The sequence below is a fragment of the Passer domesticus genome, chromosome 11 (genome assembly GCF_036417665.1).
Source record: "Passer domesticus isolate bPasDom1 chromosome 11, bPasDom1.hap1, whole genome shotgun sequence".
NCBI classification, from domain to species: Eukaryota; Metazoa; Chordata; class Aves; order Passeriformes; family Passeridae; genus Passer; species Passer domesticus.
Genome location: NC_087484.1, coordinates 22,594,239 through 22,722,696, shown reverse-complemented (window position 1 = coordinate 22,722,696; position 128,458 = coordinate 22,594,239). Strand labels below are relative to the sequence as shown.

Here is a 128,458-nt window from a genome sequence, read left to right as displayed (position 1 = left end):
CACTGTCCTGACACCCAGAGCTCTCCAATAAAAGCACCTGCATGTAATCATTCCGTGATTATGTGTTCCTGAATGCTGACACCAGGGGTGCTGGCTGTGTGCTGCTGGTCCCCGGGACAGATGAGTTCCCAGCAGGGCAGCTCCTGGGCTCTGGGCAGCAGCATGGGCTGCCTCACCTGGGAGCAGAGCAGCTCTGCTGGCTGTCACCAACACCTGCCTGCTGAACGCTGCCTGCAAAGCATGTGGACCAACCACAAATGGGGAATCTGTCTAGAGCAGAAAATGCAAATAAAGTGTTGAAGAGGAGACCTACAGTGAACAAATGTGCTCTGCTGGTCTGCCTTCCCTCCCATGCACAACGTCATGCTGTCACTCTGGAAAGGCAGCTCTGTGCTGGGGGACAGGGCTGATCCTCAGCATTTTAGCTTTTATATTTTTCATATATTTATAATCCCGCAATTCTTTAGTGTATAGCTCTAAACTCCATACACAATGTGAGCTGCTGCTTTCCCATTTTGGTTAGGCACAACAATTCCTGTCCAGGCCTGGCAATCAAGGACACCTCACTGCCTCAGGCCCCTAAAAGTACAAACAAAAGTGAGTTGGGGGGAGCAAACTGGGGATAAATGACTTCATTAGCTGAAGCTGTAATTGGAGGATTAACCCCTGATATGTAAATGAACCAAACTTATAATTTTCTGAAAAACTGGTGCCCATTGTCCATCCTTGATGTAACCTCAGAGGCTTCTGACTGCCCAGGGTGTATCTATTGAAGGGTTTCAATAAACACCCACTTTATTCTCTGAATCTTGTCTAGCCTCTGCTCTAGGCAGCCCCTCCAAGGCATCAGTGGGAGCATCACTCAGAGCAGCACCTGTGGGTGTGAGCACACATGGATGCAGTCTGCTCCAGGAGGGGCAAAAGGCAAGTAAGTTTTTCTTCTCTAATAACTTCCTGTTCACCTACAGGGTTTTATTTTTTGGTTTTCTAAGGAAGCAGAAAGGTGAAACTACACTGCTCACACTCAGCCTGCTGAGTCCATCTGAAATAGGATGGCACTATTTCACTACAGGCAGCTCAGTTCAAATTGTGTCACTGTAATTCTGAGGGGTCTCTTCAGGCACAAACTGTCATTGTTTTCTGAATTTCCAGCCACAGAATCGTTGTCTGGAACTCTAAACGAATACTAATCCTTTAAAAAAGCACATAATTATGTTTGCCTCCTTCCTGTAAATATTTTGTAACTAGAAATGCTTAAAGCTCTACAATGAATGCCCAAAATGTCACAGAAAAAAACTAAATGCAATTGCTTTGTTCCAGTTTTAATACAGTGAATTAAAATAACATTAATTGCCTGCTCTCATTTCAAAATAGATCTGTGATATATCAGCATTAGAGTCAAGTTGACATTTCCCAGTAAATCACTTCTCCAGCTGAAAAATATTTCAATGAGAATAAGATTTCCAAAGAAAGAAATTAATTTGGACTGTGTGTTGTGATTTGGATTTGTTTTTAAATGAAATTTAGAGTTCTGATAAAATTAACTTTTAAAATTCAATTTCAATATCTTGACTGAAGTTTACTGTTCATTTTTTTAGATTCTTTTAATAACAGAAACATATTAGAAATCAAATTAAAAATGAATAGCTTTGATGAAAATGTATTAACTGTTGTGACCCCCTGCTATTTTAAATTGTTACTGCTTTAGAAGCCCCGTGAAGACAAAATGTAAAAACTGACATTTTGGCATTTTGTACAAAAAAGAGGCACATGTGGATGCAATTGATGAGACAACATTAGGCAGATAACATTAGCTGAAAGCGGCAATGCTTTGGTCTTTCTTCTGCAAATACTTCAGACAGCTAATCAAATACTGAAATTTGAGCAAGTGCTTGTGTGCTTTGTTGAGGAGAGTGATTTGAGCACATTCTGAAGGTTAATCATGTACTTCACATGCTTTACTGAATTTATTCATGTGGGTCTGATCCAAAGCCCTTGAAGTCAGTGACATTTCTTTCTGACTGAATTTGTGTATCACACTTTAGAAGCAGAAGCTAATTTCTTTCTCTTAAATAATCTTTTTCTCTGTAAATAATAATTTAAAACAGTCTAGTACAAGCTATTAGTATAGTAAAAATATTAGCATAGTAATTATTATGTTTAAAAAAGAATACAAATCCCTCATAGTTTTTATGGTAGGCATATTTTGACTTGTTTTAATTAAACTTATCTGCACTTAGAATGTTCATGGAGTATAGGGAGCAATGGAGTCAAAATGATACGTTACTGAATGTAAAGTTTAATTAAAAAAAAACCCTCACTCTGTTGACAAAACCTGCAAAGTAATTACATAACAAAATCTGTCTGCTATTTAACCATCCTGCAAGGGGTTGGTTCCCTGCAGAGCAACAACTTGTGATCCTGCTCTTGACACCACATCACCACATCTGACTCCTGGAACAACTCCTGGTTTTTAAGGGGGCACAGGCAGTGAATCATAAATTCCTGTCATTGACACAAAAAACATACCTGGGCAATGGGAATGGCAGGGCCATGGCCAGAGCCATGAGTGCTGCTCAGGCCATCACACCTGGAAAGTTCCAGTGGGGCAAGAACACAGGAACCTTACCCATGCTGTGTTGGGAAAGATGAAAGTTTGACAAGAAAGGTTCACAGATAATTCTGCCTGGCAGAAAGCTCTCTGAATGTAGGACCTGAGAATGAAATAGAGATGGAAGCAAGTTTTGATATAGAAGAATAATAGATGTGAAAGTTGAGGATTGCTGAGCCAGTCTTACAGGACAACTAGGAAAGCAAAGGTTATGTCAAGATGGAAAGAGATTTTATGACTCAGAGCAAAGGATAAATTGACCACAAACAAAAGGATGTTTTTACCAAGCAGAAAGATACCACAGGCAAACAAGACGTTGATGTGGCAACTAGAAAAAAAAAGGTTTAAGAATTTTCCACTGCAAGAAAACTGAAAAACAACTTCAAGCTTAAACTGTAACATACTTATTTTGTGATTGTACAGTATTGACCATAATATGGTAAGGATAGTAGTTATGATAGGCTGTAGGTAATAGCAGAGGTATTGATTGGTTGTTATGTATCAAGATGCTCTGCAAAGAAAAATAAATAATGCATTGTAACCAGAATGAAAGGGGCTTCAGGTGCCTATAAGCTGTAGCTGGCAGCTCCAGGTGTGGCTCTGTCACCCAGGACCCATGGCTGCTGTAACATCTTGGGTACAATAAACTGCATTTTGAAGAGCTGCCTGGAGTCCCACACCTGTCCACTCAGGCTCTAACTCTACTGAGTGTTTTCCACACTTCAGGATGCCATAGGAAAAAATATTTTAATGCAATTCTGCTCTCTTGACTCCCTGTGTGGCCATTCCCCCTCAGCCAGGCACGTGAGAAGATGCTCTCAGCTGCCCCTGGAATATCCAGTACAGCCCAGGCTGAGAGGCTCCTAGAGAAAGGAGAAGCAGAGCCCAGGTTGTCTTGTATGTTCTTACCAGATTCTGCCTCGAAGGCAGATAAACCCCAGTCACAGCTACATTCCAGAGAACTTGTGCTGAAAAGAAAAAATCATTTCAGCATCAGAAAATCCAGAACTGCTCCACAGATACTGGAGCAAAGTGGCTCCTGCCCAGATGAATGCTTAGAAGAAATAAAAATAAGCTCTGAGCTTGCAGGTAATCACATTACACATTACCAGAAATCTGTTCCTTGCTTAGATTTCATTCAAACACACCAGCTTAATTCTCATGATTTACAGAACTGCAGAAAACTCCCCTGAATTTTTCCACCCTTCTTAACCCTCTGGTTTAAATATAACACAGTAAGTAAAGCTGAGAAACTGGGAAGGCAATTTACTTTACTAATATTAAATCAAAGGAGAAAAAAAAAAATCAATTTTATGTACTCTAGAAGGAAAAAGAAAATCAGACTGCTCCTCTATCTTAAATGCTAACTGAAACCATCCCTTGCAGGTATAAACTATCAGCAAATGAGTCTAAGTTTCTCATCTGCCTTTGGCAAAGCAGAATCACTGTCATTCCAAAGCATCCTGGCAGAAATCACAAAATGCAAAGCACAAAGACATTACAGAAAAAGTCTAACATGTCAGACAGTTTCACTGAGTAAGTGAAGTTCACAGAAAGAAATCTCTGCAAGGATAAAAGCAGCTAGTTATGGGGAAGAAAACTTAATTAAGTTCTTAGGGAAGTTCCTGCTGCCTCCGCCATAAAGGGCAGCATGAGTGGAGCCAAGGGTTGCCAGAACAAATCCCAGGATTTCATCAGGGCTTACTGTAAACTTCAAAGCAGCACAAGGCACCCTGGCATCAGGATACTCCCTGAGTCACTACACAGCCACAGCTTGGAAAGGTCATTCATTATCAAAGACTCAAACCCAGCACTGTAAATTGCCTCTTGCCTTTTATCTGCTAAGTGAAATTTAGTTGTGACTAGACACAACATGACTTAACCATCAGATATGCCAAAGTGCCCTGAAGGCCTGGGGTACGTTATACACTTGCTGTTGCCATGGAAATAATGATTCTGATTTAAGAAGTGATAGGCAGCAAGCTGTCAGGGTGTCATTCTTCAGCATCCCAGGGGAGCCCTGGCAGAGAATGCTAGGCTGAAATGCCTCCTTGCCATTCCTCTGAAATCTCCATCTCCAGGAAGGCTTTGCTGATGCAGTCATGACTCCACTGTTACTTTTTCTGATGCCTTTTGTACTATCATTCTGTGCAGTTTACTGTGGGATTTACTAACATTGATGGCTGGAAAATCAAATTTCTATTTGACACTTTATACAGCCAGCCAGCCTTGGCCCTGGAGATGCAGCCACAGAATAGCTGTGCTTAGAACAGAGATGGTTCATTTCTGCTTTGAAGTGTAAAGTGTTGCTCAACAGTGACCTTATAGCCAAGACAAGATTCCACAGTTCAACCAAACAGGAAACAGAGTGACAGTAGGGATTCTTCAGTTTGTCATGTTTTCAGATGCTCATTTTTCATGGGCCAGACTCCTACCATGCTGCAATAAATGTGAAATTGTGAGCATAAGGGCCTTGCCATGGTAAAAAAAAAAAAAATCAACTTCACCTTCTCTCAAAGTCTTGCCCAACTGCGTAAGAAGTTTTCCTTACTGTAAAGACTGTACAAACTATATGGAAATCCTCTTTGTGAACACACTGTTTCCAGTTGAAAATCTTATTATCATTTTTGTATTGTCTTGTCCTGGATCCTTGCCAGAATCATACATTTCCCCCCAGGTACTTCTGCCATAAAACATTTCACCTTGTGCAAGGCTGAAGTACTGCTGACCACACTACACAGAGAGTCAAAAACTTGCCATTTGGAAAAAAATAAACATCATTGACAGTCCAGAATCTATGTTATAGAAGGGCTGTTCTTCCTTCCCAAGCACATGGCAGGCTAAGGGGAAAACTTCCAGGCCTCAGCAGCTGAAGATACAAGATCCTGTTATATCCCTAGTAACAACATAATTTCCAGCACATGACAAAATGAGTGAACCACTAGGAATGGTTATGCTTTTCAGCCCATTTGATTTCTCTCTTTCACTGGACTGTACTCACCAGTCCTGCTGATGCTGCTGTAGCTGAAACCCCATCAACACTTGCCAGCAATTCCTTCTGTAACACCAGGCCAGATCCTCAGCGAGCACAAATTCCCATTTCTGCTTCATTCTATTTTACAAAAGATTCCTTTAACAACAGGGGAAAGGACAAGACAGGCACGAGAAGCATTTTCCCAGGCACAGAACCCTGATCTGACGAGCGTGGCAGTGTCTGACCCTGCAGCTTTCAGCTCCTGCACCCCGCGAGGCCCGGCCGCGCCTTCCCTCACCAGCTCTTGGGTTTCACACCTTGGGATTTCAGCCTTTATATTTTCAGATCCTGTACTGTATGAGTGCATAACTCCAAACTCCAGATAGAGTGTTGGTTAACTGTCTTCACATTTTGGTCACACAAAACAATTCCTCTGGGCTGAGATCCAAGGACACCCTACAGCCTCAGGCCCCAAGAAGTAAAAATAAAAGTGAATTGGGGGAGCAAACTGGGGTAAATGACTTCATTACCTGAAGCTGTAATTGGAGAATTTACCCCTGATATGTAAATGGACCCAGCTTATAATTGTTTGAAAAACTGGTGCCCATTGTCCCTCTTGGGTTTAGCCTCTGGGAGGCTGTGACTGCCCAAGGTGAACCTGTTTGAAGGGCTGTAATAAATACCCACTTTATTCTCTGAATCTTGTCTAGCCTGTGCTTTAGGGAGCCACTCCAAGGCATCACTTTCTCCACAGCTCTGCTCAGCCCTCCTGAAGCCTCTTGTCTGTCATGGGAGGCCACATTCCTTACCCTAAGCAATATTTTCTTCACAACCTTCAGGGCCTTTAGAAAAGAGTTTTGTTGTTCATGTTTCCAATTCAGTGTTAAGCCAACTGTTGAGTTCCTTTGTCTTTATTCACTGGGTATTTCTTGGTAGAAATCCTCAACAGCTGTAAAACCATAGAACCCCCTGGCTTCAACAGAATTTTGTCATTTTGTATCCATTGAAGGCTGGACCTGTCAGGAGAGGATAAATTTTAAATCATCTTAAGGAAAAAAAAAAAAAAAAAGAAGAAGAAGAAATGACTGGATGACTGGTGAAGTATTTCTCCTTTTCTCCAACCTCATGCACCCTGGAAGAAAACCTTAAATACAGAATTATAGCACACTTAAAATATCTATCTGTCCAGCAATTCAATAGCCTGTAAAATTACCAGGCCTTTTTCTAAAAGCAAACAGAAGAAAATAACACAGTTCCAATCAGGTTTTCCCAACTACTCCACTACTTTCCTGTTAACATCCAATCTGCTGTTTACATGCACAGAAGACAGAAGTTAATTTCATGCATTCGAATCAAATAATGGCAGAGTACAACAGTATTTGATTCCAGGGCTTTCATCTTCTGTGGTTTATTGTCCCCTCTGCAGAGAACATGATCTGGCTCAGCTGGCTTACTTGGGGAAAAAGGAAAGAAAATCTCTTGGTGTGTCCTTTAGCAAGCACTATTTCCTGTTGATATCAAGGTTGTCTGAACTCATATTTACCTTTTTAATTTTTAGCCATAATAAAAAATGCCTTTCTTTTTCAGTGTAACTATTCTCTGGTGTATGTATGAAATTTTGATTCACCTTCTTTGCTCTCTTTTGGCACCTTTTCAAAACACTTGGAAACGTTAAGAGCATTGCATTCAGCTATCTATTTGCTGCAGAACCCCAAAAAGGACAATGCAATGTTGTTCCAACCTGGGAGCAAACCAGGATTTAAACACTGATGTAAAACATGACTATTCACATTCTAATCCACTGCTCTTCCCACCCCTGGCAAGGGAAGATGCTTGCCCAAAAATCACAGAATGGTTTGGGTTGGAAGGACCTTAAAACCACCTTGTTCCAATCCCTCTCATGGGCAGGGCCACCTTCCACTGAAGCAGGCTGCTCAGGGCCCAGTGCAGCCTGCCCAGCTCCTTAAGGGCACAGCCTGCTTTCCCCAGGACCCTGTTCCAGCAGCTCTGAGATGCCTTAGAGGGGCAAGCACTGTGGGGGTCTCCAGGGGATGCAGAACAGCCATCATGCAGAGATGGAAGTGATGCAAGGTTGTAATTCTTCTCCCTTCTATAGCAAATAGACCCATTAAAATCACAGAATTCACAGAATCCACAGGCTGGAAGAGACCTTCAAGATCATCGAGTCCAACCCAGCCCCAACCCCTAAACTAAACCCTGGCACCCAGTGCCACATCCAGGCTTTGTTAAACACACCCAGGGATGGGGACTGCACCACCTCCCTGGGCAGCCATTCCAGAACTTCATCACTCTTTCTGTGAAAATTTTTCCCTAATATCCAATCTGTATTTCCCTTGGCACAGCTTGAGGCTGTGTGCTCTGGTTGTGCCAGTGCTGCTGGAGACAGAGCCCAGCCCAGCTGAGCACAGGCACCTTTCAGGAGCTGTGCAGAGTGAGGAGGGAGGAGGTCGACAAGGACAGCCACAAACTAGCAGCTGAGTAGCAGACAGAACCAAACTCTAGTAATTTTATTTCATGTTTTGCACTCAAATTGTCATTTTGATGGTTGCTGCCATGCACTGCAAGTCACTTATTTCAGCAGAGCACAGTGTCTGTGCAAATGGCAGGCTGCTCCTTTCCTGTGACTCAGAAATTTCCTCTTTCTGCCCTGGGGCTCTTACTGAATGGTGGCAGGAGTTCAGACTGTGGGGTTGTGGGACTTTGCCCAGACAGGGGGTTTAAGCACCATTTCTACAGCATCAGCTGTGGTCTGCACCACTCTCCCATACCAGCTTTCCATCCCTCCCCTGCCCCAAAAAGGGTGTGCCATACTCTGGCTGATGCCTTAGGATTTCAGCCTGTATATTTTTCACATCCTGCACTGCATTAGTGCATAACTCCAAACTCCATACACAGTGTTAGTTACTGTCGTCACATTTTGCTCAGACAAAACAATCCCTCTGGGCCTGGAACCCAAGGACACCCGACAGCCTCAGGCCCCAAAAACTAAAAATAAAAGTGAATTGGAGGTAAATTATTTCATTACCTGAATTTGTAACTGGAGAATTAACTGAAATGTGAATGGACCAAACTTATAATTGTCTGAAAAACTGGTGCCCATTGTCCATGTTGGGTGCAGCCTCTGGGAGGCTGTGACTGCCCAAGGTGAACCTGTTTGAAGGGCTTTAATAAATACCCACTTTATTCTCTGAACCTTCTCTAGCCTCTGCTCTAGGCAGCCCCTCCAAGGCATCATGGCCATGGGCTGTGAACCCTCACACTCCTCAGGGCAGTATATGGGAAAAGAGAGTCACACATACCTCACAGGTGCAGGTATTTGATGGACGAGGAGCATGGGATTTTGTCTTTTAACCCATCATAGACAGCCATAAAATTCATTTTTGCTGATTGTATAGGGTATAAATCTTGAAGTAAGAGAGTTTAAATCAGTATTTAAGACTGGGATTAGGAAGGGGATAAAATGTACTGGCTAAAACTATAAAAGAATGAAGTACTTTCTTTTAATTTATAATATTTAAGACAATTCTTACTCTTTTCTCGGCATAAAAAATATTACATCATTGAGACCATTTTGAAAAAGAAGTTTGCAAGCTCTCTTATAAACAAATAAATGTAAGGTAATCATGACTTTATTTTTATTTATTTATAGTTATTTAATAATTAAATGCAATACAATTATTTTGCTTAAATCAGTGACTCAGACACTTCAGATTACAAGAGAAATACGAAGTAAAAAATTCAGCACTGACAATGCAGTCATTGGATTCTTTCCTGAAAGAGCATTTGAAGAATATTTCAATTTGTCCTGCAGGTTCAAGGACTGTTCTGTCTGATACACTACTTTTGAGTCTGTGGTGTCAATACTGACGAGATAGTTTAGGAGTCGATATAAAATGTGTTTTAATTCTATGAACTCTGTCAGCCCACTGAATTATTTATACCATGTCATTTACTTACTACAATAGAGTTTGACACATCCAGATTTAGTATCACACATAAACTTTCCTTTCTGAGACAATGCTAACTTCACAGCTTTGCAACACTGCTGAGAACTCCAGGTGCAATAAATTTGCTTCACCTTTGGATCTGCAAAGCAGAAGGAGTTGATACAGCCCCATGTTATTCCATTTTCCATTTATTTCCTTTTTTTTTTTCCTTAGTTTAGTGAAAATCACAGGCACATTTTAGAAAAATGAACAATCCCAGTTGATAAAAGCCTGGTGGTAATAGCAACTTGTACAGTTTCCTGATCTTCAAGAATATCTTTTTATTCTGCTTTTTTCACCCACCTAGTGTTTGAGAGGCTCTGCTGTGTGCTAGTCTGGGTTGGACCCAGGTGATCTGGACAAAGTTCCAGCCCTGGCCCTTGTTGGATCCCACTAACAAAATCCCACAATTTTAATAATTTCTTTAGTGAGGAAAAGAGAGTGTGCTGCATCAGCAGAGATATTCCTCTGGCACACAGCTGGTGAGAAAAAGGCCAGTGGAAGGAGTTATAATAAATAATAATATATAGAGCTCTAACTTTAACTCTGCTTGCAGCCTCAAACATTGCATTGGGAAAAAGAACACTCATCAACCACTACATTTCAGGCTCAGTCTAACACAGAATTGAAAAGAACATGTTAACAGAATGTCAGGCTTGTTGCTGCCTTGGAAAAAAATGGTGTCTGCTGCTCTTGTACTAAAAATGGTTCCACTATTATGGGTGAAGCAGCTCAGTATTTCCAGCACTGCTGCAGCTTTAAAAAGCCCTCAGACATTCATTGTCTAGCAGGGCTTAATTGGTACCAGCAAACAGGCAGGCCATTTGGAAATCTGAGCTCCAAGTACAATGTAGCAAACCTAGACATGGTAAATTTAAACATATTTTTAAAGTGCAGTTCTGAAGTGCTTTTACTCTCATGGAACAGGAGGAATAAAGGCCATCCCATCAGCTCTGGCTCTGTTGAATGCAAGCACACCCATCACCATCATCCCTGAATTGTTTGGGTTACAAGGAACCCCAAAGCTCATCTTGTTCCACCCCTGCCATGGGCAGGGACACTTTCCACCATTCCTGGGTGCTCCAAGCCCTGTCCAACCTGGCCTTTACACTCCCAGGATGAGACATCCTCAGCATCTCTGGGCAACTGTGCCACAGTCTCAAGTCCCTCACAAGGAAGAATTTTTTCCTAATATCTAATCTAAACCTACTCTTATTTTAAAGCCATTGTGCCTTGTACTGCCAGTGCATCCCCTTGAACCCCTCTCCAGCTCTCCTGTAGGCACCTGCTGCCTTATCAGTTATCCTGCACTTAATGATAAACATCATCTAAGAAAGTATTTCAGAATTTCTGTATAGGCAGGAACAACAACCACTAAAAATCCTAAATTAACTTTGCAGAGAGAACACATGGTTCAAAAATATCTCAGCTTAAAAGCTGTATCACGTGTAGTCGCATATGCTGGGTAATAATTAGAACACAATTAAATTGGGCTCCAAAGGAATCTCTGTAATTTTATTTATGATATTAACTTGGAGAATTTTTTCCCCCAGCTGTGTAAAAGACATTAAGGCTATTTATCATCCTGGTAGCAATATGATAGTTTTCTACAGGGACATGTGGAACTAAACTGAGCTCGTATTTTCTAGATATGACTTTTAAAAATCAATCTATTCAGATTTGTTTTCATTTTTATCAAAATTTTTCAGCCATCAAATCCATCACTGCTTTCCTAAATGAGCTACAGGTCTAAATTCACCCACAGTGGGAAGCAGTATTTAATTCCCAAGAAGCACAGGTAGGTAACAGTTCCAAGATCTAAATAGAGGATAAATACAAGGATGTTTCCCTAATTGCAGTCACAGGCTTGAGTCATGAATTTCTGCTAGGTTTCCTTTCTTTATCTACCTTATTTTTTTAAATCAGTCTCTTGCAATTAGCTTTTTCATTTATCTTTTCTGCTCAAAACAAAGAATGAATTTATGTTATGGAGTTGTCTTGAAGACACTTTTCTGATCCCAGGTGGATAACACAGTGTATTTATTGGAGTGACCCAAACAAGACTGAAGTGTGCATGAAGATTACACTTTCAAACCCAAACATTGGTAGAGATCTGCTACAAAACTGTTCTAAATTAATATAAATATTTTCTCAGCAACAGGGGTTTGGCCTAAGGAAAAGATATAACTTAATCAAGTTCAATTCAAAAATGGTGACTAGAAGATAATTTTGGTGAATTATAAACAACCTTATGTATTATCACTGCTCTTAATGTCTTTAGCTTCTCAAATCAAGAATTCAATTTTCATGTAAGGTATCCTAAAGTTTTTAGAATTAAGAGTCTTAAAACTCCAACCAATTCAGACCTACAGGTAACAGTGGCAGGGTGGTGCAGTGATACCCACACCAGCACGAGCTCTGCTGCTCAGCTGATGTGAAGGAAAGCTTTGCACCCTTTTCTAACACCACAGGGGTTGAAAGAGCAGATTGTTCCACATTTCAGTGTGTAGGACATGACATCTAGTCCAAAGTAGTTAAGTTCACACTTCCTTTAAAGAGCACATGGATGAAAGAATGCATGTGTGCACACACAAGGGGAAGAGGTGTGATATTTAAATGAGCTCTCATACATTTCTTAAGTTGCATTTACTGCATTTCCCAGTCTCATGCAGCTTAAAGACAACACTGTTTTCCAGTCTGAAAGGCTGTAGCTTTGTTGCTTCTTCCTCAAGCAGCTGCACCAAGGTCTCACCACCCAAGCAGTCCCTCCTTGACAGTGCACTGGAGTTTCTACCAGATTTAAGCAGTTTTTGTAAAATACGTGCCATACACATGACACTGAGAAAAATGATGTTATTATGTCGCATTTCTTTCTGTGATGACTTAATCCTTTTGTTTTTATTTACCATGCCAATGTTTGCACTGTAAATAAGTAGAATGAAGCTGAAAGATACGTCAAAGGAAAGGAAATTTTATAAACAAGGAACAAATGTGGTTGTGCCTTTGAGGACAGAGGTGTCTGTGATAGTTGGGAAGGCAGTGCTGAACTAATGACAGAAACAATACTTAAACAAGATTGTGGTTTTCAGCATCTGCATCAGATTCCCAGGTATATGGGTCTTCAACATAAACATTACTAAAACTGTAGAGGTACCTGGAACAAATAAAAAAGGCATATGAAAAGCTGATGCTCTTTTTTCCATCCCACAGACTTGCAAAACCCACCACTCATTAAAAAAATTTAAGTATATACATTTCTTACAAATGAGTATTTTTAAGACAAGCCTTTACAGGACATTATGTAAACCTCTAAAGCCAGAGACTTATGATGTAGACAATGTCAGACTCACAACAAAATCAGTGTGATTGCTGAAGCTACAAGGAAAAAAAGAAATCTACATGTATAGCCACGTCTCAGATGGGTCTGCTGGTACCTTGTCCTTACTGGAGCTGCCCTTAGCAAGTTTTTAGTGGCAAATTGGTAAAAATTGAATTTGTATTGCAATTTCTTTACTGCTTCCAGTACCAACATATGAATTGTCTCTTGCAGTCTGTGTTCTTTCCTCCAGGCTGTGGGAGATGTTTTTTGTTTCTTTACTGCAAAAGCTGTGAGAAGTGTTTGGAGATGTAGACAAGGTAAAGCACTCCCTGTGCAGTTTGTCACTGGCATGGTTTCCTCTCCTCTGTGCTGGTATTTATTTCAGAAACATGGTTCAGCTCACTACCAGATTTTGCAACCTGAGACAGCTGAAAAGGTCAATTAGAAGAACATATCCTACTATCAAATTCCATTCCATAAAATCACTCATCACAAACACATGAAAGAGGATAATAATTATTATAAATTGTGCATTCAGTTAGGTTTGTGGCTTTGCCAAAAGATTTGTGTAGGAAGAGCTGTAGAGGTGCCAGAAGGCAAAATATGCTCAGGGCATGAATTCCTGCTTGCCCTTCCTGTCAGGCAGACCAGGGTTTGTTTGCCACGGCAAGAAGCTCCAAAAGCCCTGTCAGAGGGAATTTCTGCTCTGCTGGAGCACTCAGTCCTGCATCACCCACCTCTGACTGGTGAGAGTTATCTGCAATCCCAGTTTGAGGCCATCTGAGCCTCGAGTAGTTTTGGATATTCTAGGATATTCTTCCAAGCAGTGTAACCACCTTCTTGTAGATTCCATTTTAGACTGTTTCTTTTTTAAGCACTCAGCAAAACCCAGCAACCAAAATTCTCCCAAAGGCTTTTGGATGGAAACTAAAATCAAAACTTGCAATCCTTCAGACTTTCATACCTGTACTTCTTGGTAGCTCATCTGAGTTCAGTTGTATTTGTATTCATAAAATAAAACAACAGAAGAAGGATAGAGTGTAACACAATTTGGAAGGACCCAGAGGTAGAAGAGATGACAGCAAAAATCAGAAAGAAATGGAAACTTCACAGCAAGATGAGAGACTGCCGAAGCCAGCAGTGAGGGTTGGTACAGGGACTCAAGCCAAAGACCCCAGCACTCAGAAAAGCAGCTCTTTTAAAGTCAGAATATCAACAAGTAGAGGCAATTTTTTTCCCTGGACGGGTACTTAACTTCTGTCCCCAGGGAGAGTAAATTCATAGCACAAATGCACAGCCTGAAGGGTCTGTAACTCAGCAGCCCAGGTCACACCTGGTCATTGCTGAAAGAAGGGTGAGGGGTCAGATCCCAAGGGGAGCCCCATCCTGGGGGATTTCCATCCCTGCCTTTGTGGGAGCCCTGGTGGATCCACAGGAAAAGATCTCTGGTAGATCCAGACCTCTCAGACAGAAATTAGATTGGATTCTCTACATGAAAAACAGGCTCAGGTTACTCCAGCATTCATTTAATTGCCTCTCTTCACAAGATCAATTGTTTGGGATATGAATTTCAATGATTAAGTTAATTAAAAGTCACATAATCAGAGAATAAGGTAATTTTGGCTGCATTTGCACTTTATAAATAATTAGTAATATGCTAAACTATGAAAACTGTTTAAAATGCTCTCTTACATTTTGTTACCTCTTTATTCTCCAAGAAACCAGTTACATATTGAAATGACAAAAATAATGGTACAGTTAAAATAAGATTTATTATACAGTTTTATGAAGTATGTGCAACAAATTTTTAGAAGCCACTCACCCATACAGAAACATCCCTTGCACACATATCTCCATCTTACCAGCTCCAATCCATGCCAACAGATGAGCTTCCAGTAAAAAGGAACATGTGGGCAAGTGCTTACAGGGAAGGAGTAGAAGTTTCCAAACCAAAAAAACCCCTTTAAGCTACAGTTGGAATATATATCTAATATATCCTTATTCCAAAGCAAATTTCAGTACAGCTAAAGGTTGGAGGCTGGAGAACTGTGACAGTGAGGCTTTGTTTTTTGTACATTGTATTATGGCCCAAATGCTAGCACAGAAGTACTCAGCACTTAGAGTGTCTCCCCTCTACCTGGCCAAGTGCTGAAATAAAGGTGTCCAGAAAAATCATTGTGTCAGAAAAATCTCAGAAAAAAATTGGAAATCTGTTTCAGCCCATGTTTTCTGTGAAATCCCCATAGATGTTAAAGCTTAAAAATCTAAGAATCCTTTTTCTCTAAAAGCATTTTCACAGAACATTTAGGATTTTTGTAGTTTAAAAGACTTAGGGTGTATTTGGCAGCTGTTCCGCTTAGTAACTGATGTTATTAGACTATACAAAAAAAAATAAAGAGTGCTAATTTTTCTTTTGCCACAGTCAGAGTTTATTGCATTGCAGTTCATAATTTACAGAGTTTGGAGGAAAATAAAGTATAATGTTCATTCAGGCAATATCAAGAGATAAAAGCTGAAGTTGCTGAATTACTAACAAGAACTGAATCAGAGTTAGCAGGAACAACTTTTCTTCCCCAAAGACTTCCTAACAGTGCAATTGAATAGCCATTTAGGTGTGAATTTTATAGTTTCTGGCTATTAACTTACTTTCTTCCATGAATATACACTTCAAGGAGCACAAAAGAAAGAAATATTGCTGCAGCAAACTCCAGGGGTAAAAAGAAATTACTCCTTTCAAGAGCATAGGGATGAAAGAATGCATGTGTGTACACACAAAGGCAAGGGAGAGAGGTCTAATATTTAAATGTTAGCTTCCTCATTGCAAAGCTACAGGGTTTCTTTGTTTATTTGTTTGTATTACTAAATACTATTACTATACTTAAATTGCTAAAATACTAAACTTCCCTACTTCTAGATTAAAATAAGCATTCAGTGCAACCCAACAGTCTTTAATGAGTGACTGCAATAGGTTACCCACAGGAAGAAATTTCCAACATGTTTATATGTGTTTAAATAAAATTAATAGAAAGAAGAGTAAAGTAAATAAAAAGTAGAATGCATCAGATTTTCCAGTTCACGGAAGTTTGTCTTGGATGAAGTGGTTTTGTCCCAGCTTCCTAGAGTAGAAAAACTCCTTCAAGGATATTTCCCCCTGCTTCTTGTAACTGCTTTCCTTAAATATTTGTGACTCTAGAAATTCTCCACCTCTTCAGAGGTAATATCCATTCATCTTCCATACATTTTCCTCTCTGTTTGCATGCCAGAATATAAACCTATTGATGACTTTCAAATTGAAAGACAAGCAAGCAGGAAACAAGAGAAAATTCAGTCGAGTGAGCATCATATCCTGACTTTTGTTCTGCAGGAGAAGTTCAGCCATGTCCCACCAGCCCTAAACAGCACAGCTAACCTGTCCTCAGGTTATCTGAGTCCTAATTATGAATCACTGCTTAGCCTTGAACAAGTCTTTATCTTCCAATTCATTTAACTTCATCCTATATCCAATAAACTGCAAATAATGTTTTTTTTTTTTTAAACAACCTTGTTCAAGTTTCTGTTAGACTGCTATTGTGTCTGGACAACCCCCAGCCAGAAGAATGACGTGCAGTGAGTAATGATTTCAGAAAGTTGTTCAATTGCTTTATTAAGCTATATTATATTATTATACTACTACTACTCTAATACTATACTATACTAATACTTTTTTGACCCTTACCAGACAGTCATGACACAGCTTTGACTTAATTGGTCAATCAATTCAAACACCATCACCAGTGTCCAATTAACAAATCCCTCTTAGGTAAACAATCTCCATAACACATTAACATGTGACAAACAACAGATGCAGTAAGTTTTTCTTGTTTTTCTTCTTCTCTGAGCTTTCTCACTGCCTTGCCCAGGATTTTTCCTGGGAAAGTTGTGCCTCCTCTCTCAGTGAAGAGAGCTGCGGCCACAGGCTACCCCTTAGTCTTTAAACATGACTAGTTCATTTGTTCTGTTCTCATTTCCTCATTTAGATTTATGAATTATTCTCTTTCATAAATCCAGTTAACTCTCTGCCAAGTTCTTTTAAAAGCAGCCAGTAGTTCAGAAGAGCAGAACATTGAGGGGTCAGATACTTACCTTTAGTTCCAAACACAAGGGTTACAGGACAGCAAGATACACATTGAGGACATAACAAAAGCCCTTGGGACATCCAGACCACAAACTACAAAGGAAAACTTCCCTGAGCTATCTTCCCTGAGCTTTGGTGATAAAAGTTTTGTATTTCTGTGCCAGACCTCTGTTGCTGCTCCAGGATTCAGGCCTGCTCCCATCACTCCTATCTACAGAAAACAGCCAGTTTCAGTGCTCTGCTCTGGTACTCCTGAGGTAGACGCCCTGCAGATCAGTTTACTTTTGTGCTCCCTGTAAATGGTAACCTGGAAACGACCATCCAATTCTTCTGAGTGCCAGGAAAATGGCTTCAAGCAGAAAAATGGCTCAATTTACTCAAACTGGATTTGAAAGCAGGCTGCCCTGCTGGTGCCTGTTAGGCTACATTGTCCAGTTTGTGTGGCACCTGGTCTTCCTTCCTATTTCTGCTCCTTCTGAGTCCACATGGAGAAAATCCTTTATATGGCCACTGCTTAACATCCACACAGCAACTCATGAGGAAGGTGAAGAGTTTTGTCTGTCTTAACCCCACACCTCCATTTTTGGAAAAGCCCTGGCTCTGCCTATACACCTACTCTTGGGCCTTTATAAAACTTTTCTCTAAAACATGCTGAAAATCGAGTCCCTGTATGATTAGTAAAATATTTAATAAATTGAATGGTTAACTAGGAAATTATTGGAAAAAACAGATTAAAAAGCATTTTTCTCTGATCAGAGAAACAGAGATCTAATACAAATCTACAGTTAACCCAGCTTGTCTATGTTAAAAAAATATTATTGTCATCCAATATTACGTAGTAGATACAACTACTGTCTTTTCTGTAGTGGTGACTGAAGTTAATGTTTGCACCTTGACTCCCAGCTCAACTTCTGTCCTGTCAAACAGGCGAACTCTGTGGGAACTTTTCCTTCTCCAGATATACTGAGCCTAGGAAAAGGCTGAGATGACAGCAAACCAAAACCATGGGGTTAAAAGCTGACATCCCCTGCCAAAGCAGGAGGCCAAGGTTGCCAGTTGAAGATAAATAGTTGATATCAGCATCAATGGTTTTCCAATGCCTTTTCCTGGACCTAGGAGAAAAGTTCTTGCCTCAAGCAGTCACAGTCACACCTTTCCTTTTGCTGTGACTGCATCTAATAACAGTTCTCTGGAGAGAACACTGCAATTATAGCAGCATTAGCACTGTGCTGGAGTGGACTGCTGCTCTAACACAATTCAGAGAATGTCTGCAGCAGTGGCCATCAAAGGAAATCATCTGCAAAGGGATGAGCACTTAGGGGCAAAGGTGGTGTGGTAAAAGGACAGGTCCAGAGAAAGAGCAAGCTGCTGCTGCACAGTGTGAATGGAACTGTCACAGCTCCCATGCACTGCATGGTTCTTTGATGACTTCAAATTTCAACCAAAACACGGACAAAATCAACCAAGTTTTAGAAGCTTTCAGGAAAAACATGTCCATAACCTTTCAGACATCTGTTTTGGTTCCTGAAGACCTGAAGAGGGAAGAACTGCACAGCATTTCCAGCTTTAATACAAGGCATGAATAACATAACAATCATCAAATGTGCATCAGAGAGATTTATGGCAAGGGAATACTTAAAACCTAGACGTTTGGCTGAGCAAATGGAAGTATGATTGGAAGAAAGGATATTTTAAATAAAGTACATTCAGTTAGCTGTTTTAGATAACCTACATGCAACATTAATTTCCAGCAAGGACTACCAGTGAATCCAGAGAATGTGGAGCAAGTTTTGCACTTCAGAAAGGTCACTCTGACATCTGAAGCTACACATACAGGGCAGTCAGGAAAATGCACCATGCCAAAATTAGGTAAGAATCCAAGATCTAAAGAAATGAGTGTACAGCTCCTAAAGCCTCCTGAGTAGGGAATTGTGTAGTTTCCACAGAAAATAAACCTCCTGCACCAGTAGTTCAAACAAGCAGAGATTTAAGAAGAAAATTCTCATCTCACAATTCTGGCATCCATCTCTTATTTTGCAATCTCTGAAACAGCAGTACCAAGTTTTCTTCAGTATTTTATGTGCAGTGCCTCTGCCCAGCCTAGCTACTTTATGAACCTGCTATACCCGTGGTATGACCTTGGGGAAGACAGACCTGAGTCTGTTTTCAGACTCCAAGCCATGAATGTATCAGGGTTATAGTCAGATATGAGAATTCCCAGTGGCTGTGCCAGGCAGCCATGAAAGAACAGATCCCAGGGTGGTCCAAAGGCACTGGAGACACAGAACAAGCTCATATTGGGACATCAGTTTGTATCATTCTGTTTTCCTCATTCCTGCTGGCTGAAAGATCCACAGGTGGCTTTTAGAAGTCTCTTACATAATCTCACCCATAATTCTCTGGACAATTAATTACCAGTGTCCTAAGGATACAGCCTGGCAGACTGGGACAAAAGAAACTGCACTGAAGCCTCCCCATGCCATCATTGTAAGCAGAGGGAAATTTGAAATCAGCTTGTTTTTCTAGATGGAAAAATGATTAGTTGATTCTCTAACTTCTTTTCTGCCTCTGTCAAGGTCAGGATTGAAAGCACTCAAGATGATAGTTTGTGTTCAGACTCAGGTGTTTATTGTTACCTATCTATATCACAGTCTTGCAAGCCATGAGTTCTGCAGTATTCACTAACAAGCTATAAAATGGCCTCATAATCTATCTCTACAAGGTCTTTTAAGATAAACTGTCCAATTGAGAAATGACAACTAAATTGATTTTATTTTTAACCCAATAACCAACCACCCGTGGTTGGCAATGTGGACTTTTTTATCCAATTACACGAAACCACCCAAACCCATGGAGAAGAAGAAGAAGGTGCAGCCTCCACCCTAAAACCTCCATCTTGCTTTATATATATATTAATATGTTCTAAACCGGTAAACTCTACATTTTTTACCATGTGATATCACACACTTCTATTCAAAGTCCACACCCACAATCCCAGTTCTGTCATTCCATTTCTCCATGACTCAGGTCAAATGTGTTCTCTTGGGGGTCTGTGCCTTTCAGCACAGAAAGCCCAAAACTCTCAATAACCAGGGTGCCAACAGAAAAAGTAACTGCTTATTCCTATACTGCTTTTAATGCTGAAAATAGTCATCTGCTCTAATTGATGAAAGCAGAGAAATTGGCAATTTTAGGGCCTTGGCAGGCATTCTGTGACAAATGCTTATATCAAAACTCATTAGTGTTAGCATATAATCTATATGAATGGTCTTTGTGGCAATGATTAATTGGTGCAGGTCCTCTGGAAAGATGGAACTTTGCAAAGTACATTTGAAGTATTCCCTGATGGATTTAAATAGAGGTGCCCAGTAATCCAAAGCAGCAAGGGAAATCACATAAGAGAAAGGAATCACAGGAAATTGTTTTGGACAAATAAAGCAGGGCTCAGAAAGAGGAAGAAGTGCAATGCACAAAGTCTCACCTTCCCTGCAGCAGTTCCCTGGGACTGAGCACTCTGGGGTGTGCTCTGCCCCTCAACTTCATTCCTCAGCTGAGAAGTGTGCTGGCCAAATTTCACCCCCTGACATTAACAAATCTCTTCTTTGAGCAGAGAGAATAATTCTGAGCCCCCTTTATATACACAACTCCCAGTACAAAACAGAGTAAAATGAAAGACAAACAAAAGACCCAACCAAAACCACCTCCAATGAGCATCAGAGCAGGAGTAACCAGATGAGGTCCAAAATTAGGACCTACCCAAGTTAGTAAATTGTAATGCCACATACAATATCAAAGCAGGGTTTTCTTTCTGGTGTGTTATTCATTAGCTGTAATCCTCCTGAGAAGCAGGATTGATTTTTGGAAATAGACCTAATAGACCTATTTTATTGGAAGTACATTTACTGAGCAGAATTGGGGCTGCTTTGGGATCAGTTCCTGGAAGTACACATATTATTGTAACAGCTTCTCAGTGCCTAGCTACTAATGGGCTGGATGTTCTCCTGGGAAAGCATGTTGAATAATTATCTCAGAAAAGACAATGCAATGGAAATGTCATTTCAGCCTCCCCCACCCTCAGACTGCAACAGGGAATACGAATTTTCTAAAATGATCCCACAGTGAATTTCCCATTTGTGAATTTCCATCCATGCCCCAAATCCATGTGTACTTTGGAATATACTTTTCTCTTTTTTTAAGATGGCTGAAAAAAACTATATTTAGGAAAATATGACAGGCAGTGAAACTGTCTCCATTGCAAACAGTAATACAACACTTTCCCAGTATTTCAGTTTGTAGCTTATTAGGTTGTTACTCTCTTCAGGGATACATTCCAATATAATGCTCCTAATCTCCCCAAACTGGCTAATTCTCCCCATGAAGAAGGGAACTCTTTACAGTTATTGCCCTGAGCAAATGAGGAATAAAAGGGGGGACAGCAGGGAACAATTGAGCTCTATTCTTTTGCATTATTTTCTCTTCTGAAGTATCTCCTGAAAACCAGCCCAGCTGCCTAAGCACTTTGAAATACAGGTGTGTATTTAGATGCACAGAAAAACCACTGCTGAAGGTGTCCAGAGGCCTCTTCTGCCCAAAGTGCCACAGGTGCAGGTGAAGAGGATGACAGGGGGCTGTGCCCTGTGTGACAGGGCTTCAAACACAGAGATGCTTTGATGGAGAGGGCACTGCCATGTGCCTGGGTCTGAAAATATGAAAATACACCTGATATCTGGCCTAGATGGTGGCCTGGCACTTACTCACTCTGCTCTGGCAGACTTGTGTTGCACAGAACATCATGGGAAGGGTTAGAGACCTCATCTTCTGCTCAGCGTCTCCCTGCATCTCACAGCAAACTGCTTAATTACCTCTAAAAGAAAAAAAAAATAGAGTTTAAAGCATGTTCCCACCTGCAGAGAGCTATGTTCTGTCAGAAGGGGATTGTATAAAAATAGTGCTGATGGGATTTAACAGACAAATCTGCAGCCAGAGGACAATGATAAATAGAATAATTCCATAAAAATATTAACAAATAAATACAACAGTCAAAACTTGGTAATAGGATCGGCACAGAGCAGAACACAAAACCAAACTTAGTCAGCTGGGGGCATGGGGGGAAGAGACAATTAGAGGAATTTCATCTATGAGAAGGTGATTGAGGAGGGAAGGGAAAGGGAGGGTAGGGATAAAAAGGAAAAGAAGAAAAGAAAAGAAAGGAATAAACCCCAAAACCACTCATCAACAGTGTCTCACTCAGTAATCCCTCTGGGATATTTGCTCAGCAGCTTTTCTTGGAAAGGACCTCCTTCATCATCACAGAATATGTTTGTTTAACTCTTTTTAAGGGTATCAGTTGCAATAGGCAGAGATGTGAGTGACCCAGGTTGTGCCAAAGACAAAATGTGTCCATTCCAGTTCCAAACACAGTCTTCAGGGTGAAGTACTGACCAGCTGGGATCTCCTGGCATCTGTCAGCAGTGGACCCTCTGTCCTGGCAGAAACCTGTACGGGTTTCTCATGAAAACATTCAGGCAGCCACTCCTGAGAGTGCTCGAGCCTTCCAGTGAGGAGCAAAGAGCTTGTTCTCCTAGAACAGGCAAGGAATGGAAAGAAAGACTCCTTTCCCTCTTTTACAGGGGAAAGGGCTCCCTGCTGCTGCTTCCAGAAACAATTAATCACTTAATCATATTAAACACGGTGTTGGAACAAGCTGACTCACACCTGCTGAACCAGGGTGACACACAGGGTTTTGCATCATCACATCTCATCCCTGAGGAGTTTCACAGACACATGGAAGGGACCTCTCACAGCTGAGATTCTCTCCCCACTTTTAAATAATTGGAAAAAATTAGCAGTAATTCTAAACTGTCCCAATTTTTAATATGCCTAGATTTCAGTAAGATTTAAGTGGGAGAATGATGACACATCTGAGTTCTGTTATGTTTGAGAGTAATTTATTCTTAATTTCAGAGCCTGTTTTCAATTGATGCAGAAATTACTTCTTTAATGAAATCCTGATACTCTTGAAGAGATCTTGATACCCTTATGGGTCAATACCTTCAGGACTAAAAGGAGATTCTTTATTCTTGACATGGGAAAAAAACCCAAATTTCCCACAAATTACAAAGGCATTTTTTGATTTTCAGTGTTTCAAGCAACATTTCAGCATTTAATACTGTCACATAGAAGTGTCTATGAGGGAACTGGATGTCAGAATATCCTTTTCCACTGTTTTAGAGGCTTCTTACTTTTATTCCTCATTACCTTCCTCTGATTTGATTGGCAGTAAATTAACAGAATTCACAGGATGACCAGGTTGGAAGACACCTTCAGGATCATTGAGTCCAACCCAGCCACAACAGCTCAACTAAACCCTGGCACCCAGTGCCACATCCAGGCTTTGTTAAACACACCCAGGGATGGTGACTCCACCACCTCCCTGGGCAGCCATTCCAGAACTTTATCACCCTTTCTGTAAAAAACTTCTTTCCTAATATCCAACCTGTATTTCCCTCGACGCAGCTTGAGATTAAAATTAATTAAATTTAATTAATTAAAATTAATTTCCCCAAGCCAAGCCCAAGTTTTATCCATGACAGTACTCATTGAGTGATCTCTGCCTGGGCTTTTCTCAGCCCAGGAGCCTTTGGTTGTGTTTTCTGGCCTCTGTCCAGTTGAGGAGGGGGATAAGGGAGCAGCTCAGGTGGGCACCTGGAATCCAGCCAGGGGTTGCACACCAGTCCTGTCCAACAAGACCTGCAGGGGTGGGATACTGCACCTCCAGGTGGAAATCAGTGCGTCCAAATTATGGCAGTCCTGTCCTGACTGACACAAGAATGTGTGGCTCAAATGGACTTGATCCAGAGCACAGCTCCTCATCACTCCTAAATCCCAGCTAATGAATAGCTGATGCAATGTGAACCTGCTGTGGTGTCTTGGAATGGATTGTTTGTGTTGTCTGAAGTACAATGGATAGGAGTATCTGCCTGTTTCTTTCCTCAGTCTCTCACAAAAATGATGTTTCTCAAGAGGCTCTTTCAAATAGTCACATTCCCAATAATTCACTAAGAGGGTGAGGCTAGAATCTTTTCCCTCAAGTGGGTTTCAGCATATCCATGCTACTCCATTGGACAGGAGTGCAAAGGATGTATGAACAAGTTCTGCTCAAGCTGATCCCCCTCCTCAGCCAGGAAAAAGCACAGAAAGAGTGAAATTTACACCCTGTTGTAGCCTTCTCTCTGTCCTTCAGTGGCACTGCTGCAGCCTCTTTTCTCCACGTTCTGGAATTTGCTCCCAGTTAAAGGGAACAAGGCAAGAACCAGAAGCTTTGCAGGAAACCACAGGAACATTTGGCATTGTCCAGAGCCAGAAGGTGGGGAGGGAAAATGTACCATGGAGTGGCAGCCAAACAACAGCTTAAAACTGAGGAAAAGGATATTTCAAATGGAATGGCACCTGCTGCAGGATGTCCCCATTGCCACAAGAACCCCTCCTAGGACAGCCATGAAACAGAACAGGTAAATGACAGTCCAGGCCCCAAAAGCTTTTGTCCATCTGGTGATGGCAAAAGGACTTTAAATGGCGTATAGAAACACTCTGTGATTATCATGGAGAGTCAAATAACAATGAAATAGCAAATAACAATGTGCTGTGCTTCAATGTCCTCACTAATGAGTAATTTCAGTGTTTTCTGCAATATGGTTCAGGAAGGGCTCAAACACAAAGCAGTCACACCCAAAGTGGTGGGCAGGTTTCAGTGGAGAACACAACCCAAATTCTCCCACCAGCTCCAACCCTAAACTGCAGCTGCAAAGTGGGAAGGGCTGTGAGCACTGGTGAAAGGCTTTAATCTGTGATACAGATGATTAACATCCATTATTATCTATGCATAATTGTGATATAAATGTTCAAAAAGCTAAAACAAGCAAATAAATAGAAATGTGGTCATAACAGAGGCACAAGTTGCATTTCTGTTTATTTGGATTTGGCACATTTTTCACTGATTTTAGAATCATAGAAACATACTGATTTTGCAGGATGTTTGCACAATAGTCCCCTGCTGATTCTCCTGCCAATCTCTGAAATTAGTAACAAGCCACTATTACTAAATATAGGAGCAAGGATTCATATTTCTGTGACATCTTATGTCAAAAACTCAGAGAAAAGATGTATTTATAGCCACGTATTTCAGACAAGTTCATAATTTAAAACAAAATTGACAAAAAATGCAGACTAACAGAGGACAGTAATCAGTTTTGAGCAGGGGAGACAGACAGGTACAAAGAAAATCATCTTTATTTAGGTATCTGTAGCCACACTGTGTTTCAGTCACAAGAATAGCAGAATCTAAGTATTTGTCCTCAGAACATTTTTTTAATATTATATTCAGGTCCTATATATATAATATATAAAATATATAATACACAATATATAATATAAAATATATAGAATATAATAGACAATACATTTTATTATATTATATTTGCTATATAATTATATATTATATATTATTTCTATAATATATTATAGAAAATATATACTAGAAATAATACATAAATATATATTATAATTTATATTATAATAATATAAGTTATCCAATCTGATGCACTTTGGAGACCTCCCAGAAGACAAGGACACACTATTTGTGACAGACTGACAGCCCTGAACACAGGCACTCATTAGTTATTCCCACCCAAAAGCTCTCCTGGAAAAGGACATGACTTTTTCTCACTCTGACCAGAGGGCAAAATCTGATACAGAATTGTGTGCTGCATTTGAAGGTTGGAGGAGAATACATTTTACTTACTCAGTCAAACTGTGTGAAAGAGTATTTAGGGAAAAGAGTTGCTGTGTGTAAACATCTATCTTCTATCAGTGGCATTTAAATATGGAGATTTCAGGAAGTACACATATTGTCAGAATTCCAAACAATCTGCTTCTAAGGTCTAGTTGTGCATGGTAACAATTGATCCACAAGCAACATATGTATTTAAGATTATTTTCTTCACAAAAATGACACAGTGACACAGGCTGCATGCAAGTTCTGACTGTCAAAACTGGGAGTACATTAAAAACAATTCTGGGTTGCACTTCTGAAGTTTCTGTTACTTCTGGTAATAAATCTCATTGTCCTTGTGGTTTCTGCAGCATCCACACATGAGAAATGAACACAGATTGTTCAGAGAGGTTTGCCAGCCCCGAGCTTCCCCACCTGCTCTCCTCTCAGTTCCTAATTTGCTGCACATTTCACAAGGAACTGTTGTGGCTGGGGAGGGATTGGGGCAGAGCTGGCAGGCAGTGCCTCTGGATGGGGAGCAGCGAGCAGGGGGCTCAGCTGTGCTCCCTCAGAGCAGCACGGGCAGGGCAGCTCTCCTGCCTCTGCCTGTCCCATCCCTGTCCCCTGCCTGGGAATGGGCAGCCTCAGCAGGAATACAGCCTCTGGTTTGGGAACTGCTGTTCTTTGGGGGCCTGGCACTTGCTGCTGGCACAGAGGGACCTGTGCTGGCTCTGTTGAGCCTTTCCATGGCCATCTCTATCCAATTGTCCTAGACTGCAAGGCAATGTGTGCATTCTATCCCCATCTGTCAGAGCTGGGCAGTTCTCTGCTGTCCATGGGGCAGTTTTCTTTCTCTCTCCCACAGCCAATCCTCCCTCCAGGAGATCTCTGCTGTCCATGGCCACTGAGTGTCCCTGCAGGGCTGATCAAATTCCATCATCCCATGGGGAGATGCTGTGCCCAGGGCAGGAGCCAAGCATTCCTACCTGGATACAATCTGAGCCTGGAACAGCACAGCAGCCTCTGCCCACTGCATTCCCAGAGGAGCAGCTTTCTTCTGCCCTGCATTTCCAGAACAGCTGCCTCTTCCACTGGATCTTTAGAGGAAAATTCCAGCCTTGTACAGGTCCCTGCTCCAGCAGAACCACAGCTGGCACTTAGGAGGACTGCAGCCACAATTCCAATTGGACTGCCACCAGCACCCTGACTAACGGGGTGTCAGGTTGTGTTCTGACTGTCAGTGTTGTTTTGGTTTACTGCATTGTTTATTTTATTTCTTTAAATTTTCTTCCCTAATAAAGAACTGTTATTCCTGCTCCCATATTTTTGTCTGAGAGCCCCTTAATTTCAAGTATATAACAATTTGGAGGGAGGGGGTTTTCATTTTCCATGTCAAGAGAAGCTCCTGCCTACCTTAGCAGACACCTGTCTGTCCAAACCAAGACACCAACCATTAAGCACAAATCCAAAACACAGCCTCCTATCAGCTGTTAGGAAGAAAAGTAACTGTACCCAAGCTCATGCCGGCACAGAGCTGCAGGTACCTCCAAAATCCTACTCCACAGGTGTGCAGGCTCTGTGTTGCTTTTGCTACCCTGTTTTGCACCCAGAGTCCTCCCTGACTGTAGGAGCAATCTGGGGCCCATTTCCTTTCATCACCTCATTCTCCTCTGGACTCAGTGTGCAATCAGCCTTGGTCACAGAATCATACTCAAAGTGATTTGGAAGCAAAGTCAATAATGGTGAAATTTGGTGATGATGCCTTAGGATTTTAGCTTTTGTATTTTTGATATATTTGTAATCCTGCAGTTCTTTAGTGTATAACTCTAAACTCCATACACAGTGTGAGCTGCTGCTTTCCCATTGTGGGCAGACACAACAATTTCTCCCCAGGCCTGGCAATCAAGGACACCTCACTGCCTCAGACCCCAGAGATGGAAACAAAAGTGAGTTGGGGGAACAAACTGGGGGTAAATGCCTTCATTACCTGAAGCTATAATTGGAGATTAACCCCTAATATGCAAATGGACCAAACTTATAAAGTATGAAAACCCATGACCCATCATCCATTTCTGGGTGTAGCCCCTGGGGGAGCTTCATCTGCCCAAAATGTACCTGAAGGCCCTTCAATAAATAGAACTGCTTTTTATTCCCTTAATTTTGTCTGGCCTCTGGTAGGTAGCCCTGAAAAGGCATAGTGACATCACAAAGCTCCCTGGGATATTGCATATAAATTGTGGGAAATGCAAGCAGAGAGCTCCCAAGGCCTGGAGCATACAAGCTCAGAGTCAGAGATGAACACAATGTTTGACCTAAGACCTTGGAGAAGGCTTGAAAGTTTGGAAAAGTGAAGCAGACACAAAGTAAGAATAAATATTTGTAGTTTAAGCAAAGATATGTTTTAAGCAAGTAGAAATAAACCTAATGTAAGCAAATAAATATGTTAAGAAAGATAGTAGAAAATTTTTAAGTCTAGCAATAGACTTGTTGCAGAGTTGGCAAAAAGTAGAAGATACAGCAATGAGTTTCTGTAGAGTTGTATGATTGGATAAAAAGAGATGCATTGTGGCAAAATCCTGTAAAAGGTAGCAATTAATGATTGGTTTATGAAGATGCTAGCGAGCCTTGTGGAAGTAGCTGATTGGATAACAAATATATAAAAGACACTGTAACTACAATTAAAACAGCTTCTGTTGTGTTGGATGTACCAACCTCACAGTCTCATCCTTCCATGACACTGATTCTGCAACAAACCATCTTTTACTCACCTCATCAGTCCACCCCGTCTGCCCTGTATCCCAAACAATAAACATTGCAGAGAGACATTCCTGACTAAACAAATATGGAAACAATTAGGAAATGAAACTATATCTAATGAAATGTGATTAATACACATGGCAGGAAACAACCCTAACTTTACATACATCATCAAGGAAGAGTAATCAGATTAAATTATCAAAAGGCAAACTCAAAACCAGGCTTCCCTCCTGGAACACAGTCAAGTATGGAATTCCCTGCTACAGGGCACTGCAAATGCCATAAACCTTACAGGGGGTCAAAATTAACTGAGCATATCAACAGGAATGCAATCTAATGTAGAACTGGAAATATCATCTCTGGTCTGGAAAGGCCAGAAACTGCTGGAGGCTGGGAGATGGTTTGTGTTCTCTTTCAGGCTTCAGCCACTGGCCACAGCCAGAGAAAAGACTGGGCAAGACAATCTTTGGCCCCATCTCCTGCCTGCCACCATTTATGTCTTCACTCCTAGCAATCCCTCTCAGCAAAACCAACATTCTCTTCCCTCCTGTAGGTCTTCCCCTCTACCTTCCTGCTGTTCTATTTTCACTGTAAAAGGCACAGGTTCAAAAGGTTCTGGCCAAGGAAACTCTCCAATGATTTACAAAATCCCCCAAAAATCCATTAGCTGCATCAGGCTCTTTCATAGCCACTCCTCCCTCTCTGTGCATGAGGTTTTGTAAATGTGCCCATAAAGGAAAGTTTCCTATTTTGCTTACTCACACAAAGAAGGTATAGCAATCTCTCATTTTCATTTCCCAGCTATTTTCTGAGGCCTGTTAGTAATTATAGTAAGACACATTCAGCTAAGAACATGTAGTTAATGCACACATGTAAGCTTTAAACTGGCATTGCTGCAAATGGGATTTCACAGACACTGCTCAACCAAGTGGCAGCACACAAAAATTCCACACGTAGCCCTTCTTGACAAAGCAGATGTAGTATTAAGTAATTTGAACACTTAAAATAAATGTCATTTTTCAAAAGATAACCCTGTGATAGAAAAAGACAAGTTCTTAAAGGAGTAGGTGGAGATTTAGCTGTGCATTTCCTGCTGTTATTAGCACAAGTTATATGGTTGAATCCTCACATAATGCTTTGGAAATACAGCTGTTAATATGCTTCCACAGAAAAGCAGAAATGATGGCAGGGTTCTCCCTGCCTGCAGGCCCATTCCACAAAGAGTGAAGGAATCAGGTAACAATCCAGCTCCTTCTGAGCCCCAGAAAAGGCAGAAAACTCTGACTCCCACCATAGTAGGTCTAGGACAATTACTCAGAACAATTTTTCAGTTGTTTATTTTAACAGCCAAACCAGAGTTACATCACCTGAGCAGAATTTGTTGGGCTAATGAAACGTTGCAGATTAGGGCTAAATAATTTTGCTAAGGAGGGGTCACAGCAGAGATATGTTGACATCTCTTAGGGGAGCATGTTCTCCCACTCCCTGTTCCACTCTGCACAGAGACTATCCCAGAGCTCCATGGCTTGAATCATGAGAGATACTCTGCTTCAAGCAGCTCAGGGAAGGACCACAGGGCTACAACCACTCCTCAGCCCTGCCCTTTGGTGAGGAAGCTCATAAGAAGAGGAGAAAAGAAAGAACAAGCCATGGAAAGGTAATATTTTTGCAAGCAATCCTGCAATTTCTTTTGTGTCCACTGCAAGCATAACCAGTCCTGTGAAATGGCTGGGACAGACCAACTTGTTCCAGGCCACTGGAATATGGAAAGGCACAAAAATCCCTTCCAAAGCACATTAAAGCAGAACAAGAGTGTGACAGCCACTGCTGTCCCCTTCTCCAAGTCAGCTGGCTTCCAAGGGAAGAGGCAATAACAAGTATCAAATGTTGTGGAGTGCTTTTGAAACCGCAGTAACGGGACAACCCACCTCAGACATTATCTTAAATAATACTAGCAGGAGCTCAAACTAAACGAAAATAAATGTATTCAGTTAAGCTCTGTCCTGCTACCAGCCTGCTGCAGAAACACAAAGGATGCCTCAAACACAGGAACAGACACTCAGGGTCTGACTGTAGATTTATCTGCCTGCAAACTTTACTCTTCAGTGGCTAATAGCAAATTTTTACCTCTCCTTCCTTAAGAAAAACTCCTTACAGAATGTTTATTTCCCTGCTACACACTCCAGGAATCAGCAGCTGAGGGATTTCTAGAAGCTGCATCCAGACCCTCAGGCTTCTTGTCACTGATGGGAGCTCTCATCCCTGAACCTGTCAGTTGTTTTTCTAAATCCACTTGCAGTCTCCTCTACAGCCTCTGGCAACATTCCAGAGCTATTACAGTGCAATGTATGACAAAATACCTCCTCCTAGCTTGTTTCAAACATGTTTATGTCCTTGCATCAGAGGCACTTTCTGACTTCTGAAAGGTAAGAAACTGAATAATTTCCCCACCCCCTCTCTCCACAGCACTTGTGACAATGGAGAGGTTTGTCTTAGCTTTATCCTCTCACTCCTTCATCTGTCTCTGTCTATTTACAGCCTAAAACAAACCCCATCCCTCATTTCTGATGCACTGCTCCGAGCTGACTTCACTGTACCCAAACTTGTAATGCTCACATTTGTAGATGAGCCCAAGAATTGCAGTTCTTGGATTCAAGCAAGCACCTCAACTTCTCTGATCTCCCAATATCAAACCACTCCTGACAGCTGAGAGTAGGGAACCTACCCTCAGACTGCCCAGCAGAGCAGCACTAACACACATTTGGGGGGGGGGGGGGAAAAAGAAAAAAAAAAAGAAAAAAAAAAAGAGAGAGAAGGGAAGATCTCCTAGGATGGCCGTGCCATCTTGCTAGAAAATGATGTGATTTTAGAGGAGCTGGACTTCAATTCCACAGGCTATCATCAGCAAGTCAGGGTTTGTACAACTATGAAACATCCAAGACACGATCAGATCAGCTCATTTTAGCAAACTGCAGAAAATCAACTCACCTGAAGGCACCAGTCCCTGTCCAGGTGAGAGGCAGTGGAAGGGTTTGAGCTGTTGACAGCCACTAACATGAAGTAGGATCACTTCTCTTATAACAATAATTGTGTCCTTGGAAACCCTGGATCTGTGCAGCTCTATCTGTCACAGGGAACTCACTGTGGGACCAGGGCCAGCTTCTGGGTATTACCTAGGAAAAGGAAGAAATGTGGTTTTTAGAGAGTTTTTAGGAAAGTTTTTTTTTTTAAACTTTCCTTCTAAGTTTGGCATGAGTTGTAGCAGCTGTTCCAAAATTAACCTGTGGTTTCTTTAACAGACCTCTTGAAAGGGCTGCATGTTGTATTCACTTTCTCTGAAAAATCCCCTTGCCCAGGATCTTTCTCCTGGGAAGCTGAGAAGCCTCAGAGAAAAGGAAAACAATTCTTATCTCATTTGCTTCTCCTGTGTTGTGCTCATATGGAATGTGTTTGGAGATTGTTTACCCACAGGTGATTGTTCCATTGGATTCTGCTGTGAGTTGTTTTCACTCTTTGGCCAATCAGGGCCAGGCTGTGTCAGGACTCTGGAGAGAGTCACAAGTTTTCATTATTTTTTTTTTTTAGCATTGTGTAAGTATCATTTCTGCATTCTTTAGTATAGTTTAGTATTCTTTAATATAATGTAGTATTATAAAGTAATAAATTAGCCTTCTGAGCACATGGAGTGAGAGTCATCATTCCTGCCTTCATTTGGGCACCCTGCAAATACAACAGCTGTAAGTTTCCAGCAAGGCAGGTTTGTAAGAGCAGTTTAGAAATGGAATTCCTCATTCAAGCCAACAGCTCAGCATCTCTGTTCCCGACCTCCCACTGCCAGGTAGAGCTTAGTCACACATGGGCACCTGAGAGAAGAATGGAAAATATTCCAGCTCCATGATTCTGCAGATGGAAATCACAGGCAGCTTCAATGAGGAGAGAATTCACTCTGTGCCTGAGTGACAGTTTTGGGACTGCACTTAAAGAGTATTTTTTTAGGTGGAAACATACTTCTTGAGTACTAAGTGTCTGACACATTGCAGGTGTAAAAAAATTAGGCACCAGTAATATTCAGTCTAGTCCAGACTGCAAGAAAAACTTGTTATTTGCAGAGTGACTGAAAAGTCAGAATTTTTACTGCATCAGTGATTCCTGTGGGTTAAGCAAAAATATAGAAATGGAAAATGAAGTACATAGTACAGTAGTACTGAAGTGGTAGTGACTTAATAGTAATATAAACCATAAAAATGATTGTTCAGATTTAATGGTAGAATTTTTTACATTGCAGTTCATTGCAGAAGAAGAACAAAAAGAAAAATTGCACTTGGCATCTTAGCTTGGATTGCAGCACTGATTTAAACAGAAGGCTGTCATGGCTAGCTACAATTTTATAGAAAACTGACCCAGAATTATTTCTTCAGAAGCAGGACCCTCAAAGGAAATAACCAATGGCATCATACTCAAGTGCAAGAGACATCATTTCTCCCCACCAAAAACCACTCAAAGAGACAGCAACATGAGCTGGCTTAGGTTTGAGATGCATCCACAATAAGAACATGGAATATGAACACTGTCTGCATAAGTACACCACAGACTGCATGAAATTTGCATTGATGAATATAATTTTACAAATACAGTTAAATGTTAATATTTACCAGTGCAAATACCTCAACAAAGATTAGGTGCCTCTGCAAAACAACTATTTCCTTAAAACAGTGTGTGGAGTTTATCAGTTCTTCTCAAACAGAAATTGTTTAACATAACAAGCCTGAACAGAACCCATCTGGAGGCCAACTACTCTTAATAGCATAAAAAAGAGAAAGATTTAAATTAACGGTGAACAGGCTAAATTAATAGGGCACAGTAAGCTTTTTGTTTTTAAAGGATCACTTTATAACATCCAGGTTTGTTATTATGATTACATCAGTTTCTGATCCTAGTCTCTTTTACTTGATTTTGTCTCCAAATCTATCGATTTACTGATTTTATTGATTTTATGGATTTATTGAGCAATAAGCAGCTTTCAGGATGTTGGTCTGAATCAAGGAATCCCAAAATGTTTTCATCAAGGAAATTATAATCCCAGCTCTGTCCAAGACACTCTGATGAAATGCCAGACATAAATGGTTTTATTCTGTAAAAACATTTTTCTTAAAACAGCAGCTCTGACCCCTCCTAAATTCCCCCACTACTAGTATCTTTATCTTCCCCATTATTTTGCATAGGGAGAGACTTTAAAGCAGCATAGGCAGCAATTCCTATTTTCTCTGCAGTGCACACAGGATGAACTGCTACAGTTCTGGTACAAATATTTGGAAAAGCCTGTTACAGCCCAGGAGAGACCAACTTCTGCATCAACACCAGCTGATAACAACAGCACCAAAGAATTCTGTGAATGTGGAGCATATTTCTGTTTGTAAATATGGATTTACTCTCCATTGCAGCTTTGCATTGCTAGGGGCACACACATAATACATACATGTAACACACTGAGAAAATATAATGTATGTGATTTATTATGCATATATATAGATAGAAATGGGGAGAAATATTAGAACTGTGCCTGTAATAGTATAAACTTGAAAAAGTGTGGCTGGATGAATGGCACGTGTGCAGTGTCCAGCTGACATTCAGGCCATCCTGCACAGTTTGGAGACCCTAAAAGCATCCTGGTCCCTAGATGGTGCTATTCACTGCACTAACGAGGCAACCTCAGCTCCTTACCAGCACCTAGGGACAAAAATTGCTTCTTGGTTCAAAATTACAGAAGCTGAGTACAGATATGAGTAATGCTCATTGAGTATGCCACGTGCCTTGAACCCTGGCCCACGTAATTTCTGTGGGATATAAGAACAGGAATTCCATTAAAGCAGCACCAGGGTCAGGCACTGCCAGCAGGGCTTGTGAGGAGCAGCATTTGCAACGTCCTGGAGTGTGGAAGAGGTTTTACAGTGACTCTGTGAGCCAGAGAGAAGTTTGATCAGAGGATCCATGTTTGCTCCTGAAAGAATTTCCTACCAAGGTTGTTGACACAGAAACCAAGAAAGAAACAAAGATAAATAAGAGAAACCTGCAGCTGCCCATTCCAATGAGAACTTTGTTTGTCTCTCCTGACCAATGAGTAAACTTAGAAGTTTTTAAAGAATGTATAAAAAGCATGCATGCTAGAATAAAACCAGTCTGAAGCCTTCTGAAAATTGAGTGCTTCTTTGTATTGTCTCTGTCTCAACCATGACCATCTCAACTACAACACTGGATCAGCTGCCACACAACATTCCCCATCCTTAACAGGAAAGTGCATTACACACTGGTTTTACCAGTTTAAAACCCATTTTTACTGGTTCTACCCTGTCCTGTATCCCTCAGGGCCACCTCCTGGGGCAGCTGTATGAGCCAGGCACCCTGGCAGAGCTCAGAGTTTGTGCCCAGTACCACAACCCTGGAGCCCAGAGCTGTGCACACAAATAGAGCAAGGGGCAGCACTGGCACCAGTGGGGCATCTGTCCCACCAGGGCTGGGTCCCCTGCCACCCTGCCCTGTCACCTTCAGCTGCCTTCAGCCCCAGCAGTGGAAGCTCTCTGCTCTCATCCTTCCCACCACGTTCAGGCCAACACAATTTTACAAATGGTTGAGAAAAGGGCAGTCATGGAGCTGAGTTATGTTAGGAACTGGATTTCCTTCTGCCTGCTTCCAGAACTTCGGGTTTGGGCAACCCACAAAATCTACCAGGGTGGGATTCAAAGGCCATTGAAGTTAGGAATTGTCTATTAGTCTGAAATAGGTTTTATAGGGGACATTTTGGCTCCTGTTCTTTCCCCATAAGGTGAGAATGTGCTTATTACTGCATAACAAAGAAAAAAAGTTTTTAAGTGTTTCAGGCATTGTAATATTTTTAATATTTATATTAAAATATATATTATATAAAATATAAATGAGATTATATAAAATATAAACATTATATTAAAATATTATATTATATTACATTATATTATATTACATTATTTTTAAGTTTCTCAGGCACTCTAATATTGAATAAATACATACATCTAAAAAAATTATTGCACTTTTTTTCTAATTCCTTGCCTTTATAAAAGGGCAGCTATATCTGGCTAATTGCTTAGGCATTTGACTCTCATAAATGTAGTATTCAAGCATCTCATAAACATCAACATTTCTCTGTTGGGGTTTTTTTAGGGCTTTTGAAAGTGATTAGATTGACAGCATGGGCTAGTGACTGTCTTTGCACAAACAGATGAACTGCACAAATCTCTTCCAATACACTTCACATCAGATGCCCCAGGCATGAGTTTCTTAAATAGAAAACAGCAACTGTGATGATCTGCTGACAAAACCTGAAAACCTGAGGTGATGTTGTGGTAAACAATTGCCCTCCATGGCCCAGCTGCCAAGCTGGCAATCCTAATTGGAGCTATAACCCTACAGAAATTCTTGAACCCACTGAACTTTCTAAAGATGTTCACAGACCTCTGTTCTGGACTTTGCTCAGGCATGTCACTTGTCTTTACATGTTGGTGTTTCCTAACAACCCACCCTGATTTTGGAAACCTCCTGAAGGTTTGTCACTGAAGACACGAGCCCCTGCACTCCTTAAGCAGGTTTGAAAACTTCTGTTTGAAGTTATAAACTTGTCACAAAATATAAAACTCTTGATGAGAGCTGTTTAAAAGTTTCTGAAGTAAAGGGTGCCAAATGTTAAGTGCACAAAAATGCCAAAGAACCGAATTAGATGAGAAAGAGAAGGAGTACCAGCTTGAAAGAGAGAGTAGGATTATGTTTGCAAGGTAGCAGAGGGAGTGCTTCATGGGGATTGCACAAATTTGGTGTGGAGGAAAGATCAGAAGAGAGAGATGGTCATGCTCCTTGCAGCTCCCTGTTTGTGGAGAGATTTGGGGTGGAAGGACAGACAGAGGCTAACAAAAAAGCCATCACCCAGCTGGCACATCAGGCCACAATGATTAAAAAATCCCCAAATGGACAGGTTTCATTTCAATTTCAGGAAGGAATCAAAAGGAACATCCCTGGCTCAGTGGTTAATCCCTAGCAGATTTCAATTTCCTGCCTTGGCGATTCAGGGCATGAGGCTTCTTCTAAGGAGAATTTCAGCAGAAGTGAATGTGTTCTCTCCCAGCTTCATTCTTGACAATGGTGAAGCTTTTCTGGCTCTGTGCTGCAGATTTCAGCCCCTCTTCCCTCTAGAAAAACCCCAAACCAAACATCCCCCAAACAATCATGCCATTACTCTTCAGGAAATACCTTACCCTGAAAATTTCAGTTTCTTGGTGTTCCAAGTTACAGACCATGGCAGTGAGACCTTTTCCCAGGGAGTGCCTGGCACCATCACTGGACAATGTTGTCAACTGTCCCACAGTAACCCCCACCCTGCTGCTCCAGGATTCCTTTTACATACAAACATACACATGCAACTCACACCAGCTCTAAGCCCTCAAAAAAATCCACAATAATAAGCTCTTTGCGTGTTGAAGGTACTTATTAATATCATGGCCATGACACAATATTAATTAGACATTAATAGACACCAATGAGAGAGTATTTTAAAATATCCAGATCACTGAGGAACCTAAATTTTAGACTGAATCAGGCTGCTTGAAAGGCCACTCCTATATCAGTCAGTCATTTAACAAGTGATACTGAAAGCAAAAAACTTCTCATTAAAAGAAGCAACTGGAATCCTTTTCAGTTTTATCCTTGAGAATTAGTTTAGATGCCACTCTCCCTGCCTTTGACTGAAATCCCAGACTTTAAAGGAATACTATGATTATTCCTTGCTAAGAGACAAAGGAATTCCTCCATAATTGCACATTACATGCATCCACATTGCTCCAAGATAATTTCATTAGGTCTGTAACTACACTGAATACCAAATACAAAATGTGGGGCCAGAGATCATTTTTCTAATCAGAAGTATCAGACCCCTGGAACTTTCAGAGAATGGGGCTATTAAAATGTTAACAGTTTCTTTGAAATTTAAACTGCCATTTTCAAAAACAGATGTTCTTCTTGATCCTTCCCTGCATAGATTTCCAAAAATTCTACTCATGATTGTTAACTGCAAATCAACTGGATATTAGCCTCAAAAACTCTTCCTACAACATTTTCATTAGAATACACAGTTACATTTTATCAGCACCTTTGATGAGGTGGTTTAAAACTAATAAATCATATATTTTATTATAATGCATGCACATTTCTCCCAACCAGCCTAAAACCACACACTGTGGTAGGGCAGAGAAACATCTATGACCTAAAAGCACTGGACAACCTGGACAGAAAACTGTGTGCCTGATAATTTAACACATCCACTTTAAAACCACAGAGCTGAAAGTTGCACAATATCCACTTTATTCATCTCTTCAGTGAGATGGGAGAAGTCAGGAGGAAAACTTCCCATTGCCATAGGAGAGGGAGGGCTCAGGTTCTGGTTTCTGGGGTGGACAGTAGGTTCTGGCAGCAGAAGAGGCATCCATGCACAAATGGCACCCAGCAGGAATTCTCCTCCAAGCAGGAATTCTCCAGCTGAAGAGGAGGGTGGATGGGGAGGCTGTGTACTAACAGCTGATGAAAAAATGAAAAAATCCAAGGAGATTTCTTTTATGAAGTGCCCCAAGACTCTAAAATCTGGCCCAATAATTCTATAGGTCACACTAAGACATGATTCTGGCTCCCTGTTGCTTTTAGGCCATTATGTGTGTTATTTAATATCATCTGCAGAGCAATAGTTCTTTCAAGTTTTGCTTTTGTCAAGCACTGCTTTTCCTCAGCCATTCAGTAATTACAACCTTTGAAAGCACTTCATCAAGAGTGACTTTTTATTGCTTAGCTTCCCCAGCAGTGGAAGAACTGAGCTCCCAGTGACCTTTGGTCTGATCCTTAACATTCCTGCTTCTTCCAGCATGGGCACATCTGCAAATGAGCCTTTGCTTGTGCCTGTACATAATATTTACTTTAAAGGAGAAAGCTTTGATATGGGTCCACAGTCACCAGTTTTCTGTGCCTCAAAACCAACTTGAACCCCAGTCTCCATGGTAACAGATACCACTAGTAAGCCCTAGCAAATCTTGGTTATTTTTGTGGAGAAGATGAACAGGGAAACCATAAGGTTTCTATGAAATCTCTCAGTACTGCCAGGGTTTTACTTCTTTAATCCCCAGTTAATGGTGTGCACTAAAGGATGCTATGGCTACACAGAGCCATGTCTAAATAATATTATCCTTCCTGTACTTTCTTTATAATGTCAGAAAGCCAACAGCAATTCCCCCAAATATTTTATCCCATTAAAAACTGATCAAGACACACATCTGACTGTACTCTGTATGTTATAGGTGGACTTCACAATTTAGAATAAAAACCTCGGGCTTGTTAGGCTCTCTGACAATTTGCTGTCCCGTGAGCTCTCATTTAATGAAAATCATTTAGGAAAAAAAATCTGTCATGTGACAAAGTTTTCTCACATGTGTCAAAGACACCAAGCTTAGCCCATGAAAATGCAGATTTTTTTTGATTTTTTTTTTAATTTTTTTTACTGATAGTGACTCTCTTATGGCTAAACCACTGAAGCAGTTATGAGTATGGTCCCCAGATTTTACTGGGGGGGAGGAAAGGGAAGCCTCTCTACCACCACAGCTTTCCAGCTGGAAAAGAACCAGCATCAAGGCACCAGGGTAGCCTCTCATCACTCTGAGGAGCTGCAGTGTAAGCCCCAGTCTGCTCAGATGTCAGGTAGAGATTAAGCAGGTTTCTGAGCTGCAGTCAAAACCTTTTTTTTAGTCAGCCACACAAAATCCTGTAGCAGAATGCACTGTTTCTTTTTTTCCTTTAATTTTCTTTAGAGCCTTTAAAAATGCAGATACTTTCAGTGCTTTAGAAAACCCCGACTATAAATGAAAGTTTTACTTAGAAGAACATATGTTCTCATTTGCTTTTAACTGTATATACTATCAGTAACTGCAGGGTAAAATTTAATCAAGAATTATATTGCTGTGTCTAAAATCTCACCATCCAGCTCAGCCCCAGCCAAACAGACCAAATGTTAAACAGCCCCTGCATGCCTTGAAGTCTTGTCCAGCTAAGTGGCACCTCAGCCATTCCTCCAGAATCAGTAAATACAGGGTACAGCTCTTTGTTTGCTGAATTTCCTGCTGGTTTTGAAGTACCTGTCTCTTTGAAAGCATCACAGTGGCCCTCAGATATCCAGTTCCCTCTCCCAGGCAGGGATTTTTGAAATACCGCTCCTTTTTCAAGGCATCTCCCCACAGAACAGGCTGTGGTTTCACTGCCAAAGGCAGGAGGAGACACAGGATGAATCTGCCCATCTGATGTTTGCTGCTGGCAAGAAATACAATGATCCAAACTCTGCAAAAGCATTAGTTCCCCATTTGAGATCTCCAGCACAAGTTTAATAAAGGCTCTCAGACTATGCTGTGGCATTCACATTCTGTGAAAAGTTCCTTTGCCCAGGATTTTTCTCCTGGGAAGCTGAGAAGCCTCAGAGGAAAGGAAAACAATTCTTATCTCATTTGCTTCTCCTGTGTTGTGCTCATGTGGAGTGTGTTTGGAGATTGTTCACCCACAGGTGATTGTTCCATTGGATTCTGCTGTGAGTTGTTTTCACTCTTTGGCCAATCAGGGCCAGGCTGTGTCAGGACTCTGGAGAGAGTCACAAGTTTTCATTATTATCTTTTCAGCATTCTGTAAGAATCCTTGCTGTATTCTTTAGTATAGTATAGTATTCTTTAATATAATATAGTATTATAAAATAATAAATTAGCCTTCTGAGAACATGGGGTCAGATGCATCATTCCTCCCTGCCACGGGGCACCCTGCAAACACAATAGTATGCTACATAATTTAGATGGTATTCACAGGCAGAATTCTCTCCATTAGGTTCTTCTTGGCTTGAAAAGTACAGGAACAAATCCTAAGGAAATAAACTCTAAATTGAGAGACACTGGGACTAAATATTTCGGGGGGGCTTTCCAGAGTGCCTGAGGCATTCAGAACTCAGAATAACTAACTTTGAACAGTTATTTAAGGAATAAAAAAAATATTAAAATTAAAGGGGGAAAAAGAATGAAAAGAAGACAGAAATAAAATTATATGTTTAAAACTTGACTCACTTTAGAAAGAGCAGCAGAAACAAACAGGAACTTACAAAAAACATTAAAGGACCAACAAGATTTAAGCAGCCTCTCCAATTCTTTGCCTGTTGCATTCATTTAGACTGTAAATTCTCAAAGGTAAATTCCTTTCCTTACCACACATCTGTGCAGCTCTCAACATTGCTCCATCCCACTGGCAGTCACCAGCCTTGGGTGGAACACACTGAACAATGACATTCTTCAGCTTGAACTAATGGAAAGAAGCCCAAGAGACATTATCTTTACATTCCCACTTTTGGAAAAAAAACAGTTTTCTTCTGCTTCCATGTTAACAAGTAGCTTCTGTTATTTCTTACTCTCTTTTCACAAGCTTGAAACTCAGCCACCAAGGGTATAAAAGAAAGTTGCACTGATGAGTGTCTTCCAGATTGACAGCCAGTGAAGAAAAGATACAAAATATATTGCTTAAATAAATGCTTATTAAAAAAGCCTTTGGCTCGTAAATTGAAATGTTTGGGTAAGGGCTGTCATATCTGCCCCAAGTCCATTGCTATGATAAGCAACACCAGTCTTCCTGATTTGAATTCAGTTAATGACAATGCACAAGGTTTTTAATCTAAGTGCCTCATTCATCATTTCCAGGCTACCTGAAGGTGCAGTCAGAAGCAGAGAAGAGATGCCATTAGAGCAGATGTGTTCGATATTGTCCTTTTAATGTACACTCAGCTCATTAACTTTGATTGGTGTGCTAGTGTGGGTCAGCTTCAAAACTATTAACATTGCAACCCTTTTCCTAACGTGCACCAGACCTATCAGTCATGTTATGCTGCTTTTTATAAAGAAAAGATTTATGTCTTTGCACCTATTGTTTGTTTTTCAATCCCTCCATTTCTTTTTTGAAGCACAGAGAAGGATCTGCCAAGGTCTGGCACAGTAAATAGAGAGATCCTCCTGTGGTGACCACAAGAATGAACAAGCATTTATTTTACCTGGTTCTAACAGGGAATTTTTGCTTGGACCTTCCAGAAAAATTATAAGAGAGAAACCACACTGAGAAGTCACCAGCTTGCTCAATGATTGGATGGACTCTGCTGATCTGCTTGCAAAGGTCCCACTGCTTCTGAGTCTAGAAATCCTCCCTCACATGTCTTGGGAGTATCCAGACCAACAATTCTGATGATTTCTCACAACATTTGTCAAACCATTCCAACACAGCCCTTCATCTTCACCCAGTTAAACATGATTCAATCTGTGCCTTCCTGTCAGGTGAGTATTTCTACTGAGTTTTGTTGTGAGGGACATTAAACAAATGAAAAATATAAATAAAGCCCAGTACAACAGAATCTTACTGATTCTGAAAAGCTCATATTAGTGCAAGCAACAAACAGAAATATGAATGGATGAAAGCCAGAAGCAACATGGTCCCAACTCCTTTGGAGAATTAAAGACCTTTTGTACTTTTAGCTGCATATATTCAGAAGTGGCTGCATGGAGAGCAGTTTAAAGACAAAAGCACTGTGGGACTACTGGGGAGCTCCTGTTAAAAGCACTGAAAAACCTTCCGGGAGAGAGCCAAGGCCAGCCAAGGTTAACTGAGGCACAGGACGTGCAGAGGTCGCCACGTGTGAGTGTTGGAGAGTTCCCTCTGCCTCACTCAAGTCATCTGAAGTGTGCTCCCACGTCCATGCATAACACTTCTCCAAAGGCTGCAGTTTGAACTGCTACAGCTGAAGTGGCTCAAAATAAACCACCAGTTTTATCAACACTTTATTTCATATTCCACCATGTTAATCCCTTTTCATGGCTCGAGCCAAGAATTAGGAACACTAAAACCAAACATACGCAGTGGCCAATTCTCAGCTCATTCTGAGGTATAAATTTTTTTCAGCTAAGGTTTTTAAGAAAGAATTGGTCATTTAGAGACAGTACAGACTCAATGGCACTTACAGGCAAAGAACTCAGATACTTAGAGTCAGATAATTGCAGGTTCCAGAAAATTTACAAGGATGTAAGCAGATGGCCATGTCTCAGTCTCCCTCTGGCTACTCCAATTTTATTCATGCAAAGCTTTATCACACAATTAAAAACACATACATGAGGTCTTCCACTTGCCAGGTATGTATTTAGGCAAGGGCAAAGTAAGGTCAATAAGAACAAAGAGATTTTGAAAAGAGATGACAGGGCAGCTGGAGTGTCTACTGTGAAATAAAGGGTGACAAAAAGCTCCCAGATTTCTGGGGCTGAGGGGACACACACAATCCATATTCCCTGCCACCTGCTCCAGACAGCACACAGAGGAAACGGGGTCAGGAGGCAGCACACCTTGGCAACACCAGCTTTCAGTGCCTCAAAGGAGCTGGTTCTTCTCTGGCTCCCCTTTTACAGCAACTGCTGTGCCAAAGACTGACTTCATAATTATCCTGCATTCATGGGTTTTTTCTCCTCTCTGACTACACACAGAAAACTGGCTGTTGATTAGAACTTTATTCAAGCGTCCCTTGGTATCCAGCTCATCTGAAGCATGAGAAGGTAATTTAATTTTCACTCTTCTAGTCCCACAAGCTACACTCTGGGGGACAATAGAAAAGGAAGCAGTCTGTGGGTCTCAGCTATTCTCCTTATTAGCTTAGTGACACAAAAAAAGAGATGAACTATCAATGAATGCTGCCTTTCCCGAGCCAATTCTCTTCAGTTTATGCTTTCTGTACACCCAGGAGACTAATTTCAATTGGTTAGGAGTTTCTCACTTTGAATATGTCACCTTGTAGTGCAAAAGTAGCAATAACACAGCAGCACAGCTTGTCTCTAAAATATCCCAGTCTTTCTTTATCCAATGTTTGGTTAAAGGGTCATAAACCTCTGTTTTCACCAAAAGAAAAATAGCTCATTTAGTAGTGAGATGGAGGGAAATGCCACCAAAACCAGACTTTATGAAATGCTAGAGATAAAACTCATTTTGCAGAGAGAGGGCCTGGCACAAAAAGTGCCAGATTCACACAGAAAACAGACAGCAGATATCTCAGTTCACTAAACCACAGAGGCAATGGTGAAAGAGGGTAAGGGGCCCCAGAAATGAGGCTACAAATCTTCTGCTTTCATTTATGCTTGACAGTGAGTGAAGCACATTTTATCTGCCAAGTCATTCAGCAAATGCACTCCTTGTGGATGTAAAAAGGAGAACTGGCTTTGCTGCCTATAGAATAAAACTGCTATTTGCTAAAAAAGAAGCTCAGAGTTGAGTAAGCCATTCGCTGTGTTCAACAATTCCAGTGTCCATGCTTCCTGCTGAATCCTAGTACATTTTATTTCTGTACTTAAAACTGGGGTTTTTTCCATTCTCAGACAGTTGGAAATATGTTTGTTTCAAACCACTGAGCCAAGCCTCTGAGACAAAGTTGGGGTTTCTGAAATGTTCTTGCAGTCTGTGAAAACTCTCTCAGAAAGGTATCAGGCCACTGCTTGAGTGATGCAAATTGTGCTAATCCTGCTCTGTAAAATTGCTGCAGTGTCTTCAGAAGGTGCATTACTGTCAGTGATTACAGGAACTGAACTCTGGTTTGGTGCCTTCTGGGTTTCAAGTCCTGACTGACAAGACCATGCAGGTAAATATTAATCAGCAGAAAGCAACTGCTGTTGAAGTGCTCTTGACTGAAGATGTAGATAACAACTGAGGAGAAAAACCTGATGTTTACTGAAAATTAGAATTGTGCATGTTTATAGAGGTGTCAGACACAACTTCATAATATCACTGCCTTGAAATGGAGTTTATATTTTTTTCAGCTTTCAGACGTCAGCTCAGGAACTTCAGGGAGCACATGAAGGGGAAATATGAATAAAGACAATAAACTGAGCTCTAAAAGCACCTGCAGGATGACCTCATATAACTGCATTATGATTTTTAAGCCACACCTTCAAATGAAAGCTGCCCATCACTAATTAAATCAATATTATTAAGTTTGGTTCACCTTACCTCAAAATCTGTTCCCGCTTTGCAAAATAAACCATGACAAATTCACCAATCTGCATAATAACTGAATAATTAGCTAATTAGCATGAAAGCAGATATCCAGTGATATATGCCTATACATCCATTAGCAGCAAGCATTTCCCGATTCAAGTGACTGAAAGAAATCCCAATTTGATAAATAAAATAAAAGCAACTTTCTTTTCCCTTTCAAGAGAGTGAACAGGAACAGATTTCAGAAAAAAAATCAGCAGTGATTAACCTAAAATAAAATGCCTGTTCAAAAAGACCAGCTTAAACATGTGATGATGAGGAAGTTAATTTCCTGAAATTTATAGGTTCTTGTAAAACCTATAGATGCACATCATGAATTAGATTAACTTTATTTTAAAGTGATATTGTGCAGAACGAAGGAGCTTTAGCTCTTTAACATCTTTTGGGCTTGCTGCTTAGTATTAAACAGGTTTTATGGACAGAAAAAAGAGCCCACTAATTTAACGTCCAGTCACTCACCTTGTCTTTGGTCACTGCTTAATATAAAGTGTATTATTAACATTAATAAAAACATCAAACACAAAGAAGTGGACTCCCATGTTTTAATTTCCCTTTCTAGCTGTAAATTATGGCAGCTACCAGTTGGCTGGCTTCCCACAAGCTAAATCCTTTGTTACTCATACCTGCTCCCCCAGGAAGTGTACTACCTAAATCCCCATTTAATCTACTCCCCATGATGTTTGATATTGTTTGTAAAACATGCAAAGCACAAATTCCAAATGAGACAGTCCCACCTAGCCCAACCACTCACCCCCTTTTCTGCAGGGACCCTATTGCAATATTCTGTGAACTGCAACACAGTTCTTTACAAATGCACGCTTCAGACATATTTTGTCCTGGTTTTCTTTGCTGAATCTTGCCCTGTATTCAGGCCTAATGCATTTATTGGGCATGAGATACAAACCTCAGACAGCAAACCCCTGTAAAACCTTAATGAGATAACCCAGAATACTGAAAGTTGGCAGCTTTTTTGGATTATGTGTCACTTCTACTTATCCTCTTAGCTGACATGGTTTCTGTAAAGGTGTGACAGGCCAGAAATCAGCTCAGATTCCAGGTGTCTGCAATGACAGTCTGAACAGCAGTGCCTGGCAATCCTGTAGTGCATTCCTGATAAAGTCAGCTGAGACTTGTGCTGCTGATTTCAGTGAGATCCAGGTCTCATACTACTGGTGGCTAATGTGATTTAAGCTCTGGGAAGGTCCTGAGCTCTCACGTGGCTTAGCAAGTTGCTCTGATGTATGGTCACCACAGCAGCTCCTCAGCTGGAGCCAGATGGATTAAGATTCTCTTTTCCTTTGGGGCAAATCTCAAGCTGCAGCAAAGGAAGTTTAGGTTGGATATTAGGAAAAAAGTTTTTTATAGAAATTGTGATGAAGTTCTGGATGGCCTGCCCGGGGAGGTGGTGGACTCACCATCCCTGGATGTGTTTAAAAACAGACTGGATGTGGCACTGGGTGCCAAGGTTTAATTGAGGTGTTGAGGCTGGGTTGGACTCAATGATCCTGAAGGCTTCTTCCATCCCAGTGATTCTGTGAATTTGGGAGCCCTTTTTAACCACGCATTGCTGTTCCTCTGAGCATGGGACAGCCCAAGCAGAGCTAAGAAAGCCTGCACACTAAAGCTCCCATCACACCTGCACTTAGAGCACATCCCCCCTTTTTGCTGTGCCCAGGAGGACACATATTTTTGGAAAGATTTGGTAAGATTGATATCCTAAGTAAATTCCATATCCCTGTCATTTACGCAAAATCCCTTAAAGTCTGTTCTGCAATTCCCACGCACAATGTGTTTTGTGCTTGACACCTTTTAAGCACAAACAAAGCCAAGCTTTGGGAATTTTTCAAGCTGTAAAGATGAGACAACGGGCAAGCAAGGAGAGAGCCAGCAAGAGGTAATGGCATTTGTCAAGGTCACCCAATCCCTCAGTGCAAATATTGAAAGAAAACAGAAATTATGTTAGGCCCACCTGATACTGTTCTTCAGGCTAGTCCAGAGCCATCCAACATTCCATTGGAGACAGAGTGCTGGGGAGGCCACTCCTTCCATTTCCTAACTTCAGGAGTTTAAGAAGTATTACCCTTTATACACAAAATCCTGTAAGATAATTCTCCAAGGTTTAAAAAAAAATCCTCTAAGAGGGAAAATTGCAAAGATCTATCACAGCAGCAAACCTTGTCAGATTAATGAGATACCTCTGTCTGTAATACAGTCAGGGATTTCAGCTGGATCACACTAATTGCCATTAAATGAAATCATCAGCCTGCTCTCTACTCCAGACTGTATGGCAAGCCTGACAATGAATATATTCCCATTGAGGAAAGCAAATGACAATATAAGAACAGAATGGAGCAGAGTAATTTCCATTGCAAAAACTATTTCCCAGCCCATGAAATCACCAACTCTGCACTAAACAGAGATGATTACCAAGTGCAGTGTGTGCTCATTTATATTGGTCTTCCAGGAATTTTCACTCCATACAGATGTGTTACCAAGAAATTTATGCTCTCTGAACATGACAGCAGCACAGACACATATTTGGGATGATATTTGGGATAATATGGGTTAAGACCCATATTATTTTAGGATTATTTGTAATTCTATATTTACTTAGATTTACCAAATATTAAGCGGAATTTTATGAAGAAAAGATTCAACATTTGGACAGAATCTGTAATATCTGACGTGACAGTAAACTGCATGTTAGAATGCAAGTTTTGCAATAACATTGCTCACCTTTCCGGCCCACATACTTTGCATTCTCATTCAGATTGGTGTGGCATTGGTGCTAACTGAAGACACAGTGAAATTCAGACAGTCTTGTAACTAGAGGGCAAATTGAGGTCCAAACTGGGCCCAAGTCAAATCAGGACCATGGAGATTCTGTCTTAAGAACTTTCTTAAAAGGTTTTAAATCAGATGTGACTTGTCTTTGCCACTGATTGGCTTTGGCACATGGCAGCTGACAGCAAGTCACATCAACCCAGATTTCAGAATCTGAGTATCCAAAAGGAACCTGAGGCAGAGACTTCTGTGCTCCATCTATAATTCCCAAAATCACATATAAAGTCCAGGAAAAGTCTACTAGAAAAATACTTTGTACCCTAAATGTCAAGTTGTACTTCTGTATCTTTTTAGAAACATTGAGATCTGATCAGATCCCACAGGCCAGAGGTATCTGCATGCAGGTTTTTAGAGACTCAGTGAATTTCTAACAAAAATTAGGTGAGCAGATTTGAAATAAATGTTGCAGCATACAATTTTTTTTTAACTTTCATTAAAAACAAGCAAACAAAATTGTCTCAAAACTATTTTATAAAATATGGGTTAGAGCAGTCACAGACACTTCCTGTGCTTCCAAAGAGGCAGATTGTGAATTGAGGACAACTGTGCCTGGAGTAAAATAGCAATTCTCTGGACAAAATGTATACACCTGATTCTTCACCCTTGCTGGACAATATCATTCTCTCACTTGAGCAACCTGCAGTTTCCAGAAATAAAGCATAGACTGAGGCTTGGAGCAGTTGAACTGACTCATGGAGACAACATCAGTTCATTATTCTTTGATTATTTTTACACATTTTTAGTATCCTGCCATGTGCACCTAACACAAACAAGAAAGAACCAATCTGCTTGAAAAGGAGATATCCAGCTATCTGAAGACACGCTGGACTTATCCTATTGATAATAGAAATATTCCTTTGGAAGGAATACATACATACATACATATGACACTCCAAAGCTCGTGAAAATAATGGAATCTGCTTCATCCATTGTGGGTTCTCTGAAGCTCTCCCTTGCTCCAGACAACATTTCATTAGCACCAGCAGGTGGGTCAGTAGCTGGTGACCTGGAGAGCTCAGCTAACAAGCATGCTACTGTCACTGTGATATTTTCTGAAAAATTCTCTTTGCCCCGGATTTCTTCTCCTGGGAAGCTGAGAGAGCTCAGAGAAAAATGTAAATAATAATTATCTGATTGCTTCTCCTTGTGTTTTGCTGCTTTGGAATGTGGTAGGTGATTGATTGATTGGTCTCATGTGTGTTATTTTAATTTAATGACCAATCACAGTCCAGCTGTGTTGGGACTCTGGAAGGAGTCACCAGTTTTCATTACCATTCTTTCTAGCCTTCTGATGTATCCTTTTCTCTATTCTCTTTAGTATGGTTTTAGTGTAGCAATATAATAACAATATAATATAATATATATTATTATATTATATATTATTATATTATATATTATTATATAACATAACATTATATTATATTATATTATATTATATTATATTATATTATATTATATTATATTATATTATATTATATTATATTATATTATAATGCCTTCTAAGAACATGGAGTCAGATTCTCATCTCTCACCTCACCTGGGGACCCCTGCAAGCTCAACATGCTATCTCTGCTGAGAGGCAGCTTCCCATTTATGTAGTAGTCCTGTTATTCCATGAAAAGCATACCTAGAGAAAACAGCATTGCAGGGATTCCAAATCAGTGGTCTTTGGTAGGGTAAAAGGTTTAATGGCAGGCAGTGCTGAAAGATTTGAAGAAACAACAAGGGCTTTGGTTTGCAGTTCACTATTCCATTTCAGATTCGACAGTCTAGAGAGATAAGAAATCAGAAAAGAAGGTAAAAGTGAAGAGAAAGCTCAGAGAAAACTTCCATCTTTCTTTCAATGAGACTAACACCCAATAAGGAGGAAAATTAAATATCCTTTCCCAAAAGAAGAATCTGTATCTTGCTGCAGGCAAATAGTCACTGGGAATGGGATCATTTAGGAGATTAGGGATTGTTTGACTTTAAGGCTTTCTGTGCTTTGTTAGTCTTCTCCTGTGTTGGTCTGCTGTCATCACAAAACTCATTCCAAGCCTTTGTTTCTTGTATCTTCTTTTCTGCCCATTGTTCACCAACAGTCTCAGCATCAGCAGAATGCATAAATAATGTTACAGACTTCCCATTTCCCTTGAAATACATGAGCTGTAAGACTCCATATGTTTTTTAGCTGGTGGCATTCAGTGCAGCAGCTCATATGTAAACACAAAGAAACATTCCAAATACAATCAGAAACTACATTGTAAATGCAAAACAAATGTAAACATCTTTAAGAGCAATTTGTTGTTCATGATGCTGAGGGGCACCTGAACAGTCAGAATATGCAAGTCACAAAATCATGAGCTCTTCTTTTGATCTATTTGGACTGTGAAATTCGTGATTTTAAATTAACAATTCCATGCTATCATGCTTCTAAAAAATTTAAAAATCAATGATGTGGATCAAATGCTTTTAACAAAAAGAAAAAATAAAGCCCCTTCTGATATTTGGTAGCTTGTCAGAAAAGGTCAAGTGTTCCATGCAAATAAAAAAAATCTATAAAGACACCTTCTGCCAGTCCCTAAGCTATGAAAATTTAAAGATAACGAAGCAGGGCAGGTTTTTGCCTTCCTTATCAATGTGCAATTTTGGTAAAACCTTTGTGTTGTCCTGGTTACTGCAACTGTGGGCTTCAATCTGACTTCTTGCAGCTGTCCACATTAAAATATTTTAAAAAATTCCTGCCTGCTTTGATTTATAGCTTGTTCTAAGCTTAGTGAACTAAACTCATCAAGTCTACTGTCAGCTGACCAGTTCTAAGGTCTCATTTTACATTGTCTTTTAGCCCAAGGTAGAAACTTCATTTTGCTTCAATAGTTGGATTTTCAGTCAGAAAAAAAAAATCCACGTACCATGGATTGTTACACTTTGTAGTCAGCATAGCTCAGCCTGTCCATCTTTGCCATCCAAACCCAGCTCACTTCACACACCTAAACCAGCAAAGGTTCTCTCCCCACCACTGAGCTTGGGAAGGATGAGGTTAAATGTAAGGACTGAGGCACGGGCCCAGGGAATCTGAATGGTTTATTCAGAGAAATGAGCTGGTTTCTCAAGGCACAGGATTCCCCTACATGGCAGTTCTCACTACATGACCTGTCCCACATTGCCATGTCACAGCACGCTTTCTAAACATCCTTCTGTGGGGTGGTCACACAGTGTTCAGGGCTATGGCAGCTTCTGGCAGGCTCCTCTCTGCAGGGCTCTGCCAGGTGACACCTCCTGCCCACAAGGGCAGGCTGAGACAACTGCTCTGTGCTGCCATGTGCTCCTTTGTGGTGCCATGTGCTCCTTTCTTGTGCCATCTGCCTCTCTGTGCCACCATGTCCATCTCTGTGCCTCCATGTGGCCCTCTGTGCAGCCATGTGCTCCTTTGTGCTGCCATGTGCTCCTTTCTTGTGCCATCTGCCTCTCTGTGCCACCATGTGCTCCTTTGTGCCACCATGTCCATCTCTGTGCCACCATGTGCCCCTCTGTGCTGCCGTGTGCTCTTTTGTTGTGCCATGTGCCTCTCTGTGCCGCCATGTGCTCCTTTGTGCCACCATGTCCATCTCTGTGCCTCCATGTGGCCCTCTGTACTGCCATGTGCTCCTTGGTGCTGCCATGTGCCTCTTTGTCCCTCCACGTGCCCCTCTGCTGCCACATGCCTCTCTGTGCTGCCATATGTCCCTTTGTGCTGCCATGTGCTGCTTTGTGCCTCCATGTGTCTCTCTGTGCCTCCATGTGCCCCTCTGTGCTGCTATGTTCCCTTTTGTGCCTCCACGTGCCCCCCTGGGCCACCATGTCTTCCTTTGTGCCACCATGAGCTCCTGCAGGCGCGTCCCCCAGCCCACAGCTCCACTCCATCCCACCCCACCCCACCCCATCCCACCCCACCCCACCCCACCCCATCCCATCCCATCCCATCCCATCCCATCCCATCCCATCCCATCCCTCCCCCAGTTAACTGCAAGGTGTTCACAGTCAGTGATTCCTGAGGGAAAGACACCCTCCAGAGGCACCCTCCCAGCTGAATCCCTGCCAGCTGGGCATTCAGCAAGCCCTCTCTGTGTGCTACTGTGCCCCAACAATGCAGAAAATAAAAAAAAAATCTTCTCTATCCCATCCCCAATCCTGCACACGCAGCCACAGAAACATTTGGGCTGCACAAGACCTCCAAGATCCCTGAGTCCAGCCTCTGGGTGCTCACCATGCTGCACTGATGCCACATCCAGCCATTTCCTGAACAGCTGAAAGGTTTTAACTAAAAACATTTTACTTTGTTCTGCTAACTACTAAGAGACGACGAAATGACAGAAATTATAAGAAAGCCAATCAATACATCACCCTGAATATGTACACAAATTATATAGAGCAGAGGAAAATCATATAGAGCAGAGGAAGGACTTCATTGATAAGAGCTTGTGGGATTTGGTCTCTGTGTGCCTGAAAAGAGAGGTCCCACTGTTATGAGTAAAAAGTTACCCATTTCTTTTAAGGATGCAGAGTTAAAACAAGTTGAACCAGTTGCTGTTAAGTTAGCTTCATGTTGCAGTTACCTGCTGTTGAGAGTTCTTCTTCAATTACCTGTTAATGGTTGCTGATCAGCCTGGCTGATTGCCAGGGAGTGACACCGGACCCTGCAGGTAGCAGGGGAAGGGTGTGACATCAGAGCTGGTATGCAGATGAGAATGCATTTCACCAAATTTTGAAATTTTTCAGGGAAAAAAAACCTAAAAACAACAAGCCAACATAGAATTAAATGACCTAAGTGATGTCTAAAGATGAGGAACTTAATCTGCTAAGATCCTCTTTACTTCTCACCCTATCCTCAAATGATGTTAACTAGAAAGAGGACCTGAAATGTTAGACCAAAAAAGGGGAATTTCCTACTCTCCCGTGAGGATGGAATCCCCAGCTCTGCCTGCAGACCAGTGGACAAAGGTGCATCCTCCTCCTCCTCCCTGCCATGCCTGGGAGCAGCGGTGGCGTGGGCGCGACCCGTCAGCTTCTCCTCACCTGAGCTGATTCTTTAATAAAGGCATTAAAAAGGAGAAAGATCTCCTGCCCTTTTATTTCACTGCCTCCACCAGCTCCCTGGGCAGCCTGTTCCAACATTTAACAGTTTCTATGAACGAATTTCTCTCCCATAGTGTGGTAAAACAACAGTTTCCATGAAGGAATTTCTATCCCACAGTGTGGTAGCTCCATAATAAATTCTCTGCTGCAGATGTTCTCTTCAGGATTCTCTAGGAGGAGGAGAAGGCTGATTGGTGCTGCCTCACCCAGCCCCAGAGGGAGGGATGGAGCCCCGTGCGTGGCACAGGCAGAGGTGTCTCAGGCTGCTGGCACACTGCCCTCTCCCTCCAGCCGTGCTTCTGAGCTCACCCAACACCAGCACCTTCCCAGGCACGGGGCCAAACCACTTTGGGACCTTTGGTTTGTGTTCAAGTGCAGGTGTTGGCATTGCAATGACAGCCCAAGGCACACTGAGGGACACCACCAGCCTGGAGCCCAGGACACACTGCCCAGCCCCTCCACAGGGAAAACTCCTCCAGAGCTACTCTGGGCACCCATCAAGGAAGCTTTGGGCTTGATGTGCAGCAGAAAAGAGGGATTTGATCAGCCTGATCTGAGTCCACTGTACTGGCATTTCCATGTGCCATATAGACACAAAAAAATCCTCTGTAAAATATGTCAGTGACATTTGCAGTGTTCTGAAGTTTAAGTCACCAATTATTCAGCCAGTCCCTTGTTTATTGCCTCAAAAACCCACCAAGGAAAGGTGAAAGGCTAACCAATGAAAACACTGAATATTAAAAAGGTTAAAGTGCCTTAAAGGTTTGTGGTTTTGCTACTGACTACACTGAGGATATAAATGATGTTGTCTTGTTCTCATGACAGTGACAAGAAAATGGGAGAAAAACCTGTTTTTGTGGTAAAAACTCTACAGGAAATCAAGTGTTGCAAATTTAACTCTTTCTGTTTGCAATCTGCAGGGTTTCCCCACTTGAGATTCAGCAAATGTCATAATCCTGGTGAGAGGATTCAACAGCCCTTCTCATACACGTAGTTTTAATTTTAAACATGTTATTGGGTATCTGAATGCTATATTATCTATCCACTGTGGTTAAACTGATACAGTGAATAATGCATTCCCTTTTGACTCTCTTTGATCATTCCATTTTTGTTTCAAAGCTGGCACAGAACAGCTGCTTAAGATACAGAGCTCAAAAGACATTAGAAATCTAAATGATGGACACTTGATGAGGCACAAAGCCTGCAGGATGTGCTCCTTACAAGGACACACAGTGCTCAGGACTGCAGATATTATTATTATTATTATTATTATTATTATTATTATTATTAGGAAAGTATATTGGAACTAATTATCTCAAATAATAGAAAAAGAATCTTAGAGATTTTGTCTGCTGAGGACAGAAAAATTGGTTCATTAATATAATTCCTGTGGAACTTTAAAGCAAATGAAACAAATTTTGCAAGAATTTTGACTGGATTAAGTTGTACTTTTTCCTATCTAAGAAACCAGAAAGAAAATAAGTTCTACTAAAAATACAAGATTGTTACTTACAGTTGAATCATTTCCATTTAATTACATATTTAAGATCAAGTATTTAATGACTATTTCATTCATATTCCAAGAAGTAATATCATGTGCTCCTACCAATTTAGCTGAAAATGGTAAAAACCTGTAATCTCAGGCTTTGGTAATGTACTTGAAAGTCACTTAACTGATTACTCTAACCCTAGACCATCCCAGTGTTAAAAGGATTACAGGTAATGAAAAGAATTAAAGAATTAATTTTCAGTGAGAAATCCTGCTGCAATGTGAGAGCTGTAATGACAAACTGATGCTGATCAATGTATTTTATTCCATCTTAAAAGTCAGCAGGTGAAAGACAAATGAAAAGATGTGAAGAAAATTATGGGTAATTTTTCAAAGTACTTTGATTGTTAGTATGATAGGTCCAACCAAAGAGATTAATTCATAAACCAAAATATTTTATCCTAAAATGTATTTTAGCCCTTCTTCATATTTAACAATAGAGGACACAGAAGGAAATCCATGCACTAGAGAGCTGTGGGTTCATTCTAAAAGCAATGCATTCCCTAAGAGTGAGCAGCAGTTGAATGTGTTGCCTCTAAGGGCTGCTGGAGGACCAGTAAGGTCACAGCACAGAGGATCTGACAGATATTTCTAGGCTACTATACAGCAGTGCTGGAACAACTCTCAAAATATTGTGGCCACCCCTCGTGCCCACATTTTCAAAAGAAGTATTTTAAATATGTGAAAAGATTTTGGAGGAGAAAACTGGATTCAAAGGCTGGGTTAAAGTCTTTGGAGAGAAAAGTGATTTTAAAAAGATATGAAATAAGCTTAGGGGAGAAAAAGATCTGCTACTGAAGAAATCTCTAATTTTGTCAAAGGTGACATAACAAAAAACTCTAGGAGGAGGTCATGCCTGACAAATGCAAACTGCTTCAGCAGTGGGGGTAATTAACTAGTAAAAAAAGAAATGAAAAAGAACAAAAATCTGGAAAGCATTGCTTGATTCATGTCTTCTCAGCAGGAGTCTGGAAGCTGGGCAGAGACAGATTATCCAGTGTCATCATGACTAGAAAATGTAATATACAAAAATGCTTCTTCTGATGTTCAACTCCATGGACGAGAAAAACCATTTAGTGAAGACAGGGGCTATACAAAGATCTTATAATTGTATGAACCAATTCTAGAGAGCAAGTGTGGATTACACACAACTGCAGGACACTTGTAGAGCAGAGGTAAGCCTGTACATTTTCCTCTCAAACTGGTTTTGATTCAATTAACACACTGCGTGAAAGGAACACTTTTCTCTCCTCTAAAAACAACTTCCACATCCTGCATTTGCTCAAGCAAAGAAAAACAAATTAGGGAGTACAGCTAATATAACACATCCCAAAAGTCAGCCAGCAACCCTCAGCTTCCTGATGGAGTGTCACACACCTGCCCTTCCAGGTGGAGTGTCAGCCCAGCTGAGGCATCAGTCAAGGGTGGAGAGGATGGAGCTTCTACTTCATCTTTTCTCCAGAAAAGTGCTCCCATGTGGGGAATGACTGAGGGAGCTGGGGGTGCTCCCCTGGAGAAAAGGAGACTCAGGGGTGCCCTCATCACTCTGCACAGCTCCTGGAAGGTGCCTGTGCTCAGCTGGGGCTGGGCTCTGTCTCCAGCAGCACTGACACAACCAGAGGTCACAGCCTCAAGCTGTGCCAAGGGAAATATAGGCTGGATATTAGGAAAAAAGTTTTTTTACAGAAAGAGGGATGAAGTTCTGGATGGTCTGCCCAGGGAGGTGGTGGAGTCACCATCCCTGGGTGTGTTTAACAAAGCCTGGATGTGGCACTGGGTGCCAGGGTTTAGCTGAGGTGTTGGGGCTGGGTTGGACTTGGTGATCTTGAAGGCTCCTTCCAACCTGGTCACTCTGTGATTCTTTGAAGATGATGCTGGGTTGGGAGCCAGGAGAGATAATCCCCACTTCAGCTTCTCAGCCCCCACAATAAAAACCAGCTAGATGGGATCTTCTGCTACAGGTCTTCATGTCTTTTTGGGCTACCCAAAAACAGAGGTCAGACAAAATTAAGGGAATAAAAAGCAGGTATATTTATTGAAGGGCCTTCAGGTACATTTCAGGCAGGCAAAGCCCCCCAGGGGCTACACACAAAAATGGACCATGGCTCACAGGTTTTCACACTTTATAAGCTTGGGCCATTTGCATATTGGGGGTTCATCTTCCAATTACAGCTTCAGGTAATGAAGTCTTTTACCCCAAGTTTGCCCCCCCAACTCACTTTTGTTTCCATCTCTGGTGGTCTGAGGCAGTGAGGTGTCCTTGATTGCCAGGCCTGGAGAGGAATTGTTGTGTCTGCCCCAAATGGGAAAGCAGCAGCTCACACTGTGTATGGAGTTTAGAATTGCATGGAGTGTCACTGTTCCTGCCACACAGAGCCCACCCTTTCCAAGCAATTTCAGGAGTACGGGTCCAGCATCCAAGAGCTACTGGAAGGCATATTTGCACCAGGTTTGACTGAAGTTACCTTTTCAAAACAGGCATATTTTATTTTTATAACATACAGGACCACAGTCTTACCACTAACTCCACTATTTTACTCAGCACTGAAATCCCCGATTAATTAGGGATTTGGAAAGCAGATTTAAATTCTCAAACATTATAAAAAACCTGACATAGGCTCCAAAATCAGTTAAATGTGACTATGTTAAATGCTGCAGTATCTTTCAATATTGATTACATCATTATTTATGCCAAGGCATATCTGCAGAAGGCTGAGAATTTAGGAATACTCCACGAAGCCCTCCATCAGTCTGTCAGAGGTCTGTAGCTGTCTCTCATGCTCTTCTTTGGCAGAAAAAGTAACACATCCTGTAAGGCACCCACTCATCACTGGTTGTGCCTGACAGGAGGTCTCTGAGGAGCTGATGCAGGGAGGATCCAGATCCAGATTCCCAGGGCCTGCTTTGTCCAGAGGCACAAAGCTGCATAAAAGGCATTAAATGCACATGCCTGAACTAGATGAGAAAAGCACTGGGATGATGCAGGTTTACAGTGTCTCAGAAGAAAGGTTTCAAGGGTAAAATCACAAGTTTTCCTATCACCAGCACAGTACCTGCTGCTAAATGAGCATTTATTGTTGTGCCCAGTGGTTTGGGGTGTGGTAACTGTGCTGGATGGGCACTCACCATCAGTGTGGTGAGCTCTTCACTATGGGGAGCTGTCCTGTGCTGTGCTGCACTGCATCATTTTCATCAGTGCCCTGCTGCTTTGTCAAGCATGCTAAAGCACCAGCTCTAAGCTTTTCCTGAGCTCTTCAACTCAAGTTATGCTGTGCACACAGCACAGGGAACAGATATCCAGGTACACCTGCAGCTGGTGTGATGGGAGTGAAGATACTCCACTGAATATCTTCAGTGGACAGCTCATCTCTGTAGCAGAAGATAAAGAAGGAGAAGAAAAAATATCAAGTTTTTCCTTACTAATGAAGAAAAAGCACAAGTTAACACAGGTTGCCTCTTAGTATGTTTAAATGAGTGCTTTATTTTATTTTTTTTTTAATTTTATGATAACACTGATTTAGGAATGCAAAGGGCTCCTGCAACAGAGGTGTAGAAAGGACTGTTTGAAAACAATGATACAGAGTTTAGTACATGGAAGGTTGCAGTTAAGCACATGCAAATAGTTTTAGCTTGAACATAAGACTATTCCCTGTTCATTTCAGAATTACAGTTCCATAAATCAGTCAAAAGACCATCTGAGAAAATATAAACAATGGATTTGGGAAGAACCTCCAAAAGACCAAGGTGTAAGGTCTGCTTCTATTAATCCTGCCCTTTCTTGCTCAAACTTTACCATATGGTTCCTAATTTCCACTGGCTGGTTCAAATCAAAGCAAAAGCAGCTTCTGGCTTTTCTCTGTCAGCCTTGAGACCAGAAGCTCTTAGAATGGAGGGGTCTGCCTGGGGAGGTGGTGCAGTCCCCATCCCTGGGTGTATTTAACAAAGCCTGGATGTGGCACTGGGTGCCAGGGTTTAGTTGAGGTGTTGGGGCTGGGTTGGACTCCATGATCTTGAAGGTCTCTTCCAACCTGGTCATTCTGTGATTCTGTGAAAAGAATGTGAGACTGAACGTTTCCACTTTCCCAACATCTTTCTGTGGTGAAATCAGAGGCATTTGCAAGCCTGAAACACATCGTGGTGTTTTCTATTCTGACAAATGGTTTCTCTCAGTGATGTTTTGGCCTGAAAGAGCACTATTACATCACACTTCACCAGTGTCATCACTGTCAGACTGGAGGAAAAACGTGAACTGGAAGAGAATCCCTAAGAGGTATTTTACACAGTACTGTCACTATTCACCTGCAGTTAAATCTCTGAACTCAAAACAAAAACAAAACCTGGCTTCTTTACTGTTGGCTCCTTAGGAATCTAAAACTCTTTACAGTCTTGTGTACTTCACAGAACAGACACCCAACCCACAGCCAAGCTGGCAAGAAAATGAGCACCTGTAGTTGTCCCAAAGGTCACTGAGCAGCAGCCACCTACCATGGCCATCCCACCTGGGGAGCAGTGGCTGCTGCTCTGTTGGAAGCTCACCTTTATCAGGCTGAAGGGCTGCCCAGGACTTCCCAGCTGGGGAGTCAGTGTGGATGCTGTGGTAGTTTTGGGGTTTTTAGGATGGAAGAGGAAGGAAATGAATCTGACTCCATGTTTTTAGACGGTTAATTTATTATGATAGGATTGATATGATATGATATGATATGATATGATATGATATGATATAATGCTATACTAAAACTATACTAAAGAATAGAAGAAAGGATACAGACAGAAGGTTTAACAAGAATGATAATGAAAATCTCATGACTCTCAAGAGTCCTGACACAATTTGACCGTGATTGGTCATTACGTCAAAACAATTCACATTAAACCAATCAAACATGCACCTGTTGGAGAAACAATCTTCAGATCACATTCCAAAGCAGCAAAAACAGGAGGAGCAATCAGATAATTCTTGTTTTCATTCTTTTCGGAGGCTTCTCAGGAAAAGAAACCCTAGCAAAAGAATTTTTCAGAAAATATGACAGTAACAGATGCAGCCTTGGGAGCTGCTCCTCCAGCACTGAGCAGCCCAGGACACCGTGCTGCCCAGAGCAGATTCCAGGCTCATGCGCTGCAGAACAGCCAAGCTCAGAAAAAGCCATGGGCTGCCATGGTTCAGCTGCTCTCAGTGCCAATGCCAGAACATTCAATTAGCTGTAAAAAACAGCAGATTGAAGTGTTGAGATACCAACAGATGAGACACCTTTCTCTGTTTCCAGAATGGAATAAGCAACTTCACACAGTCACTCTTAGGACCGTGTACAGAGTTAATATGGAGCAAATTCTTGTGCTGGCTGATAAATTGTGCACTTGTAAAAAGAGCCAGGAGATGAACAAAGTTTGTATTTACCACCTACCTTGTATGGAAACTCAAAGGCAGAGCCAATCATTGAATCCAATATATAAAACAGGGTTTTATTGCATCCTGACCCATAAGTGGGCTTAGTATCTTGTAACCCCACTGTCACGGGTTATATTCCTTCTGTGTTGTCCACTTCCTCATCACATGATTTTTTCTTCCCCCCAACATAGAGGAAAAGATTAAATACTGAAAACTGAGCTTGTCCCAAATACTATTTGAAAAAAACCTCACCTGTGTTACCCCATGTTACCCTTACACATCTGTAGGGATGGGGAGGAATATCTGTGTGTAGCCCCAATATGTTTTCTTCCTGTGTGCTGTGAATGTGAAAATTTCAGCAGAAGCAAAGTCAAAATGGCAAAGAAGCACCCAGTGCTGTGCATGTGGATTCACTTCAGCCAGGGATATCCCCAGGCTCTCTCTGGAGTTCTGGATGCTGAGAATTTTAGACACTTTCTCTGCTGACAGACTGACTCCCAGGAGAGCACTGCATTTAACCTGAGACCATGGAAAAAGCTTCCAAAATTGGTTGATAACACTAGGATTATGGGTGTGTAGTTTGATTAGAGGTGTGTAATATCACAGGGTGGAAAACTTAGAGTTTAAAGTTTTAAAATATAGTAATATATATGGAGCAAGATAGAAGTTTTAAAACCAAAAACCAAGACCAGACAAGCAAGCCTCAGCTGCAAAACCTCACTGTTCATCACTATCACTCTGAAATCACACAGCTGCAGCTACTAGAAATCCACTGCACAAGTGACCAGGGCAACTTTGGTGGAAACACAACTCCTCAGGAAACAAAAACTTAGAATAAAAAATACAGCAGATTACTCCATTAATTGGAAAACATTTTTTATAATAGTAGTCTAATTGGTAAAGCTCTAGACTAGGCATCTGTCTGGGTTTAATTTCCACTTCTAAAGCTGGTTTGTCTATGTCCCTCAAAAAAAAGGCCCCTTAATGTGCAGCTACTGAAGTTTCACACACACATCCTGCTAAGCATGCAGGAACATAAAAAAGGAATTAATGTGACCAGTGGATTTGCAGCAAAGATTTACATGATAACCCACCAAACCAAGCATGAGAATCACAGTATTGGTCATCAGCTATTAGAAGTCTTTTTCTGCACAACTTCCAAAACTTTGGACCCCATGGGGATGATCAGCTCCCCAGTGTGTGACAGGATTTTTAACCTCTCATGTCTCTGCCTTCTGGAGTTCTGCTCTCACAGAGCCCAAGCACAGAGCACTGGCCCCACTCTTACTGCAATCAGCAGCCAGAGGAAAGCTCTTCAAAGCTCTCTTCCCTCTCATTCCTCTCACTTGCCTTGTCCATGGAGGCTGGAGGCTTTTGAGGAAAGGACTGTTCTATAAGATTTTATATTCCCTAACTGCAGCCTCAGGTATGAAACACACTATTTAAACACAACTTATGAATATTCTGTATTAAACTTTCACTTTATACCTTGATTTAACCTCAAAGCATAGCACTGCAGTTGTGTATATTTGTGTATATTACTTTCACTTCTCATTCACAAGGTAAACTTTCAACTTACTGTTTGCACAACCCAGTGAAAGACAGACATATTTTAGTGAGGGGTAAATTGATGAATGACACAAGATGAAAGGGCTGCCCGTTAGCAGGCCCAGAGAAAAATTCACCTCTCAGTGACCTTAAAGTAAGAAAGAAAATAATCTATGCATGTGAACGGTATAAAGTTACTGCACATGGAAAGCTTTTTGGACAGCACCTAGACAGCTGATGTGTACCTGGCAGGAGACTGGTAAAGATGTCCTGAACTGAAATCCTGTGTGCCACACTCTGGCACTGTGGGATGTCCCTCAGCTCTTTTGCAGACAGAGAAGAATGGATGCTGAAAAGAGAACACACAAGAAATAAATCCCATTTGTGTTGTACACCAAACATGTTGGAATTTCTTATTTATAATATTCTGGACTGCAAACCAGAGTTGTAAGGCAAAAGCACACACTGGGGGGGTGAAGTGTATCTCGAGTTTTGCAATAAATGCATGGAACCAGTGCCAACTTCCCATTAATGGACTGCTCCAAAATCCATGCAAAGCAGTGATTTGGAAAGGAATCTCATTGTCTGCGTACAATATTCTGGAGCTGAAGGTTTTAAATTTAATTTTGGGAAGCTAGGTAGATGACTTGGGTCTGAACTTTCTCTATTTGTATTGCAAATTGATTTCTCACATATTAAATTTACTATTTTGTTGGAAAGTTGCTAAAAGCAACTGAAGGTAATGAATTCTCCAAGCCATTGCTGCCATTGTTATCCATGATATAAAGGAGGTTTTAAGTGTAATTAAAAAGCAGATGTCAAGGCTTGGGTACATCTGTAATGACTGAACTGGGATGAGGCAGCCCCTGACCAGCAAGCTGAGAGAATCACCAGCTGCAGTCAACACTGGAACTTGTGACATTAAAACCCCTTGCTCCTGCAAACCCAAAAAGATGGAAACATGAACCAAATGCAATTAGTGTGATCTTTACAGTGCTGTCAAAAAGCAAAGAGTGCTGCACAGTCCCACTCCAGCTACAGCAGTGTGAGGATTTCCCTCTCCAAAGACATGAGTGGTAGGAGCTGGGTCCAGTTCTGCACTTTGTTTCACATCAAGATGTGCCTCCAGGGAAGTGTAATTCAAGTAAGTTTTATCAGTTCCAGAAATCCCACCTGGCTGATCCCACACAGGATGAATGTGTCAGGAAAAGAGAGAATGGCAAATGAGGATGGAGGCTCTTAATGCCCAAAGCTTTATCCGTGAAGATTCAAGATGTTAGAGCAGAATTTTCAAGAGCATTCAAAACCACTGTAGCTTTGGGAAAAGGTCAGGAAGACTTCACCAAGCAATGACTTCAGCAGAACTGGTTCTCCTACACACCTGGCTTTCACTTTGAAAAGGGAATTTTTCCCAGTGATAAATGGAGTTTCAGGTTTGATATTTCTTTCCCTGCAAGTAATTGGGTCTTTCAAAGAATACACGGGACTGGCAAAAGAGATAGGTGTTTTTAAATGATTTTTTCAAAATTATTCTCTACCTGGAAGCAATGAACACCCACTTGGCTACACACTGCACTGGACTTCTGAACCCTCATCAAATAAAACCAGTGCCATGCTCCATGTTGACTGCATAAATCTCACTTTTACTAGAGCCAGGCTTCCTTGTGCAAAGAGTAAGAGCACAGAACAAAATCAAAAGCCTTCACATGGCCTGGAAGGTGGGATTGAGAATATAAAATATAAAATATAAATATATGAAAAAAATATATAATATATATTATATAACTACATTAAATATATATTAATACAAATAGATATTTTATATATGATATATTTATAAAATATATTTACATTGTATAGAAATTTAATATATTTCTATAATATCATCTATTATACATATTCTATATAAATATATAGAGAATAGATAAATAACTATTTAATAAATAAAACAGAAATTTATATTACATATAAATATAAAATTCTATTGGGAAAAAGGAATAAGAGAGATTAGAGTAAGAAAATACTAAAATATAATGACACATTTATTTAATTATTTGTAATCATACATTAAGAACAGAAAGGAAATGAAATAATAGTGTAGATACCCAAAGCCCCCCTGTTCCCACAGCATCCCAGCAAGGCCAGCACAGATAACGAGGCATATGCTGATCAATAAGATGCTCTCAGCCTGCTCATTTATGCATTAATGAAATGTGTGCAGCAATTCACTCAGCTGATAAAGGTTCCCACAGGGGACTATGTCCAGGGGAAAACAAATTATCAAAATGAACGGAAGTGATTAGAGGAAGAAAAGAGCTGATGGAGGGCAGCTAGGGGAGCAGCCAGACCCCACAGCCTGACTGCCCCTTTCATCCCTGCTCACCCTTCCTCTCCACAGCTCACAGGGGAGAGAGAGCAAGGAAACATCCCAACACAGAGCTGTCTGGACACAGAAAAGCAGCCTGGATTTCACCCAGTCTGACCCCTTTATTTGAACAGTGTGCTGCACATGGATACTTCTCTTTAACCCAACAGGAAACATTCCTACCAGCAGCTGCTGAAACAGTGCCCAAAGCCTGGCTCTGGCTTTAAAAAGCACATTTCCAGTGCACCTTTGGCATTAAGGCCACTTGGGAAGAAGTCTGGCTGGGTGCAGTGGCTGATATCTTTGTCCATGGCTTCTGTAAAAGCATCTGGTCAAACTCCTGAGTGCACAGAGCTGCTGTGCAGAGCCCTGTGCCAGCCCAGAGCCAGTGGTGCCTTGCTGGGCTATCTAAAAACAGAGGCCAGACGAAATTAAGGGAATAAAAAGCAGTTCTATTTGGTGAAGAGCTTTCAGGTACATTTCAGGCAGATGAAGCCCCCCAGGGGCTACACCTAAAAATGGACCATGGGTCACAGGTTTTCACACTTTTATAAGTTTGGGCCATTTGCATGTTGGGGGTTAATCTTCCAAATACAGCTTCAGGTAATGAAGGCATTTACCCCAAGTTTTGCTCCCCCCAACCCACTTTTATTTTACATTTCTTGAGGCCTGAGACAGTGAGGTGTCCTTGATTGCCAGGCCTGGAGAGGAATTGTTGTGTCTGCCCAAAATGGGAAAGCAGCAGCTCACACTGTGTATGAAGTTCAGAGTTATACACTAAAGAACTGCAGGATTAAAAATATATGAAATTATAAAAGCCAAAATCCTAAGGCAGCCCCAGCACCACATCCCCAGAGCTCAGCCCCACCCTGCTCCATGTTCAGGGCTGCCCAGCTTCAGTTTGCTTTTTGTTCTCAGCTCCTGAAAGAAACCCAAATTCCAACCAAACCTCTTACTGCCTCCTCCAGCTTCTGCAGAGAAAATGAGCCTTTGGAGCATTTAGAGGAGCAGAGGGTTTTTCAATTAGTAGCACATCTCCTGAATTCATTATGGCACAAACACCTTTGTGCAGCATGTGAGGGAATCACATTGCTGCTTATGTAGGGTATGGATTTTTAATACAGTGATTTGGTACTGAGGAAGCTAAAATTTGTTATTAGAGATGTCATGGCTTCTCACAAATGAGGTCAAGGTCAGTAATTCTGGTCACTATCTACATTCCAGCTAAGTTTCTACTTGTTTCAATTTATTCTGTCATTGCTTGTGACAATTGGGAAGCTGTGCTGTGAAATAACATCATTTTAACAAAAAAAAAACAACTGCTCCAGCCCTGACTGGAATAATGATATACTGAAATAACCTGTAAAAACTACATGGCAATGAGAAGCTCTTTAGAAGCAGACAACCTTATTATAACAGAGCTTGGATATCAAGTTGCCCTAAACAGCAGTGTAAGGTACATATAAATCTTATGTAATGCAGAGTCAGTTTCAGCTGAGATCAGATATAACAAATCTGCTCGTGTAGGCTGTCCAAAACAGCACAATTCATTTCACAACACAAAAGGAGAGAGGAGCAATGTTCCCCATCTCTTCCTGATGGAGCATTCTACAGCACTGTAGGTGGAGATATTAGTGGTGGGATTGTGGGGCTTGTTGTCCCTTTTAGAGAGCTGTGCTTAGAAATGAAGGGTATCAGATGTAGCGGGGGAGAACTCATTTCTAAGCTGCATTAAGAATGAGTTTTCATGGCTTCCCAAAGGACAGAAATGAATCTGAGGACAGAGGAAAGCAGAGCAGCTGGAGTTACCAGGAAGGCACTACTGGGACCAGCAAAAGGGGAATTTGCTGCAGTTTCCCATCACTGAGTCTGTCCCAATTGACTGAAAGCTAAGGCAGCAGCTCCATTAGTGTTTTATAGAGTTCACAAATCAATGTGAAATTCCATATGCTTTGCTGAGACACCAGCACAAACGTGTTTAGGGGTGTTTATTCACATCTACAGGGTGTATGTAAGTATACAGGGAGATGGAGCCCCTCCTCTGCATCCCATTTGCATGAAGTCAAACAAAATTGATGTGGTATTTGGCAGGGGATGTAGGAGGATTCGCAGAGCCATGCCACTGAACTTGTCAGCTAGAATATTTCATTCTGTTATTGGAAATCATTATTCTCACTCTCCAGAAATCTCCCTGTATTTTGAGTGGTTTGTGAAGCAAATGGAACTGCACCAGTAAAGCCATTCAGAATATAAAGTGTCACAGCAAAGATGAAATGTATCTTGAGAATTAAACATTGGTATTGAGCTCCTTGCCAGGTTAATCACTCTTCTGCCAGTAGATGTATTTCATTTTTCCAAACTCTGTTAACACAGGTACACCTTCCTTCAATAACCAAACATGGAGAACTCAATCTGTTTCATTGTTTCAGAAGGAAACTCATAACTTCCAGTACTCACAAGTAACTTGTAGTGACCCCAGAAAGGGAAATTCCTTTTGTTTTATTCTCCCTGTGCTGATCCAGTAGTGCCTGCCTGGTAATTTCAGCCCTTCTGGCTTTCACTCTCTGCTTATTTTAAATACTGGATTAGGATCAGGGAGATACATGGAGCCAGCAAAGATGGGCAGTGAAATGCAGCCAAATTCACAAAATAGCTGTGCACCTTTAGGCACCAGACAGAGACAGGAGATGAAAACAAAGCTACAAATTGTTACAGAGATGCCTACTCGGATTTTCCCCAAAATCTTTTCAGTCTCTTCCCATATGAATTCAAAATATGGGTTCACCTCCTAGAACACTTCTGAGGGAGCATTTTCATGAGTCCCACACTGATCTGCAGGGCTGGGCTGGACACCTACAGCAGAACACACCTTTGTCCTGTCACAGGCAGCATCCTGGCTCAAGCTCATAACCTTTATCATCTTACCTTGATTAAAGGTGTCTTTCATTAATTATTATTATCATTCATTAATTTAATCACTGCTGCAAGCAGCACCAGTGCATCTAAAAACAAGCACTTAAACACAGAAAAAATTTTAAAATTCTGTATTTCTGTTTCTTTTTTAATAATGCTCAAGCTTGCTAACAATATGCTGCAACACAATGGAAAATTGTCGTTTATAAAATAATGTAAAATCTAGCTGGTCTGCAGGAATAAGATAAGGGCTGTTTATCAACAGGAATAAAATTATTGAACTTGGAAATAAGATGGTGGGTATCCTTCATTTTCAGGCTGCACAGATGCAATTAGCAACACAAAGAAGGTATTCAGCATTTCAAAAATCTTAGTGCACTGATGCATCTTACTAAAACTATCTGCAATGAAAGGCTCTGCCTCAGAATCCTATTAATTTTAAACACAGAAAATTTAAAATTCATCTAAAGTGATGTACTCCAAACAAAGTTGATCTGTTTAAATGATGTATATATTCTTGGTACTTGCACACAAATATATATGCTTGTATTTCCCTGTGATAAGATTTCAGTCATTTTTATTTTCTATTAAATATCTATGTAATTGACACCAACATTTCTTATCTCATTTCCTTCAGCATGCACAGGCATTTATAGTTCTGTACAAATGCCATCTGAAGTGAGAATACAAAATAAAGCCTTTTCTCTTAATGTGAAAATTTAAAAACTCTTTCTATAATTTATTTTCTCATTTCTTTTCTACCAGATTGTACTTGCATTTAGTATCACTTCAGCTGAAGTATAAAGTAAATTTCTCACCCAGAGACTCCATCTTCAGGAGAAATGTCTGTTTCCAGGCTTTGTACAGCCTATTTAACATTTTTCATATTAAATCTCTCCTAGATGAATCCAGTATATTGCTCAGCAGTTATTGAAATTTATGAACATGTTTAAGCCTTTTCATACTGCTGTTAACCATTATGATTGCCTCCTTTAAATCTCTCATTTTATAGCTATCACTTCAGCAGGCTGTGTTGGTGACATTCATGAATTTCTCAGATCACAGCCGTGCCTGCACTTCACATTTTGGGGTAGAGTTCTGCTTCCAAAGCCATTCCTACACTGTCTGCTGAAACTCTGCTCTAAAATCCCAAATTACTGCAAGAGCTGTGTGAGGAAAGGCAAGTCTGCCACCAGGACACTTGCACTCACTTCCCAGAAACCTGCATTATTTCCTGGCAAACTTGTGAATTCCTGACACAACCCCTCACCAAACACACAATAAGTGCACCCAGAAGCAGATCATGTAAGAAAAACCAGAGAGGACTTGCTAACTAAGTGAAAATGTCTCCCTTTCTCTCCCCACTGAGGGTTTTTTACAGCTGGAGCAAGTTAATTCGAATTGCAACAGAAATGAGAAGCTCAGGTGAAAACAATTCTGTAATCAAGGATGCAAATTCAGGCTTGCCCAAATATCAGGGCTGGAGGAAGGAGGCTGACCCTTCCAAAACACAAAGTCCCAGCTCTGCTCTCACTCGGGCAGCCTGGACCAGAGCTGATGAAGGCGTGAGCTATGCAGTGAAGATAAATGTTTCTCCTCTCCCCACCTCCCCCAGTCTTCAGGGCAGCAACCACCTCAGGACAGGAAAATATTGTTATAGCTAATCCTGCAGAGCAAACAGTCAGCATCTCTCTCTTTATACAACTCAGGGTTCCCAGCAAGAAAACACAGAATTTCTATGCAAAAGCTATAGAGAACCCAGTAGTGATTATTGGTGAGTTTTTTATTTGTTCTAAATGCTAGAGCTGTTTTACACCAGGGGTGCACCATGTTGATTGCTGCCTGAGGACTTGATTCAGACCTCAGGGCTTCAATAGTTCAATGCCCAAGAGGGTTCCTTACTTGTGGAGTAACACACAGTCCTGCTAGAAATGCTAACAACTCTGAACACACTGGGTTTAGGCATGATTTATAATTCTTCCCAGCCTCACTACCCATTACTTTAATGCTTAATTTTTCCTGGTTATAAACAGTGGTGAATCAGCACTGAAAGAAAAATAAAGTCTCGAATTTCTTTTTAAAAGTTAAATCACATACTAACAGGCCTGTCCCATTAATTGCTAATGATATTAAAACTGCACTATTTTTCATGAGAACATTTTCCATTTTTTCTTGTTATGTCACACATACCTGGTAAAAATATTCGGTAGGCACTGATGTTTAATTAAAACAAGTTTTAATAAGGTAATTTTTTTCTCCCAGATTCCTTACAGGAGTGATTATAATTTGCTCCAGCTCATTTAACCACAGCTCAGCAGAAGGAAGCAGCAAAGACCCTGCAGTGAAAGGACAGGGTTCTGCTCTGTTCTGCCCAGGCTTGGAAGGATGCTTGTTTTGTTACTCTTTAAAAGTATATTATTTATTAAAGTGTATTATTTATTTGCTTTAGGGGCAAATAAACTGGCAGAAGTATTTGCTGGGTTAGGAAGCACAAACATTTTTACCAGTTTCTGTTTTTCTAGATGTGGTCATTTCTTGAGTGGCCCTTTCACAAAAGTAAATAATTTACTTAGATGTCAGAAGGTGCACCTTTTGAGGAACCTTTACTGACTTTAGGACTTCTTTAGGATTTATATTAGGCCTTAAAAAGGAAATAAAAAGGTCAGCAAGAGTAGACAGGTGACATGCTCTTTTTAGAAAGCCAGCACCTTGCTTCAAATTTCAGCAACAATCACAATGAAAGAACAAACTTACTACAATTTCCTACTATATTAATATCAAATATGGGATGAGTTAAAGCCATAATTGCAAAGTGCAGATCACTATTTTGAGAAGTCATCCCCATGAAAACTGAGGACTGATAAAAATAAATGTGGAGAAAAAATCGCCTCTTGGTAACCACTTAAAAAGTTTTCTAACTGTACTTAGTTATTGAAGATTGCTAAATACAATATGTAGACAGGCACTTGGGGCTCAAATCTACTTTAAATATGTATTTAAATCAAAGTTTTGCTTAAATAAATTGGGATATCAATGGCCATGGGCTGAATGCACTTATTAGAGTAGTCTGACTTCTGAATAGAAAACTTGTTGTAGGAAACCTCTAACCTACTTGTCAGCTAGATGGGAGCTATAAACAACATTTGTGGTTCTGCTTCAGAAGAATGTTATGTTTTGCAAGACCCTGGCCACCTCCACTTCCCAATCATCCACTCCTCATACCCAGCACGAGATCATTGATTGCCATAGAGTCTTTCACAATTTTGACAGAAAGTTTCTTTTTGTTGGCAAGCATGGATCACAAGGCAGTTCTACTGTTCATGGGTTCTCCAGCACCATAAATGCCATCTGATTTATATCTTCCTGTGGGAAATGGATTTGTAGAGAATTCTCAAAGCCTGACAGAAGGCTCACACAGTGTGCATCTGTATGCAAACCTTGAGAAGAAATGCTGACTTAGAAATGCCATGGAATGGGACATTGTGGAGAGAGAAATAGAACCAGAAACAAGTTTCAAAGGATGGCCTTGCAAATGAGACTGGACACTTTGGAGAAATAGAACTGTGAAAGATGCATTGTAGTGGGGTAGTTTTAGATGATTTGCTTTAAGGCATTCACAGCATGGTGTGGCTAAAACTGATAGGCAAAGAAATGCTTATAATGTAATTAGGAAATAGTTGGGTTCTGATTGTGATGAGTGAATTATAACATCTGTATTGTCTCACCCTTCCCATGACACTGAAAATGAAAGTTTTTAAAGCACCTCTCAGTTGCCCCATCTCTGGGTCAGAAAAGGGCTTCATCTGACATCTTCCCATATGGAATGATCCAGGGTATTTCACTGCCTTCTGGTGCTGAAACAGAATTACAATCTTTACACACAGGTACAGCCGAGGGTTAGGTTCAGTCAGGTGCTGCAGCACACTCCTAAATCTGCCATGGGGATTTTAACAGCTTCAGAGGGCTGGCACTGCCACCAACAGATGTCCTGCAGCAAAGCTGTGACACCTGTGTGACAGAGGAGGGGAACAGAGGGACAGGCAGGAGTGTGAGTGTTCCACCCCTGGGGACACACAGGCGTGCCAGGCCATCACAGCAGTGATGCCATCCCTTCTCCCACGTTCCTTCATCCCACCCAGCAGCCTGTGAGACCTTCAGCCTGGCCAGGCAGACTCCTCTTGCTAAAGGACACTGCTGATTCACCAGCCATGGAATTAACCCAGTGACTGTCTGAGCATTCTCACATGGTAAACAATGAAAATGGGGTTTACGTATAATAATCACAGAAGCACAAAAATCTATTGAGTCTTTCCAGCTTAAAATAGCTTGTTTTACTCAACATCAGGAAAGGAAGGAGACTTACTTTACCATGTCAATCACAAACCATAAGTTATTACATGCCTGTTTGATTTTCCAAGTTAGTATAATTACATGCTGTTGCTTCTAAATACAATTTAAGGGAAGGCAGGTATCAAAAAATACCCACACATTCTGATTCATTGGTATGCCATGCAGCCAAAAACTTGTAGAAGCTGTTAATGATACATGAATTATGTATGCTACAGCTCAATATAACATTTGGTGTGATTTAAACAGCATGAACTTTTAGTGAAAGTCATTTTGATTCTGTGATGTATTACACTTCCAAAACCCTTAGCAGGAGGTGGGAATTGAATGATGTTCTCTGAAAGCTTTTATTTGTTAAGCATACACAATGCAGCTGCAGCTAGCTCCTAAATAATGGCAAGCAGCAAAATGCAAGACTTGATATAAAATTAGGCTTCTGCACAACTTGATTGTGAGGGTGTCAGTGGGGGAGTGGGAAGCAGGAAAGGGGAAGAAAAGAGACAGGAATCACCATTCCTTCTTTTTTTTTTTTTTTTTTTCTGGAGCAGCTGCACTTCTAGTTAGCCTGGCAATACTTTTTATTTCACCAGTGATCACCTGAACATTTTCTCTGCAGCACCAACCTGCTGCCTCTCAGTGCCATGGCCACTCATGCCAGCTCAATACCAGAGCCAGGAACCACCAGGTGAAAAAGCCATCCAGGGGCTTACAAGAAGTGAAAAAGGGATTTGCCTAAGTACACAACTCATTTTTAAAAAGTTAAATGCAAGAAAGAAGAGAAATTAAAATGCAGATGATCTTTATTTTTATGTTCTCTTTAAGATGCCCAAGATTGTCTGGAAATAATTTAAATACATCTGGACATGACAGCAGCCATTCCTGCTGCCCAAGGAAAGCCTTAAGCAACAACTCATTTCTCACATAAGTATCTTCTACAATCCTTCAGAGGAAACTATTATTAAGATTTACAAAATGTGTCCATGGAGAAAGATGCTTCTTTACAAGCTCTATTACTGCAAACTGTGGGTTTATTGCTGTGGTATTATAAAACAGCCTTTTCAGCAAACATCCCAAAACGGGGACACATTTTTTTAAACTTTAAATGTTTTTAAGTACAGGAGTTTCTCTCCTTACTGTAATATTTTGTAATTTCTTTTCAACAGCACTTAGTATTGACCAATCTAAATTTAGATTGGTCTTTAATGTATTAAAGAGAAACTTGTCACTGACATGGTAGTAGGTACAGGAACAAATCATACTTTGAAAACCTTGCCTTGGAACTAGCAGATAAGGACAAAAAAACAAATTCTGCCCCTGTTTTATGAGTGGAAATATAAGCAGTCTCCCTCAACATCATTTAAAAAACTTGCAATTTAGCAGAGAAATAAGTGAGATCTCTGTCATGCCACTCACTAGCTTTGACAAGTAATCTACCTCACTGTACAAAAGATAATATTTGCTCATAAAAGAGGATCATTGTTTTAGGGTTGAGTTTGAACATACAGAGGGGTTTTCTCACTAAATTAATCCTTCCTCCTGGAGACAGAAGCATAAATGTTATGATTTTCTTGCCAGATATTTATAAACTGCCACAAAGCACAATGCCAAACAATGTCAGTTATCTCTCACACCAGCCCCTAACAAGAGCAGCCTCTTTTAATCCTGAAAACAAGCTAAAGCCAGGCAACTCCTGTGGTTTTTTTGTGAGGGATAGCATTGCTTCAGGATGACCTCCTAGGAGTTAACCACTGAGTACAATCTGATCCAAACAACACCTACCATTATCTGTCTACTAGAAACATGATTATAGTCCCGAAAGACAGAATGGCACAGAACCTTACTCAATAAAATGAAGTGAAAATATAGTTTAGGTCTGAGCTGCCTGGGCCTAGAAGAGTTTGGTTACCTAATGCCTTAGGTACACACTCCAGAAAATCTTCCAAGATTTCTTCCAGGCACACAAAGCATCAATTGAAGGATTAAAATGTGCATAAATTACTTGCTCCACGCGCAGAAGGAATTACAGAGAAGGTTTATAAAATCAAATCAATATGAGCACAAGTAGATGTCAAAGAGAATCAGAGTAGTTGGTTGTACTGTTCAAAGAAAATAGAAATTCATCTGAGTGTGCTTATTCTCACCACATTGGGTAAAGGTTTCAGGCTTCATTTTGTGCAAAGCCATATTTGCAAGGAGTGGTAAAGGCATAAGAGCACCTGGTCTGGAGACACAATTATTTCCCATGGCAGAGTTCCTGTTTTGCCACAATCTAATAATCAGAATGGCAAATCAGGGCAGCCCCCAGCCAGGGAATGACATGTTCTAATTCCATGATTTCAGAAGGCTAAACAAATGCTTTATTAAGCTATATTCTATTACACTAATACACAAATATAATACTATATTAAAACTATACTAAAGAGATACTAAAAAAAAACTCGTGACTGTCTGAGACAGTCAAGACACAGCTTTGACCCAACTGGCCAATGAGTTCAAACAACCATCAGCGGAATTCAATTAACAAATCACTCTTGGTAAACAATCTCCATAACACGTTCCACATGTGCCAAAGAACAGGGGCAGCAAGCAGAGATAAGAATTGTTTTTTCTCTTCTCCCCCTGTGCTTCTCGCTGCCTTCTCAGGAAAAATCCTGGGAGAGAGAATTATGTCTCTCTCTGTTCAGAGAATGCGAATACCACATCAGAAGATAGAACTTCTCAGATACAAAGCTCATACTGCACTTGCCTCCTTCCAGATAGCAAGAAAACCAACTCCTTGTGGAAGAATTTTCAACATTTCAAAAACTTTCTGGTGCTGTATCCCCTGTGACACTGTTTATGGACTCTGAACTGAGGAAGCTCCTTCTGTTTCAATGATGGGTCACTTTCTAAACTGAACTAATCCAAAGAGAATTAAAACTGCCATTGCAGATATTTTGGTCCTCTCTAAGAGAAGAACAATTGAACAGTAATCCTCAAGCCACTACAGACTAGTGTGCTCTACCTGCCATTCTGAAAGAACATGCCAATTAGGCTTTTGGCTTTTTAAATTAATACATTTTTATTCTGACCATGGAGAAATGGGAAGTAATAAAAGATTCATAGGACACAAAGATGACAGTAATAAAACTGATTAGAAATTGCACTGTTTGCCAGGGTGATTCACACAGTGGATGCACCACACACATAACTTGGAGTCTTCTTTTATTGGAAGTGAACTTTGTTCACATTGGCCAGACTTCTTCAAAAATTCACTCAAGTTTGTGGTAAAATCCCTGAATTTAAACAGATATATATCTCTAGATACATATATAGTCATAGTATATAGTCACAGATATATGGTCATTACTCTGTGTAATGACTTCAGCTTTTTCAGGTTAGCTCATTAAAATTAGCATGTTGAGTTAGAGACTCATTATCCTGAAAAACATCAGCCTCATACTTAATTTTAGAGATCCTGTAATAAAAGGCAAATGAAGTGTGTGATTTTTGAAAGGTGTCCTTGTACAGAAAGCATTTTTTCTCCCCTGAAGGCAGTGGAGCAGAGGGCACAGAGAGCTGGACAGAGCAAGAGGAGGTGGTGGTAAGAGATGTGATCCTCCAGACTCTGCAAGACACAAATTCCAAACCTGTATTCACAAAAGCAAAACTCCAACACTGTCACCCTAAAAACAGGCAGAAAATATTCCTTTTGCCCGAGTGTTGATGCTGTCAGCTCACTCCAGGCTAGGATGGTGCCTGTCAAGATATCCAACACACAGAAAAATTCACACAAAAAAAATTGAACGGTACCGAGTATGGCAGCATTCCCCACCAGGCCTCTTGAAAGGATGGATTTTTTCTTTGTTTTGCTAAGTCATAGCATTCTAAACATAACATACTCAGTAACAGCACGTGAGATGTAGCAGAGGAAGGGGCCAAAATCATTAAAAATACAGACATCTCATCTGCAGCAGCATACAAGTGTAACTACTGCCATGGTGGGTTGTTAATGTGACAGCAGTCACAACTAGGCAAAAAAAGATAAAATTATTTCATTGATTTTCCTTTCTCCTAATACAAACCATTTTTGCAAAAGCACTCGCTTCAGAAAAAGAAAAGTAAAAGACACTTTCACTTGCTTTTAAAAAAGGAAGAACTGGAGTTTTGACATTTTTCCTCCTGCATTTTTTTCTTCTTTGTCTTAGTGCAATAAAAATTCTGCAGGAACTGTGTTTTCTTCCCAGTCTCCTTCCCATTCTCCTCCTTCTGTCTCAGCTTTTCCATTTTCAAAGCTTTGCCAGCTTCAATAAGTTAGTGGCAGAAGGCAGAATTTCATTTCTCTTTTGTCCCTGACTTTTCCAAGAAGTTTTGCAATGTATGTAGGAGAACAGGGAGAAAAAACTCTCATTTGAATCCTTTGGTTTGTGTTTTGAAATTCTGTTTCTTTCTTATTTATCTAAAACTGAAGTTGAGGAAGATCTGTTAACTCAAAAATTCGTGTGGTGAGATTTGGGTGGAGGAGAAACATGAGGGAAGCAGCAGAGCATTTGTACAAAGCCAGGGAAAACCTTACCCAAAGATCAGGAAAAGGCATTTCTTCTTGCTCCCATCCTGTCACCAGAGCTACAAATGAATATCACCTGTGCTGTTTGATGCACTGACAACAACCTGGAAGAGTTATGAGATGTGAGCCAAGTGTCTGAAATTAGAGAGGAGGGAAATTCCTGGAAGACAGCCCAAGCTCTTCCTTCTAGTGCATCCTCTGTGGTCAGTGGGGAAGACAGATTTTGTTACCAGGGTGATCTCCACTCACCCAGACATCTGTTTGTCTGTTTTAGGAGAGGATAAATCTGATTTTGGTGTCCCTTCTCTCACTGGAAATCAAAGGTAAAAACCCAAGTTGAGATTGATGAAGTTACCCAGAGTAAATCCTACCCAGGGTAAATCCTACTTACCCAGGGTGGCAAAAAGAAGAGAACACAATATGGCAGAAGCCTCCCTGCCACTGCCAGCTGTTTCCTCCTGGGAAAAAAAAAAAAAAAGAAAAAGAAAAAGAAAAAGAAAAAGAAAAAGAAAAAGAAAAAGAAAAAGAAAAAGAAAAAGAAAAAGAAAAAGAAAAAGAAAAAGAAAAAGAAAAAGAAAAAGAAAGAAAAAGGAAAGGGAATTGAGTTTGCCTCTAGCTCTGTTGTGCATTTCCCTGCTGGCTGTTAATGGGAGTGCTTTCAGGCAGTAGCTCCACTGGGAGATCATCTCAGGGGAAAGGATGAGGAATGTGCTTCTTCCCAGGCTTCAGAAAAAATTACTTCTAGAAAAAGAACCTTATTGGATGTATTGGAAATATAAAGACAGTCGGGAAAGTCTACTGAAAACTTTTCTCTCCCTCTTTTCTCTTAACATTCATTCCATGTTCTCAGTCTCTACTTCATCTTTATAGCAGGCCAAAAACTGAAATAAACCCTGTAAGCCCTTAAATACACCTGCTTCTTTTCTTTTCTTTTCTTTTCTTTTCTTTTCTTTTCTTTTCTTTTCTTTTCTTTTCTTTTCTTTTCTTTTCTTTTCTTTTCTTTTCTTTTCTTTTCTCTTTTCTCTTTTCTCTTTTCTTTTCTTTTCTTTTCTTTTCTTTTCTTTTCTTTTCTTTTCTTTTCTTTTCTTTTCTTTTCTTTTCTTTTCTTTTCTTTTCTTTTCTTTTCATCAGAATTAAATCCATGATTTTCAAAGCTGTGGGAAAAAACCCCATTTTACTCTTCCTGCCATCCAAAGCTGGGGCACAACCTGCATTTCAGAGCTGGGGGGTATGGGCTGGCAGCAGCAGGAAAACACACTCAAAGAGGCATTCACACACCTTTGTGCTGCCCAGGCCACTGGAACTGCCCTTGGACTGCTGACCCAGAGCAGCAGGTCACAGAAATAGCAAGGATTGAGAGCTGGAGAAGCAAAGCAAGCAAGTCTACAGGTGAAAACTGCTCTCATGCTGTGCTTGGGGCTGAATTATGTAGAGAAAAAAGGCTACAAAGTGCCTGGAAAGTGAGAAAAAACTCCTCATCCAATTGTAATACTCTGTGTCTGTGCAGCAACATCTCAAAGCTTCCCACACAAAGTGCTCTCCAGAGAAAACAGAGCAATCCCAAAGCCCCACGCTCTCTGATGCTGAAGTTAATCTGATGGAACCTGAAAATACTGCACCAAATAAAGGTCAGTGTGTCAATAAATGGAGTATGAGGGGGACTCAGCCAGGTGTCTTGCTTGACAGAGGTTCCTCCAGAGTCAGGGTGGGGAGAGAACTCCTGTCCTGGCAGCTCTGGAGCAGCAGCAAAGCTCCCACACAGCCAGGTCACAGAGCCTGGTGTCCCCCAGGCTGCACAGTGACCTCCTGCTGAACCTTCCCTTGGGGCTTCCAGAGAACAGCACTTCCTACAGCTCTCCTCTAATAACCCATCTGGAAAATCCCAATCTTTTCCCACCCCCTTTCTTTTTCTATTTACATGGAAAGGCAGACAGCATTATGGGAAAACCAAACACAAACCAGAGCAAGATGTTGTGGAAAAGCATTGGGATTCTTCAACATAATGCCAAGGAATTTGATAGGCCCTAAGTGTTTGGAAAATAACCCAGAACAAAAGGTTTTGCCTTCATAGTGACATGGACAGCATTGACCAGTGCTCCATAAAGGTGCAAAGAACTCATAAACTGTTCTGGAGATGATGGTATTTCTTCTGAACTCTGGAGAAAAGCCAGATCTGCCTCTCCCCCAGCCAGGGTGATGCCAGGAGTGACAGAGCTCCAGCCCCAGGGAAAGCCTGGCTGCACTGCACCCATCACCTCCTCTGCAGGAAGAGCCCCACACCTGTCCAGGGCTCCCCAGGGACTCCTCAGCCCCTGCTGCAGGTCACAACTGCCCAGAAAGAACAGATTTCTGTTTCCAGAAATACAAGTGAGCAACCGTGGCCCCTGGTCTTTCAGCAGATGGGCAATTTATGGCTCTCCCAAGTGAAGAACAGATAGCCTTTTCCCAAAATATCAGAGAAGTAACAGGCTGCACAAAACGTCCCTCATTTATTTTCTTCTTTACTATGAACACTTTTTAAGCACAACTGCACAGATGAGAAAAAAGGGGCATTATGGTATGTTGCAGCAATTAAATGCTACCAGTAGCTTTCCTCCTGTGATACACATCCAAAGCATGGTCAGGCTTTTTTGGAAAGCAAGAAATCAGCCTCCACTGGTAACAGCTAGCCATTCTTAATGTCAGAAATTCTGCAAACTGCAGTTGCTAAAGATTTAGCCTTTATTCATATCAAAAGATGCTGACCTAGTGTTTGCTAGTTAGGAGGGAAAAGAGAGAAACCAGAAAAAGCCATAAAAAGTTTTGTTCTCATCTAAACAGGCATAAGAAGTCTAAGCCTCAGATGATGCATCTCAATTAATCTTGAAGTAAATGCTCAAGAAACACAGGAACAAACAGCCTTTAGTGGAAACAAACAGCCTTCAGCCTTAGAAGCAGCAAGAGACTCTTCTCACTGCCCCCCTGCCCTCCATGCCCTCAGTGCTGCTGTTGTCCCCACAGCCTGGCAGCCCCACAGCTCAGTGTCCCCTGTTGGAACCCTGGATACTGAGAATTTTAAACTTTGTGCTGACAGGGACAGACCCACAAGAGAACACTGCATTGACCTGAGGCTGTGGAGAAGGCTTCCAAAATTGATTGATAACGCTGAGATTACGGGTGTGTAGTTGGTTAGAAGTGTGTGATATCACAGGGTGGAAAACTTAGAGTTTGGGGTTTTAGAATATAGAAATAAATATGAAGCAAGATGGAGGTTTTAGGGTGGAGGCAGGTTGTTCTTCTTCACCTTCTTCCTTCTTCTCCATGGGTTTGGGTGGCATCTTGTAATTGGGCAGAAAATTCTACATTGCGGGCTCTTTGGGATCAGTTATTGGGCTACAAGGGAAAATAATCTAGGTGTCCTTTCTTAACTGGATAGTTGAATCTTAAAAGACCTTGTAAAAAGAGATTGTTGGCCATTCTGTGCCTGCTAATGAAAAGCTGCCAAACTCATGGTTGTGAGGCTGTTTTACTGATAAGAAATAAAAAACACCTGAGTCCCAACATGAACTAGAGTCTCCAGTGCCTTCAGTCCAGACCCAGAAAACCAACAGCCCCCCCAGCTCAGCTGTCCCCCACAGCCTCCCATCAATGGGCACAGCAGCCCCATCAGGAGCACAAAGGGCTCGTGGGGATGGGACCAGCAAATCTGCTCCCATCCCCAATTACATAGCTGGGGGGGACAACACTTTTCGGCAGTGACACACAGAACCTTTCTGTGCTGCTCAACAACACCCCTAAAACCACTCCTTGTAGTGAACAGCTGCAAAAATAGCTGTTCTGAGCAGTGTTTGTGTGTAAGGGCTGCACTAGCTTCTTTCTTACAGGGAGCACCTTGTTTATAAATTCATTTTTATTTCCTGTTTAAAGTATTAACATAATACTAAAAAGGCTGTGCAAAGCCAGTTCACCAGAAAAAAGGGGGAAAAAAAAAGCCACATTCATAATAATAACTATCTTGTTCCTGAAATTAGGTATTTTGTATGGATTTGTAGCATATTTCAGCAGTGGCTGATGCTGGATTAGTTTTACATTGCAGTAATTCTGGGTCACAGCAAGGATACACACAGTGTAGACAACTCAGTTTGGATTCAGGAAGCAAGATTAATATTCCCATCCCCACCCAAGGCCCAGTAGAGGGTTTTACATTTCAGGTTTTAATACCATGCCCTCTAAAAGTACAGACAGAGAGCATTGCTTTGTAGAAACCTGGCAACAAGTTCTGGTGAGATAGTGAAAGTTGCTCTGAGTTCAAGTTAATTGGGAAATTTGGGAAAGAAACATGGTTGCTACCAGAGGGAGAGGAAAATTTAGGATCTATGGAACAGGAAACTTGGCTGTGGGTTACAAGGGATTAATTGAAGCTTGCAAGGGTGGGGAGAGAAAGGATTTTCTCATGGCTGAGGCAGCCCCTCTTGTGCCAGAGCACACAGATTCTAATCCACACACAGATTAAAATATACACACAGACAATAATTGCTACTCTAAGTTGCTACAGACCAAGTGCAGAGTTTTCCCCAGATTTCCCACTGATCACCTTGCTCATTCCTGGGCATTCTGAGAGCCCCAAGTGCTCCAGCTGCAGCTGGGTCACTGCACTGCAGGCTGGCAGCATCTGAGCTACCACCACAAGCCAGGACAGTGTCACATCAAATTAGGCAAGCAGAAATGAGCTGCCTTTCTTTTTTTTTTTTTTTTTTTTTTACTCAATCTGAGTCCCAGCTCTTCATCTGGAGAGGGAGCATGCCCACCATCCTGTCACCTCATGGACATGCTGAGGAGCAATTAGCATTCCTGAAACACTCATCTCAAAATGATGAGTACCACAGAAAAGCCCAGGAGGAAATCAATACTTTTCTAATCAGAACAAGGTGTGAATAGCATGCAATAAATAAAGCAGAGCAGGAGCCATCTCACAGAGAGGCTTAAATGAAGGAAGACAGGCCATCCTCTGGATAGGGGCAGCATTTATAGGCAGGAGAGGCAACCAGATGAGGCAGGAAGCACACTTCAGCTCTTACAAGGGCTGCCCTTTGCACCCTTGGTAATGTCTGTGTGTGGATGAGACACTTCCTACCAATCCTGTAAAGCAGAACTGGCAGCTGGATGGCTCAGCCCAGGCAGGACCTCTCTGAATGGCACCAGCACTGCTTGGCCACAGAGAGGAAAACATTGCAGCTGCTTCAGAGCAGCTGGCAAAGGCTTAGTGTAGAAGGAAGAAAAGGATGTGGTCAGTGAGAGGGGGATCACAGCTTCTGAAGGAGCAGGAGCAGCCTCCAGGGACACCTGTTCTGGAAGGAGGATTTGCTTTGGAGCCAGAGGAAGAGGAGGGATGACAAACTGGGAGACCACACAAGACTGGTGCCATGAATTTGGGGCCCGTGGCAGCAGCAGAGTTTCACTGAGGCTCTCCCTGCTGAGTGCAGAGCAGAACCACAGATGCCAAGTGGAAGTTCAAGCCTGATGAAAGATATTTGCATTGAGAATTGGTTTTCAGTTCGCAAGCACGCTCAGAGGCAACTTGATCTACTTGTGCTGTGCTGGCAATAAGTGCATTTTGAGATAATTTATGTACTCCTAACACTGGTTTCATGGGAGAGCACTGGCCAGGAGCTGCAGGTTGATGTCCAGGCTCCCAGAACCCACTTGTTTGCCAGGGTCAGAACATGATTCCAAGTCCACAACTAAGAACAGACACAGTTCAGCCAGAGTGTTGTGACAGTAGTAACTTCCTCCTGCAGATGCATGCACTGCTCCAAGAGAAATGCTGAGGGTCTGCAGGCTTTTTTAAAAAAAATTTTGATAATTTTAGAAAAGAAACAGACATGTAGGAATGGAGCAGCAGAGACACTCCCAGTTACCTCACAGTACAAGAATCCTCTTGTTACTGTTCCTGGTTTCCATTCAGGCCCAAAAACTGCATTTCATGTTTGCTCAAAACCAGAACAGTTGGCTAAAGCCAGGTCACATGGTAATCATGTTGAACAAGCCTTGATTTGTTGTACCTTTGGGCTTAGTCTCTCTGGCATCCAAAGCCCAAAAATTCACCCTCCTCAAGCCCATGTGTCTTGTGTTATACATTAAAATCCATATGGAATTCACTAATTAGAAGCATATGCTCCGTGGGCAGGCACAAAGCTAATTATGACACAGAACACATTTCAAAGCATGAAGCTTGAGAACAACCATCATGGGGCGTGCTTTAAAGGTTTGTTACCTTTCCCAAAGCAAAGCAGGTTTTGAATGTTTCTGGTGCAGAACAGGATTAAGGTGTGTGCATCCCAGCAAACCCTACTGCAGCTGAGAATCGTGTTCAGAGCTCAACCCCTGCCACACAGGGCAGGCTGAGGGTGGGAATAGAAACCCCTTTATTTTCATTTTATCTGCTGCTCAGACTGCCTGTGTGTGTCTGGGCATTTCACAGGAACACTCACTGCAGAAACAGCAAAGAGCTTCCCACGTGTTCCAGCAGAAGAGACATCTTCTTTCTGTTACATCTGCAGAAGATGAAGTTCCTGATCTGTTAGAATCATCTGCTGGACACTTCAGAGGTCTGTGGGACACTGGGGTTATGTTCTTGCACCACAGTAAAACCCACCACTGCTCTGCACAAAACCAGTGGCCTCCATGTGGTCCAAGGAGTGACCAAGCTCTCAAGCAGCCCCTGGGAACACTCTGTCTCTTCAGAAGATGAATGGCTGCACAGCTGGTTCTTGTACAAGCTGGTATTATCTTCACAGAAACTGATTTATGAGGAACGAAATAATTACATTTTGATTTAAAATCTGCAGTACTTCAGGTACTGAAATTCAAGGGGAACACGTTGTGGGATGCTGCAGAGCTTGCACCATGGTATAGATTTGTGTGTGTTTGAGAATCAATTACCATTAGCAGAACAACAAGTGCCAAGTGCTGTTCAAGTGTATTTAACTTGAAAGTTCTATTGGGGAACTGGGGATATGATAAAGGAACTCATCTTCAGAAGACAAACCCTGTAATTCCTGAATTACTTTCCAGTATTTCCAATTTAGTGGCTCTCTCTTGTTGTGGGCTTTTGTTTGGCTTTTGTTTTGTTTATTAGTTTGTTTTTAACAGGGATAGAACACAGAGCTTTCACAAAAGAAAAAAAACAACAAAAAACCAACCAAACAAAACCCCCCACAAAACCAACATCAAACAAAAGGCCAAAAAAACACCAAAAAAACCCAACAAAGACAATCCCCCCAAAACAAACAAACAAAAAAACCCCAAAAAAACTCTCCCAGAGGAATGACAGAATGACAATACAAAATGTTAGAAAACCAAATCTAATAATTTATTGTTTTCAAAGAAACTTCAGCAAATGTGATGATGATTTTTCATCATCAAAAGGGTGAATTTCTTGCCCCTGAAACATTTTAAAATTCTCTGATCTGTGCCTGTGTGCTGCTTCCACATCTGCTCAGGCAGAGCCCTTCTCATGATTGTGGAAGGGCACATTCTGTTGGCTGGACACTACACCAAAGCTTGCAGGACCAGGATTCAACTCTCCAGTCTACTAAAACTCCTGTAGGACAAGTTTTTGAATTCCATTTTAGGCTACACACTGGAGGAAAAGGAAGCAATATGTTTCTGGCTTAAGTGATTTCATGTGAGGTGCAGCAAAATGCAGTCAGAGCTCTGGAGCTCTCCTGGCCAGCCTGTCTCTGCAGCTTCAGCTCAGATTTCCTGCTCTCATAACTAATAAGCCATGTTTTATAAAACTAAGGCTTCGCTTAGCATCTGAAAGTCAAGCCAGATTTGTTTTGATGCCTGGATAAACAATTCATGACCAAGTCATGTCAGGATCAAAGCCAGATCAGTCTGTGGGCTGGGACAGAAACAAGACCAGTCTGCACCAGAACCAAAGTTCCTCTGGTACAATTCCATTACTTTGTGCTGCTTTAGAATTAAAATTAGCCCAAAATAAAGCAGATAAGGCCAAAATAAAAGGAGCACTTCTCAACTTAACTGTGTTTTCTTTAGAGGTAACTCTGTGCCAGAGCTGGAGGCTCACAAGGCAGTGCTGGATGCAAAAGCCATTCTGCTTGAGGCCAAGTGAAATCTGCAGTGCCAACAAACACTACAAAGGCAGAGGTCCACTAGGGTGGTAATGCTTACTACACAGCAGGGAGCAAACTCTTCTTCCACTCATGCCAGCATAAATCCAAGGAGTGCTGCTTCTGGGATTTGTTTGTGTTACATTGCTCAGAGAAAAGGGCAGGGCAGCTGGAGCAATTCTATTCTCTGGTTTTCTCTTGTCTACAGCTGCCACATTTTTATGTATCCTGACAATTGCAGCAACTGAAGGGGGGGCCACGTGCTGCTACTTGCTGTGGAATTCACATTCTCTGAAAAATCCCTTCACCCAGGATTCATCTCCCAGGAAGCTGAGAAGCCTCAGAGAAAAGGAAAACAATTCTTATCTCATTTGCTTCTCCTGTGTTGTGCTTATGTGGAATGTGTTTGGAGATTGTTCCATTGGATTCTGCTGGGAGTTGTTTTCACTCTTTGGCCAATCAGGGCCAGGCTGTGTCAGGACTCTGGAGAGAGTCACAAGTTTTCATTATTATTTTTTTAGCATTCTGTAAGTATCCTGTCTGTATTCTTTAGTATAGTTTAGTATTTTTAACTATAATATATTATTATAAAGTAATAAATTAGCTTTCTGAGAACATGGAGTCAGATTCATCATTGATGCCTTTGTCAGGGCATTTCCCTGAAAATACAATAACTTGCTGTTTCACTGTCACCTTAGGAGTTCAGTGTGGCATCAGCAATCAGACTTAATCAGTTAACTTGATCCTCCCCTCATGTTAAATTGAAAGTATTTCCTTAGACACTCTGCATCTTTGTTATAACCAAAAATGTATATTTCTCTCTCAGTTATAACCCATCCTGGTTTTGGCTGGGATGAGAGTGAATTTTCTTCCTAGTAGTGGGTACCATGCTGTGTTTTGGATCTATTGTGACAATAATGTTGATAAGACATTGATGGTTTTGGTTGTTGCTAAGCTGAGCTTACCATGAGTCAAGGATTTCTCAGTTTTCCATGATCTGCCAGGGAGAAAGTGCAGAGGGAGGGAGGGAGAATGACCAGGACACCTGACCTGAGCTGGGAGATTCCATGCCACTTTCCCAGTATACAAACTGGGAGGAGCTGGCCAGGAGGCCCTGGTCCCTGCCTGGGGACATGCTGGGCATTGGCCAGCAGGTAGTGAATGCATAATTTCCCTTACTCAGGTTTTATTCCTGTCTTTCTTTTTGTTATCTCCCTTTCCATTGCTATTATTATGACTCTATTTTAATTATTAAACTGTTCCTATCTCATCCCATGGGATTTCCTTTTATTTTTTCAGATTCTCTTCCCCATCCCACTGTAAACCACATCACATTTCTTTTATTTCTGTTCATATATCCTTTATTTCTGTTCATGCCAGCCCTACAGGAGACAGAAAGCAAGTGAACACCTGTGAAAATACCTTCTTGCTGCTGCTACCATTGGTGCCAATTCCTCCCTTTTTACCCCACCACTCAGTGCCCAGCTGGCTCTCCCTCTCAGAGAGCAGCTCACAAGCTGTTTGACAGGGAGGTCATAACGTGCAAGTCTGAATTTATGCAGTTCCTGTCCTGAAGGAAATTAAGGATTCCAAAGTGAGAGAAATCCTGCTTATCTCAAGGTGCTGTTCTGACAGCACAAAAAACATGCCCTAGCTGATATCCACTGCTTCCAATTGCCTCTAAAAGTTACAGGCATCTAAAAATAGCCAGCTACCCAATCCCTGTGATGTTAACAATCCCCATCAGAAAGCAGTTCCTGAGCAATAGCTGTGCTCTGATGGTTTTGTCCTGCTCCCACCTCTATTCTGCCTGACACAGGAGTGAGACAGCTCTGCCCTTCATCTTGCCACGAACGCAAGTATTGGAATTAATGCTCAGCTGCCCTGGGTACTTACAGGTAATGCTGGGTTACAAAATAGGCTACTGGAGATCTAATTCCCTTTGCCACTTCTGCCAAATGAGAAGGCAATCAGTCTCTGGGCTTCTTAAATGCCATCTGTCCTCCATGTGAAAACAGCTGTCCTAAAGCAGAGAACAACCCTGTGGATGTAACCAAGAACACCTTTCATATTCAACAGGACAGGTTCTATACCACAGGTAACTCAGAGCTCCAAGAGGCAGCTGTTAAGCCTTTATTTTTCCACTGTCTTGGTGCAAAAGAAGAGATATTCACATTAAAAAAAATTAGAAATTCAAAATAATTCCAACATCCAGTCAGCCTTCCCCAGAAAGGACATGGGAATACAGAATGTGGGAGAATAACTTTATGGCACTCCAACATAAACTATTCCACCATTTAATGGCCAAGTAGTGGTTTGACTGGAGCAACCTCCAGGTTTATTCTCTGCCTAGAATCACCTGCCCTGCAGCAAGCATCCATTACAAGTGCTGAGAATATCTTATGCTGTAAAAGATGAAGTACTCTATTCTGCTTGTATTGTGCCTTCTCTTTGCTGCACTATATCTCATTGCAAATTCCCTGAAAATCTATTCCAGTGTGATATTCTCAGGGCCCTTTATGGCACTACAATGTTAGCTGCAAATGAAGCCATTCTTTTCTTCTCCTCCCCATCCCCAGCCACTCCAGTCCCAGGAGGAACAGTCTTCATGCTGCTTGTCTGTGAGTTTCAACAAAAAATAATTCACTGCATGAATTATAACTCCTTGAAGCTCGGAGTGAATCCTAAGGGCAAAGTCTATCACCAGTAAATGACACATCTGAAAAGCTGTCCCAGGAGGATTACAAACTATCCTGCGATTTTAATCACACCTATGTATAAAAGTTACTTTTTAATTTCCTTTTTCTGCATAACTGATCTTTGCATTTTTATATTCATTGCTAAGGAAGCTTCCAGTGTTTCATTTGCAAAGCTGACATCCACTGCATGTCAAATTGAGAGCTGGCTGCTTTTTAGAATGCACATGATTACACTTGTATTCCAGGATTTTCTTACTCCTTTATTGGCCCCTTCTAACAATATTCTCTCCATACCTGTTCTTGCACTTACCACACCAGCTAAGCATAGCTCCTGAATTATTGATGAATCACTTTCTATCATGAACATGCATGAAACAGTTGTCTAGAAATTATCAGAATACTATAAATGAGTATTTTATACCAAGTAGCCAAGATGTCTTGAGAGCAAACTTACTGCATCAGCCAATTAACACTTGTGAGAGAGTTTAACACAAAAATCCACTGTATAAAACCTACCACAGCAACCCCTTTGCAACACACACATTTGTACTTAAGGTCTTTAATGCAATATCTAGGCTTTGTGTAGAAGCTTTCAGTTATGTTTACAGGGCATCTTCAGCATTTTCCTTCTCCTCATCACCAGAAAAATATCTTCCAAGGAAAGAGATAAGTTTAATATTTCTGTCAAAATAGGGGTTATATTCAGTTTCTGCAAAATCTGCACTCTAATGGTGAGAATAAGACACCAGAAGAAGCAATATCATCCACCACCAATGTAGATTAATGTTTGAGATTACACTTCCTTTGCTCTTCTGGGCACCAAGAAAAATTTGCTTATTTCTCTGCTCTATAAAATTGCTAAGAGAGACTAATTGAGCAAGCTTTCCTAAAAACAAAATGCCACCTATGATAAATTTGAAAGTAGCAGCCCACTCTTAGAGTATCTATTTTTACTTCAGTGTAAAAATACACAGGTATAATGGATCACTGACAAGCAAAAGTTTCCTTACCATTAATGAGACACTGGACTACTTAAAAAAAACAAAACAAAACAAAACAAACCAAACCAAACCAAAAAACAATAAAAGGTAGCCTAGACCGTTCTATATATGGAGTTTCCTTTCCAAATTCTTTCACAGGTGAAATCCAATTAAGCAGATACCCTGGACTGAAATTTTAAAAACCCAGAGAAACAGAACATGATCACTCCATTCTCCCTCCACAAAACCCCCTTCACTTCACAGCAATTAAAGAACTGCAAAAAGTATATACAGGGAGAACAATTGAGTATGAGCTAAAAGATGATAGAAACAGGTAAATTCTAATAGTTTTGGGAAAGTATTGCCTCTCCAAAGGGTATCTTCATACATCTGCCTAACCTCCACAGAGCACAGGCTAAGCACAAGCTATAGGTACAAATATTTTGTTCACAAGACCTTCCTTTGAATAAAATCCTCCCTTTTAAATGAAATGAGCAACAATAGCACAACAGTCAGAAGTATTTCTAATGAAGAATGAAACAGCATTGGAACCTTGGGATGAATTTGTCATAAGCAGACCCAAATTTGATTGTGCAGCTCTCAGGACTGAGCTGTGAATATGATGGGGTAAAATAAAACCCTTTTCAGCCATCAAGCTATCTTGACCTGTTTGTTTTTGCAGACAGGACAGAAGGAACACTTTTAAAGAGTCCTCTGCAAACAACTGATGGTTTTTTTGCATCTCTATTGAACTTAAAAAAAAAAAAAAAGTCAAGAAATGTAACACTAAGAGCGAGAGCTGGTAAATCTGAAGGGAATCCAGTTTGGAGAAAGGGTGAGGGGGGCTGTAAGGAAGGGTCTGCAATCTGACTGGAAACATGCTCATGTTAGTGTGGAATTTCACAGAATCACAGAATCACTGGGCTGGAAGAGACCTTCAAGATCATGGAGTCCAACCCAGCCCCAACCCCTCAGCTAAACCCTGGCACCCAGTGCCACATCCAGGCTTTGTTAAACACACCCAGGGATGGTGACTGCACCACCTCCCTGGGCAGACCATTCCAGAACTTTATCACTCTTTCAGTAAAAAACTTTTCCCTAATATCCAACCTGTATTTCCCTTGGCACAGCTGCAGGCTGTGTGCTCTGGTTGTGTCAGTGCTGCTGGAGACAGAGCCCAGCCCCAGCTGAGCACAGGCACCTTTCAGGAGCTGTGCACAGTGATGAGGGCACCCCTGAGTCTCCTTTTCTCCAGGGGAGCACCCCCAGCTCCCTCAGGGGTTCCTCTCAGGGTTTGTGTTCCCAGCCCCTCTCCAGCCTCGCTGCCCTCATTTGTTCTGCCCCACTGGAGATCGAGGGGCTCCATCCTCACAAAACCTCACAAAAGCTTCAGTGTGGTTACAGCTCCAGCAGGACTGAATTGTGCCTTACAGAAATGGCCAGGTGAAGGTGCTTTTTAAGGTGCCAAAACTGAACTGACATCACAATTTGGAGTCATAGTCAATATGTGAATCAATGTTTATCTGACACTTTTAAAAGTGTAAAGGAGAAAAATGGTGATTTTCTACTGAGCTTCTACAGAAAAATTAAACAAACAAACAAACCAAACAAAGCCAGAAAAACAACAAAAAACCCAAACCAAGCTGCCATTGAACTGTTTCACAGTGGTCCCAGCAGCCATTCTAACTAGGCCCCTGGCAGCTCTCAGGGCAGCTGTTTCACATTCCCATACAGGGTCTGGAGTGTAAGGTCAGGCTGACACACAGACAGCATCAGAGACCCAAATCTGCAATTTGTACCCTCAAAATAACACTTGTACACACATAATTTGTATGTGTAAGGGCAGATTTGCCACAGACAGCTGCATCTAAACATTTTGCTTTTAGCCTGAGTGTTTTTCAGAAATAAGGATGAGTAATGCCCAAGATGAGATGCTGGCATTTCAACAAAATATTGATTACCTATCACAGTGTTATTTCCAACTAATGAGAAGGTCAATTCTGATGCAGGAAAGAAGATTTGGAGACCTGTTTTGCCTCTGAATAATACATGGTGCATGATGACAGACCAAGACAGTAATGGTATTAGTAATCATAGAAGGGCAAATGTCCAAGTTAAAATGAGTATATTTGGTCTTGTTTTTGAATATAGCAATGTTAGAAAATCTGAAGTCTACCCTAGTGTCTTGTGAAAGGAAGACTATTCCTAATATTTGTCTTATGGCATTAAAAATTGGTGTTTATTTCTCACAATTCTGGTTGCATTAACTTCTCAAGGCCCTTAACACTCTCAAGGATACTGCTTTTACAAATAAAATCAATCAGAAATATTTATTTCTAAGGATAAGTAATGCACTGCTCCCACAGCATTCATTTGAGACATAAACCCTCAGTGCATGTGCATCAAAAAATCCCAGTTCATCCAAATCACTGCAGCTACAGGTGATGGGGGAATATCTGCAATTATCCACCAGCACACTCAGCCTCAACAGACTTCTGGACAAATATGAACAAAATCCACCCAGGCTTTTATCCAGCTGGAAACCACCAATATTGAAGTCAAGCTATAACCTTTTAATTATCTAAGAGTCATCTTTGATTCAGCAGACACAGACCCCAATTTGAAGTTCATTTCCTGATGATTCACAGGACAAGCAGTTTTTCATCCAGCTAGGAAAAAAAAGTTCATAGCATTTATATCCTTAATAACTCAAATGTGAGTGTTTCTGGTTGATGGGATGGAAAACAGGTATGGAACCTGTGTGGTTCCATTTGAAAGCAGCTCAGTAAATGAAAAATCAGAGGGCACTTCAAGTCAGAATTCTGGTGTCTCAAGTGGCCACCCACACAGCTTCCACTCTGCCCTGACTGTCAGGGCAGGAGAAGAAGCAGAGACACAGTGGAGCAGCTTTATCTCAGTCTGTAAAACTCCATGTGAACAGCCCAATTTCCCTGCTGGGGACAGCACTGGAGGAGACCAGACATGCCAGGCAGCTTTCACAACTCTGTTTCATCACCACTTCCAAATAGAACAACGAAACAGGAATTATTCTAATTTATAAGGGTGCTGCTATCAGCAGAACTTTGATAGAAGGAATACCTGTAAAATGTTCTGTGGATACGTCTGCTTACATGTCCATGCATTTGCATACATCCCTTCTGCACCCAGGACACTCAGCCTGGCTTTTCTGTAATTACCATGGATTTGGGCTAATTGCAGAACAGTTCTGCAATATGATGTACTAGCTCTATAATTCTTCTTGGCTAAACTTTCTCCTCTCATATTGCACTAGGATGAAGCTTTTCCTATCCTATTGCACAAGGATAATGAAGCCATCCTGACTGCCAGGGTAGATCCAGCCACATGTGCATCCAGCTACACCCACAGATGGGAGCTCTGTTACTTGATCCATTTCTGTTTTCTCACCCAGTGCACTTATGACAGGCATAAAAAGTGCAGGATGAAGTTTAGATGCTGGGAAGTTGGAGAAAATCCAGAACTAAAAGCCTTTCAGGAGACTGCAGCTCTCCAGTGCTGCAATACCTCAGGAGCTGGACTTTATACCCAAACCCTTGGCAGCACTTAAAAATCACATTTTTACAACTGAGGAGTCTGGGTGGGCATTGACATAAATGCTGCTTTGCTCTCCAGCTAATTGGCAGCCAGGTAACAGGAGGAAAGTTTTCTGTCTGGCCTAAGGCACAATACTGTCCTAATGTATAAAGAGCACAGAGTTATCCCAATGGGAAACAGTTTTACTACTTGAAATATCTCAAGAGTCAATCTCAATCAGTCAGCTGAAAAGTTGACAATTACCAGAGAAAATCAAGTATACAAATCACCTGTATTTGAGGGACTTCCTTACAATTTCATCCTAAAAAAGTGCAAGCTGAACAAAATATTCTTTAAAAAATCCTATTAAACCTGTGAGATTTTTGTGCAAACTGGGACCATCATCCTCACAAGTGCAGGATAAATCTCTACAAGCATTTGTGGGTAACTGAGCACAGAGCAGAGCTAAGCCCAAGCACAGAGATGATGGCAGGATTTGCATCTGAGTCTGATGCATTTCCCAAAGCAGCCCTGGGCAGAGATGCAAAGCAGGTGTCCAAATTCCCTGGGTTTTGCTCAGCTGGAGCCCAGCACTGCAGAACTGTAGGGACATGATGTCACAGCCTGCATCCTTCCAGAGGAACACAAACAAACACAAATGTCACAGTGAAATAAATTTATGCACACTTTTTTAGCTGCATCACTACCTTTATATATAGCACTTCCACTGCCTGTTTTTATGCCAGATTAAGAGTTTTTTTCTTTGCATTTTGCATTACTATTTAATGAATTTAATCTGCTGTTCTGTTGCTCTATCCAGTAACATCCTGATTATTTTTTTCCCCGAAGTCTCCAGACCACCAAAGCATCTCCAAGATACAGAACAAATTTATTCTGCTTGGGCAGCAAAGGTTAAGACACTCCCCATTGATCAGAAAGTTCCTTTTATTAATCACTAAAGGATCACCTAATTCAGCTCAGCTCTGTTAGTGGCAACACTCTGAGCACCTTTCCAAAGAAAGAAAGGCTGACGGTCTTGGAAAATTAGCCAAGGCTGATGAGCTCTCTTAAAGAAAAGAAACCTTATGAATAGCTGCTACACAGCTGTGGCACCTCTGCTTGAGAATAATGATGTGGGAAATCACTGCCTTTTCACTAACTCCTCATGACAATCCAATGCATTGAATAATTTTGAACCCACTTGAAAATACCTTACAGGGTCTCAGGTGGGTAAATGGTTCAACACAGAACATTATATTTTCTAATAATAAAGTATTACTCTTCACTTAAAGATAATCTGGATAAATTATCTTATTTTTTTGAACTGAAAACTCAAGGCCTAATTCTGGAAAATGTAAGGATATATTAAATAATTAGTACAGAATGCTGACATTGTGCAAAAAATCCTCTGGCAACTTTTAGAAATAAGCTTTCACAAAGAAGGTTTTTTAAAAAAAAATAGTTGCTTTAAAAAAACCCCACCACATATTTTGCCAAATGATAAATGAACACCTATGAAGGGAAGAAAGACTGACAGCCAAAACAAGCTGTGCTTTAGGGAAATTACCTGACTGGATACTTGTTTTGATTAGCCCCATCAGTTAGGCCCTCCGAATACTTAAAAACATGCCTGAAAAAGGATTAAAGTCTCAGTTTCTTATAAAAGACAGCCCTACAACTGTGTGTGACAGACACACAGACACATTCTCCATCAGGAATTCCAGAGCTGGATATAGAAAGAGAACACAAAATGTACTTGTCATCATATTTTTAAGATACCTTAATAAAAAAACCCTAAATAACCTCTGCTATGAAATTAGAAGGAAGTTACTCTCTATTTTCTGATGGAAAACTCTCTACTTTTGAAAGCACTCTGGAAAATGACTACAACTTGACAGTAGAAACCTTCCTGTGAAGCTGTGTGCTCCTCCCCAAGGATGTAAAATCTCTGCTGCTCTTCACAAAATTTTACCCGGGAAAACTGGTGTGATCTTTCCATGCAAATGAATATTTGAATTTACTTCAATTAAGCCTTTCCAGAGGTACACATGAGTTGCATTTATCCAGCTCTGTATCTAAAATATCAGATATTTTCACTAGTCAAAATATCTTGGAAACAACTTCAAAACTTAAGAGGTGTTGGCTTATTTTAATTTAGCCTCTAAGCTAAAACTGAAGACAGAAGAAAAAATATCCTAGAAGGTATTAAGCTTCCAAATGCTAGAGATTTAAAATTAACTTATCCCATCCTCCCAAATTATAATTTAAAGTAAAATACTGTGCTACTAAATGGTAGCCAAATTTTAAAACAATTCAGTCTGAAGATAAAATCCCTTTGGTATGGAAAGGGATGTACAGAGATTTGCCTAAGCTGGGCACTTCTGCTACACAACTCACAGATTTTTGGGTTCTTTTCCCCCTCTTTGTCTGATGTTCCAGGCTAGGTGGAACCATGGAACCACAGTGCAGGAGAGAGGCTTCACCCACAGCTTCTAAGGAGTCTGGGTGGACATTGACATAAATGCTAGAGCAGCAGAACAGCTCCATGCAGTCCACTCACATCCTGACTCTGAGGCCTGAGGATTTTAATTTTTATATTTCCATATATTTGTAATCCTGCAGTTCTTTAGTGTATAACTCTAAACTCCACACACAGTGTGAGCTGCTGCTTTCCCATTTTGGGCAGACACAACAATTCCTCTCCAGGCCTGGCAATCAAGGACACCTCACTGCCTCAGGCCCCAGAGATGGAAACAAAAGTGAGTTGGGGGAGTAAACTTGGGGTAAATGACTTCATTACCTGAAGTTGTAATTGAAGATTAACCCCCAATATGCAAATGGCCCAAGCTTATAAAAGTGTGAAAACCTGTGACTCATGGTCCATTTTTGGGTGTAGCCCCTGGGGGGGCTCTGTCTGCCCCAATTGTACCTGAAGGGCCTTAAATAAATATATCTGCTTTTTATTCCTTTAATTTTGTCTGGCCTCTGTTTTTTGGTAGTCCAAAAAGGCATCACAACTCCTATACGGATAACAACCACTTCCTTTGCCTTTTCTCCCCCAATTCAAATGCCCACCACACAGCAGATGCTGTCTCCCATCCCATCATCTACTATATTTGTGCGGAGCCCAACAAAGGCAGGAATGATGAATCTGACTCCACGTTCTGAGAAGGTCAATTTATTACTTTATGATACTATATTATATTAGAGAACACTAAACTCTACCATACTAAAGAATGCAGAAAGGATACTTACAGAAGGCTAAAAAGATAATAATTAAACTCGTGACTCTTTCCAGAGTCCTGACACAGCCTGGCCCTGATTGGCCAAAGAGTGAAAACAACTCCCAGCAGAATCCAATGGAACAATCACCTGTGGGTAAACAATCTCCAACCACATTCCACATGAGCACAACACAGGAGAAGCAAATGAGATAAGAATTGTTTTCCTTTTCTCTGAGGCTTCTCAGCTTCCCAGGAGAAAAATCCTGGGTGAAGGGATTTTTCACAGAATGTGAATTCCACAATCCTCCACCTTCCCTTCTCTCCACCTGACCTGTGCCTTTCTGGACTACAGGGATGCTGTGGATGCCCCAGGGACAGAATCCCACATGCCCAAAGCACTAACACAAAATGAGTTGTGTCACTAAGGCCTCTCCCTTGGAGGGATTTGCAGAGATGAATCAACATTATTGCAGCTGGTCTAGGCCCAGGGAAGAGCTGAGACATGAAAATTATGTGGATACCTACAGGCATCCATTGGGATTTGGACATTAACAATGTCTGGCTCAGTACAATATCCACAAATATATCCAGAAACACCAATTCAGAACAGTCAGCACTTGGCTCCACCAAGAATATCAGAATACTAGAATATACACAGCATATTCTAGTAAATATTTTTGAGTAAAACAGCAAATATTTCAATATAGATGTAAATAAATTTATATCATATATAGTTAAATAATATGGTTAACAAATAAATTATATAGTTATATTAATATAACTACAATTACTAATAGTATATATGATATAGTTATATACGATTATAGTAATATCACTATAATAATGTAGTTATATATTGTTAAATAAATTTAACTGACTCACTATGTAGTGGGCTGATACTTTCAGAACACCTGGAAAACTAAATTGTGCTCCTCACACAAAGCCTGAGAGGTTTTGAGAAAAATCTGCCCCACTTTTAATACCACATTGACAGCAAGCTCCTTACATTTCAAAAAGAATAATTTCCAAAGCTCCATATTACCTGTGAGGTTTAGTATATTAAGTGTGAGATCCTGGGATAAAAAACATGTGAAGGAAGCTTTTTATAAATGGCCTGTCATATTTTTGAAGTATATTTAGACCACTATTCCTTGCACTTGAAGAATGAAATTATTAAAATATATATGTAATTTAATAGTTGTCAATTCACTTACAATATCAAGCACATTTTTAAATCTGTTAATGACTCTTTAGTTGGCATGAATAATTTTCATTAAGCACAGAGAACTGAAAAACAAGGATAAATGTTGTTTACAAAACTGCTTTCCATGATATCATCTGTATTGCCTGGCAGTGAAGAAAAACCATCAATTTATCCCTGTGACCAATTCTTTGCCATTTTTAAACAATTGCAGACAACATTTTGCCTTTATGTTTTTGTTCAAGTCAAAGCATTTCACAGTTATTTTGAAGGGCACATGATGACTCACCTGATATTTGAGATAAATAAATATTATTTCTGAGTATCTCACTTGAATTCCACCACCTCTGAGGACCAGCAGTGAGCCACAGGAAGGAGGAACATCAGGAAATGCTCAGTTCTAGCCTCTCACCATCCCATTCTCAGCCCAAAATCACATTCCTTGGCTGATGTTCTCCAGGCCATGGTGAACCTCTCCATAACAGCACCCAAAAATCCAAAAGAATTGCAATTCTTGTAAGGGAACTGCACTCTAAACATACAGACAGGGATTTGTAAAAAGCCTGAAAGCGATGGACACAACTGAGCTGGAAGTTTTAGTTGTTTTAGCACAAAATTGCTTTTCTCTGTAGCTGGGCTGAAGGAAGTAAGAGTGAGCACACACAGGGAAGGGTTCTCTGCCATAGGGAGCTTCTGATGCCTAAATCAAATCCCAAATCATTTCTAAATCAAATGAGATGGAAGCTGGGATCCATGCCATAAGTAGTCTACATATTTGTGCTTAGATTCTAATAACATCTTTATGTGAGTGTGGCCAGTGTTTTTAGTAGCCACTGATCCCCGATATCCATGACAAGAACATGAAGCACATCTTTGCAGCCACGAGGGGAGGCAGGGCACACAAAACTGATGAATATAAGTTTTCAACAGCTTTTGATGATGGATCAGAAAGGCAACTTGGCAAAAAGTGCACCCACCACACAGCACAAGTACCTATTTAATATATTTAAAATACCCTCTGCCTTCAAATAAAGCAGATTGAAGTGGAGCTGAGCAGCACAGGATGTCTGTCCCAGCAAAAACTTAATTTAAAGCAGCAGTTTCCACACCAGATGAGGTCAAAGCTCAGCTGTGCTTCTGCATGATCTAGAACCAAAGGCAGCCTTCAAAAGGCAGGAACTGGGGATGGGTCAATCTAGAAATACAGCAGGATATCAAGACAAGTTTCTGGGATATTATTTCCTTTCTGGCATATAATTTTCTTTCTCCCAAGCAGTGCAAGGAAAGGTCCATGGATTTAATTCAATGGTACTCAAGAGTCTCTGAATGTTCAGCTTATCTGAGTGTGCAGCTGAAACTGAACTTTATCAATTTACATCAGGAAAATGATGCTTTTTTTCTCTAATGAGCCCAGGAAAACATAGCTACAACCTTTTTAATTGCCAGAACAAACTCCTGGGGACTCTGCTGGTAAGCTGCTAGTAAGAAATGATCACTTTTAATACATAACCAACCACTGCCATTCCAATCCCACCTTTCACAGCACTGCAGTTCAGCACCCTGGGCTCAGGAGGAGGCCTGGGTGGTGCCTGACCAGGCAATTGGGACTGGAAGGTTAAGATGCAAACTCACAAAGACAAAACCATCTGAAGTGGGTGACTCCAAACTGTTCTGCTCTGCTTCTCCCTGTGAGAAGCTCTCTGTAAACTCACAGTTTGCTAAATTCTAAAATAATTCCCCTCGTGCTTTTTTAATCAGTTCTTCTTCCCATTTGTAAATGTTGCCCACAATTCCATACAAGTGAAGAATACACACTTGCATATAATTAAGATTTAATCACTCAAAGACTTAAACCAGGACTTAATTTCACTGGCTTAGGTATTTCAACAGCAACAGGCAGCTCCAAGCAACCTTTGGGATCCCCCTGTACTGATCTGTATGCAAACGTGGTCACAAAGAACATCCAGAACAGATGGGAAACACCCAGATTAAGTGATTTCAAGGAATACTGGCACTGAGCTAAGAACTAAGCACAGATCTTGCAGGTCCCAGGTGCACATCTTTTCCACAAGATCATTTATTCTCTGCCAACAGAAACTTTTGTGTGAACCAAACCCAAAAAAATGAAAGATGAATATCAGCCTATAACTCAGGTCCTGGACAATAAATACAAGGTGTGATTTTATTTCTTAAAATAAGCTGTTAATGACACAGATTATTTAAACTCTTAAAAGATCTAATAAAGCAATTACTGGGTTATAGAAATAGCCCACTAAGTAACTGCACTGCAAAAACTGTGGTTGAACAACACCCACATAATTTCTTTCTGGAACATTTGTCTACCCTGAGCTGCTGTTTCACCAAAAATTCCTGAAGTTTTGGAAAGTTGAAATTCAAGCTTGCACAGTATCCTTCTCGCAAAATTGACATCTTTCTGTGTTTCCATCCAGATTACAGGTAACCTTATTCAATAAACTCAGATCACCTAGATATGGCATTTGATTCTGTGGTAAAAATCATCAAGGTGCTACAGGTCAGCCCATTGCTGGTCTTCCCTCCCACTCATCTCCTACATAAGGTGAGATGTATTGATTAAAAGAATTTGATCTTGAGACTACTTAACAGGTATTTTTAATTTCTAACAGCTCGTTCATCTGCTGCAGAGCCTGGTTCTGCCACTCTCACTCCTATTGAGTTGTTTTTTCTGTAGAACAGTCCAATCTATTGTGGCAGTCATATTTTCTGGAAAAATCCCTTTGCCCAGGATTCTTCTCCTGGGAAGCTGGGAAGCCTCAGGAAAAAAAAAGGAAAACAATAATTATCTCATTTGCTTCTCCTGTGTTTTGCTGCTTTAGAATGTAGTTTGAGATTGTTTATCCAACAGGTGATTGTTTCATTGGTTTTGTGTGAGTTGTTTTGACCCATTGGCCAATTGGGGCCAAGCTGTGTCTGGAGAGAGTCATGAGATTCATTAGTATCTTTCTGGCCTTTGTCTGTATCCTTTTTGTATTCTTTAGTATAGTTAGTATAGCTTCATATAGTATTCTTTAATATAATATATTATCTTAAAATAATAAATTAGCCTTCTAAGAATGTGAAGTCAGATTCATCATTCCTTCCTCCGTCTGGGAACCCCGCACATACAAAAATCTATTTCAACGAGATTGTTTGCAGAATAAAATATTACTCAGTGAGAAAAAGCCCAAAACATACCTGAACACAAAGGTTCTCCTATCTGTCAAAACATTTTTCAACAATTCCGTCCTGTGGGCTTTGGGAGCAATGTTCAACCCAAGGCATGTGAATCACCAGGTAACAAATCATTCCCTGCTGTTCATTACTAGACACATCTACTTCCAGAAACAGAAGTACAGTGTCATTACAGAATAAGGCGAGCTCTTTAAACATTTTAAATTTGACTAATTCTTCCACTGAGGTCTTTCTTAAAGCCTCCTTTTCTATTAATGCCTTTCAACCATTAAAAAAAAAGAAACTTAATGCAAGGAAAAATCTGTGGATTAATGTTAAGCCCTTTTTTCTGCTATTATGATTAAATCTTCCTTTTCCTCCCGTATTTTGCAGGCAGTCTTGCATTTTTTTTACCTGTGCAGACCTGTTTGAGAGCTTTTTAAATTCTTCTTGTGGCACAGAGCCAGGGCAGTAACAGCACACTGGGGGAAAACAACTGTCTCCTTCATCCACTCACTGATGTATGTTTGTTCACATTTTATTGGTGTCATCAATGTTCTGTGCACTCCATCACTGCCTGTGCAGAGGTGGAATAGGGAAAGCAGCAGGACACGTGCAGTTTAAGAGATAAATTACATACATGCAGTAGTTTAAGTACTCCTCTCCCTTAAGATCCTCACTCTCAGCTTGGAGTGATAAGAATATGTTGAACAATTGCTGTGGTTTCATAGCAGAGCTCAAATGATTTTACACTGTGCATCTACGGCCCCATAAAGTCTTCCTGAAGTTTTTACAATGTTTATATGAATATTTAACATTCAGCAATGGAACACTGTTTTACAACTTTCCTATCTGACTTAGTGCTTGCTGTTTCATTTTGGCTACTATATTGCTGGTAGTTCTTATTTGCATAAAGTTGCTTCACTAGAGAAATAAAGATGTATTTCAACTGAAACAGCCTGGAGTAGGAATATTTTTTCTCTTTTTTCTGCCTTGTTTCCTGAAAAAAAAAAAATTGAATTTCTTGAAAAGAGAAGCAAAGAAAAAGACAAATTCCTGTTAAGAAACAAGCCTTGTAAGAAGCACTTTAGGTAAATACCCTTCAGGACTACCTTTCATATTGAAAGTTAAAGTAATTATCATGTAATAAATACATGCAATATAATGAATTATTAGGTATCTAAACTGTTTCTTTAACTTCAGTGACAATCTTCTACAGCTAGGTTGCTAATAATGACCTAATAATGATAGTGCAACACTATCCTTATCTGCTGCATCCAGATACCTCCTCAGCCAGAAAAAGGCAGCTACCAGACTTGCATCTTCCTGAAGAGGCAGGATGTGGACACAACTGATTTATTAAGTTCCAGTACTTATGACTTGGACTGAAGTAATACTCTACTAATAACAGAAATTAAATCCTTCCTAAGTTTAAGACTCTAGTTGTTTGTAGTTTGGGGTTTGGTTTTGTCTGACATTTCTCCACATTTATCTATTTTACTGCACTCCCCTTGACCTACTATCTCCAATAGCATGGAAACCAAGCTTCAACTCTCAGTGGAACATACTTCATAAGCCAAACATGGAAGATTTGATACCTCCAGATAAAAAGAAATCCCCAAATCTACAGGCTGTCATCTACAAACAGTTCTGGTAACAACCACATGCAATGGCAAACATGTTCTGGCAACAGGGGTCTTATCCCACTAGCTTTGTTGCAAGCAGGAATAACATTAAATGATCCTAAGCTGCTGGTTCTTGTGGTTCTTGGCTTCTTTTCTGCCTCTGTCAAGGTCAGGATTGAAGGGCTCAAGATGGTATTTTGTGTTCAGACTCAGGTGTTTATTATTCCTTATCTACATCACAGTATTGGAAGTTGCAAGTTCTACAGCATTCTGCTAACAAGCTACAAACTTTCTAACAAGCTAACTAACTTTCTCTACAAAGCCTTTTAAGACAACATTATCCAATTAAGAAATCACACCTAAGTTATTTTCACTTTTAACCCAATAACTAATGCCTCATGTCCCACAATGTGAACTTTTTTATCCAATTACACAAAACCACTCAAACCCATGGAGAAGGTGAAGAAGAAGAACCAGCCTTTGCCCTAACCTTCATCTTAGCTTTATCTATATTACTATATTCTAAACCCTTCAACTCTTAAGTTTTCCACCCTGTGGTATCACACACTTGTATTCAAACTCCACACCCACAATCCCAGCTCTGTCATTCCATTTTGGAAGCTTTCCTCACAGCCTCAGGTCAAATGCAGTGTTTTCTTGGGGGTCAGTGCCTGGCAGCACAGAAAGTTGAAAATTTTTATCATTCAGGACTCCAACACTAAGTCACCTCTTCACAGCACCCATGGCTTGGGCACAGCACCAGAAGCAGGTTAAGGAGAAGGAAGACACCTCCATCTTCCTCTCCTCCTCCCCTGCTTTCAGGACATCTGTGTCTGAGGAGGGATAGTTTTTCCGGAGTCAACAACTGACCTAAACATGCAAACAATTTACTTTAATACTCTTCTTGCAGAGGGTTTTCCCAAGTCTAAAAATATTCATTGAAACACAAGGTGGAAAGAAGCACTCTCCTTGATTCACTAATGCATTTCATGACAACCTTTGGACCCAATCCTGTCCCTTTCTCTCAGATGAACGAGCTGTACCACCTGTGTCATGGTGCCCCTCCCAGAGGCTGCTCTCATCTTTGGAGAGAATTTCTGTTCCATCATCAGTGCTGAGTTTTTGGAGGGGCTGGTAGATAATAAATACCATCCTGTCTTCGTTTACCGATAATTTGAAACATCTGGTTCTTCCCAACATCAAATATGCACCACAGAAAGAATAATAAGGCAGAAACATGTGAAATATAAAACGACTATGCAATAATACTATGAGGAATGTATTTAAACCCACACACAGCTGTGTCTTGCTGGTGTAACACAAACTCACTTTTTCTCCTGTTATTTCATCATTTCCCTCAGATTAGACAGGACCTTTCTGAAGGAAGTAATGAGGTGTTCCCAGACTGCAGCTCTCCAGTCTCCTTCACCTGGTTTTAAAGTCACCAGGTACAAAACCCCCAAGAAAGCTGAATATATGCAAGAGGTAGAAAGGAAGAGTTCAGCTTGGCTACATTACTCTTTTGTGCTTTGGAAATTATTACTGGATTTGTTGGAACTGTTTACAGAAATGCTTAGCTGTAAGCAAGTATTAAAGTATCTTAAGAAAGTTCTAAATTCTAACTGATCAGAAATCCAAATATTAATCTGCAATGACAGAAACAACACTGTGGAATTCAGTGGATTTAATTTTAACCCAGTGATTCTGAAAGCACTGCCAGGCAAAAGGATGTAGCACATCACTGTCCTAAACCAGGGACATTTTAAATTTGCTGTAGCCAGGGATAAGGGAGAGGAAATCAACTTGACCAATGTACCAGGTGATGGAGAACCCACCCTCCAGGAGTGTTCAGAATATCACATGCTGAACAGTTCCAAATAGCAGCTAAAGACCATCTAGAGCTTTTTGAAGGTAAAATGCAAGCAAAATACAGGTCATTCTAGTAATTGCTGCATGCATTAGGCCATTGGGTAGACAATACTACTGAGAAATCCTCCTCCTGCTCATAAATGACAAGATAACCTGAAAAAAAAGAGGTTTGTCAGTCTTGTAATATCAATTACACATGAATAAATATCGTTGCAACTGCTTCTCCTTATGTAATGCATTATTAACACTGCTGGCTTGATCACTCAAATATGCTAGAAAAATAATTTAATAAGACTGATTGAGGCAAGGAAAAAAAAAAAGTATCTTACGAGCAGAAGTTAAAGGTTGCCACTCTGATTTGCTGCTCAAAATGTTTGAGAGGATGTCAAATGAATTCTAGCTTTGGCACATGAATGCTATTGCTCTGCAGAACCCAGATATTGATATAAATTTAGCTCCAGGCACAGGTACTTAAAGATACAGTAGGAGATTGTGATCATCATATAATACAAAATAAAGCTAAATTAAAAGCTGGCCCAATGCATTTTAATGTTGATATGTAATGATAAAGCACCCATGGGATTTACCAAATAGGTCTATAGGGAAAGTCCTGGAAGCAGTCTGTGCAGTATTTATGAACTAGGACACTCAACAGCTGATCACCAATGATTACTACAGGTTTACTAAAGCCAACAAGAACCTCTTGTCCTTCTGCACTACAGGAACTCATTCATGACTAGGGCTCACACTGACAGTGACAAAAAGCTGTGACTTCACCAGCTGACAAAAAGAAAGGTGGCAGAGGCAACTCAGAAAGGTTTCCAGCAGTGAAACACAGCACACAGCACCAGCCTGCTGTGGGGGCACTCCCAGCTGCTGGGAAATAACCAAAGACCTCCAGTTTGAGTGCTGGGGAGAGGAATGCACAAGGTCAGCAGGAGGCACTGATGCCTCAGGTTTTAGCTTTTTGTATTTTTCAGATTCTGTGCTGCTTTAGTGTGTGGGTCTGAGCTTCACATCAGGGGATGGTGAGCTCTCTGCACAGAGCAGGGAGACAAAACAATTCCTGCTCTAGCTGGGGACCAAGGACAAATGATCCAAATCTCAGGCCCAAGAGCACAAACAACGTGGGCTGAAGAAAGAAAAACAAGAGGGATGGGACTTGATGGGCTAAAGCTGGAACTGGACAATGAACTCCAAGATGCAAATGGAGCAGAGCTGATCCCAGGGAGAGGCCCCGCGAGCACTCGTGCATTTTGTGACCATTTTGGTTCATCTTGGTGCAGCCCTGGCTGGGCTCTTGTGCTGCCCAAGGTCAATCCATTGAGGAGATCCTTTTAATAAATCCCTGCTTTATTCTTTAGCTCTGTCCTGCCTCTGTTCTAGGTCAGCCTGCACAAGGCACCAGCACCAAGCCAGCCCTGCCTGCTCTGGGAAGGTTCAGCACTCCCACACGGGAGCACCACTCTGCTATTTCCCCATCTTTCAGCCTCTGGAGGACTGAAACATCAATGGATACTCTTTGTTCTCCTACAGCACTCCCTGTTCTCATCGCACTCCTCTCAAAGCCCAGCATCTCATAGATGTCTGCCCTGCTCTCCTCACTCAGCTTGTCAGTGAAACAGAAGGATTTTGGCATCTCCCCTCTCCTCCAACAGGCTGGTTAACAGTGCTGAGCTCCCCTGTCTGCACTTCCCTGCTTCAGTACATCACAGCAGGAATTCTGTGCCCTCTCCTGCTCCCTTCAGGCTGTGCATTCCAGGAGTGGCACACTGCCTTCTCTACTCCCCACAAGGAACTCTTAACCTTCTGTTATTCTCTTGCCTGCTACTCAGCCACTGAGCTGACTTTTTAAGAATTACCCCAAATTATTCAAAAATCTCTTTCACAAGCAACAATGGCTGATTTAAAACTCATTAACACATGCAGCTAGCCAGGATGGTTTTCCTCCAGTTTTGAGTCTCATCTGGTATTGTATTGTTCCTTCATGGTGTTTTGTACAACTCTTGACACTCACAGCATCAGCATCATTTCAACACTCTGGAATAACTCAGTCTGTTTCTTCCCTACTTCAGTAAATTTTCCAGGTCAGTTATGAGCATGGTGAATGCTGTAACTCTTAGTTCCACTAGTAATGAAATCTGGTCAGTAATAACTGTATCTCTCTGGAGCAGTTAACGTGTTTATTTACAATGGATATCTAGATGACATTATTCTATAAATTCTTATTTTGTAACAGCCTGGATGCTTTAGAAACCTTCAGTGAAAAGACCTTTTTCAAGCTTTTGGAAATACAAATAGCACATCAAGCAGATCTTTTTTCTCAATGTGCTCCTTCAAAGAGCTCTAATAGAACAACAATACTTCATCTTCCTTTGAAAAGAGGTCATGATTTTTTTTGGTACGGATATTATATTCATTCATAACCAGGAAATGTTATCATTTCCACTATTCATAAAAATATCTATTGGCTGAATAGAAATTGTCAAAGGTGGCACCTCTGAAAAAGGATACAATCTCTTCTATCACAGAATACTGTGATGAAAGCTCTATGGGAAGCACAGAATGACTCTCCTATTTGCATAATCTAATAAACAGAGATTGTTCCTTGAAATAAAGCAAAATTTCTTAGAAAACAGAAAGTGTAATGAAGCAGGCTCTTGATGCAGCACATGCAGATTTTGCAGTGCAATGAATGAAGTTCTTGGCTCTGCAGTGGAGCCCATGGCTTGCTGAAGGGATGAAGCCCTGTCCAAGGTCACAGTCCGAGCTTTTACCATGTCCTGTTGAGCTTGCTTTGGGCTGGTCAGCAATAAAGCCTTTATCTGCTGGATTTACACAGCTCCAGCCCTGTCAGATCAAATGCACCTAAACCACAGTCTCATTATGCAGGAAAGCTGTACTCAACTCCCAGGCACTCCTCATGTAACATGTCACACTCCAGACCTTGGTACCAGATAAACCTGGGCAGCAAGTGCCACACGAGCACCTCCCAGTCAGCCATCAACATTCCCAGCACTTTCCCACAGGTGAAATACATCACTGTTGGTGCTACCATTTATCACAGAAACATTGTGATTTGCACTCCTACAAAGAGCTACTGCACTGCTTCCCTGGCTGCCATTGATGCCTAATATCAGGATGTAGGACACCATAACCTGCAGGAAACGCACAGTTTAGTGCCTGCACTAGTGTTTCAGACTAGCACCCTTTAATCAATGGCTAAAGGAACAGAAGTGTTCCTACTGATTATTACAGACTTGCTTTTGAAGGGCTCACAATACTCCTCTAAAAAAAAAAAAAAGTTGCAGCTATTTGTTCTGACTCATTTCCAAGAGCAGTGCTAAAAGAGGATCTAAGTACACTTAATTGTGTTCAGGACACTGGCAGGAGGAATGACAATAGTATGATAAAATTAACACACAGCTTAGATCATTCATTACTCAATTTTCTGAGCTGGTGTTCTCCATGTGCTGAGTAACAACTGACTTCATTAAGCTAAAATGGATCTTTAGTAAAGCAACTATTTTACAGAGCTATTTTTTTATTGGTGTTCCTGACACGTGCAGAGGGGGTGATTTTCAGATAACCCTTCCATTCTTCAGCTTCTGCTCCCTCACAGATTTACCATACTCAAAAAGAAAAAAGTGCTACAGAAGATTCTGCAGGGTCTCCCTATTTCTACCACAAAAAAAATACACGTAAATCCTTTTTTCATCAACTCTTCATGATAGTTAGCTCCCACCCTAGAGAAAGGAGATACAATAACCTCCCTCCTCCAGTAATTAGAGACCCTATTTCCAGTATTAATGCATCTTACCCTGTTTGTAGTTGTTTGTTTTATTCTTTTTTTTTTTTTTTTGTACCAGAGGCTGAAATACAAATCAGCACAAGGGTGATGTAATTAATGTTTTTCTTTCTGTTCAATCAAAGTTCAATCCCATGCTCCTTGAAAAGCCTTAAAATCACAGCAGCTCTTGGCTTCTGTTTTTGATCTCCCTGCAAGAGAGTGACCACTACCAGATTCATTAAACACAGCTTGATGATTGCCCCCTGCTCAGGCTTTTTCAGCACTCTGCATCCAGAGTGAGCTCAGGTTAATCCTGCCATTGCTCCCACTGTGCAAACAGCTCTGTCTGCTGGGAATGTGCTAATCAGGCTCCATAGGGCCCATCATACACCATAAACACAACAGCAGGCTGAATTTACCAATTTGTGTTCCATCCCTGCTGTTCTCTTCCTCTTCTGACTTCCAGCTCCTGTTTCCATTTGAAACAAAACAGTTTTTCTGGCAAGAATGGGTATATCTTAGGGAAAAAAAAAAACCCAAACAGCCAAAAGCAATTCATTGCTAAGCATTCCCACATTTTAGAGACACCTGATTCTACAACTAGCCCCAGTCCAAAAGCATCATGATGCTCCTGTCTCTTGAAACACCAATATTTACAGGACTTTCCAAACCTCAGTGGCAGTGCTTGGCCTCCAGGCCTTTCATTTCCTAGCTCTGGTGATTTTTAGTTAGCACTGGCACACTCAGCTCCTGCACACCCTGCAGCCATGCCTGTGCTGAGCTCAGCCTCTGAAGTCACCACAAAACCCTCAGACAATGCCAATCACTGCAGTTTTTGTCAATATTCACACTGGATGCAGCACATTCACTCTCTTGGATAATCACTGGGGAAAAAGAAAGCTAAAGGTTTACCTCAAAGCCGAACAAAATCTTTAAAGGACAGGATCCTTTAATGAGAGATGAAAAAGGGCTCCAAGTTACACTTCCCCAAGCACAGGAAAGCCTGGTCCTGCAAGCTCGTTACAGCCTACAGATTGAGAAGGAACTGCAAGCACATCTGTGTGGAATGGCACTTGATATCAGGCATGCCCAAGATTATCCACACAAGGAATTCTCTTTTCAAACTGAAATGCATTAATGGATGCAGGGACAGTCGGTTTTAATTTGAATAACTACACATATGACTCCACTGGTGATCTACAGAGCAATACCTGCTCATTGGTAACAAGCATGGCTTGCTGAGGATTCCTCTACCCAGCCCACAGACCACAACTTTTTCTTCCAAAACAACAGCTGCTAATGCAAAAAGGAATAGCAGTATTTCCCATCCATTTTATAACATAAACAACCATTTGGGCATCTTCTGCTTTCTGTATTGCACGTACCTGGATGCCTTCCTCAGGCACACAAGTGGAAAACTGAGTTTATTTTTTCCTTTTTTCTCCTTACTAAGTGCTGAGGTTTTACTTTCTTTTTGCTAGGGTTGGGATTAAATGTGCAAGATGGTATGTCTTGTTTGGATTTCGATGTTTATTAGCATTTACTTGTATTATAGTCTCACAAACTGTGAGTTCAACAGTACTTTACTAACAAACCACAAAAGGGAGATATATTTCTCTTTCTAGAAGGCTTTTTAAGGATAAGTGGTCTAATTAAGAAATTACACTTAAATTATTTTTATTTTTAACTTAATAACTAACTACTTGTGGCTTGTAATGTGAATTTTTAAATCTAATTATACAATACTAAAACTTATGAAGAAGGACTAAGTTCTGCCTTAAAACTTTTATTTTGTCACATATATAGTACTATATTCTAAAACTTTAAGCTTTAAATTTTCTACTATGTGATATTACATATTCTATTTAAACTACACACTTCTAGTCTTAGTTCTATCATTCAGATTTGGAAGTTTTCTCTACAGTTTCAGGTCAAATGCAGTGCTCTCTTGGGGGTCAGTGCCTGTCAACACAGAAAGTCTGAAATTCTCAGTCAGCAGGGTTCCAACAGAAAAGAGACCCAACAAGGTAGTTCCTCAAAATCCATAACTGGATTTGCATAGCTTTAAATATTCCAGACTCCCACCAAAGAACACAGGCCATCCATGTTTAAAGAAGCTGACTAAGCACAGAGCATGATCAAACTTCCACAGTTTACAAGCATATGCTGATAGCTCCCCTACAGTTTGCCAAAAACAAGTGTTGAGACTGGTAGGGGAGGATTGACAGCAACATCTACAACAGCCACATCCACTGCCAGCACTTCAGAGTCAGTTTAGAAAGCACTTCAAAAGATACAACTCTGTTGCACAAATAAATGAGTGACACATTTTCCCTGTAAAAGCTGAGGAGAGAAATGTCAAGACAGAAACACAAATATCTGACTTTTCAAAGGCTGTATGTTTTCTAGCACACTAAACCAAGGATAAATTACCCATTTTGCAGAGAAATATGATGACAGAGATGTTAGCAAGACATTTCAATTACTACAAAAAAGGGAAAGCATGTTTAAATTTCTTCCAGCCAGAAGTCTGAAACCCAATGAGCATTTTGTTAAGAACTTAGTTGATTTTCACTGCTTAAGTGAAAAAGGAGATAAAGACAGAGTCTTCTAGCAACCATGCTCATAAAACTACATACAGCCCTCTTTTATCAACTTCATACAGGTAGGTGTTACATGCAAAAAAGGGAACAGATGCAGATTTGTTTCAATAAATGGCATTACTTAGAGATTCAGGGTAAAATTTCAGAGTTCTTCAAAAGCACCAAGTTGGAAACTTTACCCCTCTTTGAAAAACCCCATACCTTGATAAATGGTACTGTCTTCTAGCCTTGCTGATACCTATCTCCTTAAGCTGAGGACTGCAGCAACTAGGCAGTATGGAAACTAAAACCTTTCCCATGCTTTTTTCTTTTCCAGCTGAATATCATAGTATGAAATCCAAACACAATCCATCTCTGCTAGAAAAATGTAACTGGACTGCCAGCTGTCTTCACAGTTTAAAAGAGCCTTCTGAAAGGAATTTATTCAGGTCATTCCATCCCAGAGCAATTTGTCCTATTTAAGCAGAAAATTAGTTTATTAAAAATCAGAAATAAGCCTTGATTTGACTACATTTGCTTCTCCTTATGTTACAAATCTGGAAGTGCCAAAGGCAAAGGCATTGACAGATAATGTGATGCTAAAGAGCCCCCAGGACTGGAAATCCCCCTGTTCTGCTGTACCTGCCTGTGGGACAGCCACTTAACCCTCTTTTACTGTCATCACTTTGAAATTCCCACCTCTAAAGAGCTTGCTTTCCTCCTAAGTATACCAAAAAAAGTACAAAATTGCTTCCATAAAGAGAAGACAGGTCATTGTCACAGAAGAGTTCCTTGAGGAGGGAACAGAAGGCTCCATGTGCAGAACGAACCCACTCAGGGAAGTTTTCTGCCTGCCTGGGGCTTGGGTTAAAATGTGATGGGAAATCTCCCCAGGCTGGCACAACCCTGGGAGCAGTGCCTGTTATTGATGCTTCAGGCAGACAGCCATGAAGGTGCAAAAGGGTCTTAGGTGGCAAGATGTGGCTGGGGTGTGTGTTCTGTCCCCATCTGTCAGAGCTGGGCAGTTCTCTGCTGTCCATGGGGCAGTTTTCTTTATCTCTCCCACAGCCAATCCTCCCTCCAGGAGATCTCTGCTGTCCATGGCCACTGAGTGTCCCTGCAGGGCTGATCCAATTCCAGCATCCCATGGGGAGATGCTCCGCCCAGGGCAGGAGCCAAGCATTCCTACCTGGATACAATCTGAGCCTGGAACAGCACAGCAGCCTCTGCCCACTGCATTCCCAGAGGAGCAGCTTTCTCCTGCCCTGCATTCCCAGAGGAAGAGCAGGCCCATCTCCAGCAGCCCTGGCGCTGCAGAGGAAAACTGCAGCCTTGTGCAGGATCCCTGCTCCAGCAGAAGCACAGCTGGCACTGCAGGAGGGCTGAGCCCCCATGGGATGGGACTGTGCCACCACCCTGACCCACAGGGGCCAGGGCATGTTCTGACTCTGGCAGTAGTTGGATTTTTTTGTACTATTGCATTTTAATTTTTAGTTTTCCTAGTAAAGAACTGTTATTCCTATTCCCATATCTTTGCCTGAGAGCCTTCTAATTTCAAAATCATAATAATTCAGAGGGAGGGTGTTTACATTTTCCATTTCAAGGAAGGCACCTGCCTTCCTTAGCAGACCTTGGTCTTTCCAAACCAAGAGAACAAGAAATCTGAGAGCAATCAGGGCACACTCCAGCCCTGGCTCACCAGGGAGGTCCCAGCAGGTTGCAAAGGTGATGCCACCTAGCACAAGTCCCAGAGTGAGGATCCAGGGCACTACAAGCCTGTCTGTCTGACCTTGGTGCTGGGGAAGGTCTTTTCCAACCTAAAGAATTCTATTATTCTAAATGCTTGAGAAAAAGGGAAACTCTTATTTTCTGAAAAAAGCTAATAGTGACTTAAGCAATTCAGTCAAAGAGGAAGCCCTACTACAGGAATTATAAAACCAAATAATAGTGAGTGGATTGTAACTCTTTGGAATCCAAGTTTATTTACTCCATGTTGCAAACCTCAAATGTATCTTTGAGACACATTGGGAAAGAGTCACAATTTGATTCTCTAACTGACAGTTCTTAAAAATGGAGAGTAATAGTGATTCCAATAATTTATTTAAATGAAGGTTTAATCACTTCAGGCAAAGCCCACTGATGTGCCAAGGAAGCCATCTCCTCTCTCCACTGCTCTGAAAAGGAAGCACTTCTGTGATCCAGGGCATAGATTTACAATTGCTGTATACTTCCAGGCTCACCCACTTCTGCTGACTTTTCCTTCTGGGCACTTCAGAGTAGTATGTGCAAGTGCATTATGAGCAACTTGGAGTGTAAAATCCTTCCTACAGCAGAAGCAGACACTGGAAAGATGAACAATGTCTTTCTCACCACAGTGGGCCTATTGCAACAGCCACCAGGCTCTCACCTCTCAGACAGAGCCTTGGTCTAACAGCAGAGCTCTCACTGTTTCCTTAAATTCAGAAAGCTGAGCAAGTATCACAATGTTGTGTATTAATAGCAAAACCCTGCCAGCACAGCTGTGCCACAGCTAAAAGTGCAGAAGCTTTGAACTGCAGCTTCATTAAATACAACACTCAAGATACTCTACTGTAATTAATGGCCTCATCTGCTTACAAATGTGTCACAGCTATTTTTGCAACTAATCTCTCAAATGCAAGGGAAATAGATGTTCTGTACACAGAGGTGCTCTGGTTGGTAGCTTTGCGTCCGAAGTCTCACTGGCCATCATTATCAGTGCAGCTTCAAGTGCTAGATCTGCCTGTTCACCTGTGCAATTTCTCTGTTGCAAATTTCCTTACCAGATGCTGTATATATACTGGGATGTAGATAACTTCAACAGTAAGGTTTTTTAATAAAAACACCAACTAAGGATCTCCCCGAGGAAGCTGCTTTAGAGCTCAGGACTGTCCTGCTTGCAGCAGGGAAAGAAGGATCAAAAACAAGACAGGATCCCTTGGGAACAGACCCTGTGCCTGCGGTCTCTGCACACGCGATGAGGCCACAGCATCAGAAGCAGCCTGCACAGAGAAAAATCAGGTTTGACCAAGAGACAGTTTTGTTTTAGTTTATTCTGATCCCCACAGGAAAGACCCTGAAATCATGATGAGAATGACAAGTAATTCAGAGAACAGAGTCAGGCTTGAGCTGTTGCTGGCTTCAGCCTCTCTCAGGGGAGCAGCAGTCAGAGACAGAGCACCCAGGGCACAGGGCAGGGGAAATCCCAGGGCACCTCCAGCACACATCTGTGTGTGGCCTGAGCAGGTAACTTGTCCCCTGATGCTGACATCTGCAGAGAAATTTTATCAGCAAAGTAAACCCTGTTCTCCTTGGAGTCACACCTGATTCTGCTTTTGATAACCCCACTGCGCTGTCTGGCCCTTTTCTTTCTTGCAAGGCACATTATCCTGTATCCATGCTGCATTTCTGTCTGGGGTGTGCTTTCCTTCAAGAAGGTTATGGGTGTAAATGTACCTGAGCAAATAAAGCTTTGAAACCCATATTAAAAGAGTACTGGAGTGCAGAGCAGCACTAAGACAAACCCTGAATATTCCTAATTCAATCTCTCCAGTTGTTCTGTAGTCTTGCAAAATGTCCAAGCTTCAGTCTACTTCAAGCTAGGCCAAGAAGCCTGAAATCCTTACTGGATTGGTATTCCACTAGCAAGAGACAGGAAATGAATGGGAATCTTTCCTTGATAATTCCATGCATTTGTTCTACAAGATTAGCTTTGTTTCAGTAACTCCCCAGTTCAACTGCCTCACAGGAATAATTAAATACTTATTTTTAGCACGTTGAATCAAAGTCATTTGTCTAGCATTCTATATTACTGAGCAAAAGCAAGTTGAAAACAGTGAATACCTCAAAGTTTGCTCATCTGGGTTGCCGCTTTAGCAAAAAAAAAACCCAAAACAACCAAACCAACAAAACAACAACAACAAAAAAAAAAAAAAAAAAACCAACAAAAACAACAACAAAAAAAAAACCAAACACCAAAAAAACCCCAAACCCAGGATAGCATACATCCTCAAAGATTACCACAGATACACTTGAATTCCAGGCCATGTTGTGAGCTACACGCATATTTTGTAAAGAAAAGTAGAGGTCAGGGATCTGTTGCAAGTGTCCTGTCACACACAGCAGCTCTGCAGGCTGCAGCCCCTGCCCCTGGAGTTACAATGTGCTGGCAACAGGACAATGCAAACCCCTGACTCACCACGTGTAAAAGGGGCTCTCCCCTCTGAGCTGGATTTCTGTGTACTTCTCACGGGACAGATCTTCCCTCATGCTGCTGATGCTTTAGGATTTTAGCTTTTCTATTTTCAGATCCTGTACTGCATTAGTGCATAACTCCAAACTCCATACAGAGTGTTATTTAAATATCTTCACATTTTGGTCAGACAAAATCCCACTGGGCCTGGAACCCAAGGACACCCTACAGCCTCAGGCTCTGAAAAGTATTTTAAAAAAGTGAATTGGGGGGAGCAAACTCAGGGTAAATGACTTCATTAGCTGAAGCTGTAATTGGAGGATTAACCCCTGATATGTAAATGGACCAAACTTATAATTGTCTGAAAAAATGGTGCCCACTGTCCACCTTGGGTGCAGCCTCTGGGAGGCTGTGACTGCCCAAGGTGAACCTGTTTGAAGGCCTTCAATAAACACCCACTTTATTCTCTGAATCTTGTATAGCCTGTGCTTTAGGCAGCCACTCCGAGGCACCATGCCAAACTGGAAAAGAATTTTCACTTAATTATACTGAGTAAAATCTCTTTGACAAAGAAAGGTAGCACTTGCTGCTGTTATGTGTGCACATATGCAAACATGCAGTCAGGCCTGAGTAAGCACACTCATGGCTAAACATCCCAGATAAAGCAGATGAGCTGTTCAGGGGGGAGACATACAATCCCTAGGAATGGAGAAATCATCCTCAAAAATATCTCCTGATGATCTCACTCTTTGATTGCTCCCTGGGGAGAACAAGTCAGGAGTTAAAATTCCATGTGCTATTTTCAGTAACCGTACAGCTAAATCAACAGTTCTATATCCAATTTCTTTGCATTCCTAGGTCTTTACAGAGACTTTGAGAAACTTACATTCCTAAGTAATGTATTAATTCCATACCTACAAAGAGAGCTCAAAGCCAAAACTTCCCAGCATAGGGACTGGGCTTCAGGCTGGTCATGAAATGAGATTGACCCAACCCTTCCTTCCTTGCCCAGTACTCCTGTGTTACTTCCACCACTGTAAGTTAGTAAAAACATTTTATATTTGTATGAAATACAATATGTAATGGTATGCACACAAGTTTAGAACAATGCCTCCTACAGAAGATCCTCAAACCAAACCCACTGATGCCAGGCACACAGCTACACTTCCTTCCCTTAGTGTGGACACAGCCACATAAATGTGACCAGCTGAGGGATGTTTACAACTACAAATCACATTATTGTGTATTTAAGTAATTGCTCTGCCATAGCTGCAAATTTTGCCTATAACCATATCAGAATAAGTTTTGATTATCTTTGAAGTCAAACAATCAAAAAGCTAGACTAAAACACTTATAAAACAATTAAAAAATTGTGCCAAACCTGATAACTGAAGCATAATCAGCAATTAATGCTTTAATTTCATAGAACCATAACATGGTTTGGATTGGAAAGAACCTTAAAAGCCCATCCTGTTCCACTCCTGCCATGGGCAGGGACACCTTCCACTACCCCAGGCTACTCCAAGCCCCATCCAGCCTGGTCTTGGACACTTCCAGGGATCCAGGGACAGCCACAGCTGCTCTGGGCACCCTGTGCCAGGGCCTCAACACCCCCAGATGATTTTTTTTTTCCTTTATCTGGGAGAGACCCATACAGTCTAACAAACTAAACAAGCAATTACAGTAATACTATTTCTGCTGAAAATTAAAGTTGTTTCGAACAGACTACAGGAACACAGGCAATAATTACAGAAACATACAGCTGAAGAAAAAATAGTTTAAACCAAAATAGCATCAGGCAAACATGAAACCTGTGATGCCTTAAGGAGCTGGAGCAGAGGCTGGATGGAGTGCAGAGCAATGAAGTGCAGATTTATTGAAGTGCCTTCAGAGGCCACACCCTGGCAGCAGCAGAGCCACAGTCCTGGCTCTGCCCAGGGGGCTCCAAGACAAGGAGAGCTTGGTCACAAGATCTCACATTTTTATAGGCTTTAGTCCATTTGCATATAGGAGTTAACTGTCCAATTAACAGCTTCAAATGATGAAGTTCCATCCTCCTTGCTTGCCCACCCTCCTCCTTTCACATTCATGCTTTGGGCCTGAAGTTTGAGGAGATTGTCCTTGAGTCTCCAGCTGGAATAGGATTGTTTCATCTCCACCATTCTATGGTAGATCCTAGTGACACTTATTATAAAGCTAAAAGCTGCACACCAAAACAGAACAGAAAAACTTAAAACCCAAGGTATCAGCTGCCTCAGAAGCAAAAACTTCAGATGCAGTCACACTTTGAGCAAGAGGCAAAGCAGAACCAGAGACTGTTTCCATCACATTTCAAACCTAATTTGAAGGTTGAATGATGATCAGTCTCCAGTTGGACACAGAGAAGTCCCAAGCACCCAGCAGAGATCTAAGCTGCTCTTGCCAGGGAGATTGAGGTGCTAAATCAGCAGTTCTGTGGCACCTCAGCAGCATTCCTCACCGCATCCCTGTAGAGCTGTGACACTGCCAGACCCAAAGCTGGAAACAACTCACGAGTGGTCAGCTTAAACACAAACAATACAGACCTGCAGCTGGACTAAACCATAATTAGAGGTAACAAAGTGAAGAAAGAAATAGCACCTAACATGTGCAAAGCACACATACAATAATTGGGATCTAACCCAGTTCTGTGGGTTGGTGAAGGAAGAGAAAGGTTTAACAATATCTTGGCAAACAAATAAAACCCACACAAAATCCTAGAGGAGGGGAAGGAAAAGGAAACCAAGCAACACAGGAGTTTTTACTCCTCCTGACAAGGAATTCCAGCACTGCTAGGGCTATAGATAACCCAGAGGAGCAGGGGATAGGGGAGCACAGCACCCAGAAAAAGAACCAGAGTGTCTGCCCTTGTGTGCATCACAGTTTTAACTTCAAGGTTATTTTTTATTGAAACAGTTAGATCTACACTAACAATTTGTCTCTCAAGATTTCACTTACAATAACAAAATTCCTTGCTTTTACTTGGAAGGTGGGGATTTCTCTGTGCCCATGGAGAAGTTTTTATGTATTTGAGATAGAAACAGTGGAAGTCTTTGATAGGAACACAGTAAAAGAACAAACCAAATCACTCCCTCCTTGCAACTATTGTGCAACCTCCACTGTGAAGGCAGAGTTGCTCATAGCATTTTCTTCTTTTCAGAGGTGTCATTGAAAGCAACTGTGATATCCTCTCTTGCCTGACTTTATATTAAACTAATGTGGACAAAACCTTTCCTAAACTCCTTTCCATTTGCTAAGGGAAAATGAGAGACATTTTCTTAGAAAGCAGGATGAACATATACAGCTTTGTCAAATGGCAAGATGGCAAAATATCAGTGAAGCATATAAACAACAATGAAGAAACTCAGGCTGGCCCAAAGGTACAATTAGAAGGGAGAAAGGAGGATGGGTAGCAAGCAAAGCCTTTCAATAAATGGGAAGCATTTGGCACTCTCAAGAAAAGCACTGTGATCTCTGTTCCTCGAGAGTTTTGAAATTAGACTCATTAAAAGGAAACCCTTTTACACTGGCAGAGAAACAAATTACATGGTCTATCCTCTCTAGTCCTGACTTCTCTTCCTCTGAAGTATTGCATTGAGACATTGAACTAATATAGTGTGTGTTCACTGAAGGCTGCAAGTTTTCTGCTTTGCTGCTGCACTGCTTGCAGGTTCAACATAAATTCTACCTCTGCTGTAGTCACAGGCAGGAGAGCTGGGACCTGCTCCACATCAGCATGAGAAAATACTGCACCATTCTGGCTCCGACACAAAGTGCTGTGCTGTCACCACTTGACTGGCCAGAGCTCAGCAGTCATGAGCTGTAAATTTACAGCTTAAGTTTAGACTTCAAACATTTGCTTTAGTTTACCTGATGCCTCAGGTTTAGCTTCTATATTTTCAGATTCTCTGCTGCTTTAGTGTGTGGGTCTGGGCTCCATATGAGGGGATGGTGAGCTCTGTGCACAGAGCAGGGAGACAAAACAATTCCTGCTCCAGCTGGGGACCAGGGGCAAATGATCCAAATCTCAGGCCCAAGAGCTCACATAACATGGGCTGAAGAGAAAAGCAAGAAAGATGGGACTGCGTGGGCTAAAGCTGGAATTGGACACTTAACTCCAATATACAAATGGACCATGACTTCTAAAAGTGAGACCCCCATGAGTGCTCACGCATTTTGTGACCGTTTTGGTTCATCTTGGGTGCAGCCCTGGCTGGGCTCTTGTGCTGCCCAAGGTGGATCCATTGAGGAGATCCTTTTAATAAATCCCTACTTTATTCTTTAGCTCTGTCCTGCCTCTGTTCTAGATCAGCCTTCACAAGGTGCACAAAGTCCTGTGTAAATCTAAGCAATTTGCTACAGATTCAGGGTCCCAGAGGGACTCTCATGCTCAGCAGAGCAACTGTTCCACTGACCAAAGGCCCCAGGAAAAAACTTCACTGCTCAGTTCAGCAAGAGGTCTGTACAAATAAACTTACATTTTTAAGCAGCAAAGAGCATCACCAACATGATCAAGTGGTTTATAGCACAGAAATAAGTCTTTTGCCAGGGGTGAGGAGTGAAGCAATGGTTTAAAGTGCCAGCTTTATTCCCATCTACCCAGTGCAGCTGCCCCAGGGGCAGAGTGCAGCAGGATGCTCACAGCAGCACCCACCCAGGTAAGAGTTACCTGTCGAACCCCAGAGCTGCCACTGAAGGCTCCTGTGCCAGCCCTGCTCACATTTAGCACCAGCCCATGCCAAGGCTCTGCAGCCACATGCCCGCTGCTGCCCTGTGTTGTGCCAGCAGATTCAGCACTCCTGGAAAACCAGCTGGAATTACAGAGCTGGCTTCACTTTGATGCACTGGCATATTTTAGCATCCTCTCTTGTGTGTTCCTCAAGCTCTCTGCCTGAGCCTGTGTGATAACACATTTCCAGCAAAGTGTAATAGTCAATGCCAGCTGAAATTAACCCTATTGTTTCATTATACAGCAGCTGTAGCCATTCATCAGACAAGAAACTGAAATTTAAGTCTTCTCTACAGAAATCTTATCGCACGAACCATACATTGGCATTGGAGAGCCACCTTGAAAGTAACCAAAAAAGAAAGTCCAAATGCAAATAAAATCATGAGCTACATCCTCTGCTTAAATGATCATTAACTAAGTTATCATCTGCTAATTCATGCAGCTAATCCAGACCTCTGCCAAACATGTAAAATGGTCTTTTTGGTGGAGAAGGATAAAGGAGCACTGACATGGCAAAGAACTTCAGAACTGAAAATAATTCAAAACTCCTGAGAGCATCTCTTAACTCTAGTTTCTTCTTTTAATAGCTGCAGAATCAGGTTTTGTTTAAAAACAAAAACAAGCCTTTCTTGAGGAAATTTGAGGTAGCAGCTGAGATACATTAGGTCAAATTTAATAAACCATAACAATTAAAGAGTTCTATTCATTTAATAAAACTCCATCTTAATAAAATCACATTGCTCTATAATAAGCATAATTTAAGTCTTCATATTGGATATGCTTGGAAAAAAATTGTAAAAATTGTGGCAGATGTATCAACCCAAAAGGTTAACACTAATGACTATTGAAAAAGCAGTTTAGCCCCATTTACTGCCACCATGACAAATATGACAGGTCTGCAAATGAGCACATCAGATACCTAATGTTAACATCCATGTTCTGTCAGGTCCTCCTGTGGCTGATCAAAATGTAGCTTGGACTGCTGTGACTAATAAATAATCCAGGCTAATAAAATTGCTGTATCCTGTAATTATGACAGTGTGAACACAATTTAATTCTAACTGCTCCAGAGCCTCGTCCATCAGTCAGCGACGAGCAACACTCACAAGGTTCACAAGAGGAATAGACCCAGTGCCCAGACACAAACCTGCAGAGATGATCATCAACCCTCAGGAATGCTCCTCTTTGTTTCTTGGCATGCAGAACCACGGTCACAAATCAGTATCAAAATTTTGAGTGCAACATGTGCTCAGATTTGATCTCCAGCTGTCCACAGTGTGAGCCACAGTGCCACACTTGTTGGGGTGAACACAGCAATCTTCCACTGTGTTTGGAAAGATAGAAAACAGTTACTGGGATACACAACTGGTTTTCCAATTTGAGACTTTTAGCACTGGAAATGCAACAGCAAGGTTTTGTATTATCCTGCTTGCAGAGATATTGCTCCCTGTGATGGCACTGACCCAGACCTGACACCTCAACACCCTAAAGCCCAGTCATGTTTCCACATGTAAAAGGGTCAGCCCTGCACCTGCTCTGTAGCCATGTAAATTTGGGAAAACTATAGCATTCAGGCTTTGAAAGGTTTCTCTGAAGACAGAATGAATGGTACCAACAATCACCTCCTCCAGTTTCCATCCCAAATAAATGGATTCATGGCATCAGGCTGGGGTTTCTCAGTTTGAGCTGGAAAAATCTCACAGCATGTTAAGGAGTTAACTGAGATCAAGGGGGAGTTTTACACGCAATTGTTCTGAAACCCCAACCTTACCACATGCAATTGTTCTGAAACCCCAACCTTACCACATGCAATTGTTCTGAAACCCCAACCTTACCTGCAGTGTTTTCCACCAACTCTAATACTCTTGGAATGTCACAGTTCAGACAGCCACAACACACAGAGTTATCACCATGCAATTCCAGAAGGCTTTAAGCATTTACCCACACAGAGCAACACCTCACCACTTCAGAGGGTTGCAAGGGGCTGCTCTTTGTGTTCTCTAGCACAGCCTTTTATCCCCTCGTGCTGATGCCCTGCCCCTGTGTGCCCTCTGCTCCCTTTGGAGGTTGGTCAGTGCCCCTGGGCACTCCATGGCTCATTGCTGTCAGTGCTGCTCACAGCTGTGCCCACTGGGGATGAAGCTCAGCCCATCCCAATCACCACAGACTGTGGAATTTAGTGAAACTTTTATGTTGATGGAATGGTAGTTACAGGGAAATGAACTGTCCCTTCTCAGTGTAGGATGTAACAACTGAGCAGCAGCTTTTGTCCTTTATTTCTGTGCCAAGCACGTTCCCTAAGTCACACTTGTTAACAGTGCCAGTGCAGCAGCAGCAGAGTTCAGGCACTGCTTACTTCCAGGAGCAGCTGGAGGAGAGGAAAGGTGTCTCTCCCCCTTTCCTGGCCCTGCACAGGTGACTGGGAGTTGATCAGACCAGTGGCACCACTGCACTTACTTGTTAGTTTTGAAAGTATTGCTACTCCAGTGCTAATATTTTGTATTCCTCCAGAGGATTGAACAACATTTCAAATAACAAAATGATGAAAAGGGAGTCTCCACTTCTGCAATGAAGCACAGACTGCAGGAACGGTCAACAATGAAGTTCTAAAACCCAGGGCAGCATTACCATGCACACCCAATGCACAGCACAAGCTCCTGAGCGTGAGGGCAATACAAAAAACAAAACTACTTCATTACCTACTTGTCAAAGCCAGAAGTCAGGACAAAAAAATGGAGATTCGAAGGCACAGGGACAGGGATATTGACCTCAGCAGGAGACTGGATGGCAGGAAGGCACCAAAACTGTGCAGAACTGAGGCTGGACAGGCAAACTGCTTCACTTTCATTATCATCCAAGGAGGAAAAGCAGAAAAAAAAACCCAGATAAAATTGTAGTGCACTCCAGCAGGGTAGTGAAGGTCAAACTCGGCAAGAGACAATGCATTCTAATGAATATTTTTCTCAACTCTTGGAAGATTAGATTCAGCACATCTTTAAATCCCACCAATATATTAAACTGCTCCAAAAAAAGAATTCATCAGACATACAAACTATGGAAAAAAAACTTATTTTGTCCTGGCAGAGCTTCTCAAGTGTAAATATTAAAACAAGTCTTAGGACAGGTAGCTATAACCAGAAAAAAAATAGTTAGCTCATGGAACAGGAACTATCACTGCAAGGAAACAGAGTTAAAGTCAATACTATTCCCATAAGAAAAGTAAATATTTCTAATTTGTGCTGACACACAAGTACAAAATCTCTGCTAATGACCAGACCTGCTGCTTTAAAAGCTAACACAGCTGGGAGGATGGAATAGATCTGTGCCAGGGGACCCAAGGCCCTCTGAACCTCAGGTGAGGGAGGGGTTCCATACATTTGTCCACTCCCCTGTGCTTGGGATTAGAGCAGGACAGCTGCTCCCACTGTCCACTGTCCAAGAGCAGTGCAAGGCCACCCCCAGGGCAAATCCAGAGAGGTGGATACACATAAAATGAAGAGTAAGGAGCTAAAAACAGTGTTGAGCAATCATGTAATACAGAAAAAGCCAAAAAGAAAAAAAAAATAACAAAAACAAAACACCAAAAACCCCAAAACCAACCAAACCAACAACAACAAACAAAAAACTCAAACAAAAAACCCCACCAAAAAATCCCCAAAATACCCTCATAGCCCCAGAGACACAGAAAATAATTCCCATATTTTTCCCCTTATTGCCTGTATTCCATCAGCCATGGGGCAGAGGCAGGAATTCTGTACAGGCAAGAGCTGTGATGAAGTGTCTGTCCTGGCCCTGGGACAGGTGTCCCTGCACTGCTGTGTGACACCTCCAGTGCAGAACTGCTGAAAGGACACAAACCACCTCGGAACGGGAGGGCAAAGAGCTGAGCCTCAGGGCATGAGTCTGCCCCTTTCCAAGTGTTCCTGAGGGATAGGTGCAGACTGAACCCTTTCAGGCCTGCAGAAGGCAAGGACTGAATCTCAGACTGTGAAGTTGCAGTATTAACACAATTAACATTCAAACAGTTCCTTTTTGTTACACTGGAACATACAGGAATCTGGTGCAAGAAAATTCTCTTGTTTTTTTTCAGCTGCCAGTTTTTCCTCCTTTAATGCACTAAGGAATATTTTACCTTCAGATATCACAGTTAACAACATAGTGTAACTAAAAAGAGAATTTCAAGAACTTGCAAAACCAACATTTCTACTCATTAAATAAAACCTGAAAACTTCCCAGATTATTCTCCAGTAAAAATTATGCCTTCTAAGGATAAGTCTGCAGAAGAGGGCATAAAAATTATCAGTGGATGAGAACACACTGTGAGCATGAGAGCTGATCATGCCACTCCCTAACAAAAAAAACCCAAAACTAAGTCACAAGCAGCACACACAGTATTCCCAGCTGTCATTCTGCCTATAAAATATGCTGTAGGTTTTCCAAGCCACAGAGTGTGAAGATGGACAGGAAGAAAAAGAAGGAAAGGATGAGGTAACAGTGCAAATGACCGCAGTATATAATTTATTTTATTTCTGTGTGACTATGCCCAAAGAACTTGAACCTAGAGTGACTTCTGGAGAGGAAACACCACTGTGAAGTTCCCAGGCTCTCAGCTCTCTCCTTACCCCCACACTAAGCATATTCTGCCATTTCAGCATTTAGTTATTTTAATCTTTTTGTAGTCTTTCAGCCTTTCCCACAATCTGCCTTCAGGGTGGGACCATGTTCAGAGCAGCTGTGAAATAAACTATTATTTTCATATTGAACTGTTTTAATCTCTTTCCATTTTTCCTCCTTCACTACAGCACAGCTCTTCAGCTGTTAGTTCTCCATTCAAAAGCAGGGAGCCACATCAGATAATTAGAAAAAGGTTTACCTGAGGGCTTTCCTGGGTAATTTACAGCTTGACTAACCTATAAAAAATTATAGGGAAATAAGGCTGTGGTACCTAAAAGTAATGGTTGTTTGTTCAGTTCAGCACTACTTAATTACTCTTCCTTTAGTTCAAAGCAAAAAGGAAATAATTTATTCTTCAAAACATTTCATGAGCTAATTTAAAATAATTGACTTTGAAAGAAACTGTGAGGACAAAAATGTGAAATTCTTAGTATATTAAAAAGTAATACTAACATAAACTCAAACCCCTCTTCTGTTTTATAGACAAAGGATAGTTTCCCCTCTAAGTGGGGTACAGGAGTCTACTAAGCACATGAGGTGAAAGAAAAATAAATGGCATTTTGGCTTAAAAAGACTGATATATTTGTATTTAGCAGGTGGTTATTTGGGACAGCCATTCTCATTGGAACCCACTATGGACTGACAGCCATGAAGGAAGCTCAAACTGATTCAGGATATCACTTATTTCTACAAACATGTTTCTGAATGAGTTTCGAACCTCAGAAAGTTTAAAAACCTGAAACTATTTTAAATCTAAAAGGCACCTTTCCCCATTTCTAACACAATTAGCAAATAAAGTGATATATAATAAAGGAAATATATACTGGCATTTGGCCTGTGTTCATTAAAAATCCATCTTTCTGCATTGCAGCCCCTGAACTTGAAGAGACCACATGGAGGGGAGGGCTTATAGTGAGATATTGAACCAGCTTCTGGTGTTCTTTTCCTCTTTTATTGTTGGCCAAGAAATACTGTTTGATACAGAATAAAACTGCAGCTGCACTGGAAACAAGTGCATGTATACATGTGTGTATCTGTATATACGTACATAATTTTTTATAGATATTTGTATACATATATATATTTAATATATATGTTTATATATAATTATATATAAATATAAATATATATAGATATATAAATATAAAAATTTATATATATACATCAGTCCAGTGAGGTGAGCTAAAAATATCAATTTTAAATGGAAATTCAACAATAAGAAATTGGAATACAGGATTCTGTAGCCCATAATAAAATTGTGATAATTTTATTGCAAAGAAATACATTCCATAAAGGCATTGGATATAATTCCAGAGTGTTGTAAATGCTGCATCTGACCCCATAATGGCCATTCTACACAGCAGCTCTGAGCTCAGACTGAGCAGAAAAGAGGGACAGTAATACAATATACAGCAAATGCAAGAGAAGTAGAAGCCCACCAGGAACAAGATCTAGTCTTTAACTTGCACACTGTACTAACTCACAGTCACTCTAGTTTTAAAACATACTTTATGTCCCCAAAAGTAAAGCACTCATGGTGTATCCTAGGGAAAGAAAAATACTCTGTTATTCAAGCTGAATTTTTGAGCTTAGACACCATCTGGACAGAGATGTTCTGTCCAGACCTAATTTCCTAACAAATTCATTTTGCCCATTTGGCCAACATACTTCTCCCTTTTCTTGCAATTTGAATAACCTAGTTCACTCCAGAAACATTTTTTCAAAGTGAATTTCCAAGTGCAAATAATCTGCCCAGAGAATATTTGTGTGCTTTTCCAAAAGAGGCAGAAAAAAAATCTTCATAGCACAACTTTTGGATTTCCTGCTGCAGTACAGAATGCAGAGTTTGCCAGCAGCCTACAGAAAGATATTTACTGAATACATTGAGGAGAAGGCAAACAAAACTCATTGTTATTCCTCAGGGAGAAAGAAGATTAATTTATTTAATAGATTGCTGAGTTACCAATTCACACCTGATGCCTAAGTGCTTCCTCCCTCCTTCTTCAGCTCCTGTTCAGCTGAAACACTCTTCTTCTGCCTCTTAATCTAGCTACAGCCTGGTTTTTGTTTGCGCTGGGGTTTTTTTACAGGTCTTCTGTAGAGGTAATTTTTTTACCTTCTCAATGCAAATTCTGCAGTTATAAAAAAAGGAACAGGCTGTGGAGGGGACAGCAGCCAGCTACAGACCATGGATCAGATATGTACAGATGATTTTTGGCTTTCTGTTTAATGAAACTTATGCAAAAACTGTGCCTCCTCTGCCTCTTGAGTCTGCCCTCTAGTTTTTCCATATATTTTTGAATAGCACCAGAGGAATCAAAGACAGCTTGGCTCCTGTGAGTTTTATCAAGACTGAAAGGCAGAGAAAAAAAGGGCTGTAAGTGTTCAGCCTGGAAAAAAACTTCCCAATGCACCTTCCATGAGACACCCAGAAAGAACACTTGAGCTGTAGAGGAAGCAGCATAAAAGGCATCAGAACCAGTAGCTGTCAACCCCATGACATATCTTTAAGAAAAATGGTTTTCAGGTATTTCTGCAAGCACAAGAACATAATTTTGCCTCTCTTATTACAGCTCTTCCCAACTGCACATCACTTCAAAGGGATCTGTAACACTTACTTGCACATCTGAGCTATTTCCATTGAAGAATGGCATCTAAAAGATGCTGAAGTGATGATTTCACACAAACCTTGAACACAGGAACAGTGTGCAAGCACAGCAGAGTCACAAGCACCCTGCAGATATTCCTTAACCTTCTGCTCAAAAAACAACTGTAATTAGCAGAGATTTGTGAAAACAAGGGTACAGAGCTGAAAAGGTTGAAGGAAAGGTTGAAGCCAGCACCTCCCTCCCACTGGTGAAGACTGAAGCTGTCAGAACATATGGAAAATAAAACTGTTCAAATCCAGGTATCAGGAGCAATATTAAAAATAAATAAATGGGTCAAATAAATAAATAATAAAATGGGTCAAATAAAAAATAAATAAATGGGTCAATGGGTCAAATTTACATGCTAATTTCAGGTTTCACTTCAAGACAAGCCTGAGGAACATGGCAGGTAGTGATGGCAGATCAGAATTATTTTGGAACAGGTTTGGCCATCCTCCCACTCCTGCCTCTTGCACCAAGGGAAAGAAGGCAGTCAGGAAAATGCCAGGAAGCTCAGTCTATCCTAACCCTGGTCTCCTGCCTACCAAGGCAATCCTCACCACTGGGAATTAAACTGCTTTCTTGGCAGACTGAAAACCTGACAAGTGGGGAGCTCATGGAAGTAAATTTATCTTCCCCTCCTACTCAGCAAAGGTGTTCCTGGTGATCAGAGAGGGAGAACATTGGTGCTTACACACAGCCCCAGCTCCTGGAATGCTCTCAGGCATTCTTGGGGATTATCAAGATCCTGGATGTAAAACTATGGGTACATTTTGTTTGGTATTTGAGCAATCAAGAATTCCATTCATTACTGCTCTGATTCAATGACCTTACACACATAATCAATGGCTAAACTGATAAATAGGAAGACTTCTTAAAAATCTATTTCTTGAGTGCTGGAACTAAATGTTTTGCTCTCGACGGCTGTAATTTATAATTTAGTGACAAGAACATTTGTTCCAGCTGTTCAGACCTATTTCACTCAGGAAAGAAGGAAACATACTGTATTTCCAAAGCCAGACATAACATTTGGATTGGGAACTGCTTGATTTATTTATCATATCAAGTTATTACCTAACTCAAAACAATCAGAAAGCATTTTTAATGTTCATTGTTAGAACACTCATCATGGGAGTTACAACACTGGAGTTCTTTAAGCCTTCAGAAATAATAAAGTGCCAGAAAAAAGTAAAACAAACTTGTAGCTTTTAACATCAGGGTATGATTTTTTCATGTGGCTAAGTAAATTCCTGCATTTAATTGGGATGAGCCATGCCACGTATACTCTAGAGCAGTGTCTTAGCATTCAGTTCATATGTCACTGTATCTGATCTTTCTGAGTCTAATAATATTTCTAGTGTTTCTTATTTTCATTCCCACTTACAACTAGCAGGGAGTACTTGCCTAGGTGTCCCAGCAGTTCTAGAGATCAGGCACACAGCAGCACACTCATCTTCTGAATTAGTAATCCCAACCCAGGCAAAGAGTAAGAACCTTGTGAAACCTTGGGAACTATGTGAAATCAGTGTGAGGGGTTGGACAGAGATGTTTGGCCTTAAACCTTCAGTTTGTGTTGAAAGGTTGCAAATCAACAGCCAGGTTGTTCCTGTTTGAGGGAGTCTACTGCCCTGTCCTGAAGAACCTGCAGGATATTGTAATGGCTACTGGGGCTTCTCTCATTTACATCCTCTCATCCCTCCCACTGTGTGTGTGGGGGAGAGGGTGAGCTCACTGCTTCACTGGGCATCTTTGCTCCCCAGGACTGAGATGTTTTACATTCTGTCCTGGGAAAGCCAGCTTGCTGCATTTCAACGTGGATGCCTGGGGGCCATGAGACCCAACACTAAGGATTTCAAATTGGTTTAGGTACTTGATAAAGCAGGTTTATGCCTGGGCATGGTGCAGCATGTGTGGCCAGGGTTTGGCCTAAATGGTCAAGTGTCCATCTCCTGTGGTGAACAATTCAACTGGTTTCCTACTGATATGGGAACACACACAACTACTTGGTACTGCACTTGCAGAAGTCTTAAATTCCACTTGATGTGACATTTCTCAGTGTAATTTTGTAAGAAGTCCTGTGTCCTAATCAGAAACCACATCATCCACCTCACCTGAAAATCTTTAAGTAAAGGGAAGACTAGTAAGCTACTGAAAGATATAAAGATGGAAGGTGGAAGTACAATACTACAGCCATGTATCCTAAAAATGAACTTATTCACATCTGCACTAAGTTAGCTGTGAGAGACAGGCACTCAGCAGTGAAAAATTTCCATATTTTTCAGTATAAATAAAACCTACTGATTCCACAAAACATTATTTCCTAAATCACTCTAAGGGTGAGATTCCTGCCTTCAGATAACACACCATTCCTAGCAACTTCCATGTGTGGACATGCACTCTCAACTACTCCTTAACCTCTTTAGTCTGTATCCATACCATGCTCCTTACATTTCATCTCTGAAAGTAACATGAAAAGACTCTTCAAAGAAAAATTGCAATGCTTTCTGAGATTTCTCTTCCCCTCTACAGTTGCATATAAAGGGTCAGTATATTCTTTGTAATTTAGTCTTTTGTTGCTTGGAATGCAAAAGCACAGACTTTATCAAGAGGCTGGCCATGACCCAGCCTTAGCTGAGTTGTTTTAATATTGTAAAACATATGGGACACTCTCACTTTTATCTTTTGGGTTTTGTAGTCTTTTAGAATTACTCACAATGTTTTGATTTTCACAATACTGCTGAAACTGAAACACAATCACTGCAAACCCAAACAGGCTGTTCCCTTTTCATTGCCTGGGGCTACAATTTCCTGCCTCTGAATCCCTGCGCCCCAGTGAGAGGCAGCCTGGATCCCTGCCTTGGGGTCCAGCTATTCACCCTGGCTGTGGAGGTGCTGTTCAGACCTTCCCCACTGTCCCACACACATGGAGTGGCTCTGAGCTAATGACATTAACAAATTTACTGCAGGACTCTCAAAAATGAGTTGCTTGGTCAGGATAAGCAGCTGTCAGCCCAGCTGCCTGATTTCTGACTTGGAATTAGCTCTAGAGAGGAGAGAGAGAGATCCTGATGGGAGGCCAGTTCTGCTGTGAACACTTGCAGCAGTGGTTTCCCAAATTTCCTCAAGCCAAACATGAGACAAGAACAGAGGAGGCAGAAGGGCTCCCACAGCCCACTGTGCTGCCTCTAGCTGTGGTCAGACCAGGAGATAGGAAGGGACAAAACAGGTCACCCAAATAGAAACACTTACCCTGAACCTCATAGCTTAATTTCATGTCCCCCAGGTCTTGTTCTGAATTAGAGACATCAAACTCCACCTAGCCACTCCATGCCACATGACTTCATAGCCTTTGCTACCACTTTCCTCAAGAGTCTCTTTTGCATGCTGAAGGGCCTCAGCCTCACTGCTCATTTCTTTTACAGAGCACATTCCAAGACTCCAAAGAGCCTTGCTGTCTTCTCACTGCTTCATCCTGTTGCTGTCCTATTGCCAAGGTGCCGTACCTTCTCAGTGGGTTCTCACAGGCAGCTCCTCACAGCACTGACTCCACCTTCTCAGCACAGCCAACAAACTCCATCTCCCCTCCCAACCAGCCAACCTACTCTTTTATAATACCCCTTTTAACTGGATCCAGCTGTGGCCTATTAAGAGCAGGCTTGTTCTTAATGCTTGATAATTGGCACAGCTGTAACTCCTTAGGGGCCAGATTACTTCCACCACTATCTCTAGTCTCCTACCTTCTATCTATCCACATCATCCCATTGTGGTGTATTTGGGACTGGATTGCAAGCAAAGGAACCACAACTGCATACAGTATTCAGGATGTTCTGTGCATTGATCTTAGTACATAAAGTAATTAATGCCTCCTCAAGTAGCTCTCTCTTGTTGTCCTGACAATTCTAATATTTGAGATACTGTTAGATCTTCACGAGCTCTGAGATGGCATTTCTCTCATGTTGGAACTCAGGGCATAGGCAATATTTCTCTGCCTGCCCTGAGGGGTCCTGACCTCCAGGGAAGCACTGCCTTTAACCTTCACCCATGGAGAGGACTTCCAAGAC

The 128,458-nt window shown here is 41.2% G+C and overlaps 3 long non-coding RNA genes across 5 annotated transcripts; 1 reads left to right on the top strand and 2 right to left on the bottom strand.

The window, feature by feature from the left end:
• Positions 1-41,480: 41,480 nt before the first annotated feature.
• Positions 41,481-48,659, bottom strand: LOC135278437 (uncharacterized). Of its 3 annotated transcripts, XR_010345950.1 has the most exons (4): positions 48,431-48,659; positions 47,441-47,554; positions 46,674-46,760; positions 41,481-46,019 (listed from the first exon to the last, which is right to left on the bottom strand). It is a non-coding gene; the product is annotated as an uncharacterized LOC135278437 (long non-coding RNA). The 3 variants fall into 3 exon arrangements; XR_010345951.1 differs by lacking the exon at positions 47,441-47,554 and having other exon boundaries at positions 46,674-46,801; positions 48,427-48,659; XR_010345949.1 differs by lacking the exon at positions 48,431-48,659 and having other exon boundaries at positions 47,441-47,577.
• Positions 48,660-57,733: 9,074 nt separating this feature from the next.
• On the bottom strand, positions 57,734-120,002 carry LOC135309632 (uncharacterized). The gene is made up of 3 exons (XR_010369828.1): positions 119,775-120,002; positions 61,368-61,471; positions 57,734-58,236 (listed from the first exon to the last, which is right to left on the bottom strand). It is a non-coding gene; the product is annotated as an uncharacterized LOC135309632 (long non-coding RNA).
• Positions 67,908-68,840, top strand: LOC135309597 (uncharacterized). The gene is made up of 2 exons (XR_010369802.1): positions 67,908-68,174; positions 68,663-68,840. It is a non-coding gene; the product is annotated as an uncharacterized LOC135309597 (long non-coding RNA).
• Positions 120,003-128,458: the final 8,456 nt, after the last annotated feature.